Here is a 144,179-nt window from a genome sequence, read left to right on the forward strand (position 1 = left end):
CTGTGTAATACCTGTGTCAGGCTTTTCATTTTCTAATTCCAAATGCTTAGCCCTTGCTTTTAACTTTAACTTCAACTTTTCTGCTAATTTGATTAACATAACCTTGGTTAATTGTTGTAAATCACTCGGGGGTAAATCTTCCCTCTCCAGAAAACCAATAGCAATTGACAAAGCCATTCTGCTTCTCAATCACTGTGGAAATCCAATAAACCTTAACCTCAGCAGTACCAACATTCATATTTGTCTATGGATTTAAAATCCCACAAGAAACCCCAATTTATATTATGATCCTTTATTGTTTGTAGGATCCAGTTAGAGGCCAATAACATTTTGTTTAAAATAGACAACCTTTGAGATTTAAGACGCTTGATAATTGAATGAAGCCACAAGATTCCACAAGAGTTGGTAGCTTAATTATAATGTCGCTCGACTAACAATCCAGAAGACAGACTAAGGCTTTGAGGCCATGGCAGCTGGTGGAATTTAAATTCAATTCAATCAACAAATCTGGAATTGAAAACTAGTGTCAGTAATGGTGACCATGACAATTGTCATTAAAGTATAAAAGCCAGGCACAGGAATAGGTCATTTGGCCCTTCAGGCTTGCTCTGTCATTCAATATAATCATGGCTGACCCTCCATCTCGATACCATAATCCTGCTTTCTCCTTACCCTTTGATGTCATTAAAATCTAAAAAAAATCTCTCTCGTTCTTGAATACGTTCAGTGACTTGGTCCCCAGATTTCTATGGGAGAGAATTCCATAGGTTCACTAACCTTTGTGTGAAATAATCTTTTCTCATTTCAGTCGCACTTGGTCTCCTCCATATCCTGAGACTGTGTCCCAGTTCTAGATTCCCCAACCAGGGAAAACATCCTCCCTGCATGTAGTCTGTCCAGCACCATTAGAATTTGATACGTTTCAATCAGATCTCTTCTCATCCTTTTAAATTCCAGTGAATACAGGCCCAGTGAAGCTAATCTCTCCTCATAGGAGAGGCCGCTGTTAAGAACCCCACTGATGTTAAATGCAAGGGTATCCTAAAACCCAGAAGGATAATTTGGAACACCAGTTCTTAATGATGTATATTTCAACTTGGTATAACGTGAGGAAAGGTATACAAAACCAGGGAGAAAAAGACAAATCATTGTGTGATCAACTAATAAAAAATATCTATTGACGTAAAAGAAAAACACATGACACAAAGACTATGGGGGCAATCCTCCCATTCCAACCCGTTAATTTTTTGGCGGGTCAGGTCAGGAGACGCCACATGCACCGATTCGCAGGATTCGCACATGCATTTCCGACATATTGAGTCTCCCACCGCCAGAAATCCGGTGTGGTCGAGACCACACAGAAACCCAGCGGGAAGACCAGGTAAGTCATTTTAATCTATTTTTAATGTTATTTGAATGTCATTATCGGGCCCAGGACTGAAGTCTCCAGACCCAATAGCATCTCCCACCCTGCCAGTACAAATTCATTCCGGCAGGGTTTAGAGTAGCTCCCCACTTTCGGGAACTAGTGGGAGTCCCCGCTGGAGTGAAGGGGGGACATTGGGCAGTGGGGGGTTGATGCCCCATGGGCATGGGCACCCTGGCAGTGCCAGCCTGTGCTCGCTGGCACTGCCCAAGGGGGAAAGTACCCATGCCCAGGGGGCACCTTGGCACCGCCCACTGGGTATCAGACAGTGCCAAGGGGGTGGGGCCTAGAGGGTGACGCATAGGGGTGGGACCAGATGGGGCTGAGCCTAGGGGGCGATCGGTGGGGATGGAGGGTCCCACTGCCACTCTGCATTGGGATCCGGTTGGGGCTGGAGGGAGGCCAGCAATCAGGGCGGGCTGGTGGGGGGTCTGCAGAGGGGGTCTGCCTCCTGGGGGGGTCTGCCTCTCATGAGGAGGGGTCAACCGAGTTGGGGGGTGGGGGGGATTGTCACTGCTGGGACGGAGATTGGGACGCTCTGGGATGGGGGAGTCGGGTCTGGCCTGGGAATGCCTGTGGGGCCAGCAATCGGGCCGTGATCAGGCCATGGTGGGCTCTGGGGGTCAGTGATGCGAGGGTCCTGGGCTGGCCAGCGATTGAGCTGACCAGCAAATGGAAGGCTGACAGATCAGGGCCACTGCGCATGCGCAGAGTTCCGGAGCTGTCAAACTCTGGCGTGAATAGGTCCCCCCCTCTCCAAGCTTTTAATGATATTCCCGATTGTGACCTCTGCATTGCACAGAGTGTGGGAGATTCGAGTCTGAATTTGCACTGAAAAAACAATCGTGATTTACACCATTTTCCCCGCAAATTCAGCACTTAGAATCTTTTTGGTAGAATTGTCCCCTATAATACACTGCAACAGTACCTTTAACTACACTGATGGATATACACACAGTATTACATGAAGTTACCCCTTTGTTTTTTCAAAGTTTATTTATTAGTCACAAGCAGGCTTACATTCACACTGCAATGAAGTTACTGTGAAAATCCTTAGTCACCACACTCCGGCACCTGTTTGGGTACACTGAGGGAGAATTTAGCACGGCCAGTGCAGCTAACCAGCATATTTGTTTTCAATTATGTACATTTTCTGAACTCTGAGATACCCCTTATGCCCAAACAACATCCAATATTATATATCTATGAGCTAAATCCAGCAGATAATTAACACACACAGTTTATATGTCCACGACTGTGAACACCGTCTTCAGTTTCACCAAAGGCAAAATTAACAATAACTTGTTTTCAGGAGACTGTTTCTGCAATGAATGTGGCTGTGGTGGTGGCTGCTACTTTGTTTCTTTCTCCAGTTATTGAGCTATAGATACATCATTCTTTCCCTTTGCTGTTACCCAACCTATGGATCTGCCTTTTTGCATATAGGCAGGAATTTCTGCCCCGCCTGCCACAGGAATCGGAGCGGGTGAGGAGCGGACAATGGAAAGGATCATTGACCTCGGGCAGGATTTTACGGTTTCGGGACGAGCAAAGCTGTAAAATCCCACCCTTGGGCCGGTATTTTATGACCTCGCTCGGGCGAGGCTCGTAAAATCCCACCCGAGGCCAATGGAGAATTCCGTTCTGTGAGCCTCACCTGCCCCGGTTCCAGGGCGGGTGTGCCGATAAAATTTCGGCAATTTCCTTACCTCTCTACTTTGAAGTTACCTCCTCGAGAACCCATTGTTTTCCCCTAGAAACATAAATAAACACTTGCTTTTCTCACTGATATGCTAATTTGCATATCAAAAATGGTGTAAATCACGATTGTTTTTTCAGTGCAAATCCCTTCAGACAGCTGCCCTATTTATTTTATCCCAATTTCATGTTTTTAAATCTTAATTTCCCCCCAATATTTATCACTGCCAACCCTTGTATCAGCCTAGTGAACCTCCGTTGCACTCCCTCTATGGCAAGTATATCCCTTCTTAGTTAGGGAGACCAAAACTGCTAGCAGTACTCCAGGTGTGGTCTCACCAAGGCACTGTATAGCTGCAGTAAGACACCTCTATTTCTGAATTCAAATCCTCTTGAAATGAAGGCCAAGATACCATTTGCCTTCTTCATTGCTTGCTGTACCTGCCTTTCAACTTTCATTGACTGATGTACAAACATACCCAGATCCCTTTGTACCTGCACACTTCCCAGTAGATCACTATTTAAATAATACCCTTCCTTTCTGTTTTTCACACCAAAGTGAATAACTTCACAAATAAGGGGGAACAGATTTAGGACTGAGTTGAGGAGGAACTTCTTCACACAAAGGGTTGTGAATCTGTGGAATTCCCTGCCCAGTGGAGCAGTTGAGGCTACCTCATTGAATGTTTTTAAGACAAGAATAGATACATTTTTAAACAGTAAAGGAACTAAAGGTAATGGTGAGCGGGCAGGTAAGTGGAGCTGAGTCCACAAAAAGATCAGCCATGATCTTATTGAATGGCGGAGCAGACTCAAGGGGCCAGATGGCCTACTCCTGCTCCTAGTTCTTGTGTTCTTATGTTCTTATGTTCACATTTATCATGTTATATTGCATTTGCCCTAAACTCCAACTTGATTTTTGTAAGAACCCATCTAATTTACTGATGCCCTTGAGGGAAGGAAATCTGCCATCTTAACTATGATATGACTCCAGATCCATAGCAAAATGGTTAACTCTTAATTGCCCTCTGAAATTGTCTAACGTGCCATTCAGTTCAAGGGCAATCAAGGTGGGCAACAAATACTGGTGATGCCGATGTCCCATGAAAGAATAAAGAAAAAAACTCAGAGATAAAACTTCTGTCTCCAGAAAAACTGTTACAACTGACAAAAGCCATTTTCTTTTGCATACGTATAGCAAAATGTACCATAAAAATTTTATCAGCCTTAACTTCAGCAAGGCCCAGCATTCATATTTGCCTGTGGATTCATAATCCCACCAAGAGCCCTCAATTTATGCAGTTAGGGAACAGTAACTTTTTATTTAAAGTAGAAAAAGTTTGAAAATGCTGGCACCTATAAGAGAATAAAACTGTAAGATTCCATGCTTGGAAATAAACAAAATAAAGTTTGCTATAAAAAGACAGAGAAGTAAAACCATTTGCAATATTCATCTGATACCCTAACATTCAGAATTAACATGAGCTAAATACGAATTAACAGGTGAACTATGGTTGAACACATCAAGCTGTACAATAAGTGACACTTGCAGCCAAGATAGTTCTAAAGATTGCCAGCACCTCGTGAAAATTCTGCCCCAAGGAATTGCAGTCTCTACTTTCAAAGATTGCACCTCTTCTGAATTCCCTAAAAAGCTGCTCTGGCTCGTATTGTGTCAATGACTGTACACTTCCCAGTGGTTCAATCACTTCTCCTGAGACTGTCTTCCACGGGATTCACAAAGCTGCACTCTAGCATCTAATTACTGATACAATTTCAACAGGCTTCTAGCTTTACTAAGCTGGCACTTCCCCTGGGTTTCTTAGAACTCCAGTCTCCAAGCTTTTCTGAGTTATAAATGGCTCACAGGGCCTCTTCTGAGCCCTAACCCTTTCCAATAAGGAGCCAGCCATCTTCTGCTACTTTCTCAGCTCTACAGGCTTCTCCCTAGTACTCACTACCTGGAACCTGCAAACAGCAGTAATTTTGTTCCCTGGACCTATTCTTCCCTTCCAATACACCCAGTCACGTGGGTTTGCCTTTTTCCCGACACCACAAGTCCCGGTGTTTGGTTTCTATGCCACCACCCTGATAGTACCTAAGTGATCTTTGCCATGACCCTGAAGAACCTGGATTGCTTGGCTGAGCATGCGTGACCTGGCACCATGGCACACTCTATGCATGCACTGGAACTCTTGGATCAGCCAGGAAATTGACTTGTCAGCCTCCACCCAGAACGAAATACATTCATATTTTGTAACAGTGTACTGACTTTGCATGCATTCTTTATGGAGACCACCTGGAACTCCAAGTTTGGGTTCTATTGGGTGAAAGGAGATCATTAAATAATTACAAATAATAAGGGTTGTGATTATGCCATTAGAACAGAGTTGTAACATGAGAAGTGAAAACCTGATTTGTCGGCTCAAGAACTGACTATCAAAAATGAGAATTGCTGAAAAAAGATTCATGTCAAAGCTTTTTGTCTTGAATTCATCAGGACACTTCGCAAGAATACCAATATAAGTGGAAAACAACAATTTATACTGTATGAGAGGATTGGTTGGCAAGTGGACTCTAAATGATAGAGGTATTGCCATGGAGAATACATTGATGACAGACAGTTAACTGCTAAGCATTGTCTGAAATTTAAACCAGGCAGTTTGACCCTGTTTGGTCAAGGCATTGCCCTGAGGACTGAATCAGTGAATAACTGTACCTCTGTGATGATGTTCGTTCTGTTTGCAAAGAACACAGCACTGTGTATTAATGTATGGAACATCGAGTACACCAAAATGGGCCACACTGCAAGCCTGACTGGCAACTGTAAATTGATTGTCAGCGTGATTTTTAATGCACCGAGGATGATTTAGCAAATATTGTCCAATAGCGGAATTACATTGGACACAGTGTTTTGAGTTTTGCATGCACAGTCTGTTTGAGTACGGTCTGCACCTTGCCCATTGTGAACAGTGGCTGGGACTTGCTGTTTGATCTGATCCAACAGTCTTTGGGATGTACAGCCTACATACCTAGCATGATACTGGCACTGAAATTCAGATACTAGATTACTCATTTCTATGAGGAGCAAAGGTCTTTTTGGCTTGACAGCTGCATCCAGTTAGTGGTGAATATGACTCGTGTTGCTACTGCATGATAGCAGTGTGAAACAGCTAGCTTCACCTGCAGTTCAAATTTTTGAGATACATGCCCTTCCAGGATAACTTACAGGGCTGAAAATGGTGGCCATCGGACTGTTCATGTGTTTGTATAATAAGTGACAGCCATTCACTGACTCATTCCTCAGAGGAATGCATTAACCAATCAAGGTCAAATTGCCTGGTTTAAATTTCAAACAATGCTTGACAGTTACCTGTCAGTCACCTGGTGCACCCTCTATGGTAATACCTCGACTAGTCAGAGCCAACCAATCAACACTTTTTTCTCATATAGCATAAATTATTTTTTTCCCCTTAGATCGATATTCTTGCAAAGTATTCTTGAGTGCAAGAAAAAATTATGACGTGTCTCTGTTTTCAGCTCCTCTCACGTTCTGTACTACCAAACTACTAAATGATGATATTCAGAATAAGGACAAGCGAAGCAAGAGACAGTCACAATGGCCTGTAACTTCCTGCTCCCCAGCGTTGGATTTGTGAGATACCCCAAAGATGCGCTGAGGCATCTTTCTTGGAAGTTCCCAGATAAGTGTTTATGTGGCAATTTTCTAGAAGAGCTAACTACCCCTGCACTGCGCGAGGGACCATCTAACAACGTGATTTAAATTATTAATTTCGATGGTTGTGCCGATGTTTCATAAATAGTTATTCTGAAATAGTTCAAAGAAATAAAAGCACTTCTAACTTCAATGTAACCTTGTTAAAGACCCAGACTGAGCCCTGCATGGGACCAGCCTCCCACTCTGGTATTTCCCACTCACAGCCTGCCCCACACCTACACTGCATTCTCCAATCGCATCCCCCCCCTCCACCACCCCCCCCGCCCCCCCGCCCCCCCGCACCCCCTCCCCAGCACCCCCCAGCCCCCCGCCCCACCAGCCCCCCGCCCCCCCGCCCCTCCCACCCCCCACCCCCCCCGCCCCCCCAAACCCCCACCCCCCAAGCCCCCGCACCCCAGCCCCCCCGCCCCCCCAGCCACCCCAGCACCCCTGCCCCCCAGCACCCCTGCTCCCCCAGTCCCCCCGCCCCTCCACCCCCCCAGCCCCGCCGCCCCCCACCCCCCCAGCTCCCCCATCCCCCCCAGCCCCCTGCCCCCCCAGCACCCCCCAGCCCTCCCCAGCCCCTCTCAGCTCCTACCACCACCACTTAAGAACATACTTAAGAATTTTTGTGCAGATAAAATCTTTGTGCTGATTCCCACTCTGAGAAAGTTCTAGTCCATTAATGTCAATTCGATGACCGGAAGTGGATTAGGCAGGTTGATAAAGGATAGATTACACAATGTGGGGAACAGGTTAGTTACAGCATGGTGCCAGAAGTTGCAGGATTGTAAAAACTGGCAAGGACTTCCGTCTTTAACATTGAGTGAAAAATAGAAATTGTATTCAAAACTGCCTCCAAAATGCAGGTTTAAAATCAAAATGAATGGAATTTAGTGTTTGTGCCAGGGATTTCACCCACCAGCTGGAGAAATAGCAGGAGTCCTGTGTTGCCTCTGTTGGAGAAGGTTCACAGAAACTTAAGAAATCAGCATCAGACCATTCCTGGGACGAAGGACCCTAGGACCAGAAATCTGTCGGCTGTGAGCGGTGGCGGGTGTGGGGGAAATGGGGAGTATGCATTAAATTCTGCCCGATATGTCGACCTGGATTAGTCGCAACACAGCACCATCTAGTGATTGTAGATTTGTAAGTGGATTCAGCTGTTATAAAATGTCAACATTGAAATGGGTCCAGATCTTCCAGTCTCTGGATAGTCAAGAGACTGGAGATACACTGAAAGATGTTTAAAATCATGAGGGGGCTGAATAACATAAATAGGGAGAAACTGTTCCCACTGGTAAATGGTCAAGAACAAGACGGCACAGATTTAAAGTGATTTGCAGAAGAAGAAAATATGATGTGAGAAAAATCTTTTTCACACAAATGGTTCCGGGCTGGAATATTCTGCCTGGAAGTGTGGTGAAGGCAGGTTTGATTCAAGAGGGCATTAGGTGATCATTTGAATGGAGATAATGTGCATGGGGAAAAGACAGGGAAACGACACTGATGCGCTATCAATAAGGCGAAAGACTACCGATATGCCAATATAAGTGTAGGCTTTTATTCACAACAGAATCAGGAGCAGATCCCAACATATAACCAACCTAGACTGAAGAAGGGGGAGGAGACAGCCACCTTTATACTAGGTGCTATGGGGAGGACCCAAACTGGAAGGGGATGTGTCCAGGTATGACAAGCACACACAACGGTGGTCCATATGGGACAAAGGCACAACTGAGGTCCACCACAGACAACTAAGCTATGATACTTGTTTGGAGCATGGGTGTAGACATCATGGGCAAATTAAAGGTGTGGCTCTGGGGTATCCACATGAACACCAGTTATGCTTGTTTTTTTGTGGGTTGTTCCTTGTTCTAGTCCTATTCGGCCTGCTCCCACAACTCTTTTTCTGTTGCGTGAATGACAGTGTCAATGCCGCTTCATGCTCATGTCTAAATCTGAAAAAACTTATCAATTTCCACCCTTTTCTCACCTTCACATCACACATCTCCGACACTTCCCTTCCCTTTCTTGACCTCTCTGTCTCAACTTCTGGTAATAGACTGACCACTAATATTCATCACAAACCCGCCGACTCCGACATCTACCTTGGGCACAATTCTTCACACCCTGCTTCCTTTAAGGACTCCTTACCATTCTCCCAGTTACTCCACCTCCATCGTATCTGTTCTAATGATGTCACCTTTGGAAATGGTCCTTCTGACATGTCTGCTTTTTCCTTAACCAAGGTTTTCCCCTACTTGTGATTGACAGAGTATTCGGATTCGACAAATTTGTCACCCCTCTGCCCCCAAACATTCCCCTCCTAGAACCAGGATATGGTCCCCCTTGTCTTCACTTTCCACCCCACCAGCCCCCACATTCAAAGGATGATCCTCTGCTATTGCCGCCAACTCCGGCATGATGCCATCACAAAGCACATCTTCCTCTCATCCTCATCCAGCATTCCACAGGGACTATTCAGTCCATGACACCCTCGTCCACTCCTCCATCATGACCAACTCCACATCCCTTTCCCATGGCACCTTCCTTTACAATCATGGAAGGAACAACACCTGCTCCTTTTCATCCTCCCGCCTCACCATTCAAGACAAACACACTTTCTAGATAAGCAGCATTTCACTTGCACTTCTTTCAATTTGTTCTATTGTATTCACTACTCACAATGCAGTCTCAACTATATTCAGGAGACTAAACGCAGACTGGGTAACTGCTTTTGGAACACCTTTGCTTAATGCAAGCATCACCTCAACCTTCATGTTCCTTGCCATTCTACCTTAGCATCTTGCTCTTATGTCCACAAGTCAATCCTTGGTCTGCTGGATTATGTCATGTTGGTCTATGTCTCCTCTATTTTAGTCCCCTTTTAAAAATATTCCATACATGTATTGCTTCAATGCAAACTCCGCCCCCCCACCCCCCCAACCCCCGCTCCCCCCACTCCCCTGACACCAAGTCTTTTATTCTTAAAGTAGAAAGAAACTTAAGCAAGGAGTAAGGAGGGCGAAAAGGGGTCATGAAAAATCATTGGCCAGCAGGATTAAGGAAAATCCCAAGCTTTTTATACATATATAATAAGCAAGAAGGTAGCCAAGGAGAGGGTTGGCCCACTCAAGGACAGGGGAGGGAATCTATGCATGGAGCCAGAGGAAATGGGTGAGGTATTAAATGAGTACTTTGCGTCAGTATTCACCAAAGAGAAGGACTTGGTGGATGATGAATCTGGGAAAGGGTGTGTAGATAGTTTGAGTCATGTTGAGATCAAAAAGGAGGAGGTATTGGGGTTCTTGAGAAACATTAAGGTGGACAGGTCCCCAGGACCTGATGGGATATACCCCAAAATACTGAGAGAGGCAAGGGAGGAAATTGCTGGGGCTTTGAGAGAAATCTTTGTATCCTCACTGGCTACAGGGGAGGTGCCACAGGATTGGAGAATAGCCAAAGTTGTTCCTTTGTTTAAGAAGGGTAGCAAGAATAATCCAGGTAATTACAGGCCGGTGAGCCTTACATCAGTGGTAGGGAAATTATTGGAGAGAATTCTTCGAGACAGGATTTACTCCCACTTGGAAATAAGTGGACATATTAGCGAGAGGCAACATGGTTTTGTGAAGGGGAAGTCATGTCTCACTAACTTGATCGAGTTTTTTGAGGAAGTGACGAAGATGATTGATGAGGGTAGGGCAGTGGATGTTGTCTACATGAACTTCAGGAAGGCCTTTGACAAGGTCCCTCATGGCAGACTGGTGCAGAAGGTGAAGTTGCATGGGATCAGAGGTGAGCTGGCAAGGTGGATACAGAACTGGCTCGGTCATAGAAGACAGAGGGTAGCAGTGGAAGGGTGTGTTTTTGAATGGAGGGCTGTGACAAGTGGCGTTCCTCAGGGATCAGTGCTGGGACCTTTGCTGTTTGTAATATATATAAATGATTTTGAAGAAAATGTAACTGGTTTGATTAGTAAGTTTGCAGATAACACAAAGGTTGGTGGATTTGCGGATAGCGATGAGGACCATCAGAGAATACAGCAGGATATAGATAGGTTGGAGGCTTGGGCCTCCAATGGTGGATGGCAGATGGAGTTTAATCCAGACAAATGTGAGGTAATGCATTTTGGAAGGTCTAATACAGATAGAAAATACACAGTAAATGGCAGAGCCCTTAAGAGTATTGATAGGCAGAGGGATCTGGGTGTATAGGTACACAGGTCACTGAAAGTGGCAATACAGGTGGAGAAGGTAGTCAAGAAGGCATATGGCATGCTTGCCTTCATCGGCCGGGGCATTGAATTTAAAAATTGGCGAGTCATGTTACATCTTTATAGGACCTTAGTTAGGCCGCTCTTGGAATATAGTGTTCAATTCTGGTCACCACGCTACCAGAAGGATGTGGAGTCTTTGGAGAGGGTACAGAAAAGATTTACCAGGATGTTGCCTGGCATGGAGGGCATTAGCTATGAGGAGAGGTTGGAGAAACTTGGTTTGTTCTCACTGGAACGACAGAGGTTGAGGGGCGACCTGATAGAAGTCTACAAGATTATGATGGGCATGGACAGAGTGGATAGTCAGAAGCTTTTTCCCAGGGTGGAAGAGTCAATTACTAGGGGGCATAAGTTTAAGGTGCGAGGGGCAAGGTTTAAAGGAGATGTACGAAGCAAGTTTTTTACAGAGAGGGTGGTGGGTGCCTGGAACTCACTGCTGGGGGAGGTAGTGGAAGCAGATACGATAGTGACTTTTAAGGGGCGTCTGGACAAATACATGAATAGGATGGGAATAGAGGGATATGGTCCCCGGAAGGGTAGGGGGTTTTAGTTCAGTCGGGCAGCATGGTCGGTGCAGGCTTGGAGGACCGAAGGGCCTGTTCCTGTGCTGTAATTTTCTTTGTTCTTTGTTCTTTGCCACTTCTTTGTTGCAATCTCTCACAGCTATAATACATTATCTCTCCTTTCAGTTCTGATGAGGGGCCAAAGGGCTCGAAATGTTTACTGTACTTGCTTTCCTTATAGATATTGCCAGACCTGCTGAGTGTTTCCTGCATCCTCTATTCTTGATTTATATTTATAATGTTGGTGGACTGCCCAGAAATATGTGTTGAGTAATATATGCTTTACTGGAACCTCACTGTTTTACCAGGTGTTTTCTGAAAGATAGAAATTGCAATCACACTGCTATTGTCCAGCTGGAATGTTGCATTTCGTGAAATGATCAAATGACTTTGAATTATCCTGACAGATAATATTATTTTTCTTAGCTATTTGTTTTGCACAGAAATAGGACCAGACATGCTGACCTTTAAAATATTTATTCTTTTTCCAGTTCTTATCAGGTTTCACGGAAGTTTATTGATAATATGATAATGCATATTTCTTCTGCCACGATTCCTTTATTCTGGGAGATGAGGTGATCAAATGAAATGAACAATGCATTATCAGTGTGACGTAGATAGTATGAAACGCACTTGTATGAACAGGGGTGGTAGGACTGGTCCGACAACATTTTTCTTGCATCTTATTTTGGATAGTTCTGCCTTTTTTATTTCACTTACTTTCTTAAACATCTGTGAAACCTGATGAAGTATTGTGATTGCAAGTTAATTGCTGGTTGAAGCACGCAATAGGATAGCCACTTTTTCCCAAGGCCAAAGTCTTACTGGAAGATTTGCTGGCTGCAGGCTCCTTTTCATTTTAATGACGCACTCCAAGGAAGTCAGAGGAGATGATAAAAAAAGTGCAGAAAATCTCTAAAATTTAGATCCATGCCACCCAATATTAAACTGCAATACATTAGGACATCAGGATAAACTATGTTCATTTTTATGAAACAATATTAAGAACCTTTTGGTCTGTGCTGTCTTTTTTCCATTCTGACTCACTTGGATTTAGAAAAATTCCCACCAATGCTGCTATTTGCTAGTTTCAGAGTTATGTTACAGCAGAAGCTCAATATTAGCAGTTAAAACCATAAAATTAAAATGTTTGGATTCAACTGAAGGAAAATGTAGAAAGCGTTTTGCAATATATCAGAAATTCAAACATTACATTTATAAATGTGTTAAACCCATGTGAATTTCTGACTAGGACCCTAATATACTGATGATGAAAGCAAGCAGCAACAATCTGAGAATCTAAGAAATAATGTGTGAATCTGAGAAAGCTTGCCCCAATTATAACATAATGTGCATGGCATTCTCTCGTGTAATTTCTGGTCCTATTTTCTCTGTCTTCAATGCAACTCTCTTTTGGTGAGCAGCTGCCCTTTAATAGTTGCTGATTCACTAGATACTCCCAACTACTACTACCCCCACATAATATGCAGCCCCTATGGCCGAGTCCACTCCCTCCTCACTTGAGTCTGTTACTTCCTTTCTCATACATGTCTCCCAAATCAATAGGAAATTTTTCAAATAACCATGAGGTGCAAATAGGGATTTTCACAGTAACTTCACTGCAGTGTTAATGTAAGCCTCCTTGTGACACTAATAAATAAACTTAAAACTTAAATAGTCACTTGAAGCCATTATAAAAATTACAAGCCAGAGGTTTAGTTTGGAATGAAACTATCAGGATGTGAGATGCATGGGTAATTTTGGGGTCATTTCAGAGTAATTCTCTTACTGAAAAAGTAGGGAAGGGCAGGATATTGTAAAAGTGAGCATTTCAATGATGTAAAGTTGTTCATCACACCAATGAATTCCAAAATTTCAATTTACATAATTCTACTCCCTCATCCATTTCCCATACCTTCAGACATCAGACTTAGATCAGAGTCAGAAGGTTAAGGGTTCAAGCCCCATGCCAAAAGTTTCAGCAGATTAACCCAGTTAGAACCATAGTCCAATACTGAGAGTGCTTTTCAGTTGGAATTGTCATCTTTCAGATGAAACATTAAATTGAGGCCCCAATTGTCCTGTCAGAATGGCGTACAAAATCCAAAAGCACAATTTGAAGAGGCGCATAGTTCTCTGAACAGTTTTCTGCTCAATATCTGTCAGTCTATCGACCTCACAAATGACTGGAATTTTGCTGTGTGCAAATTAACTGCTGCATTTCCTAAATTACAGGCGGGATTCCCCGATCTCATCTATGGCCGTCCAGCTGCAAGTGAGAATGGAGAATTTAGCGTTCCAGCCAAAACGCCATTCACTTTCAGAGGCAACAGAGAATCCCAGCCACGAACAAGGGTAGAGATTTTCAGCACACAACAAAACATTTCAAAACTATAGCTGGAATTTTACCAGCTCTTTGAGGATGGGCTGGGAGGCAGGAAGGGTGGTAAAAGGCAATAAAAAGCATTGGAAGGGAGCCCTAAATGCTCCCATTGCCAGATTATTATAAAGATGGGTTCCCCATTAATCGAATTAATTGGCCTGTTGACAGCCATTTTCCCAGCCAGCCAGGATTTTACAAGCTGGTTAATGCACCAACAGCAAAGCTCAGTGTCTCATTAATTTCCAGGACATCTGAGGCCCAAGGAATTGGACCCCGGCAGCTCTGATGCTGCCACCAGAGGGGTGTTAAGGAGAAAAATATGACTATTCAGCTATAGTGTACTTCACTCATGAGAAAACCAGATAAAGACTCTTGGAGTTTCATTTATTACAAACTATAATACGGGCTGGCCCCAGTGCTCCAACAGGGAGAGCCCCAATCCAGGAATTCTGCAGATATTTAACATCCACCCACAAGAAATTAGTATTTACCAATCAAAGGGGGCAGTCGCACCCTCTCAAACCTGGCCTTCCCTTAGACCCAGGGAGGAGTGCCTTTGCTTCTTGACTATTATATATAATGTGGAATTCCAACGTGCCAAGCAAAGGTATGGATTCTACATTGTACGTCTGAAGATTAATCTCTACAGGAGTAAGGGCCGCGCTCAGCTAGAGTCCCACGTCAACTTGTAGGTTTCTTCACTAATTATAGATGCAGAGGCTCCTGTGTCCACTTCCATCTTGATCTTTCCCGTTGTTGCGAAGTTGAGTTTGTAAAGATGTAAAGAGTATAAAAATGCTGGAGGGAAAAAACATTGCGTGGTCCCTTTAAAAGCTGGTTTTGGTTTCACTGCTTGGAGGTTTAAAATGCAAAGTACATACTGAATCCAAGCTGAAAAATTTGTATTCAAGGGTTGCCTTGGTAACAGGCTTCAGGCATTTGAGTGCTTTAATTTTGCCCAATCAATTTAAAGCAGGCACACAGCTACTAAGAACCTATAAGATTTGAATTTGATGATGTTGAAAAAATCAGACCAATCCTGTTATAGGAAAATTGATAGGTCATCACAGGTATAAAAGAGAGTGTTAGAGGGAAAAACAGGATTTAGCAACTGCCACCTCTCAACTCTTGAGAGGGAGAGAGCAGCTCTCCACCCTCCCATTTTTATATACCTCTTAAGAGAACGCACCATCTAACCAGCAAAAGGTACCAAATCAAAAGGAACTCACAGACAGAGAAGTCAATTGAGAAACTCCAGAAAGTTCCAAAAGACACAAAACCTGATTGTATACTTTTTGAGAGTGACTAAATTCTGGGTTGTTTTGTTAATTAATGGGCATTGTATTTGTTTGAACAGTATTCCAGTAGAATCATATTTTATTCAGTATATTACTTACTTAGTTAAAGCTTCCTGTTAGTTAAATGAAATAAAGTATTAAGTGTTCATCTTAAAGTGAGTGTCAGGTATTTCTGTTAGTTAATCATTAAACTTTACTGAAGGGCAGTTCACCTTCCCACACACTTTTACCAGGTTACAAGGCGAGGTATTCTCCTTTGGGGGACTCGGCGTTACATCTCAAAAGGGGAACAACCTCCGCGTCGTAACACCGTCGACAACAACTGTAGCAAAAATTGGTTCTGCTCGCGCCCCATTGATACTGAACATGTTGTAAGCTTGTGTGTCTGCCTGCTCTGAGCTTTCCACATGGTGTGTAACTGATCGAGCTTCTTTGAATTACAACTTTCTTGCTCAGCTCTTGCCTTGCTCTTCACACCCCTGCATTTCTTTGCTAAATCCCCTTTTTTGCTGCGCCGGTGACAAACAGTATCCGTAACCTTGTGACGATTGATATAGCGTGGCCCTAAAACATTCCACTGATTTCACCTTTCTACTTGCTGCTTCTTTCTATACTTGGTGCGATGCCTCCATTTGGGCACTGCCATTTGTCTGCTGAATATCTCTAGCATTACTGGTAGCCATTTCCATGCCAGGAGAAATTTCTAGCACCTTCTTAAAACTCAGTGTAGCTTCCCCAACAGCTGCCGCTGAATGTTGTCCTCATTATTGCTGCAGACCAGCCTTTCTCTGATCATATGTTCTAAACCTGCTCCAAAGTCACATTGTTCTGAAAGCTGGTATAATTCTCCGACAAAGTTAGCTACCAATTGAACTGGTTTTCAAAAATAGCTATGAAATTTGAATCATTGAACAATCACCAAGGACTTCAGATTATGGTGATTCTGGTCCAGAAACTACGAATGAAATCTTCCCTGGATTCCGTGGTGTGACTCATCAACCTATAAGTCTCCCCCCCATACATTCAGGAGAATCAAGTGACGCTTTGCCTCATCTTCTATTCCATTTGCTAAAAATAAACGTTGCAACCTTTCCATATATTCAGCCCAGTCCTCGCTTCTCTCATTGAACTCACCGACTGCCCTGAACAAACAAAGAACAAAGAACAAAGAACAATACAGCACAGGAACAGGCCCTTCGGCCCTCCAAGCCCGCGCCGCTCCCCGGTCCAGGATTGAATCCTGAATCCAGGATCCCCGCCCAATTTTCCAGCCTATCTACATACCAATATCCTATCCACCGAGCTGTCCCTCACAGCTACGATGCTTTGTTCATCACAACCTATTAACTCACCCCCACCCCCCCATTCCAGACCATGTGATCTCCAGGGAGAGGCGAAAACCCAGAGTGAAAACCCCAGGGCCAATATGGGGAAAAAAAATCTGGGAAATTCCTCTCCGACCCCCTGAGGCGATCGAAACGAGTCCAGGAGATCACACTGGCCCTGATCGGAAAATGCTTCCCAACCCTATTCATTTCCACTTCCACGAACACCATCTGAATTCCCTGCCCCCGAGACAGGTTCCCAACTATCCGCAGTCTCGCTCTGTACTGGCACCAGCAAGATGATCGTAGAATGAAGCCTTGAAACGAGAAACAAGGAACAATTAGCCCGCGCCGCTCCCTGGTCCAAACTAGACCACTCTTTTGTATCCCTCCATTCCCACTCCGTTCATATAGCTGTCTAGATAAGTCTTAAACGTTCCCAGTGTGTCCGCCTCCACCACCTTGCCCGGCAACACATTCCAGGCCCCCACGACCCTCTGTGTAAAATATGTCCTTCTGATATCTGTGTTAAACCTCCCCCCCTTCACCTTGAACCTATGACCCCTCGTGAACGTCACCACCGACCCGGGGAAAAGCTTCCCACCGTTCACCCTATCTATGCCTCTCATAACTTTATACACCTCTATTAAGTCTCCCCTCATCCTCCGTCTTTCCAAGGAGAACAACCCCAGTTTCCCCAATCTCTCCTCATAACCAAGCCCCTCCATACCAGGCAACATCCTGGTAAACCTCCTCTGTACTCTCTCCAAAGCCTCCACGTCCTTCTGGTAGTGTGGCGACCAGAACTGGACGCAGTATTCCAAATGCGGCCGAACCAACGTTCTATACATCTGCAACATCAGACCCCAACTCTTATACTCTATGCCCCGTCCTATAAAGGCAAGCATGCCATATGCCTTCTTCACCACCTTCTCCACCTGTGACGTCACCTTCAAAGATCTGTGGACTTGCACACCCAGGTCCCTCTGCGTCTCTACACCCTTTATGGTTCTTCCATTTATCGTGTAGCTCCTCCCTACATTATTCCCACCAAAATGCATCACTTCGCATTTATCAGGATTGAACTCCATCTGCCATTTCCTTGCCCAAATTTCCAGCCTATCTATATCCTTCTGTAGCCTCTGACAATGTTCCTCACTATCTGCAAGTCCTGCCAGTTTTGTGTCATGCGCAAACTTACTGATCACCCCAGTTACTCCTTCTTCCAGATCATTTATATAAATCACAAACAGCAGAGGTCCCAATACAGAGCCCTGCGGTACACCACTAGTCACAGGCCTCCAGCCGGAAAAAGACCCTTCCACTACCACCCTCTGTCTTCTATGACCAAGCCAGTTCTCCACCCATCTAGCCACCTCCCCCTTTATCCCATGGGATCCAACCTTTTTCACTAGCCTACCATGAGGGACTTTGTCAAACGCTTTACTAAAGTCCATATAGACAACATCCACGGCCCTTCCTTCGTCAACCATTTTGGTCACTTCTTCAAAAAACACCACCAGGTTAGTGAGGCATGACCTCCCTCTCACAAAACCATGCTGACTATCGTTAATGAGTTTATTCCTTTCTAAATGCGCATACATCCTATCTCTAAGAATCTTCTCCAACAACTTCCCCACCACGGACGTCAAGCTCACCGGCCTATAATTACCCGGGTTATCCTTCCTACCCTTCTTAAATAACGGGACCACATTGGCTATCCTCCAATCCTCTGGGACCTCACCTGCGTCCAGTGACGAGACAAAGATTTGCGCAGAGGCCCAACGATTTCACCTCTCGTCTCCCTGAGCAGCCTTGGATAGATTCCATCAGGCCCTGGGGATTTGTCAGTCTTTATATTCTCTAACAAACCTAACACTTCCTCCCTTGTAATGGAGATTTTCTCCAACGGTTCAACACTCCCCTCAGAGACACTCCCAGTCAACACATCCCTCTCCTTTGTGAATACCGACGCAAAGTATTCATTTAGGATCTCCCCTACTTCTTTGGGCTCCAAGCATAAGTCCCCACTTTTGTCCCTGAGAGGTCCGATTTTTTCCCTAACAACCCTTTTGTTTCTAACGTATGAATAAAATGCCTTGGGATTCTCCTTAATCCTGTCTGCCAAGAACATTTCGTGACCCCTTTTTGCTCTTCTAATTCCCCGTTTGAGTACTTTCCTACTTTCATTGTACTCCTCCAGAGCTCCCTCCGTTTTTAGCTGCTTGGACCTAACATATGCCTCTCTTTTCTTTTTGACCAGTCCCTCAATTTCCCTGGTTATCTACGGTTCTCTAATCCTACCCTTCCTATCCTTCTTTTTTACAGGCACATGCTTGTCCTGTAGCCCTAACAACCGTTCCTTAAAAGACTGCCACATAGCAGATGTGGATTTACCCTCAAACAGCCTCTCCCAATCAAGAGCTGCCAATTTCTGCCTGATCCCAATAAAGTTAGCCTTCCCCCAATCCAACACCTTACCCTTGGGACACCACTCATCCTTTTCCATCACTATCCTAAAGCTAACAGAATTCTGGTCACTATTTGCCACATGTTCCCCAACCAAAACTTTGAAGACCTGACCGGGCTCATTCCCCAGTACCAGGTCCAGTATAGCCCCCTCTCTAGTCGGGCTGTCTACATATTGTTCCAACGAACCCTCCTGTACACATTTTACAAATTCCTCCCCATCCAGAGTCCCTGCCCTCAGCGATTTCCAGTCTATACCAGGGAAATTGAAGTCTCCCACTACAACAACCCTATATTTCCTGCACCTATCCAGTATCTCCTGACATATCCATTTTTCCACTTCCCATATCCATAGTGCTGCTAACTTGAAATTCCATTGAATAAATTCACAAAGAAAACTAGCCACTCACTATATGGAACCTCATGTTCCCATCCTAAAAAACTTTGTTTTCTTTTCTTGCCATTTTCTTCTCGTTGCCAAAAAGATGTGGTAACTTGAGGCCACAAATAAGATTATTGAATGTGTTGTTTGAAAGAAGGAATTAGTTCATACAAATAAATAATGAGGCTTAACAATAGCAATAATTCAACAGGACAGTTCCTCCGGGTGCTTTGGTTTTCTCCCACACTCCAAAGATGTGCAGGTTAGATGAATCGACCATGCTAAATTGCCCCTTAATGTCCCAGGATGCCAGGGTTAGGGGGATTATTGGGGTAAATACGTGGGTTACAGGGATAGGGACAGGTTGGGATGAACTGTCAAAGAGTCGATGTGATTCAATGGGCCAAATGTCCTTCTCCTGCCCTGTAGTGATTCTATGATTCTATGAAAACAAGAGCATGAGTAAAACAGGTTTTCTTGCAGAACAGTCTCTTGCAGATTGAAAAGCGCTCAAAATGCGCACTTGCTCAGAACCCTCAACAAAGGCCAGTAAAATCATTACACAGAAGAAAAGACTTAGAAGAACACTCTGTACTCAAAATGACATTCTGTAACAATAATAAGAGTAGAATGAGGGATATTCCGGACCATGACATTTAGTCAATCTGCAAGCAGCAGTAGTAGAGATTAGACGTACTATACTTAGCCTCCTAGATAAATCTATATGTATATAGTCTTATCTTCAAATGAAGAGCCCAGATAATTGTTTCACCATCCCTGTGATACATTTACATCAAAGAGAAGAATAACCTAACATGGTGGCAGGGTGGCAGCATGGTCTTGAAGATTTAACTGAGCAGAATATTGCCTCAACCCTCTCATGTCTAGCAGAAGAGAAGAACTAGTGTGAAAATGAAATGATTATCAAGCCTTATCATGAATTCTGTCGCTCTATAGGAATCCTACACACACTTTACCTTCATTCTGGGATTGCGCCTCACCCCAGTCAGCAGGCACCAAGTCCTGCTAAGATTGTGCAAATTAGGGAGAGCTTGATTAGTATCAGTCTACCTGCTGCAAAATGTAGGCAGGAACAAAAATTAAATAGCACCACATTAAATTGAGACCACAGGTCCAGTGATCGTAAGCTTTTGCAGGGATCTGTCTTTGGTCACCATCCATGGCAATGTCAAAACAATAGCAAGGGCACAGTGATTATCAATGATGTCTCACAACACTAGGGATCTGGGTAACTATCTGTGTGAAGTTTGCATGTTCTCCCCCTGTCTGCGTAGTTCCCTCTGGGTGCTCCAGTTTCCTCCCACAGTCCAAAGATGTGCAGGTTAGCTGGATTGGCCATGCTAAATTGCTCCTTAGTGTCTTAAGATATGTAGGTTCGATGGAATAACCATGGTAAATGCATAGGGTCATGGAGATAGGGCTGGAGTGTGGGCCTGGGACAATCTCTTTCAGAGAGTTGGCACACACTTGATGGGCCAAATGGCCTCCTACGCATTGCAGGGATTCTATAATTCTATAGGACCAGAAACAACAAGTAGTACCATTAGAAACCCTGTGCTAACACTGGGAGAAGATCACCTAACTGCAACACAGATCATGAACCAACAGGCTACATGACACTGTTTGAACCAAATATACATACCAATTCTGAACTTGCAAAGTTCATACAGCAGAACCAATGTGGAATTACTGTTTGGCAGACAAGTGCAGACAAGCCTCTTTATTCTGCAGTTGTCAGTACTCCCAGGAGCACATGATACTTTGAATGAAAAACAGGGGAAGATGAAAGATCTGCGAGCCATGATCCACATGCGAGTAATGAATTACCCAATCTGACATTGGACAGAAAGTTTGAGCCAACACTCAACTGATAACACCTGGAATCTAACGGAAATCATCAGCATATGTCCAGAACCAAGATCATATTGAGTACAAAATCCAAATGCCATGAAATGCAATGAAACAGATGCCAAATTAGGACTATATCGCATATTCCAAAACACCAAGATGGCCTAAGATACAACACAAAGAAGCCCAAACCAGCATTCTGAAAATTTATCACAGCGTCCAGTGAAAATCACCATAACTAAGTTTGGACGAATAAGCAAATTGATGATGTGTTTCAGAGAATTGTAAATGTATCTTTTTTTGTTCATTTTCTGGATTCCAGCTTCTCTGCCAGGGTCAACATTCATTGCCCATTCCTAATTGCCCTTGAGAAGGTGGTGGTGATCTGCCTTCTTGTCTATGTGGTGAGTGACTTCGAGGGGAACTTCCCTTGTCCTTCCAGATGGTAATGGTTGTGGGTTTGGAAGGTGCTGCCTAAGGAGCCTTGCTGAGTTCCTGCAATGCACCTTCTAGATGATACACACTGCTGCCATTTTGCATTGATGATGGGGGAGTGAATGTTTCTGGAATGAATGTTAATCAAGCAAGTCACTTTGTCTTGGATAATGTCAAGTTTCTTGAGTGTTGTTGGAGCTGCACTCATCCAGGCAAGGAGAGAGTACTCCATCACATTCCTGATTTGTGCCGTGTAGTTTGTGGACAGGCTTTGGGGAGTCAGGAGATGTTGCACACTACAGAATTCTTGGTTTCTGACTTGTTGTTTTAGCCACTGTACTTATTTGGCTTGTCCAGTTCAGTTTCTGCTTGGCGGTAGCCACTAGGATGATGTTAGTATGGGATTCAGTGATGGTAATGCCATTGAATGTCATGGAGCAATGGTAAGATCCTCTCTTGTTGAAGATGATCATTGCCTGTTAGTTGTATGGTGGGAATGTTACTTGCCACTTGTCAGCCCAAGCCTGGACATTGCTCTGTCTGTGTTAATGGCCAGGATCCTCTGATCTCATTCGCCCCATCACCGCTGCCAGAGAAAACAGAGAATTTGGCGGTCAGCCAAAACTCCATTCACTGCAGTGGGACCAGAGAATCCCAACTGCTAATGTGTTTGGAGAATCCCAGCCTATGTTATTTTGTTTTGTGTTCATGTAAATAGTTTGAGGGTAAACCTTCAGTTAGATAAAAGGGAATGTTTTGATATGACGTGCATGCACATTTAAGGATGTGCATCTTAATGTGCTGTCATTCATTAGTATCGCCACAGAATGTGATGAATTAACCTGCAGTCAGTCTGCAAGTAGTATTAGCAGACTTGGGTGTACTATACTCAACATCTTAGTTATTCATTTGTCAACTTCACTGTTGTGGTTTTATACAATTGATTTGCTTGCTAGGCCATTTCAGATTCTGTTAAGATTCAACCACATTGCTGTGGGTCTGGAGTCAAATGTAGGCTAAAGCAGGTTTCCTTCCCTAAAGGACGTCAGTGAACCAGATGGGGTTTTATCACAATCCAGTATTTCCATGGACACCATTAATGTGACTAGCTTTTTATTCCAGAATTTAAATTCCATCAACTGCTGTTTTGGGACATGAACTGATGTCTTGAGAACATTAGTCCAGGATTCTAGATACTCTACACTATCTTTCCCATGCAAGTGTAGCAGGAACTCTACAAATGGGATGTCCTCAGTATTTTCAGACAAATGTTGAAAGCAGAGTGAAAGCAGCTGTGAGGAAATTCATAACTATAGTTGTCCAATGATGCCACCCTGTTTTATTACCCTAATTAGAAGGAAAATTGATTTTTTTTCTTTTGATAGTAGTCATGTGACTAACCTGTAGGCTACTTTCGGAGCCAGTGAGTAAACGCACTTTTCCAGGTAGGTTCTATTTTAGTGATTTTATAGGTGAAGTCTTGGAAATGTAAGTCTCAAGAGCATCAGTTAGATGTTGCTGCTTCAAGTTACATCCTGCATGCCAAGCAAAGAACCTGGTGAGAAGACTACTGGATACATGGACTAAGTAAGAAGTTTAACAACACCAGGTTAAAGTCCAACAGGTTTATTTGGTAGCAAAAGCCACACAAGCTTTCGAGGCTCTGAGCCCCTTCTTCAGGTGAGTGGGAATTCTGTTCACAAACAGAACTTATAAGACACAGACTCAATTTACATGAATAATGGTTGGAATGCGAATACTTACAACTAATCCAGTCTTTAAGAAACAAAACAATGGGAGTGGGTCACGGGCATTCGGCCTCTGATATTCGGGTAAGCGTTCTCCAAGGCGGCCTTCGCGACACACGACAGCGCAGAGTCGCGGAGCAGAAACTGATAGCCAGGTTCCGCACACACAAGGACGGCCTCAACCGGGATATTGGGTTTATGTCACACTATTTCACATAAATATTTCTGCTTTTTTCCTCCTGAGTCTTTATCATGCGATCCTAGAATCAGAATTTATGTCACACTATTTGTAACTCCCACAGTTGCGTGGACCTGCAGAGTTTCACTGGCTGTCTTGTCTGGAGACAATACACATCTTTTTAGCCTGTCTTGATGCTCTCCCCACTCCCATTGTTTTGTTTCTTAAAGACTGGATTAGTTGTAAGTATTCGCATTCCAACCATTATTCATGTAAATTGAGTCTGTGTCTTATAAGTTCTGTTTGTGAACAGAATTCCCACTCACCTGAAGAAGGGGCTCAGAGCCTCGAAAGCTTGTGTGGCTTTTGCTACCAAATAAACCTGTTGGACTTTAACCTGGTGTTGTTAAACTTCTTACTGTGTTTACCCCAGTCCAACGCCGGCATCTCCACATCATGACTACATGGACTAATGCACTGTTGGATGGATTGGCAGACAGATTCATATCTAACTGTGCCGTATTCTCAGTACAGCAAAGAAATACAACATTGATGAAATGCCCAAATTTCAAAAGTGACACTATGCTTCAAGGGATATCCCCAAATTTCAGTCAGTGCTGATATGGTGTGTCATAAATCTTTCTACATTTTCTAAATGTTTCAATTATCTGAAAAAGGGGAATGTTCAGGGATGTATGGAGAGGGTGGAGGAGTGGCAGTACTGGAATTGCTCCTTAGGAGCAATGGGCCAAACAATATCCTGTGCTGTAACAATTCTATGTTTCTATGAAAGCTGGAGAAGTGAAACTCAGGCTTTTGAATGTAATTCCAAGTCAGATCATCAATATAAATGAACTTTTTTTATTATTTATTTTTGCACTTTGTCACAAACAATCCTTTGAGAATCATTAGTTGCATCTATCTTTTCTACTTTTGTTCATCCTTTGAGGTGAAGGTGACCATGTTCATCATCTGAAGTGTTTGGTAAAGTTTCAGTGGCTCGTAGATGATCATTAAGGTTCTGCTGCAAATACAACAGGATACCAGAGCTGATTGAGTTTTGGAAGAATTGCTAGCTCAGGATTTTCACTCCTCGCATTTTCTCTCTGCATCTGATATGCGCTTGCTTTCCATTTTTTCTGTTGTGCCAGATGCAGTGATCTTGGAATGAGATTCTCCTGGGTCTCGAGGTCGATATCAAAACTCTTAATCAAAGCCTTTGCCGTGTCCTTGCAGCACTTCCTTTAGCCACCATGAGTACGCACTGCAGACTCAAACTCTCCATCAAAGATTTGCTTTGGTAAGCAAGTGCCTGGCATTCTGGCTACATGACCAGGGGGGGCTGCAGAAGGACTTGGACAGGTTAGGAGGGTCGGTAAAGAAGTGGCAGATGGAATACAATGTGGAAAAGTGTGAGGTTATGCACTTTGGAAGGAGGAATGGAGGCTTAAACTATTTTCTAAATGGGAAAATGCTTCGAAAATCAGAAACACAAAGGGACTTGGGAGTCATTGTTCAAGATTCTCTTAAGGTTAATGTGCAGATAAAGTCAGCAAATGCAATGTTAGCGTTCATGTTGTGAGGCCTAGAATACAAGAGCAGGGATGTACTTCTGAGGCTGCATAAGGCTCTGATCAGACCCCATTTGGAGCATTGTGAGCAGTTTTGGACCCCATATCTAAGGAGCCACTGCCACCGTGCCGCCTATGATGTGGATGCTTAGCTTTGCCAGCTCGGGTGACCACTTTAGTGTCTGGTATTTTGTCCAGAGGAGGTTCACAAGAATGATCCCTGGAATGAAGAGCTTGTCATATGAGGAACGGTTGAGGAGTCTGGGTCTGTACTCATTGGAGATTAGAAGGATGAGGGGGGATCTTATTGAAACTTACAGGATACTGCGAGGCCTGGATAGAGTGGATGTGGAGAGGATGTTTCCACTAGTAGGAAAAACTAGAACCAGAGGGCCCATCCTCAGGCAATCCTTTAAAACAGAGATGAAGAGGAATCTTTTTAGCCAGAGAGTGGTGAATCTGTGGAACTCTTTGCTGCAGAAGGCTGTGGAGGCCAGGTCATTGAGTGTCTTTAAGACAGAGATAGATAGGTTCTTGATTAATAAGGAGGTCAGGGGTTATGGGGAAAAGGCAGGAAAATGGGGATGTGAAAAAAAATCAGCCATGATTGAATGGCGGAGCAGACTTGATGGGCCGAGTGACCTAATTCTGCTCCTATGTCTTATGGTCTTAACTCAGTTGTGACTGTCTTAGTATCATAGAATCTCTACAGTGCAGCAAGAGGCCACTCAGCCCATCAGGCCTGCACTGACTCTACGACAGTGCACCCCACCCAATCCCTATCAATTCCACGTAATCCCACATAATTACCCCGCTAATCTTTGGACACCAAGGTGCAATTTAGCATGGCCAATCCACCTAACCTGCACATCTTTGGATTGTGGGAGAAAACCGGAGCAACCGGAGGAAACCCACACAGACACGGGGAGAACATGCAAACTCCACACAGGCAGTCACCCAAGGCTGGAATCAAACCCAGACTTTAACCTGCGTCCCTGGAGCTGTGAGGCAGCAGTGCTAACCACTGCCACCGTGCCGCCTGTGATGTGGATACTTAGTTTTGCCAGCTCGGGTGACCACTCCAGTGTCTGGTATTTTGTCCTGCCATCTGATCTTCAGAAGCTTCTGAAGACATCTCAAGTGAAAGAGTTTGCTTCTTATGTGACACTGGTACACAGTCCAAGTCTTCTGTGCATACAACAGAGTTGGCAGGACTGCCGCTCGATTGAATTTCAGTTTGGCAAAGACCATGGGTGGGATTTTCCAGCCTTTTCCATCTGTGATGGGTCCCTGTCAGCAGGTCAGGCAAGCCATGAAAAAGTCCATGGACTTTGGTGGCAGCAATGTCTTGCTGCATCTGTTATGGGAAAAACCCGCCGGGGCTAATTTCACCAATGAGTCCCAGAGATTTTGAAATGATCTGGTACAATCTCCCCCCCACAATTTCTTAAACCTAGGAGAACTCAATGTCACATAAATGAAATCCATTATCATCTTGCATGTCTCACATTTGTCCATTTATTTTCAGAATCAGGAATAATTATTTATACATAATCTGATATGGGATACTTTTCCTCCCATTCTCACAATAGGGAATCTTGCAAGCCAGTAGTATATACTGAAAACTACAAAACAATCAAATTTCCGATATGGATTGCCAGAAAGCGAAACTTCCACCGAGAGCATGAATTCAGAAAATTACTGTAAGGTTAACAAATTGATTACAATCATTGATAGTACAATGCTTTTGAATGGACATGGCAATTTTATACAAGACACTTTCTGAAATACAATTTACATAGTCAGTAAGAAATATTTAGTTAGACTTTGAATTTAATGGCGCAAACATTAGTAATCAAAAGTTCAATGCCTTTGTTCACTATTCTAGCAGATGTCATAGCAGTTTCACCAAGATAATAGGGAAAATAAATGAAATCATAGAAACCCCACAGTGCAGAAGGAGGCCACCCGGCCCATCAAGTCCGCACCGACCACAATCCCACCCAGGCCCCACCCCCACATATCTACCCGCTAATCCCTCCAACCCACGCATCCCAGGACCCCAAGGGGCAACCCTTAACCTGGCCAATCAACCTAACCCACACATCTTTGGACTGTGGGAGGAAACCGGAGCACCCGGAGAAAACCCACACAGACAATGTGCAAACTCCACACAGACAGTGACCCGAGCCGGGAATCGAACCTGGGACCCTGGAGCTGTGAAGCAGCAATGCTAACCATTGTGCTACCGTGCCGCCCCAATGAGTACATCTTTCAATAATAAGTGGTCAATCTAAATGGAAGTTTTACAGTGACGTAGCTAGTTAAAAATCTACCTCCAGTTCTTTGTAAATAGCTGTACTAAAATTGTTTAGAATAGCCATTCAAATATTCTAGCATTACAGTAGATTTGTTATTTTAACAATGTACCAATTTGAAAAAAGGTCAATGCACCTAATTAGTGGAAATGTCAATTTAACTGTTAATTTCCATTCAGATTGACAGATTTGCAATTACAGAATTAGAATATCGGTAGTCGAGGTCATAGGAAAGGAGCCCAATGTAAATTTAATATTAAGTTAGTTGAATATTGCAGCATTCTTGTTCCTTTTTAAGAACGATGGGATCACGCAATGTTATTAAAGTTGCAGCATAGAGTGTTTTTATCTCAGCTGACGGTCTCTTCTTTCCCAATGTTCCTGCTCAAAAGAAATACAATGTCATTGCATTTGTATAACACACATTTATGTTTAGATTACAATTAGTGGTATTTATACATAAGTATAGGTGAAGTTGCCAGAGACAATAGCTGTAGTTTTATAACTATAATTATTGCCGATCATTTTAGCATGATTTTCAGAGTGAATCTCCGACACTCTGTGCATCATGGTGTGCCCTAGTGGGATTCACTCTGAAAATCAGGGAATGGGGACTATTCCCCCTGGAGAGGTCCGCAGCATAGCGCTGAGCAGGCCACTGCACATGCACCAATCTGTCAGTGAGGAGATCAGCACATGCACAGTGGCCCCTCATTACCGGCCTCCAGATCGCTGACTAGCCCAATCGCTGGCCAGCCCCGCAACCACCCAGCGCTGCCCTACCGACACCCCCACCTCCTGATCGCTGGCTCCCTAATCCCTCCCCCCGAACCAGCCAGCCCCGATCTTCTGATCTCCCCCCATCCCCGGCAGTCCTGACGACCTTCTCCACCGACAGTCCTCCTAGCAGTCCCGAACTCCCCACCCCCCCCCCCCACCCCCACTCCCCCCCCCCCCCCCCCTCGGCAGCCCCAACCCCTCCGCAGGGCAGCCCTGAAACCCCCACCCTCCGCACCCCCCCACCCTCCCCCCACCTTCCCCCCCCTCCCCCCCAACCCAGATGACCAGTATTGATTGTCCTCTTCCCTCCCTCTGCCTGTGATTCCAAATGCAGTGGTGGCAGCAGGACCCCACCCCCATCGATTGCCACCCCAACAGGCCGTGCCCCCAATAAGTCCTGCCCCCTCTGGCACCACCCCCTTGACACTTGCCCAATGCCCGGTGGGCAGTGCCAAGGTGCCCCTTGGGCAGTGCCAGTTTGTCCTTTGGGCAGTGCCAAGGTGCCAGATTGGCACTGCCCAAAGGGCACCCGCCCTCTACTTTTGACCTCCCAGGGGGGTCTCAATGGCCTCTCTTCAATCCAGCAGGGTTGGCCCACCTGTTCCCCATTAGTGGGGAGCAATTGTAAACCCCGCTGGAGCGAACCATTTCTGGTGGGTGGTGAGATGCTAGCGGACCTGGCGACTTCAGTCCCGGGCCCTCTAATGGAAATGAAGATTTCCATATTGTCATCAGTTCCTCGCCTATTTCCGGTGCAGAGCTGATGACACTAGAATCTTTGGCTGGGAGACACGTGCAGGCCGTGTGCCCAGAGGGAAGCCCGTGAAATGGCCTCTGCTGATGTCTCCCATTGCCCCCTAAATATTTAAAATCCATGTTCATGTTTAGTTACTGTCACATTAATGAATAGAACAGGTGAATCTATGAGTCTTTGAAGTGTAGAGGTAATGTGCTGGCACAGCAAATCTTGCCTGAAGGTGTCTTCAATTTCTCACAGAGGTCTGTGTGATTGTTATTTTTGAATGCTGCTCATTGTGCATTTGGGATCTTATCCTCAATGTATTAAGACTGCATGGTGGTTGAAGAACTGGGATGGATCTGATTTATCTTCAGTTGTGCCTTTCCATTGTGCCTTTGTGTGTAATGACTTCGTAGGCCCTTGTTTCTGAACAAATCCTCAACACCTCAGTTGGTTGCCATGTACCTTCTCTGAAAACCTGGGTGCAAAATTGTTGTTCCACCTCTGAACCTGGCAATTCTGCACCCTGATGTTTATTGTTCATGTTGGTCAACTTCTCTTGCGATGTTAAAAGCTTCTCTCTAGTTTGTCAGAGAGTAGAATGGGTAAGAGTATGCAGATTCATGTGCATTGGTCTGCAAACATGAATCTGCTGGTGATGGAATATTTGCATTAAAGATTCCGCAATGTAACATTGCAATGTGTAGATCTTGCTTGGTCTGTTTACATTAGACAATTAGGGATTTCACCATGCAGATAATTCATTGCTCTAGATCTAACAGCCTATCTGAATGAGAAGTATTAATGTGATGGATATTCCATTTCTCACACATATACTGAAATGGCTTAACAATAAATTGTGAACTGTTATCCATACCGATCTGTCTAGATGCACCAAATAAACTGAAACTCGCACTTAGAGTGTGCATTACAGTTATGTGCAACATATTGTGCAATTATTGAACAATGGGATATTCGGTAAGGTAGTTGACAATGATGATGAAGTTAGTGCCATAGACATAAAAGAGGTTGGATGCTATTTTAGACCAAGGGTGGGTAGGAGGCTCAGGTGGAATCAATGTCTCTTTGTGCTGACTTGGCACAAGCTCTCAACATGCCTCACACTGCCTGATGACAACTTCAATGTAATTTTTCATATGCAGTCAATGGACTGGGGAATCATCTTGTCTGATCTATGCCCATGTGTGAATAAGATTGATGGTATGAAATATGTATTCCCCATTCTTCATCTCACTCTGCACTTCAACATCATGTTTTGGGTTGTCATTCACCTCATGTTTGGTGGGATAATCATTTTATTGCTTGGAGATTCATGTTTTGTATAGTTTATTTGGATCTGCATGTGGCTCTACCTAGCTGCTGGTGACAATGACTCTTTCTGTCACATGCCTTGCAAAAATGATTAAAAACTGGGCATTTCCTTGTTGCATGCACACCTCCCACATGTCTTGGGAGGAGTGAATGTTCTTGAATGTCTGTCAACAATTGGGATTGTTTTAGGACCTGTAAGCTTCATTAGCTAGCAAGGATTGCTTCATACCTATGTCTATCCTTGAATAGCTCTTCAGTGATATATGTTTTGGGCTTCTCTAGCAGAACTTTCTGGAATTCCTTCATGAAAGTGCATGTGCGATCACCAACCCACCAATTCTGTCTGCTAGTTCTGTGTCTGAAAAAACATAGTATGTACTCTTTGTTCTGCATCTCCTACCAAAATGGTCTGTAGATTTTGTAGGCTGTTGTTGAAATTACATGTACTTTAGTCAACATGGAAGCTTAATCTGATTCTGAACTGGTTTTCCAAAATAATCCATGGACTGTGGAGCTCCTTTGACTCTTCTTCTGTTAATCCTGATGCGTTCAGCCTGTGTAGTGCTTCATTCTTAATTGCTATGTGAATTTTTATGGATTGCTATTATGCTTTAGATGCACCTGAATCAAGAAACCAAGGTCTATATGCTGTTTAACATTTTGAATTCTGTTATTAGCTGCATGCCAATTAAAACTGGGGAATTTCAGAATCACAGAATTGTTAGAATGCAGATGGTCAGCACTGATAGTCTATTCAATACTTCCTCCTTATCAATTTTGAAATGTTTTAGGAACAGAGTTTTCTTGTCTGTCACCATATCCTGGATAGCATCTACTTCCTTGATAAAGATGGATACAAAGTATTTATTTAATACCATGCCTCCAGTCTTCATGTGTAAGTTCCCTTTCCTGGACTCTAATCGGCCCTACGACTCTTTTTAACATCCTTTTACCATTTATATGCCTGTGGAAGATATTGCGATCCCAGTTGATGTTATAACTGAATGGGAAGATCCCAGAATGAAACCCTGGCTCAAAAGATTGTAACTGTTACTTTTTTAAATAAAATGTAAATGAACAGAGTCTTAATTTTAACAGCAAGATAAAACACTTACTAAACATGAAAAGTTGGATTACTCTACATTACTCCTTTACTCCACCTTTACCTTAACAATTGCACACAAATTTTGAGATTAACACAGGTTACAAAATACATCTTAAGCTACAATGGTCTCATGAACACAAAGTCCATTTTAAGCACACAAGATGATAGTGGTCAAATACACACTCCACTCTGAACACAAGTTAGTGTCTATGTATTTCTCCTCAGAATTCCCCCAGATGATTGTCACATAAAAGGTTCCAATCTCCACTCCCAAAACATGCTTTAAAATCTTCTCTCATAATAATGCTTTCCATTAGCAGTTTGCATTCCAAAATCCAGACCAGGTTTTACAAATAGCTCTTTTTAAACATAGCCTCCACTCCACTTTTAATGGTGTATTCAGTCAAAGATTTTACATCAAACCCTTTAGGATTGCTTTGTCTTGACTGCTGGCCAAACTGATCACAATTGCTTTATCTTTTGAATTTCAGGCTCTTATTGAAATATTTCATCTAGCTCTGCTGTCCCATCTTAAATCTATAGTTACTGCAATTGTTTCTCTAAGTCAGAACATTTTGTCCACTCTTCCTTGAATTCTTCTGAACAATACCTTGGTCACTGTTCACTTAACTCCAGTCATCCTAGACACTCTTTCTGTCCCATTTCCTTTGTTACCTGGACTGTGTCTTGTTCCTTAGAAAGCTTCACTTCTCCAATGTATTTTTTTGCCTCCCCTCTAAATCGGCTGACAAGCGATTCTCCCGGCCTGCCGCACTAAAGAATTAGTGCAGTGGGATGGGAAAATTGCCCCCATATTGTTGTAGAAAATTTTCCTGAACACATCCTAGGACGTTTTGCCACTCTCTGCCCTTTATACTACCACTGTCCCAGTCTACATTCAGAAAATTAACGTTCCCATTAAAACTATTCTAAAATTTTTGCATCTCTCTGTAATTTCGCTGCCGATTTGTTCTTCTTCATCCTTCACACTAGTTGACAGCCGATAGGCAACACTGAACAATGTAATTCCACTCCTTTTGTTCTTCATAACTCTAGCCAAATTAATTGTGTCCTTGAACCCAATGGGAAGTCTTCTTTCTCCAGCACTGCATTGCTGTCCTCAACTAATACTGCCCGCCACCCCTGAACCTTTCCTTTCTTTCCTATCTTTTCTGAACACCTTGCATCAAGACCATAGTACATAGGAACAGAAGTCAGCCATTCAACCTATCGCCTCTGCTTCGCCATTCAATTAGATTGTGTCGGATCTGATGTCATAATCCTGAACTCCACTTTCCCGCCTTATCTCCTTAACCTTTGATTCCCTTACTGATTAAAAATCTGTTTATGTCAGCCCTGAACATGTTTAATGACTCAGTCTCTACAGCCCACTGTGGTGAAGAATTCCACAGATTCACTACCTTCTGAGAGAAGAAAATCCTCCTCGTCTCTGTCTTAAATGGGTGACCCCTTACTCTGAAATTGTGCACTCTTGTCCAAGGTGAAAAAACCTCTCAGTATCTGTCAAGCCCCCTCAGAATCCTATATATCTCAAAAAGGTCACCTCTCATTCTTCTGAACTCTAATGAGTACAGGCCCAATCTACTCAATCTCTCCTCATAAGAAAATCCCTCTTTATTGGGATCAACCAAGTGAACTTTCTCTGGACTGACTCTAATGCCAGTATCTTTCCTTAGTTAAGGGGACCAAAAATGTTCACAGTACTCCAGGTGTGGTCTAACTCATGCCTTGTACAGTTTTAGAAAGATTTCCCTATTTTTATACTTCATTCCCTTTGAAATAAAGGCCAGCATTCCATTTGCCTTCCCTATTACCTGCTGAACTTGCAAACTAGCTTTTTGTGATTTATGCATGAGGTCCCCTAAATCCCCCTGTGCTGCAGCTTTCTGCAGCTTTCTGCAGTCTTTGTCCATTTAGATAATATTCAACTCCTTTATTCTTCCTACCAAAGTGCATAACTTCATATCTTCCTGTATTATATTCCATCTACAAAGTTTTTCCCACTCACATACCCTGTATATATCCCTCTGTACACTCTTGCAGTGGGATTTTACGGCCTCGCTTGAGCAAGACCAGAAATTCCTGCCCAAGGTCCATGGACATTTCTGTTGTCCGCCCCTTGCCCGCTCCGATTCCTTGGCAGGCGTGGCGATAGAATTCTGGCATTTGTGTCAATCTCACTACTTGCCTTCCTAACTATTTTTATATAATCTGCAAACTTGGCAATGGTGCATTCACTTCCCTCGTCCAAGTAATTAATCTATATTGTAAATAATTGTGGCACCAGCACTGATCCCTGTGGCACTCCACAAATTACAGGTTGCCATCCTGAAAATGCACCTCTTATCCTAACTCTTTATCTTCTGTTAGTAAGCCAATCCCTCATACAGGCTAAAATACTACCCACAATGCCATTGGCTCTAAGCTTACAAAAGCAGCCTTCTGTGTGGTGTATATCGTAAGCTTTTTGGAAATCTAGGTATATTATAGCAATGGAATCCTCTTTATCCTGCTCATTACCACCTCAAATAATTCCATTAAATTTATCAGGTATAATTTCCCCTTCATGAAGCCGTGCTGACTCTGTGAGGTTATGTTATGTATTTCTAAATGCTTTTTTAAATTCATTCATGGGACATGGGCATCGCTGGCTGGCCAGCATTTATTGCCCATCCCTAGTTGCCCTTGAGAAGGGGGTGGTGAGCTGCCTTTTTGAAACGCTGCAGTCCATGTGCTGTGGGTTGACCCACAATGCCATTAGAGAGCAAATTCCAGGATTTTGACCCAGTGACTGCAAAGGAACAGTGATATATTTCCAAGTCAGGATGGTGAGTGACTTGGAGGGGAAATAGCAGGTGGTGATGTTCCCATGTATCTGCTGCCCTTGTCCTTCTAAATGGAAGTGGTCATGCGTTTGGAAGGTGCTGTCGAAGGATCTTTGGTGAATTGCTGCAGTGCATCTTGTAGATAGTATACACAGCTGCTACTGAATGTCAGTGTTGAAGGGAGTTGATGTTTGCGGATGTGGTGCCAATCTAACAGGCTTCTTTGTCCTGGATAGTGTCAAGCTTCTTGCATGTTGTTGGAGCTGCACCCATCCAGGCAAGTGGGGAGTATTCCATCACACCCCTGACTTGTGCCGTGTAGATGGTGGACAGGCTTTGGGGAGTCAGGAGGTGAGTTACTCGCCACAGTATTCCTAGCCTCTGACCTGCTCTCATAGACATTGTGTTTATGTGGCAAGTCTAGTTGAGTTTCTGGTCAATAGTAACCCCAAAGATGTTGCCCTGTTATTGCATCCTTTATAATGGACTGATTTTGTCTCTCTCTTTTTTGAATAAGAGTGTTACATTGGCAGTTTTCCAATCCTCTGGGACTTTTCCAGAATTTAAGGATTCTTGGAAGATTGAGTGTAGCATCAAGGAGCCCTAGGAAAATTGGAGTCAATGGGAATCAGGGGGAAGCGCTCACTGGTTGGAGTCATACCTGGCACAAAGGAAGATGGTTGTGGTGTTTGGAGATCAATCATCTCAGCTCCAGGGCATCACTGCAGGATTTCCTCAGGGTAGTGTCCTAGACCCAGCCATCTTCAATTGCTTTATTTATGACCTTACTTCCCCCGTAAGGTTAGAAGTGTGGATGTTCACTGATGACTGCACAATGTTCAGTATCATTCGCGACTCCTCAGATGCTGAAGCAGTCCATGTCCAAATGCAGCTAGGCCTGGACAATATTCAGGCTTGCGTTGACAAGTGGCAAGTAACATTCATGACACACAAGTGCCTAGCAATGACCATCTCCAACAAGAGAGGATCTAACCAATTCTCCTTGACATTCATATACAGTTACCCTGATTTAGACATCATTACTTTCTCCCTTACTCTAACTTCAATTATTAACTTACTATTTTCTATACTAGTGCTTTTTATCTCATAGACATTTTGACAATTTTTTTTGACATTCTTTCTCTTATAATATTCAGGATGAATTGCTGCAGTCGCTTTCATGCACATCTCTGAAGCTCCAGCAATTAAAATCACAACCTTCTGTGACCTGATTTTTAGGACTCTTGGTTGTCTAACACATGCAATTGATCCAGCCCATAACATGATCACTTGCCTTTCTTGACTGAGTTAACCCTGTACTGTTTCTCTTGACTTGCTCTCCTACTCACCCCAAGGTATCAGCTCTCTATTTGAGCACTACCTGGGTACTGTGCCTTTAGTACTTTTGTGCACATTCTCAACACTCCTTGAAGCTTTGACTCTATTGCAGTCTCACCAAAACATTGAGGGTCAAATCATGCTATGCAGCATGATCTAAACCTGTTCACCATATCATACCTATACTTAATCTGGCTGCCAGGTTGTTTTACCATTTTGTTTAAAAGGCACCATCATTGTACACCATATTGTATGTGTTATAATGATATAAAAGAACCAATCATTTGTACGGGATTGAGTAAACAAGTGTGGCTTTGTTTATTGAGACTAAGTACGAGGGACATGAATATAAAACTTGAAGATAGCAGCTGCAGATCTCTGTGTGTAAGGCAGAAGTGAAACTAAAGCTTGATGACACACTCCATTTCTAGTGATTGCATGCTGCAATTCCTTAAAGGCAGGATCGGGTAAATAAAAAAGGGCAATGGTTTAAACAAATTATGTCCTGTAAGGTAGCACACCAACAAGATTGTTAGAATAAAGTGTCCCTATTTGGAAGGCACCAGCTTCTAATACAGTTCCTGTTTAATAATCAGCAGCTTAGGTTTAATGGAATTCTTTGTGCTATTTCTATTTCAATGACAATTGCTGTCAAATTACACATAAAGCAAAAAAGGCATTTTCTATAACAATAATTTCCCATTAACTCAAAATGGTGCCTTTGTAATGAAAATATTCTGCTTGAATGTTGTGGTGGATCTCAGTTATTGCCAGGAATGTACATTAAGTTTAGGTAGGAAGCCATTCACAAATAATGTGAAGCAAAATATTTTTTTCACAAACCACTCAGTCATTCAGTTGTAGCCGAGTCAGTTAATAACACAGAATCTATAGATTTCACGCTTATTTTCCACAACATACCTGCTGGATGGAAGCTCTTCATCCTCTACCTTGTATATATTGACGAAATCGCTCTCTTATTTGTTGGTCAGTCAAATTCACATCATCACCTATGACTTTAATCCTTAGAACAACTTTGAGTTGTCCTGCACATAATGTGAAAAAAAGATTAATGATTGACCAAGTTGTAGGCAGGATGCTCCTTATATATATCGTTGATGACCCCGAAGATATTTATGGTGGGGATTCATTGCATTAAATGTCAGCACTGTAAGTAGACTTTCTTCAGTTAGAAATTGTGATTTGAAATGGCACTTGTGTGGCATAACTGTTTATGGGCATCATTGGCTAGGTTAGCATGTATTGTCCATCCCTAATTGCCCTTAAAATGTTATTTGTCACTTATCACGCCAAGCCCATATGTTCTCCACCTTGTCTTATAAAAGAGAGAGGCAGAATATCAGTAATTGTGTAGCACAGTGTTTGCATGATGTCCCTGCCTTGGTTGAATAGCTGTAGATTTGAGGAAGCAATTAAAGGCGAGTGGGAGGCCGGCAGTATTGGTTGGTCTGAGAGGGTAAGGTGGAATATCTAGATGTAAGACATGAGTACAGAATGCCATGGAGTGCTGTTGTTGCTTAATACATTGTGCAGCATGAGAGACTGGTGTTGTGGTGGATTGGAGATGTCATGTGCAAAATAATTTACTGACCTTGAGCACCTGGATTAGATTATTATACTTCTTCTGGCACACAATTGAAGGACACAGTGAGGTTGAGGACCCCAGTGCCACTGTGCCACCGTGCCATCCATAATTGTACTTGATTTTACTCACCTGTAGTTGCTGCTGGAGAAATCTAGCCACAACCCAACAAAACGTGGTGGCAGCTGGAGATCAAAATCCACATCCAAAATCCAAATACTGAAGAAATTAAGGAAAGGACATGAGGAATGAATACATCCCTGGAGTCCCATGGAGGAGATAGTTCTCATCTTGGGGCCAGCTGCGATAGGGCCTATAGCATCAGTGTCATGGACAGCATTGAGGATGAAAACAGCTGCCAAGTCTATGCCTTGTATTATCTCCTAGCACCCCTTCGTCCTGTGTCTTGCATGATGAGCAAGCTGCTGATTCTGTGACAATGAACTTATGTCTTCCAATCTGACCCCCATTTCCTAACACCCTTCTGAATTCCTCCTTTCAAACTTACACTTGAGACACTAGCACTGCACATATTTTACAGGCGAGCACAGAGTTAGGATCAGAACATGGTGAGTCATCAAACATGTGTGTGCTGCAAACAGACTGGGGTGAAAGCAGTATCAATTAAAGAGAGGCTACTGCTTACATGCAAACATGGCCACATGAATGCAATAAATAATTCAGAAAATTGCGTTGAAGACAAACGTTGAATTTTATCCATTCAGATGCATGTTAAAATATGTCATTTGCCTCTGTGATGCTGCATTGAATTCATAGAATCCCTACAGTGCAGAAGGAGGCCATTTGGCTCATCAAATCTGCGCCGACAACAATTTCCGCCGATGCCCTATACTCTTAACCCCACGTATTTATCTTGCTAGTCCCTTGACACCAAGGGGAAATTTAGCATTGCTAATTCACCTAATCTGCATATCTTTGGACTGTGGGAGGAAACCGGAGCACCCAGAGGAAACCCACGCAGACACGGGGAGAACGTGCAAACAGCTCATAACAAGTAAAGTGGAGCGTATACCTCTGCCAGTTTCCTCCCACAGTCCAAAGATGTGCAGATTACGTGGATTGGCCATGCTAAATTTCCCCTTGGTGTCAGGGGAACGTGCATAGACAGTCACCCGAGGCCGGAATTGAACCTGGGTCTCTGGCACTGTGAGGCAGCAGCGCTAACTACTGTGCTACCGTGCTGCCCATAATTGTACTTGATTTTACTCATCCGTAGTTGCTGCTGGAGAAATCTAGCCACAACTCAACAAAACATGGTGGCAGCTGGAGATCAAAATCCACATCCAAAATCCAAATACTGAAGAAATCAAGGAAAGGACAGCAGCAATGAATTTCTGCTCTGGAAATACCTCACACATGAGGCAAGAAGCTGAGAACACCTAACTGAAAAAGCTCCAGAACAGAAGATGCTGGCAGCAGCAAAAAAAGACAAAAATTAAGCTCAAGCTAAAGTATCCAATGGATCCCTGTAGAAGGATGTGAAGCAATGCAGAGCCAGCAGCCAGCTGGGTGAGATGCAACTATCTTACAGTTCCAGGGAAGACAGTCTTGTGAACTATTTCTTTTAAGAATCAGTCAGTCTATATCCAAGGGAGGTGGAGGGAGGTGCAGTAGAATCCTACAGTGCAAAAGAAGGCCATTCAGCCCATTGAGTCTGCACCAACCACAATCCCACCCAAGCCCTATCCCCATAACACCATAAATTTACCCTAGCTAGTCCCCCTGACACGAAGAGGAAATTTAGCATGGCCAATCCACCTAACCTGCACATCTTTGGACTGTGGGAGGAAACCGGAGCACCCGGAGGAAACCCATGCAGGCATGGAGAGAATGTGCAAACTCCACACAGACAGTGACCCAAGCTGGGAATTGAACCCAGGTCTCTTTAAGCTGTGAGGCAGCAGTGCTAACAACTGTGCCACCATGCCGCTAGTAGAAGGATCCAGTACATTGATAACCTGGAACACTAAGAAGTCACCTGACCTAGAACTTAGGTTAGCAGTATAAAGCTAGCTAGCAACGTGTAAGGACAATGTTCATGGCTAACCATTGTAATATAATTATTCATTCCTCACCTATTTTGAGATGAAAGAAAGATGCAGCAGCCATTGCTACTTGTGCAGAATCCCAATAGTCCTTCAAAAACAGCTCATAACAAGTAAAGTGGAGTGTATACCTCTGCCAGTTTCCTCCCACAGTCCAAAGATGTGCAGATTAGGTGGATTGGCCATGCTAAATATCCCCTTGGTGTCAAGGGGACTAGCAGGGTAAATGGTTTCTTCTCCAAGCTTGCACTCTCTATTGCAAATATATATGCAGTTCAGTAATGCTATTAGCATAATGCATAATGCTTCAGCAAGATGATTTAATGGGGCCTAAGTAGTACATGCCATAGAGAGCAACAACCCAACTAAACAGTACCTTGCATAAGTTGCATTATTTTCAATACCAAAAGAAAGAGATATACAGATATGTTTTGATGTTTGATGTTCACAACTACCTGTCACTGTGGAACTGCCAGCAGCTGATGAAGTTGTCAATGATTGAGTGCTGTTCTATGTAGTTGTTCGAGATGCTGGTGTTGAAGAGGTCCGTGGTGCAACTGTTGATAGTTCGGTGGAAGATATTTTTGTTGTCATTGTAATATTTGATATGAATGCTTGAACAAACCAGAGGATTGGTGTTCAACACTTTAATTAGTGCATTATGTGTTGTGCTACCTTTTCTGATTCAGTCGGAGCTTCAAACTTGAGAACAATTCTACATATCATACTGGTGGTTCAACAATAATGTTCTCTCAAACCAATGTTGTCATACGTGCTTACAAAATCTCCACATAAATATGCACTGAAGATACATAATTGCTTTAGCACTTCTATTTAAAAACACCCCACTGTTGTTTTCCTCCCAGCACATGAAGTGTAAAATGTCTGATAATGTATCTTGCTTAATAATACCTGCTGTTGTCGGGGAACTGTTCCCTGTTGTTGGTGAGGTTGATGTGAATTCAGTTGTCAATGGTTGAGTGTGATTCTCTGCAGTCGTTGCACTTGATATGAATGTAAAGGCTGGTGGTACAGGTGCAGATGTTCCAACAGAAGTTGTTGCCATAGAAGCAGTTGGTATAACTGTAGAAACAAAATTGGAATTGAACCTCTATGGGATTCAATCTCTCTTGTTCCATCTAAATGATGTGCTGTTAAATCTGAGAAATATGACATTGATCACTGGCCAGCCCGGGAACCCCACAGTGCTGCCCCCTAAACCTCCCATGGCCCGATCGCGGCCCTATCCATTCGCAGGCTAGCTCCGGACCTCCCCGTCTCAAACCGCCCGATCTCCAGCACCCCCTCCCTCCCCGACCCAGCAGTGACGATTTCTCCCACCCCCGGCAGATCCCTTCCCCAGACACCCCCCAGCAGACCCCCCCCGCCTGACCCCCCCACCCCCCGCCAGCCAGCCCCGATCGTGGGCCTCCCTCCAGCCTCCATTGATCACAATGGCAGAGTGGCAGCAGGACCTCCCATCCCCACCGATTGCCCCTAGGCCCTGCCCCCAACAGGTCCCGCCAATTGGTCCCACCCCCAATAGGTCCCGCCATCTTGGCACTGCCCCAGAAAAGGCTAGACACGAGGCGCCGAAAGACACCATGAAGTGAGGCAAGCTGCGGCGCGAGGTTAGCAGACAAGGCAAGCAGGCGACTCCACTCAGGGCTGAGGGCAAGCCAGCAACAGTGAGTCACCGAAAGCCACCATGAGGTGAGGACAGTCGCCGAGCGAAGCAAGTGAGGCAAGCAGGTCTGCAACTTGATCTGCGTAGGTCAGCAACAACAAGGCACAAGGTGTGAAGCCCCGAATCAAGCCTTAGCCATGAGGAGATAATGAGTGAGGCAGTAGGCTGCCTTGAAGACCCCTGGTGAGTGAGGTGAGTGAGATTGTGCGAATGGGAGAGTGCAAGGGGAGAAGGGAGACTGTGAGGAGGTGGGGTGTGGGGGGGAATGTGAGAGTGTCGGGGGAGGAAAGTGGGTGAGGGGGTTAGTCAGGGTTGCAGACTTGCAGGGAGGGAGAGTCGGGGGGGGGGAAGAAATGAAGGCGAGCAGGGGAGGGAGGGGGGAGGTGGGTGGGACAAACTGTAAGTCCGCCTCTGCGGCCAAGGGCGGAAAGGTAAGCATAGCCAGTGCAGTCCTCTGTCAGTGCCCCCTGGCACCCCAGCACCCAGGAGAGGTTCTCTGTATCATGTGGCGGGGGGTGGGGAGAGTTTTCATTTTACCGGAGTTCGGGGCCTCCATTTGTTGCTGGCTCGAGCAGGCCCTGCCCCGTCACCATGATGTGTCAGAGATGCCTGCAGAATTTTTTTTATTCTAAGTGCTGCAGAATCTGGTGAGAAAAGTCAGCCGTGCAGCTGGGAAACTGCATGTCAGTTTTCTTTTTGCCAGAGCCAGCACTTAGAGAAAAATCTGAATTTTTGTCCATTAACAATGAATATCCTTAAGGCAGAAGTAGATAGATACTTGATATACAAGGAGGCAAGATGTTATCAGAGGTAGGTAGGAATGTGAATTTGGATCAGCCATTATTTTATTGAATGGCAAAGCAGGCTTGTGAGACTGATTGGCTTACTTCTCCAAACTCATACATATATTTGTATGTTGGGGTGATGGGAGCAGGCAAGAAAGTGGAGTTAAAACCACAGTCTGATCAAATATTGAATGATCGAAGAAGCTTAAAGGGCAATCTGGCCCATCCGAGCTCCAATTTCTTATCTTTGAACTTTTTAAAATCATAGAATCATACAGCGCCCAAGAGGCCCTTTGGTCCATCGAGTCTGTACTAACACATTAGAAACACCTGAACTCCCAACTAATCCCATCTGCCAGCACTTGGCCCAAAGCACTGAATGTTATGATGTGCCAAGTGCTCAATCCAGATAGTTTTTAAAGAATGTGAGGCAACCCGCCTCCACCACCCTCCCAGGCAGCGCATGCCGGACTGTCACCACCCTCTGGGTAAAAAAAGTTTTCCCTCACATCATGAATGTAAAAACATGGAATGTTTTAGCTTCTACCTTCACCCCACGTATTAAACCCAACTTTTAATTTGCTCTGAGTAGAGTTGTGAAAGTGATTTTATTTTGCTGCCCTTTATTTCCTGGTTGGGCAGCTATGAAAATCCTTTAATGTGATGGTCTGCTTCAACAGCCTGATGTAATCACTCCAGCTCCGTGTTTGGAATTACTCAGTAAAGAACACCGCAATTAGCCACAATGGTCGAATTTCAACACTCCCACTTCCACATCACTGCTAGAAACCACAAAAAAGTCTACTTGTTCGGTCAGGTGGAACTGGGTTGTTAACAAATGGGATGTCAGCATTTTTGGCAGAGAGTAAATAAAAGTAGGGTTAACGTGCTACAACTGTACAGTTTTGATCACTTATGTAAGGACATAGTTGCATTGGAACCAGTTTAGAGAATCAAAGTAATAGAGAAATCGAAATTCTTACCAGATAGATGGATAGATCTCTCAACAAGATCGACCTTATTGACAGTAGCAAGGACCCTTGCTTTGCCACAGACCGTAAACCCTGGGCTGTTATGAAATCATGATGTGGAGATGCCGGCGTTGGACTGGGGCAAACACAGTAAGAAGTGTCACAACACCAGGTTAAAGTCCAACAGGTTTATTTGGTAGCAAAAGCCACTAGCTTTCGGAGCGCTGCCCCTTCGTCAGGTGAGTGGGAGTTCTGTTCACAAACAGGGCATATAAAAATTCAAACTCAATTTACAAAATAACGATTGGAATGCAAGTCTTTACAGGTAATCAAGTCTTAAAGGTACAGACAATGTGAGTGGAGAGAGCGTTAAGCGCAGGTTAAAGAGATGTGTATTGTCTCCAGACAGGACAGTCAGTGAGATTTTGCAATCTGCCTGACGAAGGGGCAGCGCTCCGAAAGCTAGTGGCTTTTGCTACCAAATAAACCTGTTGGACTTTAACCGGGTGTTGTGAGACTTCTTACTCTGTTATGAAATCCACAGAGTTTTTATTTTCCCACTGTCGAGTGTATGTTCTCTCCCACTCAAATACAATGTAATTATGGTGCACTGAAGTTTAATCAGCTAAAATTACAATTTACCGAAAAGTGCACTAATATATAAAGAACACGATTCTAATTTATCTAATGCCCAGGGGAAATCTTAATTTGTTATTTACTGTTAATGAACAATTACAGATATTAAAGATATCAGATTTGCTTACTTGTTCCATTCTGTCCATAAATTGAGTCACTGATAACCAGTAAAAGAAAGGGATAGGTCCATGATGCTGCTCTCCCCATGTTGCTTTATCCTCTCCTTTAGCCTTGTAGGCAATGTTACTGCAGCCTGCATTCACTTCCTGAAAGCAAATAACTCAACAGCAATCGGCTATGAGTCTTCATTGCCTGTGAACACCCCTCCCAGCTCTGGAATTTTTCCCAGTTGAGATTATTTTTCTGGTAATGGTTTCCGGGTTCAGTTAATTTCTCACATTTCAAAGGTTATCCTTGCAAATTCCATGTTCTCTAATACATGGATAGATTGCTAAGGTTTATTTACACTGAAAACTTAGAGGAATTATAAAATAATACAAATCGGGTATTAGAAATAATTAAGTGATACAACTTTCTGTTTCAATTGAATAAGTGCTATTGCTTGAAAATAACTTAACCTAAGATGTAGAATTGAGATTAATCATAGAATCCTACAGTGCAGAAGGCGGCCATTCGGCCCATCGAGTCTGCACCGACCAAAATCCCACCCAGGTCTTATCCCCATAATCCCATGCATTTACCCTAACTAGTCCCCCTGACACTAAGGAGAAATTTAGCAATGCCAATCCATCTAACCCACACATCTTTGGACTGTGGGAGGAAATCGGAGCACCCGGAGGAAACCCACTCAGACACGGGGAGAACATGCAATCTCCACACAGACAGTAACCCAAGCCGGGAATTGAACTCAGATCGCTGGCACTGTGTGGTAGCAGTGCTAACCACTGTGCCACCATGCCACCTCTAATTTTTTTTGATGGGAGAGCAGGAGCAGGAGCAGGAAAAGGACTCCTGACCCAACAACAAAATTAAAAATATTTGCAAACATGGGATAGAATCATTGAATGGCTATAGGTCAGAATGAGGCCATTCAGCCTATCAACCCTATGACAACTTACTGCAAGTGTAATCAATGCTAACCTGACTTCCTCACCTTTTACTCATAGACTTACACTTTTTCTTTGCTCGAGTACCTATCTTTCGGAAGTTTCAATTATATCTACATTTAGCAACTTTTAGGCAGTGCACTCCAAATGTTAACCACTTAATGTATAGATGTGGAGTTGCCGGCATTGGACTGGGGTAGGCACGGTAAGTAGCCCCACAACACCAGGTTAAAGTCCAACAGGTTTATTTGGTAGCACGAGCTATCGGAGCACTGCTCCTTCACCCAACCTGATTGCCCCGGCCGATCGCCGTTCTCATTCAGCCCCCGCTGATCGCTGTCCCTGATTTCCCCCACTGGCTGATTGCCACTCTTGATTACTCGCCTGGCTGTTCACCACCCACCGCCCCCCCCCCCCCCCCCCCCCCCCCCGTTCAACACTCCTCCATCGATCACCGCCCCAGCAATCCCTGATTGCAGAATGTACAGTTCCCCACGCATTGCCTCCCCTTCAGGCCCCACCCCGCCCCTTCCCTTAGCCCCTGCTCCTCTCCATAGAGCCTGCCCCTTGGCGCTGCCCAGACCTAGTGGACAGTACAAGGGTGCGCAGTGGGCACTGCCAGGGTGCCAGGCTGATTATGCTGGCTGAACAGGGCCAGTATCATCACGAGAGGCAAGAAACAAGGTGCAAGCCAGGTTTTTTACCTCTCTCGCGATCTTACCAGCTTACCACATCGCTCGACCGGCATGACAAGCCCCCTATAGGCTTTGGGTAAGTGATGGGGAAGGGAACGTTTGTAATAAGGTGGAGGGCAAGAATGATTAAATGACAAAAGTTTTTGTGGATTGGGCAAAACAAAGAAATAAAAGATGTGTTCAGATTAGATGAGAATGGTTGAATAGCAGCCTTCGAATGCAGAGTGAAGGAATAGAAATGAGAAAAACTAAATCAGTAAAAAAACATGAAACAAGACAGAGGCTGAGGTTATGATCCAAATTTGTTGAACTCAATGTTGAGTCAAGAAGCTGTAGAGTGCCAGTTCAAATGTTTTTCTCATTACTTGATATCTGAAAAGAAGTCACCATAGCAAGTGACTTCATTTTGTCATCTTATTTCTAACAGTTGCCGCAAAACCAAAATTAAATTTATTACCTCATATTCCAGATTTTCCAGCATTTTCTCTTTTGGTTCCAGATTCCAGCATCCGTAGTCATTTGCTTTTATCCTCTTTCACTGTGACTTTGGCAGCAGTTTTTCTTTTATAGAGCCAAATACAAAGTACTTGTTTAGTACTTTAGCCCATGCCCACTGCCTTTTGTATAGTCTCTTTATAAGTGTCTAACATTACCTATAAAAGTCTAATATTGCCTATAGAAGTTTGGATTCCCTTTTATGTTAGATACTAGCCCATTTTCATATGCTCTTGTATCCATTCTCATTTCCTTTTGTTCTTTCCCCCGAACTTTTAATATTTATTATGGTCTTTGCTTGTATGATTAACCTGATATCTGTCATATATGCTGCATCTTACTCTCTTAATTATTTCATTATCTGGGGAATCCTAGGTTTGATTGCTTTAACTTTCCCCATTATGGGAATGTACATTGATGGTAATTGAAGCAGCTCCCTATTCATGGCTGCCCATTGTTCAATTACATTTTCATCAATCTTTGATTCCAGTTTACTCAGACCAGAATCATGCTCAACTCACTGAAATTGGCCCACCTCCAACAATTCTCAATTTTCCCTTGTTCCTTTACATATTGAGCTAAATTCAAGATACTATGATCGTGGTTCCTTAAACATTCCCCTACTGACACTTACTCCACTCGACCCCTCATTCCCCAGAACCAGATCTAGCAATTTCTCCTTCCTCATTGGCCCAGAAATACAATAATGGATTGTATTTACCATGCTTTGTGCACTTACAACCAGATGCATTATAAACTTATCTTATACCTTCTTTTCTCTCATAGTCTAATCCCATCTAATGCCATGATATTTTTTAATTTAATCTCCCAATTATTTGTGCACATAATTTCCTCTTTGTAATGTCACATCCAAGTCTCAATCCCTCTGCCAACTTAGTTTAAATCCTTCCCGATAGCATTAGTGAGCTTTGACATGTGGGCATTGATCCCAGATCTATTGAAGTGCAACCAAGAGACCTGTACAAACCCCACCCAAGCTTATTTGCATATGATACCAGGAATAATTCTGAGATTCCCACCTTTGAAGTTACTGTGAAAATCCCTTAGTCACCACACTCCAGCACCTGTTCGGGTACACTGAGGGAGAATTTTAGCACAGCCAATGCACCTAACCAGCACGTCTTTTGGACTGTGGAGGGAAAGCGGAGCACCCGGAGGAAACCCACGCAGACACGGGGAGAACGTGCAGACTCCGCACAGACAGTGGCCCAAACCAGGGATCGAACCCAGGTCCCTGGAGCTGTGGGGCAGCAGTGCTAACCACTGTGCCACCGTGATAAATTGAGAAGAGATTAACCGAAGGAGGAAAGATACAAACAAAGAACAATACAGCACAGGAACAGGCCCTTCGGCCCTCCAAGCCTGCGCCGCTCATGTGCCCAACTAGACCATTCATTTGTATCTCTTTATTCCCAGTCTGTTCATGTAGTTATCTAGATAAGTCTTAAACGATCCCAGCGTGTCCACCTCAATCACCTTGCTTGGCAGTGCATTCCAGGCCCCCATCACCCTCAGTGTAAAATACGTCCCCCTGACATCTGTGTTGAACCTTGCCCCCCTCACCTTGAACCCGTGATCCCTTGTGTTCGTCACCTCCGACCTGGGAAAAAGCTCCCCACTGTTCACCCTATCTATGCCCTTCATAATTTTATACACCTCTATTAGGTCGCCCCTCATCCTCCGTCTTTCCAGGGAGAACAACCCCAGTTTACCCAATCTCTCCTCATAGATAAGACCCTCCATACCAGGCAACATCCTGGTAAACCTTTTCTGTACTCTATCCAAAGCCTCCACGTCCTTCTGGTAGTGTGGCGACCAGAACTGGACACTGTATTCCAAATGTGGCCTAACCAACGTTCTATACAGATGCAACATCATATGCCAACTTTTATATTCTATGCCCCGTCCAATAAAGGCAAGCATGCCATATGCCTTCTTGACCACCCTCTCCAGCTGTGCTGCCACCTTTAAGGATCTGTGGACTTGTACAGCCAGGTCCCTCTGTGTGTCTATACAGGGAAGGAGAGCAAGGCAGCATGAAAGAAAATTAAATGCGACAACCCATTATTCTATATGCGGACATATTAAAAATACACAGTAATCTTTACCTGGCTTCTTGACTAGCAGCCATTTACCACCATCTTCTTACTTGCTAACTTTTGCGCAATTTCTGTCATGATTCTTTTTACGTTGTACAGTCCACACTTGTATTCCATTCAACACTTAACAATCCTGATTGCCTTTTGCTTCTTCTCCTTGTCGCCATTTGCACAACAAGCAGAATCTCCACAAATATGCTTTCTCCTTTGCAGGAGAAACTAAATCCAACCTTCTCCAAAGTACAGTAGAGATGAATGAGATTGCGGCAAGACCATCCAACACAGCACTCACCTGTGGCAGGTTTTAACAAAGGCACTCGTAACTCATAAGGGATTGGGTAAACATATTGGGTTGATTTATTGAATTGATTTATTCTTGCCACATGTATTAGTGTACAGTGAAAAGTATTGTTTCTTGCGCACTACACAAAGCATACCGAACATAGAGAAGGAAAGGAGAGAGTGCAGAATGTAGTGTTATAGTCATAGCTTTCGAGTAAAGAAAGATCAACTTAATGCGAGGTAGGTCCATTCAAAAGTCTGATGGCAGCAGGGAAGAAGCTGTTCTTGAATTGGGGTGCATGGGAACATTTATACATGGATAGAAAGCTTGAAGACATCAAAGCTGCAGACCTGTGTGTATGTGCTCTGCTGAAAGCAAAAGTGAGACGAAAACTGGATCTCATGACACACTTTCTTTCTAGCAATGCCATGGTGCAATTTCTTAAAGGTTTATTACAGCATCTCCTTTCTTTTTAAAGATGCTTTCCCCTTTCAAGAAGTATAACTATTTACAATGCATTGTCATGTTTAGTTACCATAATACAAGTATATGAATCTATGGATCTCTAAAGCATAGAGGTAATTTGCCGATATGTCTATGTAATGGTCATCTTTCCTGGTGTTTTTTTTTAAATTGCTCACAGTGAGCTGTGAGATTGTCATTCCAGGATATTGTTCCTGGTTTCATTTGGGATCTTGTCCTAGAAATAACTCCTCAGAGGTCGGTGTCCCTTCACAGATTGCTTTTATTTGCCAACTCTATTCCATTCATAGAGTGCTTCTGGTACAGTCAGAATGCAGAGTACCAGAACACCTGACACTCTCAGTTTTACATACGGGTAAGAACTCCCTGATTAGGCAGGCAATTATGATTTCAATCAAGGCCAACCTCCTGTGCCTTGTTGAGGTCATTACACCCATCCCACATCCCCGACTCCGAGGAATCTTGGCGGTTCATGCGCCTCATGGGTCTATTTCGACATTGAGTGCTGGGTCCAGATCCTCCAACTCAGCATCTGACATGGAAGGAGCGTATCTAACAGGCGCCCGTCTCCTACGATGCAAGCCCCACAGTTCCAGTTCACCTCTTTCCTCGGGCGGCAGAAGAGTAGCCGCGGCTTCGTCTGCAGTATCATTTTGGACTCCGAGATCTTAGCTACTGGCAATGGAGAGGCGGGGCTTGCCAGTGTGGGAGGACTCTTCTCAGTTCTCAGCCCGCTCAACAGTGTTGGCACTGGAATGAACTGTGATTTTGAGACCCGCAGCTGGCCCAGTTGTTATTTCAGGATGGCCTCGCCCACGCATATTCTGTAGGATACAGGCTCCGTCCTAGACTAAACTGTTCCAGGTAACCCTGCAGAACCATTTGCATAACTCTTTACCCAAACCTTTTCACCAGCCTCCTATTGCCTTTCCTGGCTACTATTGTTGTGGCCTTGTGCTGGGGTTCTTGTTGCTTTTCCACCTTGGCTCCCAGGTTTGGGAATAGCAAACTTAATCTGGTACAGAGTCATCTGTCCTTGAGCAATTCTATGGGTGCTATTCCCGTAGTGGAATGGGGAAGTTGTCCTGCAATCAAATAACCAGTGGGAGAATTTGGTGTCCATTGATGCTGCTGGCTGTGTTTTTAACCCAGCTTTTAAAGTCTGGATCACTCTCTCCACAAGTCCATTCAACCTTGGATGGTATGGCGCCATCCTGATATATCAAGTAGTCCATTTGACTTAATGAACCGGGTGAACTCCTGACTGGCGAAAGCCGGTCCATTGTCAGAGACTATCACCTCTGGGATCCCATGTGTCGCAAATGAGGTGCGAAATTTCTCTAACATTATCTATGTTCACTGAATGCATCCTATGAACATCCATCCACTTGGAGTGGGCGTTCACTATGACCAAGAATATCGAGCCATGAATGGACCTGCATAATCCATGTGCAGCTGAGCCCATGGTCTACCTGGCCATTACGATGGGTGTAGGGGAAGTGCCGGTGGCAACCTTTGCCCTTGCTGGTAATCCTGGCACCGACCCAAAAATACTGCTATGTTCATGTCCATTCTGGGCCACCAAACATAACTCCTGGCCAGCATCTTCATTTTGGAGACTCCTGGGTGACCGCGATGACTTGGAGCAGCCACTTGGAGCTCCCCATAGTAGCATTCTCCTGTATGCTGCTCTCTTCTACTCCAATAAGAATGGAATTGGGGCTGTACTGGCTTTTCTGTTCCCCCATCAGTACTAAGTGTTTAATTTTTGCAAGTACAGGGTCCTTTTGCCAAAGACGTATGTTATGTGCGGCCACTGGGAGAGTATCCAAAAAATTCATAGTCTTTCCCATCTCTTCTACTTGGGGTACCATCAGTGGGGTGTCTGCTAAAGGTAGCCTACTTAAGGCATTTGCATTTGCCATTCGACCTCCCCGCTGGTGCTCCAACTGATAGTTGTAAGCTGCCAATAATAATGCCTACCACTGGATCCAAGCTGGTGCTATCGGTGGCACCACTTTGTCTTCTCTTAGTAACGGCTTGTGATCAATGACAATCACAAATTTCCGCCTATAATGGTATTGATGAAATTTCTTCATTCCTAATATTACTGCCAACTCTTCTTTTTCAATATGAGGTCTACGTGTCGCTTTCCTAAATCCAGGTCTTGAAAACCTATTTTGCTGCTCCAACTCCACATAACGGCAAAGGTTACAATGCCTTGCTGGGCGGGATTCTGAAGGGAATGTTACCTGTCTAATCAAAGCTTGGCTTTGTTTGGGGCTGTCCTGTGGGCAGACCTGGGTTTACTTCTATCTGGATACTTCCTGAGGGCAGCGGCTATGCCATTGCCTGCACTGAAGTCTTGGTCCCTGAACTCAGTTGAACTGGCGAGGGTGTCCACTTTCATCGAGATATTTTACAACTCATATGCCCCACTTGCTGCCTTTTCCAATGATAGGGCCAACTGGAGCACCAGTTTGCAGTCCAGTTGGGCTTCTGCCAACAGGCATTTTTGGATAGAAACAATATTTACCACACATACCAAACGGTCTCTTAACATCTCATTAGGCATGAACCCAAATTCACAAGCTTCTGCAGTCATCTCAACATTGTTAAGAAACTCATGACCTGAATCACAATTTGCATTCCTTCAGTTTAATATACAACTAAGCTCCACCTTTCGCAACTTCCTTACATTTTCACTTACACTCGCGTTGCACTTTGTACACTGCATCACCCACCATGGGAGCAATGCTCACTCATTCACATTCTTGCCCCTTCCCCCAGGGCTGTTGGCTGGTGCTGAGTGTTAAGCTTGTTGATTTAGATGGGAAGAAACTGCCCAACACAGAGGTGACCTAATGGTTCGTCTTCTTGCCAACGCTCTTTTTTTAAAAAAAGAAAGTGGCAATTGAGGCAATTTTTTGGTCAGATTATCATTATTCTGGGAGCTGAAGTGCAGCCTGTACAATTTTGAAATCATCACCAATGTACAGTACAGCTCAGAGACTCCCCTGTCTCTCCTATACAGATACTGCATCACAATTTGCTGGTACATATCCAATTAAATCCCTTTGAAAAACATGTTTATTGTTCACAATTTCACCATTTGCAAGGTTTTGTGGGTATGTAATCCTCTCAGACAGAGGGATTTTGTGAGCTGTGAATACAGTACAGTAATGTGCTCTTTCTACATTGATGGCATCAAACACAGATTGGATGACAGCTCTATCAAACACCCCATTCAGTCCATAAATTTGACTCAAACTTTCAGTCACTTGTCATTTTAATTCTTCATTCAACCCCCACTACACCGTTCCAATGAAACTCAGCATAAACCTGAGGAACAGCACCTCATCTTTTCACTCAGCACCTTACAGCCTTTAGGACTCAGCACTGAGTACAAAAATTGCAGATGATAATCTCTTCCCATATTTTTGCAAATGGCAGCTGTTGCTGAGGAATCTGCTGTTCCCATCTACTTTTGCTAGATTCATTTAGAGTTTCAGATTCTATTAGCATCTCATTTTACATTGCACATCGTCCCTTTTATCATTTAATTTTTCTAAAGAGGTTGGAGGCTGCCATAGGAGCTGTCAACTGTGGAGGCGGGCTGTTTAAGAGGCTCAACTTGGTACTATAGGACTTAATTTTTATTCGTTCATGGGATGTGGGTGTTGTGGGCGGGGCCAGTATTTGTTGTCCATCCCTAATTATCCTTGAACTGAATGGCTTGCTAGACCATTTCAGAGGACAGTTGATGTAGGCCAGACTGGGTAAGGATGGCAGATTCCCTTCCCTGAAAGACATTAGTTTAATTTATTTATTAGTGTCACAAGTAGACTTACCTTAACACTGCAATGAAGTTAGTGTGAAAATCTCCTAGTCGCCACACTCCAGCGCCTGTTCAGATACACTGAGGGAGAATTTAGCATGGCCAATACATCAAACCAGCAGGTCTTTCAAACTGAGAGAAAACCGGAGCACCCGGAGGAAGCTCGCGCAGACATGGGGAGAACGGGCAGACTCCGTACAGTCAGTGACCCAAGGCCAGAATTAAACCTGGGTTCCTGGCACTGTTAAGCAGCAGTGTTAACCACTGTGTCGCCTTGCCACCAGTGAACTAGATAGGTTTTTACAACAATCAACAATGGTTTCATGGTCATCACTAGACTTTTAATTCCAGATTTTTTTATTCAATTCAAATTTCACCAACTGCCTTGGTGGGATTTGAACCCGGGTACCCAGAGCACTTCCCTGGGTCTCGGGATTTGTCCCATGACAATACCACTGTACCAGTGTCTCCCCTTAGTCCCAATTAAAATAAAAGCAGAAAGGCTCACATCCCCTCACCCCCTATTCCCCATCCATGCCACCTCATGCACCCCATTCACCTTCTATAGCCCCTTATTCCCCCATGACAAGTTGTGCCACCTCCTCAACTCCCCTCATGCCTACTATTCCAAAGTAATGCCCCCCAACCAACCCCTATGGCCCCTCATGCCGAGCTAAGACTCCTCTTTTTTATTTATTCGTGTCACTAGCAGGCTTACATTAACACTGCAATGAAGTTACTGTGAAAATCTACTAGTCGCCACACTCCAGTGCCTGTTCGGGTACACTGAGGGAGAATTTAGCATGACCACTGTGTAGAAGCAGGTAAACCCTATAGTAACAGTGGGAGGTGTAAGCAAGCTTTTAAAAAAAGCTTTCCACTTTCTTACAAGGTAATAAAAGTTTCAATCGTCCAGACTCTTTGCAGTTTCAATACCTGAAATTGCAGACACTTGAAACCCCTTAATCTTATGTATATAAACATTTTGAAATTGACAGCATAGATCAGAGAGCCAGTCAATCAAGCAATGTTTTTTGAGGCCCAAGTATTTCTTCTGGCTGTCAGCCAAGCCTCATTATGTATGCTTGGCTGAGAGTCTCTACATTTATTGAAGTACTAAAAGAGTTTTTAAATACCTGAGCCACAGAGAAAACATTGCTTGATTGACATTTATTCCATGCATTTGAGCCATGCATTCAATCTGATTTTATCTGCCAAATGTCAATTTGCTTATGGCTCAGGCAGTAATCCATGGATTATTATCTTTGTGGTTCTGATATTAATTTAGTCCCAGCTAGGCATATCTCCTCAGAAAAATCTTTCTTAGTCCTATCTACGGTGTTGGTGCCCACGTGGTCCACAGCAACTGAAACCTTCCCCTCTAACTTTACATTTCTGTCCAAACCTGAGGAGATGTCTTCACCCCAGTAACAGGTAGGCAACATAGCCTTCGGGACTCATGCTCTCGGATGCAGAGAAGAGTATATCTCCCGAGCAATACTGTTCCCTATTACACTTACATTCCTTTTACTCTCCCCACTTGAATGTTTCCCTGCACCATGGTGCTGTAGTCAGTTTTCCCATCCTCCCCAAATTCCTCCTCTCATAAACACAGGGTGCAAGAACGTCTAACCTGTTGGACAATTGCCAGCACTGTGGCTCCTTCATCACTAGCTTCTGGATCTCCATACCACTTGTATTTACACCCTCAAGTCCCTGACCATGGACCAAATCTGAAGTACTTAGCTTCCTCCTGGATCAAAGTGTCCTGGAAACTTTCACCCTGAAGTATTGCAATGTCTGAAGCCTGGACTCCAACTCATTAATTCAGAAATGAAATTCCTCCATCTGCAGACCTAGTTGTGTTGGTCATACTGGTGTCCAGCAGAGTCCACATGTTACAGCTGCAACACATCATCTGCCCTGCCATCATTATTGCATTTAATTTAACTAATGAGTTTTCAGTCTCACTCCACTATTGTCTGCAGTTATACCAAGTAGTTTGACTTGTTAACCTATAAATGTGGTACAGTACCTATATCTCACTAGTGCTTGACCCAATTTAGAGAGATGAAATCTTAAAACCTCATCAAGCAAAACCTACCTATTCACCTCATTGAAAACTTGAACGCTCACCAGTTTCTGGAGGCAGAAAAGAAAGACATAAAAAGCGACACCCTCTGCACCAGATTCCCAGATTAGCACTGTTAGCACTTGTATCGCATTGTACTCAAACCTAGTCACACTTTGGGCCTGATTTTACCATTTTCATTCTAAGTGCTGAATCTGGGCACAATTCAGATCAGACTTGGAAATCTGCTTTCAGAGGCCCCCATTAGCACTTGGCCAGGAAAAAAAGTCGTGGGTTTGAATCGCGCTGTGGGCAGGGCTTAGCGCGCCCGAAACGATCGGAGCTCTGAACTGCGCATGCACAGTTAGAAAAAAATTTGAAAAAGCGCACCCGTGCCAGATCGCTCCCGGACCACAGAAAGCGGAGAAAGCAGCCCAGGTGCGAAAAGTGGGAGCGATGGCCCCCACAGACATCACTGTCCCCCTTATCCACCCACCCCCCTGCTACCCAGACTGATCATGACCCCCTGCACCCTTCCCCCCCACCGATCGCCCGCAGAGTGGCAGCGGACCCCCCATGCCCCCCGTCTCCCCCACCAGAGATCCATCTGCCCCCCCCCCCCCACCACCAGAGATCCATCTGGCTTCCCCCCACCCCCACCAGTGAGCGATCAGGCCTCCCCTCACCTTACCTGCCTCCCTCCTCCCCACCCCCCTCCCCCCAAACCAGAGAATGATCTGGCCTCCCTCCCCTGCTCCCCCCCACCCCCAGAGAATAATCTGGCCCGCCTCCCCCCCCCCTTCCCCCCCCCCACCACCGATCTGAGTCAGAGAGCTGTTGGAAGCTCTGAACTTACCTCTTCAGCAGTTGGAGCGCCCAAATCAGACTTTTATTTAGCATGTACATTTCGACCCGATTCCAGATTGGCGAATGCGGTGGTACAGGGGGAAATGCTGATAAAGTTGGGCGAGCAGTTCATTAATTCAATTTAAATGCATGCAAATGCATTTAAATCGCAGTTGCGCCTGTTATGGGCACGAATCAGATCACGGCCATTCCCGGGCCTCGGTAAAGTGGCCGCGGGTGCGGATCGCGTTAATGGCCTCATGCCCGACTTTACCACGTTTTCGCGCCCGAAAATGGGCGCAACGCAATGGTAAAATTGGGCCCTTTATGTGAAAAGAAATCCTGTCTAATTTTATTTTATTGCATAACCAATTTGCAGCTGTTAAGTTAGTTTCCTGCTGCAGCAAATAACACCCATTCACTTTCAGTTGGTTGATTGATAACTGCACTGTCAACTTGGGTCAGCGAGCCAGAGCTCTCTGCAGTGTGTTCCTGGGGCCATCAGTCAAGTGTTGCAGAATCTGACACAATAGGCCATGTCCCCTTTTTTACAGCACTAGATGCTGTAAAGCAGGTAAGTTAAAGGTCCAGCCAAGTTTAAAGCTATTTGACATGCTAGGGAGAAAGAAGAGTTGAAGGTAAGAGGGTAGGATTTGGGGAGGTGTGAGATTTAGAAGTCGGGATGGGTCAGACTTCAGGGAGCGGAGGGGGGAGGGGGGATCCGGATCTGGCTCAGCTCGGGCTTCAGGAGTTGGGGAGCTTCTGGTCGGACCTTGGGGGGATTTTGGGGGGTGGGGGTTGGCTTGGCGGGTTTGGATGGTGGGTGGAATTGAGTTGGGTCAGTTCTTGGGGGGATGTGGGTGTGTCAGGCCTTGGTTGGGATTTGGGTCAGGCCTCAGGGTGGGGTGATAGTCGGGAGTCAGGTCTAGAATGGATGGAAGGGGGTGGGGTTAAGATTCAGGTGTTGGTTCTTGGGTGGAAGACTCCGCATGTGTGATGCGGAGTTCTGTGGGATTGAAGGTGTCCTGCCTTTGGTGGGGAGTGAGGGAGGAAGGAAGGTTAGTTCTGCATGGAGTACTCCCCAGTTACACTGCCCTGGATATTGGCAGTTACAGTGCAACATAAACCCAGGTATTGTGTGACAGGAAAGTAAAATTCCCATTGCAGCACTAACTGCACCACAGGTAATGCAAATCAATGCAGAGGCATTTAAAAGGTGATTTTTTTAAATTAGTAGAGGTTACTATAAACGTTTCAAGCGAACCATATGCTCAGATCCTGAATTTAATAAAAAGTTATTAAAAATCTTACATTTGCACGTATCTCCAATCAATTTTCTTATTTTCATTTGTAATTAAGATGTGAGCTTTGTCCTGGATGGTGTTGAGCTCCTTGAGTTGCTGGAACTGTACTAATCCAGGCAGGAGGAGAATATTCTATCACACTCCTGACTTGTGCCTTGTAAATGGGGACCTAAGCACTCATCTTCCTGATAATCAGTGCATAACCCATCACCGCTGGTTCTGACAGGCCCACTGCCATCTCACACTCAGATTAATGTTGATTGGAAGCAGGCAGGACTTCCATCCACCCTTGGAATCCAACCTTGAAGATCTAACAGATTAAGAATCTCTATGGATGGAGATGGTCATTTCCTGGCACTTGTGTGACACAACATTACTTGCCACTTAACAACCCAAGCCTGAATCTTGTTGATGTCTTGTTGCATTAATGCATGAACTGCTTCAGCATCTGACAATAGCAAATGTAACTGAACCGTCTGACAGACATGTTTTTCAGGGCTCATCCAGCTTGGTTAATGGTGGTGCTACTGAGCAACTCTTTGTGATAAACATTGAAGACCCCATCCAGTGTACATTCTGTACCCTTGCTACTCTCAGTGCTTCTTTCAAGTAGTGTTCAGTATGGAGAAGGAGTGCTGATTTATCAGTTGAGGGAGGGTGATAGGTGGTAATCAGCAGGCAATTTCCTGGCTCATGTTTGATGCCCATGTTTAACCTGATGCCATGAGACTTCAAGAGGTTCCAAGTCAATGTTGAGGGCAACTTTCTCCCAATTGTATATCACTGCTCCAACACTGTTTATGGATCTGTTCTGCTGGTGGGACAGGACATGCCCAGAGCAGGCAATGCAGAAGAAATAGAAAGGTGGGAAGGAGGAACAACTTGACAGTCAATAAGGTACTTTTGAAATGTACCACTACTGTAATTTAGGTGGCTGGGACATTGGTTGCAAGCTCTGGTGTGTATGATTAATTCAGGTATGGGACAGCTGTTCAAATTTTGGAACAAGTGGCAAGACATTTGCAGGGTTGACTGAACAGAGTGTAACTGCCATTCCTGTTGCCTCCATTGGTGGCGGGTGGTTCATCTGGTTTTATTCTTTGACTTTTGGGCTTGATTCAACTGAAGGGGAGACGATGACTAGTGGTATTGTCACGAGACCATTAATTCAGAAACTCAGCTAATGTTCTGGGGACCCGGATTTGGATCCCACCTGGGCAGATAGTGGAATTTGAATTCAATAAAAAATATCTGGAATTAAGAATCTACTGGTGACCATTGTCGATTGTTGGAAAAACCCATCTGGTTCACTAATGTCCTTTAGGGAAGGAAATCTGCCATCCTTACCTGGTCTGGCTTACGTGTGAATCCAGAACCACAGCAATGTGGTTGACTCTCATCTGACCCTTGGGCAACTAGGGATTGGCAATAAATGCTGGCCAGCCAGCTACGCCCATGTTCTACAAATGAATAAAAAAAATGCTTGCTGGGCCTTTTCAGAGGCCAGATAAAAGTCAACCACATTGGGGTTGCTGCATCATAAATTCTTGTAACTACATTAAAAATATATTCACCCGAATTCTACCACCCTGCCTGCCATGGAATCTGAGCGGGCGAGCGACAGACAATGGAAATGTGGAATGTTGACTTCAGGCGGGATTTTCTGGTCTCGCTCCAGCAAGGCCATAAAATTTCACCCATCATGTCAAATTAAGTTTGCAGTACCATAATTATCTTCATGAATAGAAATGCTGTAACCAGCAAGGTGGATATAGAATTCAGGGTGAAATAATAGCCCAGCAAGGGGGAGGGGAAGATACAGCAGTTAAATTGTTTTTCAAAGGAGAAGAGCTTGGGATAGGGATGGGTGATTAAAGGGGAACAAGCTAATGGGAAGATAAGAATAGTAAGCACAATGGGACTGAGTTGCTCGGACAAAAGAATAACGCCAAAAGTTTACCGTCTCGCCCGCCATGGGAATCGGAGTGGGCGAGGGCAGACAATGGGAAGGTCCGTTGACCTCAGGCAGGATTTTACAGTTTCAGGACGAGTGAGGCCGTAAAATCCCACCCTAAGTGTCTGGGAGAGAGGATGAAAAAGGAAGTTGATGGAAGTCAATTATTCAATCTAGTGCCCACCCCTACTGTCGCATGAAGCTATCTCTTGACTGTTTTTCACCGTGTGCAACCTGTTATCTTCCAGTCAAAAGCAAAGAAAATATAAATAAACAGACACTGAAGCAGAGGAATGAAAGAGAATCAGAAGCAAAGGTAGGAAGAAAGAAGCTCGATAAAAAAGTAAGACGGGCAGAAGAGGAGAGGCAGACAAACATATATAAAGACAGCAGAAACAGGTTATTGAAGGAATTTGATTCTGCAACCAAGATTAATTAGCTGTGTTATGGAAAAAATGCAGCGAAATGCAGTAATTTTCTTTAGATACATAGGCTTGTCACAATTCTTTGAATTAAAGTTTTAATTTTTTTTTAATACATGTATTATAATTACACACAGTCAAAAATCATTTCATTGTTTTACATACTAATTACATAACTTCCACTTCCAGCCTTGTATCCATCTGCTGCAGGCCTCCTATATTTCCTATTCCCTCTGCCAATTTGCAGTTGATGAAAGGTTTCTTCATTCATTTTGTCCCACAATCTGGACATGCAGCTTTCTAAAATCATTTCTAATCCCAAACATTCCCAACACTTCCATCGCCATGGCAATTTACCATTGTTTTGTTTTCCTTTTGCACAATCCCTCGAGCAATGTTTTGAAGATCATTAACTGCATGAATCTGATATAATCTTTCCCAGAGCACCCTAAGCACAGAGAATCAATGTCACGTGAATAATATCCACTCCTTCATCTTGGAATCACAGCATTTGTCGATTTGTTTTCTTAATTAGGAATAATTACTTACATTTCATAAGCAAGCACCAAGAGAACAGCTTGTCACTGAATGCAGCTCGACACAGATTGTGAGTTTATGGGAATTTGGTGAGTGTGGGCATTTTAAGGGTTCATCTCTTTCTAAATCTAATCTAGTTTGCATTTAGCATTTAACTACAATTTACTGTTAAAGTTAAATTTGTTTCCATCTTAGAGATAAGCAAGTAAACAAGCTCTCGACTGGAGGGGCAGCTACAGTGAGTTAATTAGGTTGATTCAGTAGTTTGAACTGGTTTCTACATCACAGATTTGTTAAAGTGCAGAAGGAGGCCATTTGGCCCATCTTGATAGCACTGACTCTTTTAGTGCCATTCTCCCACCTCTTCAAATAACAGTCTAATTCCCTCTTGAATACCTTGATTGTACCTGCCTCTTCCATACTCTCAGGCAGTGCATTCCAGACCCTAATCACTCATTGAGTGAAGAAGTCTTTTCTCATAGTGCTTTTGCTTCATTTATTAATTACACAAAATTAACCTCTTGTTCTCAATGCTTTCATGAGTGGGAATAATTTCTCCCTTTCTACTCTGTCCAGGCCCCTCATGATTTTGAAAACCTCTATTAAATCTCCTCCTAGCCTTCTCTTCTCCAAGGAAAACAGTCCAAACTTCTCCAAGGAAAACAGTCCAAACTTCTCCAATCTCACAACTGAAATTCCTCATTCCTGGAGCCATTCTTATCAATCGTTTCTGTACTTTCTCCAATGCTTTCACATCCTTTCTAAAGTGTGGTGCCTAGAACTGGATTCAATACTCCAGCTGAGGCTGAACCAATGTCTCATACAAGTTCAACATAACCTCCTTGCTTTTGTGCTCCATGTCGCTATTAATAATGCCTCGGGTACTCTCTCGACCTGTTCTGCTACCTTCAATGATTTGTGCACAGAACTGTGCATTCAATGTTAATAGTTCTCTTCACTCAGATTCTACCTACTAGTTAGATAGTGGAGTTCTGTTTCAGTGTATTGTTAAATTAATAAAACTATATGAGGAAGTTTGAATGGCTACTTCAAACATTTAGTATATTTATTCAGGAATACCTGGAGGCAGATTTTCAACTATGCTGCAAAACTGCTGTTAGAGATCAGCCACTCATTTTCATTTTGCTTGACACCAAGGAGGTTATGCAGCAGGAATTTAAAAGTCCTATTAATTCATTTTTCTTTTTCTGGCTTTATAACATTTCTATTTATACAATAATACAATTACAGCATAGGGCAGTAGAGGTCATACGGAACAAGTCCAATATAAAATTAATATTGAATTAAATGGTACAACAATGAGACATTCTTATTCCACATTGAGATGACATGCTGTTATTCAGGTTGAGATGTGAAGTACATTAATGGAATATGTTGCAGATTTCACTTAGCCGTTAATTTCCCCTCATTTAGACTTTGCTGAAAAGAAATTCAATATAACAGCATTAGTACAATGTAGACCTTACTAGTGGAAATGTAAATGTATCTGAAATTTGCATCTACATTGATCATTCAGCAATTATAGATAGTACAATTGTATAAAGAATATTGGCAGTAGAATTATTCAGAAAGGAGTCCTATCTTTAATAATAATTTGCTTATTTTATCTGTCCACACTTATTAATTTGGCTGGTGGTGCCCCCTACACTTACAGGATGACAATTGTTCAATTGGATATTCGTGGTGGCCCTTGGTGACCTCACTGTAAGAGCTGGTGCAGATCACCAGACATGGGAAAGAATCAGGATTGGCAGTTGTAACAACAATGTCTCTTCTTTGATTTAGCATCATAGAATCCCTGCAGTGCAGAAAGAGGCCATTCAGACCATCGAGTCTGCACCGGCTCTCTGGACATCCCACCCAGATTTCCCCTCCACTCCATCCCTATAACCCCATGCATTTACCATGGCCAATCAACCTAAGCTGCACATCTTTGAATTGTGGGAGGAAACTGGAGCACCCGGAGGAAACCCACACAGACATGGGGAGAGTGTGCAAACTTCACATAGTCACTCAAGGCTGGAATCGAACCAGGGTCCCTGGCACTGAGGCAGCAGTGCTGTGGTATCCACTGTGCCGCCCACATCTTGCTGACAATATGTGCTGAGTATGAACTCTTAATCACCAATACAGTTTTCAACCTCTCTAATTGCAACAAGATGCACTCCTAATTTCCACATTGACATCGAATCGTCAGCAGACACAGAGGCAGGATGTGGATGTAACAGAACCCATGTGAGGAACTGACACGGTCTTATTTTAAAGCAAAACATCAAGATGTATTCCCCTTGAGGCCCCCAGGATATGGAGGTCCAGAAGTGTTGCAATTGCTGGAATTCTCTGACCTCCCTCAGGGCTGGAATTCTCTGGTCCTGCTGCAGCGAATGGAGTTTTGGCTGAGCATCAAATTCTCCGTTCTTACTGGCAGCAGTGTATGACATCGGAAAATTCTGGCCAATACCTCAAAGCTCAAACATACAGTCAAGAAGGAATTCCTCTCAGCGAAACCCGAGAGTCACTTGTGTGTAGCAAAAATGGACTGTATTGAGGAGGAATGGGTGATCTTCAGAGATATTGTGTACTCCACTGCTCCAGAGGCCCTCAGTCATTTCTCTCATAAGCACAAGATTGGTGCAATGAAAACAAAGAGGTAATCCAGAAACTACTGGAGGAAAAACATCACCTCTGCAGGGTTTACCTCAATGACCACTAATCATTATCTGTAGTGATGCTCTTTCAGAAACTTCATCAGTGAACAATAAAGGATTTATTTACGAAGAATCTACTAGAGCAGCAGCTTGCCTAATTCTAGAGTGCCTCTGCCAAGAGAACTCCTCCTCCCAGGGTGATTCCCCACTCTCAGTCCCAATTGGTAATCCAGGCCAGGTGACCCTTACTCTGCTGTGTTGCCCTTCAAGGGACAATCACCACATTATTCGGGCACAAGGCGTACCGAAACATCTGCAGGATTATCCAATGCAAGCTCAGAGAGATACTGGACACATGGCTGAATCAGGAAGCAGACAAACCTCTGTCATATTCAGACCACAAAGACTGAAAATAAATCTACAATGTTCTAAGTATGTTTGCGGGTCATAGTCTACTGGTTCATCACCAATCCTCTGTGATGGGTCAACACTGCTCACAGGAAATCCCAAATTGATGGCAATCAGCCTTCATCCATCAATGAACAGGCTGACACAGGTTGCCATCAACGGTTGTTTTGCTGACCCTCCAACCCTGTCAGAAATGATGAATGTAATCAGGCTTCTATCTACCAGCTAAGCTCTAGGAGCCAGTGCTATACCAACTGAAGTCTACAATATTGGAGATCAATGGCTGGTCAAGATGGCTACTGAACTCTTTCAGTCTACGTGGAAGCAAGAAGCCATCCTGAAAGTGTGACAAACTTTGACCTGGAAGCAGTACATTAAAGAACATGTGTAATTTATTTTATATGTCTGTGGAATCAATAACTTTTTAACAATGTTTGAAAAGGACTTTTAAGAGTTAACATCAGTGGTAAAGAAATAGGTTGCAATTTTCTTGGATAGTACGGAATACTGGTCCATGTGACCTTGTAACCCTTGACCGAGAAGCAATACCAGCAGGATGTAAAGACCAGAAGCAATATGGACTAATGGACACAAAGGAGTGCTAGGAAGAGCTGGAGGGTGAAGGCACAGGTGCAGACACAAAGAGAAAGCAGACTCAAACAGAAAGAGGAATACCAAAATTCTTTTGAGGAGAAGAAACAGGAAAAGTTCAGTTTTTCTATCTGGCAGAAAAGGAGACAGGAGCTCTTGAAGGCAATGTGTGAACTGGCAAAAAGGGTCTAAAAATGGGCAAGTGATGTGAATAGTTTGGAGAGACTGAAGAGCTAAATGTTTTCCCAGAAATGGCCAAACAGTAAACCAGCTGTTATTCGTAAATCAGTTGCAAAGGACCTCTGAAATGTTACATCATCAGGAGTACCATGCTCTGTGGGAGGGAGGGTTTGCACAGGTGCTTTGTTGATGATAACCGTACGTGTGAAACTTTCAGGATAGGAGCACTGGGCTGGATTGGTGGTGGGGAGGGGGTGGCGGGGGGGGGGGGGGGGGGGAGGTGGTTGGATGAAAGCCTGTTATATAGTATTCCTGACCTACTCTGCATGAATAAAGAACAGCATATTGTAGAACTGTGTAGCTACATCATAAGTAAGAAGTTTAACTTACTTATGTTAAACTTCTTACTGTGTTTACCCCAGTCCAACGCCGGCATCTCCACATCATAGCTACATCATGTCATTCATACTGAAGGGGAACGTTTGTGATAATAAGGGATGTATCTTTGTTGCATCAGCTATTTAAAATGAACATGCCATTTTGTTTGAAGTATTATTTGCCTATTAATTCATGTTTAATTTCTGAAGCTTCTATTTGTGTGAAAGCAACATTTACAAAAATTGAAAATCGTGTGTGTGTGCATGTGTGTTTGTGTTATATCTGTTGGGAGCTGAGTAAGTAGGAACATGGAACATTACCTGGAATCACTTTAGCAATGACTGTCAGCTCAGTCAGCAACCTTGCACTTGCTGCTGTCAGCACTAAGGATTGCAGCAGACTTGAACCAGGAAGGTGTCCAACTCCCCCCAATGCCAATTAAGGCATGAAGCTAAAACCTATTTCTATTTGTAAATCAGTGATGCCTTGTGTTCAGGCATAACCAATCATTTTAATTTTAATTTGATAATTGTCAAAATGTCGGCCGAGGAACTGCTGCTTGCTGGGGTTTGCAGCGGGCAGGAGTGTCACAGTCAGTAAAAAAATGTGGTGTGATGGGAATATCGTGCAAGGGAGGGCATGGCTGGAAGGGATTAAATGATGAAATTTGTTAAATATACCAATTTGACCATGGCCAGAGAAAGTTAGTAAGATGGAGATGTCATAAGAGGAATTTAATGGCATGGAACGTGTAATGACAATGATTAAATGGCATGGATGGAAATGGCATGGAGAAAAGGAATAGCATGGGAGAGGTGACATGGAAGGATGGAATAGTATGTGATGGGGCTGGCATGGGAGCAGTAGTTTAACAACACCAGGTTAAAATCCAACAGGTTTATTTGGTAGCAAAAGCCACACAAGCTTTCGGAGCCCCAAACCCCTCCTTCAAGTGAGTAGGAATTCTGTTCACAAACAGGGCATATAAAGACACAAACTCAATTTACATGAATAATGGTTGGAATGCGAATACTTACAGCTAATCAAGTCTTTAAGATACAAACAATGTGAGTGGAGAGAGCATCAAGACAGGCTAAAGAGATGTGTATTGTCTCCAGACAGAACAGCCAGTGAGACTCTGCAGGTCCAGGCAAGCTGTGGGGATTACAAATAGTGTGACATGAACCCAATATTCCGGTTGAGGTCATCCTCATGTGTGCGGAACTTGGCTATCAGTTTCTGCTCAGCGACTCTGCGCCGTCGTGTGTCGTGAAGGCCACCTTGGAGAACGCTTACCCGAATATCAGAGGCCGAATGCCCGTGACCGCTGAAGTGCTCCCCAACAGGAAGAGAACAGTCTTGTCTGGTGATTGTCGGACGAATGAACACCGCTCGACAATCACCAGACAAGACTGTTCTCTTCCTGTTGGGGAGCACTTCAGTGGTCACGGGCATTCGGCTTCTGATATTCGGGTAAGCGTTCTCCAAGGCGGCCTTCACGACACACGACGGCGCAGAGTCACTGAGCAGAAGCTGATAGCCAAGTTCCGCACACATGAGGACGGCCTCAACCGGGATATTGGGTTCATGTCACACTATTTATAATCCCCACAGCTTGCCTGGACCTGCAGAGTCTCACTGGCTGTCCTGTCTGGAGACAATACACATCTCTTTGGCCTGTCTTGTTGCTCTCTCCACTCACATTGTTTGTATCTTAGAGACTTGATTAGCTGTAAGTATTCGCATTCCAACCATTATTCATGTAAATTGAGTTTGTGTCTTTATATGCTCTGTTTGTGAACAGAATTCCCACTCACCTGAAGCTCCGAAAGCTTGTGTGGCTTTTGCTACCAAATAAACCTGTTGGACTTTAACCTGGTGTTGTTAAACTTCTTACTGTGTTTACCCCAGTCCAACGCCAGCATCTCCACATCATGGGAGCAGTAGGGCAGGGAATGACATTTTATGGGTGGCTTGGGCAGATGGAGGAGATGATGGAATTAGCTAAGCATCCTAATATTTTTCGGGTCTCTGTTAGAATAAAATTTGTAGTATATTAAACCATAAAGAAGGCATTCTTCAACAATAACCACACAATGTTATTCAGGTTGCGACATCGGACTAGATTTTACATGGAGTCAGTAGCCTCGCACCCCTAGCTTAAAAGGGGTGAGCCAGCTACCACTCAGCCAGATCACCTCAAGCTGATTAAAGCCAAAATTATCTAGTCTCACAATCCCCACTACCACTGCCAGTGAGGATGGAGATTTTGGCACTCAGCCAAATCTGCGTTCACAGCAGGGGGACTGGAGAAGCTGGCCCTTAATGTTCATCAGCCTGTTAATAATAAAGTTAATAAAGTTGGGTAGAGTGATTGTAGATTGGGAGGTGGGAAGTTAGAATTTGGTGTTTGTAAAATTGTAAAATGCTAGGGGGGAAAGCATTGCATGGTCTTGTTAAAATGTGGTGCTTTTTCTATGCTTAGAAATTTAAAATGCAAGTACATAGAGAGCCCTAACTGAAACATTTGTCTTGAAAGGCCAAGCAGCAGTTTGTAGCAAGACAACAGGCTTTTGAATTTAGCCAATCAATTTGAATCAGGCACTTAGATACCAAAAACCTATTAAATTTAAATCTGTTGGTTTTGACAACCTTGGACCAATCCTATTGTGGGAAATATTGATATGTCATCACGGGTATAAAAGAAGGGGGCAGTGGGACAAAGCGGTAGAGCAACTGCCACCTGCCAGAGCTAACAGCTCTCAGCTCTCAAGAGAGAGAGAGAGAGAGAAGCTATGAGAGCCAGCGATGTTCTCTCTCTGAGAGAGAGCATCGCTGGCTCTCATAGCTTCATCTATGTCTTAGAGAAAGCACTATCTAGATAGCAAAGGTACCAAAGAAGAAAGAAGTTCCAGACAAAAGAATCAACAGAGAATGTCCAGAATATTCTTGAAGACACAAAACCTGGGGGCAGGGATTCAGGTTCCTGGACCATTGGGACCTCTTTAGGGGCAGGTGTGACCTGTACACAGGGGGACCAATATTCTGGCGGTAAGGTTGTCTAAGGCTACTGGGGAGAGTTTAAACTAGATAGGTTGGGGGGAGGGGATCAAGACGAGGTGACTGGGAGCGAGGAAGTTAGCTCGCAAACAGAGAAGGGTTATAGACGGTGCAAGAGGGAGGATGGACGGGGGATAGAGAAGGGGAGAGCTCAGACCAAAGGATTGAGATGTGTTTACTTTAATGCCAGGAGTATAGTGAATAAAGGGGATGAGCTCAGAGCGTGGATCGGTGCCTGGAAGTGTGATGTGGTGGCCATTACGGAGACTTGGATGTCTCAGGGACAGGACTGGATACTACAGGTGCCGGGATTCAGATGTTTCAGGAAGGACAGGGAGGGAGGCAAGAGAGGGGGTGAAGTGGCACTGCTGATCAGGAATAGTGTCACAGCTGTAGAGAAGGTGTATGCTGTGGAGGGATTGTCTACAGAGTCTCTGTGGGTGGAAGTTCGGAGTGGGAAGGGGTCGATCACTTTACTGGGAGTTTTCTATAGGCCGCCCAATAGTGACAGGGAGGTGGAGGAGCAGATAGGGAAACAGATCCTGGAGAGTTGCAATAATAGCAGAGTTGTTGTGATGGGAGACTTTAATTTCCCAAACATAGATTGGAATATCCCTAGGGTAAGGGGATTGGATGGGGAGGAGTTCGTTAGGTGTGTTCAGGAGGGTTTCCTGACACAGCATGTGGACAAGCCTACAAGAGGAGAGGTTGTACTTGATCTGATACAGACCAATGAGCCTGGACAGATGTCAGATCTCTCAGTGGGAGAGCATCTTGGGGATAGCGATCATAACTCTATCTCCGTTATGCTTGCATTGGAAAAAGAAAGGATCAGGCAAGCTAGGAAAGCGTTTATATGGAGTAAGGGGAAATATGAAGACATAAGGCAGCAAATTAGAGGAGTAAATTGGAAGGAGGTATTCTCGGGGAAATCTACTGAAGAGAGGTGGCAGTTTTTCAAGGAATGTCTGTCTAGGGTTCTTCAGGACAATGTTCCGAGCAGACAGGGAGGAGTTGGTAGGTTAAAGGAACCGTGATGCACGAAAGCTGTGCGGGACCCAGTCGAGAAGAAAAGGAAAGCGTACAAAAGGTTCAAAGAGCTTGGCGAAGATAGGGATCTAGATGAGTATACGGCTTGTAGGAAGGGACTAAAGAAGGAAATTAGGAGAGCCAGAAGGGGTCAGGAGAAGGCCTTGGCAAGTAGAATTAAGGAAAACCCTAAGGCGTTCTATGAATATGTGAAGAGTAAAAGGATGAGACGTGAAGGAATAGGGCCTATAAAAGGTGAAGGCGGGAAAATCAGTACGGAACCAGTAGAAATGGCAGAGGTGCTTAATGAGTATTTTGCCTCGGTTTTCACAGAGGAGAAGGACATGGGTGGATGTACTGTGGGCTTGCGGTGGACTGAAAAGATTGAGTATGTGGACTTTAACAAAGAGGTTGTGCTGGAATCCAGATCCCATCCGGATGGGATGTACCCCAGGTTACTGTGGGAGACGAGGGAAGAGATTGCCGAGCCTCTGGCGATGATCTTTGCATCGTCGATGGAGACGGGAGAGGTGCCAGAGGATTGGAGGATTGCGGATGTGGTTCCTATTTTCAAGAAGGGGAATAGGGATAGCCCAGGAAATTACCGACCGGTGAGTCTAACCTCAGTGGTTGGTAAGCTGATGGAGAAGATCCTGAGGGACAAGATTTATGAGCATTTGGAGAGGTTTAGTATGCTCAAGAATACTCAGCATGGCTTTGCCAAAGGCAGATCGTGCCTTATGAGCCTGGTGGAGTTCTTCGAAAATGTGACTAAACACATTGACGAAGGGAAAGCGGTAGATGTGGTTTATATGGATTTTAGCAAGGCGTTCGATAAGGTCCCCCATGCAAGGCTTCGAGAAAAAGTGAGAGGGCATGGGATCCAAGGGGCTGCTGCCCTGTGGATCCAGAACTGGCTTGCCCAAAGGAGGCAGAGAGTGTGTATAGATGGATCTTTTTCTAAATGGAGGTCGGTCACCAGTGTTGTGCCCCAGGGATCTGTTCTGGGACCCTTGCTGTTTGTCATTTTCATAAATGACCTGGATGAGGAAGTGGAGGGATGGGTTGGTAAGTTTGCCGACGACACGAAGGTTGGTGGTGTGGTGGATAGTCTGGAGGGATGTCAGAAGTTACAGAGGGACATAGATAGGATGCAAGACTGGGCAGAGAAGTGGCAGATGGACTTCAACCCAGATAAATGCGTAGTGGTCCATTTTGGCAGGTCAAATTGGATGAAGGAGTACAATGTAAAGGGAAAGACTCTTAGTACTGTGGAGGATCAGAAGGACTTTGGGGTCCAGGTCCATAGGACTCTAAAATCGGCCCCGCAGGTGGAGGAGGTGGTTAAGAAGGCGTATGGTGTGCTGGCCTTTATCAATCGAGGGATTGAGTTTAGGAGTCCGGGGATAATGATGCAGCTATATAAGACTCTCGTCAGACCCCACTTGGAGTACTGTGCTCAGTTCTGGTCGCCTCATTACAGGAAGGATGTGGAAAAGATTGAAAGGGTCCAGAGGCGATTTACAAGGATGTTGCCTGGATTGAGTGGCATGCCTTATGAGGATAGGCTGAGGGAGCTCGGTCTTTTCTCCTTGGAGAGACATAGGATGAGAGGAGACCTAATAGAGGTATCTAAGATGTTGAGAGGCATAGATCGGGTGGACTCTCAGAGGCTTTTTCCCAGGGTGGAAATGGCTGCTACGAGAGGACACAGGTTTAAGGTGCTGGGGTGTAGGTACAGGGGAAATGTTAGGGGGAAGTTTTTCACACAGAGGGTGGTGGGCGAGTGGAATCGGCTGCCGTCAGTGGTGGTGGAGGCAAACTCAATAGGCTCTTTTAAGAGACTCCTGGATGAGTACATGGGACTTAATAGGATGGAGGGTTATAGGTAGGCCTAAAAGGTAGGGATATGTTCGGCACAACTTGTGGGGCCGAAGGGCCTGTTTTGTGCTGTAGTTTTCTATGTTTCTATGTTTCTATGTAATTTAGGGAGTGACTGAATTATATTTTTGTTAATGAGTGGAAATTGTATTTATTTGAACAGCATACCATTGGTAATAGTTAATAGTTAAAAGGGATTTATTCAGTTTGTTAAGAGTTCAGTTAATTTGCTCACTGTTAGTTAGATAAATAAATTGTACGTGTTGAGTTTAGAGTGTGTCAGGGATTTATTTTATATTTAATCACGAAGTTGCTGAAAAGCAGGTCATACCCACTTCACACACACTTTTTACAGATTATAGGGTGAGGTACTCCTCTTTGGGTGTTTCGGGTGTTAGTTCTCAGAGGGGGAATCCACCTCTGCTTTATAACAAGCTTGGACTGAAACTTCCAGCCAACTGCATCTGAGAGCTGCTGACCAATCAAATGGTTGACAGCATTTTAATCTCAGCAGCACCATCAGGACTGCTGGTCACTGCTGGGACTGCATGCAGTTCCCCAAGGCTAGAGAGCCATGGAGCCGGATACTGAGGTATGTCGGGGGCTTCATCAGGATCAGGCTGGCAAGCCTACCAAGTGGTCAGGGAGCCAGGCTCATAAATATAGGGATTGGGAAACATACAGTGAGGCAAGTACCTTGTGAGTTTTCCTTTGCTTAGCATGCCTGAACATTAGGGACTTCCTGCCCTGGGTTGCGGAAAACCTTAACCAATGTCACAACATTTGCACAATAAGCACTGAATTTAGTTTACAAATAGCAGTGTGTTTACTTAAAAACAATTGTAACTACTCATAAGATTAATAATTGAAATACAATTTTACAGTTGGATTTTGTTCCACAGTTTATACAGAAATATGTGGTAAGTAACATTATTTTAACAATCTTCTTCAGAAAGGTGGGACCTGATAAATGGAAATAAAAACACATAATTATTATTGGTACAAAGTTTTCCTGCATTTGGAAGGTACTAGCTTCTAGTACAGTATTGGGCTAATAATCATCAATTTAGGCACAATAGGTTTTACATATGATCATGCAAATTAGGAGCAGTGTAGGTCACTTTGCCCCTCGAGTCGGCACTGCCATTCAATAAGCTCATGCCTGTTCTGCTTGTAACCTCAACTCCACATTTCCACCTACACCCAATAACCTCTCACCCCCCTTTCTTTTCAAGAATCTATCTAACTCTACCCTAAGAATATTCAAAGAATATTAAATAAATTCTTCTGTGCTGCTTCTGTATTCCAATAATAATTACTTACGTTATATGTGAAGCCAAAAAATTAGACTTTCTGCATCTTAATAATTTACCGTTTTCTAACTCAAAATAATAATGTTGTTGTAATGAAAATATTCTCAAATGTTGAGGATTATCTCAATTGTTCCCAAGAATTCACTCTGAGTTTAGGCAGAAAGCCATTCACAAAATAACATGAAGTAACATTTTTTCAAAGCCACTCAGTCATTTGGTAATACATAATGTATATATTTCATGGTTATTTTCCACAACCTACCTGTTGGGTTTGGTTCTTAGCCAGAATGTGAAGTCTTTGAAGAACTTTCTCTCTTATTTGCTGATCAGCCAAATCCAGATCCTCACTTGTGACAGTAAACCTTAGAACAACTTTGTGTTGCACTGCACATAATGTGAAAAAGTGATTAATGATTGAAGCAAGCTGTTGCCAGGGTGTTACTTAAATATTTCAGTTATTTGTCTATGATATAGATAGAGACAAGATAGCCAGTTGTGCTATGAAACATGATGATAATCAAGCTGGTAAGCAGAGTAGGGTACAAAAGAGCACCAGAGAAAGAATGAGATTTCACTTGGTGAGTGGCAGGAAAGAGTGAAAGCAGAACGAGGGATAAAAGATCAGCAAAGGGAGTGAAAGTTCTGGCACCTTTGTCATCTGCAAGCAACCCAGCCATCAGAACTCTCGCTCTTAGCAAAAGAGCACTATATCCATCCCCCTTGCTATACTGGACCCCACACCACTACATTCCTATTAACTCCCCTCACTTGAATGGCTCCTGTCTAATGTAAAGACATGTGAGTTACAACTGAGCAGTCTTAGCTGCAACAGAGTAATGATCACTGACAAGTCTTTCCATGAGCCTTTTCCATTTCAACAACCGCCTCTGAAGCCCCCCAACCCTCCTCCTAAGGTTTGAGTAGAACTGTCAATGTGTGATGACTGCCTACCTATCCACTGCACTGCCCCAGGCTTTCCTTCTCTCTATGGGGCCTTTCGAAGAAGCCCGGGGCCCAGGAGCAGAAGGCAACCTCAGGAATGGTGTTTTTCACACTTGATGGTCTCTCCCAAGTGAAATCACTGATGTTCCTCAAGTCAACCCCTCCAGTCTCTTCTGAGTCAAACCCCCTGGCCTTCCCTGAGTCTTCTAGGCCCTAGTTCCCTGGAGTCTTCCCCCCTTGGTTTCTTCTTCCTGATCTCCCTCTGCCTTGAGCTCCAGTACCCCACCGGAGTACCCTGGAGTCTTCCCCCACTAGGCTTCAGGTGTCTTGGAGTCTTCCCCTTGATTTCCTCGGTACCCTGCAGTCAATCCTCAACTGGACCCCCAGCCCCAGTACCTTTCCAGTGTTACCAGTCACTCCCAGTACCGTGCAACTAGGTCCCCGGTACATTTACAGTGTTACTTTGGTCTTCCTCAGTACCCTCCGACTAGACCACTGCTACCCTTCCAGTGCAAGTCAAAGGCTGGTCGCTCTCAGCCGGAGCCAGCGTCTCTGAGTCAAAAGGCCAATTACCCCCAGTCAGAATCTGGAGGGGTATTTGCCGTTCTGACATCAGACCACTATGGATGAATTATTTGATGGGGTGCTATGATTTCAGTGTATGGGCCTAATAATGAGATGCAAATGTATTATAATGAGATTCCCAACATTGTGCGATGAGAAATACGGCTCACCACTGAGGGGGGGAAGGGGATGATTGCAGCAAGCTTTCACGCCGATGTAGAACTCAACTTTAGCCTTCTCACAACATTTTTCTCACCAAACCTTCCCGATGCTAATGGGGGTGCAAAACCCCAGCTCATGACTTTCCTATTCTGTGCTCTCTAAACTACAGTTTTCCAACCCCATTTATGTTAAATGACAGCAGCATCGACTGATGGGATGTCAGGTAACGTATAGGACAAGCCTGTGAGCAGAAAGCATGAAATCTACTTCGAACTAGAGCAACTAAAGAATTTACTACAAAATTGATACCACCTGCTGCAATCAAAATATCCTTCGAACACTATGGTACAGTATTTTGTAGTAAGCCGTAGATTGTTCAATTATTAAAATCCTTTGCAGGACATTGAGAACTGTTAGACAGAGTGTATTTCCCAAATTGCAGAGAGGCTGCATGCTTAAAGGCTTCCTACCATCACAAAGAGAAGTGTTTGTCACATTGATGCCAAATCCAGGATGGCAACTGCAATTGAAACTTCCAATTGTATTGGTGCAGATTTGTTGACAGGTTGAAGTGTTGGTTGCACATTCATCGATATCTATGGTAAAAAGTCCAGTTATTCTTCACTCAGTTTGCCTGACATTAGACAGTACATTGACAATCTACATTACATGTTTTAAAAACATTATAATTCACCACACAAAGATAAGTTTTGTTTGCATTGAACAACAATATCATGATTGTTATTTTCCTTAAAATTTAAAATTGACATTATATCACCGTAATAAATGTGTTGATACTATTTGGCATGACTTCCTGTCCTGCTATCATCAAACTACAATGAGCCTTTGAGCAGAAAGTGTGAAACATATGCAATTTCCAATAATGATTTATCCAATAGATATTGTATTCTGTAAACAAATTACACTGATACCTCTATGCAGATTGTGATGAGTCATTATTGTAGACTGAGTGGTCACATGGACAGTGCGGGTACAAGTTCACATTTTGGGAAACCAGGCAGACACACAGCATGTAAGAGATGCTCAGTTGCTGTTAACAAACATCTTGTTATATATTTAAAAGGGTTGCAGGTTGCTTTAAGGGCTGATCACATGATTTGATGGTGATGTCATTACAGTGTTTGCAGAGGCTGCTGTTCTACTTTCAGTTTATACTCTGTGCAGCGCAGAGAACATTTCTTTCAACAAAACCTGCGTGTTAGTTTGAATTTACATGTGCAAGCCATAGCTTTATTTTTTGTTTAAAATCCACAGCCTCGGCAGAATTAGGACATGACATTACACATCTATTTTCATTCGTTCCTGGTCATCGCAATGCGTCTCTGTGGTGTCAGGGGTTGGCAGAATGGCACAGAAACTTTGCTGCATCGACCCGCTCATGTTTGACAAAAATGTCACAGACAACCAGACAAAATGTGAAAAAAGGTGGCATATCTACTGCGATGCCGGCCTATCAGAGAAATCAAAGAAGGTTCAGGTGCACATTCTCCTAATTTAGCAGATCCTGAGGCAGTTGAGTCCTTTGGCTTTCAAATGGAGGAAGAGGAAGAGGATCCCAAGATATTGCTGAAAAATGTTGAACACATATGATGCGGGTAAAGAACATTGTTACGTGTTGACTGAGTATTATTAGTGAAGAGGAAAGTAATGAGATGCCACACTTGTGGGTTAAAGTTAAACATGATACAGGTTTATCAAGGAGATGCTGCTTCTTCCATGTCCAAGATGGAAGAGCCTGAAAAGCCTGCAAATCCCTCTACAGGTCACGTGACATTATACCAGCTGGGATACAACCACTTCAAATACATAACAAACATTATATTGGATAGGCACATGTTCAATACGACCAACCAAATGTTAGATGAGTCCAATCAGTCATACGCTGCAATTTTAAAAATCTGAGCAAGGGAATGTGCAATTGGCACTCTCACTCATTGGTTGATGAGAGATTTGTGAGAAAGGTTTAATGTTGCAAGCTGCCATAAGCATCTGTATGCTGAACCAGCAGTCAGAAAGAAGCAGCAAAGAGTCAAGGCGGGAAACATAGATCTTTGCGGTACAGGGCATGCCCTGCTCCAACTGCGGCAGCCATCACTCACAGAATAGAACTACATGTCTGCCATTTGATAAACACTGTAATAAGTGTGGCAAATAGAACCATTTTGCGAAATGCTGCAGATCCAAGCCACAGCAGCCTGCCCAAGCCACCAGCCACATTGTAGCCAGTCCATTCTCTAGGTTTCAGAGCATGAACAGGGTAAATGAATTGGAGTTTAATCAGAGTAACCAAGGCGCCTCATTTTTGTGTTGCAAGATGACAAATATCATTATTATTAACTAACTTTATTAAGAAGAGAATGTGAGTACATCGGCAGGCCTGCAGCCAGGTTTCATTTACATGTGCTTAATAACCTCTGACCCCCAAGTCAGGTGACCCAATGAAATACTGTGGACCATATTGTATCTAATACTAGAGTCCACTACCACAATCACTCTAATATCATGACATTTCCCTTTTTTCAAAAAACTAAAACACTTCAGACAAGTTTCTGTTAGAACAACATAGATTGCGAATATAAAGAACAAAATCTCTTACCTACTCTTTTGCACTTTATTTTTATCGGTCTGTTTTATTTTTTACTCATCTCTATATCTGTGTTTCTTCCACTGGATATTCTGGATGGTGAGAGAAATAATTTTGAAGGGCAAGGAGTCTTCTTCAGCTCTGTGTCACGTTTACTACTTGGGTAGTTTACAGAACTCTCAGGCTTTATCTGATTATCTATTGCTTGACTGGTGGATTCTGATTCTTGGTCTTCACCAACACTTTCTGGTTCTGTACAGGGTTGCCCTTCATTTGTTTTCTGTAGGAATTTCTGGTTTCTCCTGTACTGTTGTCTGTTTGAAGTCTGCACTATGTGAGACATTCGTTCCCCTTTGATTCCTGTGACAATAGCATCTGTCTGCTGAATTCTCACTGTCTTTCCCATGTTCAGTTCAGACAGAGGTTGGGTGTCTTGATCAAAGTTTCTGCTTCTGCTGTCTCTGTTGAGCAGGTCCTACCTGTTGCAGTTCGTTGACTGTGGAATTGGCAGTTGGACCGAAGTTGGAAGCTTAGTTCTTAGTCTTCTCTTCTTCAGGAGCAGTGCTGGAGATAGATCAATGCCCTGTAATGAAGCATTCCTGAAATCCAACAGGGCCAGGGTCTCTTCAATCCAGCTTCACTTTCTTCAACAGAAGTTTGAAGGTCTGCATGCATGTTCCACCATTCCATTGGATTGTGAATATTTGGGACTTGACGTAGTCTGGCAAAACCCCTGGCAAATTTGCAAAATTCAGTGCCTGAGAATTGTGAACCATTGTCTAAGGTGAACACTTCAGGTATGTCCACATGCATTGATCATGGCCAATCTACCTAAGCTGCACATCTTTGGAGTGTGGGAGGAAACCGAAGCACCCATGTCATCTTGGTGAACAAAAATTGATTTCAAGTTATTTATTACAGTGAGGTTCTTACCATCTTTGCTCAGCAGAGATTCAAAAAACTTTGAATAATAATCGACTGCTAGTTTGGACTCACTGTTGTCAAATGTGAGCAAATCCACTCCAATTTTCTGCCAGGGCCTCCCTGAAATACTGTGTGGTTGAAGTGGTTCTTTTTGTTGTGATTTGCTGTACTTTTGGCACACTGCATATGCATTCAGCATTTTCCTGATTTGTGCTCCCATTCCAGGCAATATATTACATCCACAACTCTTTTGCATGTTTCTATGCCAAGGTGACTTTCATGTAGGCGCTGCAGCATTCCTTTCCTCAGTGTTGCAGGAGTTATTATCTTGTCTCCCTTGAAAAGTATTCCCTCTGCTACATGACGTTCCTCACGAAAGTTCCAGTAGTCCTGCAGTTTACTCAAGGATGGCATAGTTCTTGGTCGCTTCCTTGATCTCTTCTAGTTTGATTACAACCACAGGTAAATTCTTTGTCAGCGTGTGAACCTGCGTTTCAGTTTCTTTGTCCTCTTCTTTGTGAAGTGTAGGTATGCACGTGAAGAGTGTCTGCAATGTACAGTTCTTTACCTGGTTTATATTTAACTCTGACCTGGTATCTCTGCAGACACAGTAGTAATCTTTGGATTCTTGGTGGTGGTTTCTGCACAAAGCAGAAACTTTGATCAAGACACCCAACCTCTGTCTGAACTGAACATGGGAAAGACAGTGAGAATTCAGCAGGCAGATGCTATTGTCACAGGAATCAAAGGGCAACCAATGTCTTACATTGTGCAGACTCCAACAGACAACAGTGCAAGAGAAACCAGAAATTCCTACAGATAGCTTCCAAAGGCTGATCTGACTCTACCGCCACATCTTTACAAGAGACAAATTGGTGGAGGCGTTTAATGCCAAACACAATTGCCAAAATTTCATTCTCTATGTAGTCAGAATGCTGCTGTGTTTCAGTTAGTTTGCAGCCTATGCCACAGGTGTTTCATTTTGCAAGAGGACAGCTCCTAGGTCGGTTTTTCAAGAGTCCACTGATATATTTACTGGCTGACTGACAACATAAACTTTAACACTGGTATCTGGGTTAGTGTTGTCTTTAGATTTGTTAAACTCCTTGGTGACTTTGTTCCCAGTGCCATTCCACATTGCGGAAGTTCTCTGACAGATGCTGTCAAGTCTGACATGTGGAATGAATTTCCCAAGGTCGGTCACCATGCCTAAAAATCTCTCCAAGTCTTCCTTACATTCTGGTGGTTGTAAGCTAACGACAGCTTCAATTTTATTCTGGTCTGGCTTCAGTCCCTCGTTTGTTAGCACATGTCCCAAGAACCTTATTTCATGAAGACCTATTTAGCACTTTTCCTTCTTCAGCTTTAAGTTACTTTCTCTAGTTCTTGCCAGCACCTGCCTCAATCTGTGGCCATGTTCTTCCCGTGTGACACCCCAGACCAGCACATTATCGATATAGGTTTCCATACCCTTTAACCCTTCAAACAGCTGCTTCATTGTTCTGTGGAATACCTCAGGAGCTGAATTAATACCAAAAATATAAGTGTAGCGCCTGTATGGTGTGTTGAAGGTTCAGAGAGAGGAGCTGTGTTCATCCAGCTTGACCTGCTAGAAGCTTGAACTCGCACCCAGGACTGAATAGCATTTAGTATCAACAAGTTTACACAAGACCTCTTCCACTAAGGGCAACTGGTAATGCTGTCTTTGTAATGCCTGGTTTAGATCTCAAGGATGCAGACAAACACATAGATTCCCATTTGATTGTTCTATAATTACGTTTGAACTAACCCACTTTGCTGGATCTTCAATTTTCTTAATGATATGATGTTTTTCCATTCTGACAAACTCTGCTTTCAGTCAATTTCAGTAAGAAGTCTCACAACACCAGGTTGAAGTCCAACAGGTTTATTTGGTAGCACAAGCTTTCAGAGCGCTGCACCTTCATCAGTTGAGTGCCCACTCACCTGATGAAGGAGCAGCAGTCTGAAAGCTCGTGCTACCAAATAAACCTGCTGGACTTTAACCTGGTGTTGTGAGACTTCCTACTGTGCCCACCCCAGTCCAACACCGGCATCTCCACGTCATTCAGTCGATCTCTCAGCATTACTGGTACTTTCCTGGGTGGGTGTATTTTGGGTGTCACAGTTTTGTCAATCTTGATGATGTGTTCTCGCTTTAGGCAATCCCTTGAACATGCACTTGTATTCACTTCAGATGTCATCAGTGGTGACAGTCATTATTCCCTTGATAAACTTCAGCTTTTTATATGCAACACTCATTCTTGGAATCAAACATTTTTCATCAGAATAAACAGAAGTGCTTGAGACTTTTTTATAGTTCATTTTAGTTTTCCGCAGCAATTTTTACAACTGTATAAGAAGACAATTTTATTTTTCTTTTAGTTGGCTGTTTTTCTTTCCTTATCTTATGGGAATGACATTTGCTTGTGTACCTGCGTCAAGGTTAAAGTTCACCATCATGTTGGCAATTTTTAAAGCAACCTTCCATTCGCCTTTCGAATTTGCTGTTGCCAACGAAAAGTTCAGATTCTGGGTGGGATTTTCAGGCCGCGCTCGCCCCAAAGCTGGAAATTCCTGCCTGAGGTCAACGGATCTTTGCATGGTCCGCCCCTGTCCGCTACGATTCCCGTGGCAGGCGGGACAGGAAAATTCCACCCTCTGTGTCTATGTCATCACCTGCAATTGTGTGCACTTTCTTCGATTTACACATCTTAGATAATTGATTTTCTTTATCACAGTTTTTACACTGCTTTCCGTAAACTGGACAACTACATGGTAAATGCTCTGTTCTTCATCGACTGCATTTAAATATTTTAATAGCAGTTCTATTCTTGTACCTTCAGGCCTTCAAATTGTTTTTCTCCAATGCGGTTTCTGTTCAACGATCCACTTCTCACGAAAGCCATTCGCTCAGTGAATAATTTGCGGGATTCAATCTCGGATGAGTGATTCTTCAAGTTCTCCAAATTAACACAATTTAGCTTATTTTCTCAACTCAATTATGTACTGACTAATGTTGTCACTGCTTTGTGTGCAGGAAAATAATTGTATCTTTCATATGTGATGAGTGGTGTTTTCAGTTTCATGTCATTAACCAAGATGTGAAGCTGCTTTTGGGTCTTCAGCACAGCATCACACTGAGATTAATCCATCTTGGTCCAGACGTACACACTCTGCAGCACCGGGCTCCAGAGGTGTAACTCGGAATTTTATGGCCTCGCTCGTCCTGAAACCATAAATTCTTGCCTGAGGTCAACAGACCTTCCCATTGTCCGCCCCTCGCCCGCTCTCATTTCCGTGGCGGGCGGGGCGGTAAAGTTCTGGCCATAGAATATGAAGACCTATTCAACTGTGACACCATTGGCAAGCTACCTGTAATATATCATTTGAGGCTAGATGACTCGATTCCACCCACTGCCTGTGCTCCAAGAAGGGTCCCCTAGCAATGAAGCAGAAACTAATTGTTGAGCTGGACTGCATGACAACACTGGTGTAATAGCTCCCGTAGATGCAGCCACAGAATGGATTTCAGCAACGGTAGCTGCAGTAAAAGTGGACAGCACAGTCAGGGATTGTATTGACCCGGTCCACCTGAACAAAGCACTACTCGGACTTCTTCGCCCTATGAAGACCGTGTAACAAGTCATAGTTGACATGCAGACAGCATCTTGGATGCGAAGTGTGGGTTTTAGCAAATTCCACTGAATGAAGAATCCTCAAAACTCACTAGCTTCATGTCTCTGGTTGGCAGCTACCTTTTCCTCAGGACAACCCTGCAAAATCATCGTCCATTACACCCTGTTCTGGGGTCATACAATGCAACATGATGCACATCTTCGTCTAGTCCTCGACAGAAGCTGGACCATCCAGTTAAAGCTCAACGCTGCTAAATGCAGATTCAGGGTCATCCAGGTTCCTTATGTGGGTCCTTATGTGACCTACTCACAGCCAATGGCATGAAGGTAGATCTAAACAAAGCAATGGCTAGACGGCAGATGGCCATTCCCGAGGACAAGCACACCCTGCAGCATCTCCTTGGAATGAAAAATTATCTTTCCAAGTTTATTCCGTGTGACAATGAGGTCACCAGACCTCTGTCAGCTCCTTCACCAAGATGCCGAATGGAGTTGGCAGGAGCATCATATTCAGTCAGGCACTCTCAGCTCACCAGCGCTACAATACTTTGAGGTTCGAGCCCCTGTACTTCAATCAGCAGATGCTTGATGTGGTTTGCATCCAGAATGGCAGGCAAATAGCCTGCGAATCAAGGGCCTTCACTGACTCTGAGACTCATTATGCGCAAATCGAGAAGGAACTCCTTGCCCTCATCTTCACTTGTTAGAAGTTTTATTCATATGTAGTTGTCCTGTAAGTATTGAAATTAATCATCAGCCATTCATCACTATTCTTAAAATGTCTCTTCAGACTGTGTCTGCACAGCGATAGTGCATGATGCTCAAGTTACCGCACTGCAACCTCAGTGTCGTTAATAAGCGTTGTAAGGTGTTGTACTTCGCTGATGCTCTTTTCAGAGCCTTCCTACCTACAACTGACCAGGCAGATCATGAGGAGGACATTGACATCATGACCATACAGGTTTTCTCATTGAATCGAATCAAGAAACTTAAGGACAGGAGCAGATCTTTTGGCTTTTTGAATCTGCTCCGCCATTCAGTATGATCATGGCTGATCCTCGACCTCAATTTCATGTTCTTGCTTTCTCCCCAGGCCCCTTGATGCCATTAAAATTCAAAAAATTATCTATCCCTTAATTGAATACATTCAGTGACTTGGCCCCCATAGCTTTCTGTTGTAGAGAATTCCACTTCACTTAAATATCCTTTGAGTGAAGACATTCCTCATCACAGTCCTAAATGGTCGACCCATCTCCTGAGACTGTGTCCCAGTTCTAGATTTTCCGACCAAGGATAACATCCTCCATGCATCTAGTCTGCCAGCCCTGTTAGAATTTTATGCATTACAGGTGGATCTCATGTACAGGCAGTTCCATGATGTCATTATGAAAGGCTGGCCCAAGTCCTCCAAAGGAACTTCCTGATGCCAGAGGAGCTAACCGTACAAGATGGGCTGATACTGCACAGTCAGCTATTCATTATCCCTATCTCTCTGCAGATGTAGTATACCGAGCAACTTCAAGGACACCCAGGGTTGGAGGCAACCATGTGCAGGGTAAAGGAATCCATATACTGGCCATTGATATATGTGGACATGGAGAGAAAAGTATCCAGGTGTGTGCCATGCAATGCACTCCAGCTGCATCACTCTGGTTGGTTTGAAATCAACCAACTACCAGACATGAAGAGCAAAATGGTGATAAGCATGCTCAAGAGATACTTTGCCACACAGCACCTGGCAATAGATAGTGACAAACAATACTCATCACTTTGATTCCAGAGTGTTCTGGGACTTTTTACAAGCATGTGACTTTGAGCACATCATGAGTAGTCCCCTGAATCCACAGTCCAATGGCCTGGCAAAATGATCAGTGGGTCCAGCCAAGCACCTACTGGAGAAATATGCCTGAGACCACATAGATTTCTATGCTGCATTCTTCAGCCTGCAAACTTTTCCCCAACAGGGTCTTCCCTGTCAGCACAGTGACTTGTTCCCCAGGTGCACCAGGGGCATGATTCCCATTGCCAAGTCCCTCCTGCAATCTAAGGTCAAAACCAACATGAGTGGCGCACTTATGAAGTGGCAACAAAGGGGAAAGAGGTGTTCCAATACAAATGCTTGCAACTTTGCCCTCTAGAATCTGATCAAATGGTCAGCATTCAGACCACACATTGCCACAAAAGGTTGGCAGTGGTACACTGTTACTTCCCACAGCTATATGGTTATTTTGGACAGTGATCATTTCTTATGAAATCAGCATCGCCTGCTACTGGTATCTGAACCATCACCATTAACCAGCACTGTACCCAGCAGCCTTGGCGTACTCCACAAGGATACCTGCTGCCATTCACACTGAAGACACCAACCAGCAGGCATCTCGAGCACAGCCAACTGGTACAATCACATGCTAAGGGAGCCTGAGCTACCCAAATCCAAGGTTCAAGAACTATGTGAAGAACTAGTCTATGAATGGACTTTGTTTTAAAAAGTGTTTTGCACATTGTAAATAGTTATGATGTTAGCCTTGTTTAATTTTACATGTATGAATAGATTATATTTTGTGACAGTTCTCTCACAATGTTACACCTCAGTACAACTGGTTGTCCCAACTTAAACTGGGAAGATGTGGACCAGGTGGTCACGTGGCTGTTGGGATGATGAGAGTATGAAAGGGTAGTTATCCGATGCGCAGGCAGGCACACAGCATGTAAGAGCTACACCGTTGCTGTCAATAAACATTTAAACCCAATACTTCTACAATTACTATTCTGACTATTGGATTATTAAGGAGCAGTCTTTGCTTGAATCCATTATGAAATGCAATGCTGTGATATCTATTAGATGGAGCACAAATCACAAATCATCAATTGCAGAGAATTTGGGTGTTTGAAGATTACCTACCATCACAAAGAGAAGTGTTTCTCACATTGGTGCTAAACCCAGAATGGCAACTGCATGTGAAGCTCCCAATTGTATTCTTGCAGACTTGTTGGCAAGTTGATGTGTTGGTTGCACATTCATCAATATCTGCAAATAAAAGTCCAATTAGTTATTTTTCATTAAAATATAAAATTGACATAAATGTATTGATACAATTAGTTATGAATTTTCTATCCTGTTCTCATCCTATTACAATATTCCTGTGCTGATATATGTTAGCGAAAGGTTCATTGAATCATGGTGAGTTCTAGAACCTTAGAGCAAAGAGTGTGAAAATTACTTAGAATCACTCGAGTGCAGAAGAAGGCTATTCAGCCCATCGAGCCTGCACCAACAATAATCCCACCCAGGCCCTATCCCCTTAACCCCAAGTATGCTAATCCCCTGACACTAAGGGACAATTTGCCATGGCCAATCAACCTAACCTACACATCATTGGACTGTGGGAGAAAACCGGAGCACCCGGAGGAAACCCACGCAGTCATGGGGAGAATGTGCAAACTCCACATAGACAGTGGCATGAGGCCAGAATTGAACCTGGGTCCCTGGTGCTGTGAGGCAGCAATGCTAACCACCGTGCCACCCCTATTTGCAATTTTCAATAACGTATTGATTTATCCAATCGATACTGTATTCTGCAAACAAGTATTATGCCTCTGTGCACATTGTAATGAAGTCAGCTAATGATGATTTAATTATTCAGAAGCAACAAAGATTTGCTTCAAGCCATTTAGATTGCAGTGTTGTGATATATGTTAGATAGATAGAGCATAATTTTCAAATCAATTACAGGGGATTTGTGTGTTTGAGAAATTCCTACCATCACAAAGCGAAGTGTTTCTCATGTTGATTCTGAAGCCAGGTTGGCAACTGCATCTGAAGCTTCCAATTGTATTCTTGCAGATGTGTTGACAGGTTGGTGTGTTAGTTGCACATTCATCGATATCTGCAAAAAATCCAATCATTCCTTGTTCAGTTTGATTGATATTAGATTGTAAGCCAAGGTCACATGTTGTTTTGAAAGTGACAAACCTTTTAACAATTTCCTGGTCATCATTCCTTTACCCCAATGCACACCTAATTCTCCTGTAATAATTACCCTATTGGGCTGTGGCACAGGTTATTATTGTGGTCCACTGATTGTCAAATATCTGTGCAGCCCTAAATTGTTGCTACAACTCATCTAGATTCACAGAGCATTCAGAGCACATAGATACAATATAATTCCAATGCTATCAACTGCAGAGAATCTGTGCAGTTAAAAGTTTGCTACCATCATAAAAGGAAGTGTTGATCATGTCGATGCTGAAGCCTGGATGGCAACTGTGTGTAATTCTCCCATTTGTATTAATGCAGATTTGTTGACAAGTTGATGGCTGGGATTCCCGAGCAGCGCAGCCGACCAGGAGACAAAAGCAGGGGGTTCATTCGCGAGATTCACGAACCGCGTCTGGCTGGTAATGAGTCGCTGAGGCCCTTTTTTTATCTGTTCCATATGGAAATTGACATTTCAATATGATTAGTGGGTCCAGGACAGTAGTCTCCAAGCCTGGCACCTCCTGGGGGAGGTGCGTGTGACAGGGTGAGAGGGTGGGTCGGGAAGAAATTGGGGAAGTCAGCACTCGGGAAGCCAGTGATGGGAGAGGCGGCCACTGTGTATACGCCAATCTCACCACTGACAGATCAGCGCATGCGCAGTGACCCGCTCAGTGTGCTGATGCTGGCCTCTCGGGCAGGATGAGGCCCCGCCCAGTCCTTTTCAGCATTAACCACTCGAAGGCACTCTGCATTGCACAAACTGTCAGAGACTCATTCAGGTAAGTACGCCCAAAAGATAGGCGGGATGTTCTCCCATTTCACACCCGTTGGGCACTTAGTTTTGTTTTAGGAGAATCCCAGCCAATATGTTGGCTGAAAATTCATGTACCTGCAGAAGAGGTCAATTCAGGAAGACCTCTGGGTCCTTTGAGATCTCAGGATGGCCAGGTTTTGGAAATACAGTCTTTACTTAGTGTACTACCTGGCTTGCCATAGTCATGTGAATCTGCCATGAGTCAGGTGAAGCGTAATCTCCAAATTGCAGAGAGACTGTGGGCCCAATTTTACCATTGCGTCGCGCCCGAAAATGTGGTAAAGTCGGTTGTGAGGCCATTAACGCAATCCGTGCCCGCGTCCGTGCAGATGGCCACTTTACCGAAACCCAGGAATGGCGGTGATCCGCTTCGTGCCCAAAACGGGCGCAACGGCGATTTAAATGCATTTGCACGCATTTAAATTGAATTAATGAACTGTCTGCCCAACTTTATCAGCATTTCCCCCTTTACCACCACGTTTGCCAATCTGGAACCGCGCCGTAATGGACCTTTTGAATAAAAGTCTGAATCGGGCACTCCAGCTGCTGAAGAGCGCATTCAGAGCTTCCAACGGCTCACTAACTCAGATCAGTGTTGGGGGGAGGAGGGAGGCTGGTCAGAACATCCTCTGGTTGTGGGGGGGGAGGGGAGTGAGGCCAGATCGTTGTCTGGTTGGGGGGGGAGGAGGAGGAGATGGGTCAGATGTATCTCTGGTCGGGTGGGGGGGGAGGGCCAATCGTTGACTGGTGGTGGGGGGGGAGGGCTGATCGTTGTCTGGTGGTGGGGAGGGAGGGCAGATCGTTGTCTGGTGGTAGGGGGGAGGGCTGATCATTGTCTGGTGGGGAGGGAGAAGGAGGCGAGTCAGATGTTCCTCTGGACGGGGAGGTGAGGGAGGGCAGACCATTCTCTGGGGGAGGATGAGTGAGGCCAGATCGTTGTCTGGTGGGGGGGAGGAGGGAGGTGGGTAAGAGGTGTCTCTGGTGGAGGGAGGAGGCCCGATTGCTCACTGGAAAGGGGGAGGGGCAGATGGATCTCTGGTGGGGGGGCGGGGTTCAGAGGGGTCAGCTGCCACTCTGCGGGCGATCAGTTGTGGGGGGGAGGGGGGCAGGTGTGGAGATCAGTCTGGGTAGCGGGGGAGGTTGATAAGGGTGACAGCGATGTGTGTGGGTAGTGGGGGTGGTGGATAAGGGGGACAGTATTGTCTGTGAGGGCCATCACTCCCGCTTTTCGCTCACAGGCCGCTTTCTCCACTTTCTGCGGCTCGGGAGCAATCTGACACGGATGCGCTTTTTCAAATTTTTTTCTAACTGCGCATGCGCAGTTCAGAGCTCTGTTCGTTTCGGCTGCGATAAGCCCCGCCCACAGCGCGAATGGGACCCGTGATTTTTTTTCAGTGCGTATGGGGGCGACTGAAAGCAGATTTCTAACTCGAATCTGCATTACGCCCAGATTCAGCACTTACAATGAAAATGGTAAAATCGGGCCCTGTATGTTTAAAGGCTTCTTACCATCACAAAAAGAAGTGTTTGTCGCGTTGATGCGAAAGCCTTGACGACAACTGCATGTGAAGTTTCCAATTGTATTGGTACAGATTTGTTGACAGCTTGATGTGTTGGTTGCACATTCATCAATATCTGTGAATAAAAGAGAAATTATTTTGTGTACCATTTGATTGATATTCGACCATATATTGTCATCATACATCGCATGTTTTCAAACACTATTATCATATACTGAGAGGTTCCCTTTAACTCCAACAGCAATATCATGAATATTCTTTTTTGTTAAAGTGTAAAATTGAGATGATATGAGCTTAGTAAATGTATTGATACTATTGGCGATGGCTTTCCCATACTGCCCTCATTAAACAACGACATTCCTGTCTTGATTTATGTTCAGTAAGAAGTCTCACAACACCAGGTTAAAGTCCAACAGGTTTATTTGGTAGCAAATACCATAAGCTTTCGGAGCACAGCTCCTTCATCAGATGGAGTGGATATCTGTTCTCCAACAGTGCACAGACACAGAAATCAAGTTACAGAATTCTAATTAGAATGCAAATCTCTACAGCCAGCCAGGTCTTAAAGGTAGAGATAATGTGGGTGGAGGGAGCATTCAACACAGGTTAAAGAGATGTGTATTGTCTCCAGACAGAACAGCAAGTGAGATTCTACAAGCTGTGGGGGTTACTGATAATGTGACATAAATCCAACATCCCGGTTTAGGCCGTCCTCATGTGTGCGGAACTTGGCTATCAGTTTCTGCTCAGCGACTCTGCGCTGTCGTGTGTCGTGAAGGCCGCCTTGGAGAACCCTTGTCCACCCACATTATCTGTACCTTTAAGACCTGGCTGGCTGTAGAGATTTGCATTCTAATTAGTATTCTGTAACTTGTTTTCTGTGTCTGTGCACTGTTGGAGAACAGATATCCACTCCATCTGATGAAGGAGCTGTGCTCCGAAAGCTTATGGTATTTGCTACCAAATAAACCTGTTTGACTTTAACCTGATGTTGTGAGACTTCTTACTGTGCTTACCCCAGTCCAACGCCGGCATCTCCACATCTTGATTTATGTTAAACAGAAGGAACACTGAGATTTGATGAGTCAAAGAGCAATCCTTAGAGCAGAATGAGTGAAACCTTTAATTTCAAGGAACATTTTTTTTTCCGGCAGATACCGTATTCAGCAAACAAGTTATATGCCTTTGTGCACATTGTAACAAAGTCAGCTAATGATCATTTAGTTATTAAGGAGCAACAAAGATTTGCTTCAAGCCATTTAGATTGCAGAGGTGTGATATCTGTCAGATAGATAGAGCACAATTTTCAAATCAATTACAGAAGATTTGTGTGAGGAATTCCTACCATCACAAAGCGAAGTGTTTCTCGTGTTGATTCTGAAGCCAGGTTGGCAACTGCATCTGAATCTTCCAATTGTATTCTTGCAGATGTGTTGACAGGTTGATGTGTTAGTTGCACATTCATTGACATCTACAAAAAAATCCAATAATCCTTTGTTCAGTTTGATTGATATTAGATTGTCAACCAAGGTCACATGTTGATTTGAAAGTGACAAACCTTTTAACAATTTCCTAGTCAGGATTTCTTTACCCCAATACAAACCTAATTCTCCTGTTATAATAATCCTATTGTGCCGTGGTTATTATTGTGGTCCACTGATTGTCTAATATCTGAGAAGTTCCAAACTTTTTGCTGCAACCCGTCTACATTTACAGAGCATTCAGAGCACATAGATACAGATAATTCCAATGTTATTAGCTGCAGACAATCTGTGCAGTTAAAAATTTGCTACGATCAAATAAGGAAGTGTTGATCATGTCGATGCTGAAGCCTGGATGGCAACTGTGTGTAATTCTCCCATTTGTATTAATGCAAGATTTGTTGACAAGTTGATGGCTGGGATTCTTGAACAGGATGTGGAGATGCCGGCGTTGGACTGGGGTAAGCACAGTAAGAAGTCTCACAACACCAGGTTAAAGCCAAATAAACCTGTTGGACTTTAACCTGGTGTTGTGAGACTTCTTACTATTCTTAAACAGCACAGTGGGCCAGGAGACAAAAGTGGGGGGCCTACCACGAGATTCGTGAACAGCGTCCGCTGATCGCAAGTTGCCGAGGCCCTTTCTTTTAGCGTAACCAGCTCCATATGGAAATTGACAATTCAATATGATCAATGGGCCTGGGACGGTAGTCTCCAAGCCCACTATTGTCTCCTCTTCACCCAAACTCCCCACCAACCAGCCCCACAAACGGGGATCATTGGTCCGATGCCCGGTGGGCAGTGCCAAGGTGCCCCCAGGCATGTGCAATTTGCCCCTTGGGCAGTGCCAGGAGGGCAGAGGCCGGCACTGCCAGGCTGCCCATGCCCAGAGGCCACCAACCCCCTCTGCCACCCGACCCCCTGGCATGCCCCGATTGCCCCCCTTCACTCCGGCGGGGTGGTCCGCTACTTCCGTGAAACTGGGGAGCTAGTCTGAACCATGCCAGAGTGAAATTGTACTGACGGGGTGGGAAATGCTAGCGGGCCCAGAGACTTCAGTTCCAGGCCCGAAAATGATTATTAAATAACATTAAAATGACTTACCTCCTGGTCCCGCCGGTTTCCAGCGTGGTCCCGACCGTGCCGGATATCCGGTGCTTCGAGCTGCGCGCATGTCGGGAATGCATGCGCGAATCCCGCAAATCAGCGCACATGCTGAAATTTAGTGTGGCGGGATGGAGAATCGCACCCACAGTCTTTACTTAGTGTACTACCTGGTTTGACATCGTCATGTGAATGTGCCATGAGTCAGATGGAGTGTAATTTCCAAATTTCAGAGAGACTGTGGCCGCGATTCTCTCATCCTGACCCGCTAATCTTTTGGCAGGTTGGGCTGGGAGAATCATGCATGCATCAATTCGTAGGATTCACGCATGAATTCCCAACGCACCCACATCTCCCAGTGACAGATATCCGGCGTGGTCAGGACCACACTGGAAACCGGAGGGCCCAGCAGGTAAGTTATTTTAATCTTATTTTAATGTAATTTAAATGTCATTATCAGGCCCGGGACGGAAGTCTCCAGGCCCGGGACGGAAGTCTCCCACCCCGCCAGTACAATTTCACTCCGGCGGGGTTTAGAGTAGCTCCCCACTTTTGGGAAACTAGAGGGAGACCCCGCTGGAGTGAAGGGGGGCAATCGGGGCCCCCCAGGGGGTTGGGTGGTGCCCTCTGGGCATGGGCACCCTGGCAGTGCTAGCCTGTGCCCCTCAGCACTGCCCAAAGGGCAAAGTGCCCATGCCCAGGTGGCACCTTGGCACTGCCCACTGTGCATTGGGCAGTGCCAAGGGGCCAGGGCCGAGGGGACAGTGCAACAGGGCAGGGCCGAGGTGGTGTGGTCTAAAAGACGGGGCTTAGGGACGATCAGTGGGGGTGGGGGTTCCCGCTGCCACTCTGCATTGGGATCCGGTCGGGACTGGAGGGAAGGCCAGCAATCAGGGTAGGGGGGGTCTGCCGGGGGGTTGTCCTCCCGTGAGGGGGGTCTGTCGGGCAGGGGAAGATGGGGGGGATCATCACTGCTGTGGGGGGTTCTGGAGTTTGGATGCTCCTCAATGGCGGGGTGGGGTCAGGGTTGGCCTGGGAATGCTTCCCACTCACCTGAAGAAGGAGCTTGGAGCTCCGAAAGCTTGTGTGGCTTTTGCTACCAAATAAACCTGTTGGACTTTAACCTGGTGTTGTGAAACTTCTTACAATGCTTGTGGGGGCAGCGATCAAGCTGCGATCGGGCCAGTGGGGTGGGCTGGAGGGGCAGCACTGCGGGGTCTTGGGCTGACCAGCCATTGAACTGGCCAGCAAACCAGAGGCTGACAGATTGGGGCCACTGTGCATGCACAGAGTTCCAGAACTGTCAGACACTGGTGTGAATAGGCCACCCCCCCGGCAAGCTTTTAATGATATTCCCGATTGTGACCTCTGCATTGCACAGAGTGTGGGAGGTTTGAGTCTCCCACTGAAAAAACAATCGTGATTTACACCAGTTTTCCTGCAAATTCAACACAGAGAGCTTTTTTGGGAGAATCGCCCCCATGTATGTTTAAAGGCTTCTTACCATCACAAAAAGAAGTGTTTGTCGCGTTGATGCGAAAGCCTTGACGACAACTGCATGTGAAGCTTCCAATTGTATTGGTACAGATTTGTTGACAGCTTGATGTGTTGGTTGCACATTCATCAATATCTGTGAATAAAAGAGAAATTATTTTGAGTATCATTTGATTGACATTCGACCATACATTGTCATCATATATCGCATGTTTTCAAACACTATTACCATATACTGAGAGATTGCCTTTAAATCCAACAGCAATTTCCAAATTGCAGACAGACTGTGGCGATGATTCTCCCATCCTGACCCGCTAATCTTTTGGCGGGTTGGGCTGGGAGAATCACGTGTGCGCCAACTCGAAGGATTCACGCATGCGTTCCTAACACACGTGCATCTCCCAGCGATGGATCTCCGGTCCGGACCCTTTAAATCCAACAGCAATATCATGAATGTTCTTTTTTGTTAAAGTGTAAAATTGAGATGATATGGGCTTAGTAAATGTATTGATACTATTGGCGAGGGCTTTCCCATACTGCCCTCATTAAACAACGACATTCCTGTCTTGATTTATGTTAAACAGAAGGAACACTGAGATTTGATGAGTCAAAGAGCAATCCTTAGAGCAGAATGAGTGAAACCTTTAATTTCAAGGAACATTTTTATTTTTCCGGCAGATACCGTATTCTGCAAACAAGTTATATGCCTTTGTGCACATTGTAACAAAGTCAGCTAATGATCATTTAGTTATTAAGGAGCAACAAAGATTTGCTTGAAGCCATTTAGATTGCACTGTTGTGATATCTGTCAGATTGATTTTCAAATCAATTACAGAAGATTTGTGTGAGGAATTCCTACCATCACAAAGCGAAGTGTTTCTCGTGTTGATTCTGAAGCCAGGTTGGCAACTGCATCTGAAGCTTCCAATTGTATTCTTGCAGATGTGTTGACAGGTTGATGTGTGAGTTGCACATTCATTGACATCTACAACAAAATCCAATAATCCTTTGTTCAGTTTGATTGATATTAGATTGTCAACCAAGGTCACATGTTGATTTGAAAGTGACAAACCTTTTAACAATTTCCTAGTCAGGATTTCTTTACCCCAATACAAACCTAATTCTCCTGTTATAATAATCCTATTGTGCCGTGGTTATTATTGTGGTCCACTGATTGTCTAATATCTGAGAAGTTCCAAACTTTTTGCTGCAACCCGTCTACATTTACAGAGCATTCAGAGCACATAGATACAGATAATTCCAATGTTATTAGCTGCAGACAATCTGTGCAGTTAAAAATTTGCTACGATCAAATAAGGAAGTGTTGATCATGTCGATGCTGAAGCCTGGATGGCAGCTGTGTGTAATTCTCCCATTTGTATTAATGCAAGATTTGTTGACAAGTTGATGGCTGGGATTCTTGAACAGCACAGTGGGCCAGGAGACAACAGCGGGGGTCCGATCACGAGATTCGTGAACAGCGTCCGCTGATCGCAAGTTGCCGAGGCCCTTTCTTTTAGCGTAACCAGCTCCATATGGAAATTGACAATTCAATATGATCAATGGGCCTGGGACGGTCTCCAAGCCCACTATTGTCTCCTCTTCACCCAAACTCCCCACCAACCAGCCCCACAAACGGGGATCATTGGTCCGATGCCCGGTGGGCAGTGCCAAGGTGCCCCCAGGCATGTGCAATTTGCCCCTTGGGCAGTGCCAGGAGGGCACAGGCCGGCACTGCCAGGCTGCCCATGCCCAGAGGCCACCAACCCCCTCTGCCACCCGACCCCCTGGCATGCCCCGATTGCCCCCCTTCACTCCGGCGGGGTGGTCCGCTACTTCCGTGAAACTGGGGAGCTAGTCTGAACCATGCCAGAGTGAAATTGTACTGACGGGGTGGGAAATGCTAGCGGGCCCAGAGACTTCAGTTCCAGGCCCGAAAATGATTATTAAATAACATTAAAATGACTTACCTCCTGGTCCCGCCGGTTTCCAGCGTGCTCCCGACCGTGCCGGATATCCGGTGCTTCGAGCTGCGCGCATGTCGGGAATGCATGTGCGAATCCCGCAAATCAGCACACATGCTGAAAATTAGCGTGGCGGGATGGAGAATCGCACCCACAGTCTTTACTTAGTGTACTACCTGGTTTGACATCGTCATGTGAATCTGCCATGAGTCAGATGGAATGTAATTTCCAAATTGCAGAGAGACTGTGGCCGCGATTCTCTCATCCTGACCCGCTAATCTTTTGGCAGGTTGGGCTGGGAGAATCATGCATGCATCAATTCGTAGGATTCACGCATGTGTTCCCAACGCACCCACATCTCCCAGTGACAGATATCCGGCGTGGTCAGGACCACACTGGAAACCGGAGGGCCCAGCAGGTAAGTTATTTTAATCTTATTTTAATGTAATTTAAATGTCATTATCAGTCCCGGGACGGAAGTCTCCAGGCCCGAAAGCATCTCCCACCACGCCAGTACAATTTCACTCCGGCGGGGTTTAGAGTAGCTCCCCACTTTTGGGAAACTAGAGGGAGACCCCGCTGGAGTGAAGGGGGGCAATCGGAGCCCCCCAGGGGGTTGGCTTGTGCCCTCTGGGCATGGGCACCCTGGCAGTGCTAGCTGTGCCCCTCAGCACTGCCCAAAGGGCAAAGTGCCAATGCCCAGGTGGCACCTTGGCACTGCCCACTGTGCATTGGGCAGTGCCAAGGGGCCAGGGCCTAGGGGACAGGGCAGGGCCGAGGTGGTGTGGTCTAAAAGACGGGGCTTAGGGACGATCGGTGGGGGTTCCCGCTGCCACTCTGCATTGGGATCCGGTCGGGACTGGAGGGAAGGCCAGCAATCAGGGTGGGGGGGGTCTGCCGGGGGGTTGTCCTCCCGTGAGGGGGGTCTGTCGGGCAGGGGGAGATGGGGGGGATCATCACTGCTGTGGGGGGTTCTGGAGTTTGGATGCTCCTCGATGGCGGGGTGGGGTCAGGGTTGGCCTGGGAATGCTTCCCACTCACCTGAAGAAGGGGCTTGGAGCTCCGAAAGCTTGTGTGGCTTTTGCTACCAAATAAACCTGTTGGACTTTAACCTGGTGTTGTGAAACTTCTTACAATGCTTGTGGGGGCAGCGATCAAGCTGCGATCGGGTCGGTGGGGTGGGCTGGAGGGGCAGCACTGCGGGGTCTTGGGCTGACCAGCAATTGAACTGGCCAGCAAACCAGAGGCTGACAGATTGGGGCCACTGTGCATGCACAGAGTTCCAGAACTGTCAGACACTGGTGTGAATAGGCCGCCCCCCCCCCCCCCCGCAAGCTTTTAATGATATTCCCGATTGTGACCTCTGCATTGCACAGAGTGTGGGAGGTTTGAGTCTCCCACTGAACTCCCACTGAAAAACCAATCGTGATTTACACCAGTTTTCCTGCAAATTCAACACCGAGAGCTTTTTTGGGAGAATCGCCCCCATGTATGTTTAAAGGCTTCTTACCATCACAAAAAGAAGTGTTTGTCGCGTTGATGCGAAAGCCTTGACGACAACTGCATGTGAAGCTTCCAATTGTATTGGTACAGATTTGTTGACAGCTTGATGTGTTGGTTGCACATTCATCAATATCTGTGAATAAAAGAGAAATTATTTTGAGTACCATTTGATTGACATTCGACCATACATTGTCATCATATATCGCATGTTTTCAAACACTATTACAATATACTGAGAGATTGCCTTTAAATCCAACAGCAATTTCCAAATTGCAGACAGACTGTGGCGATGATTCTCCCATCCTGACCCGCTTATCTTTTGGTGGGTTGGGCTGGGAGAATCACGTGTGCGCCAACTCGAAGCATTCACGCATGCGTTCCTAACACACGTGCATCTCCCAGTGATGGATGTCCGGTCCGGACCCTTTAAATCCAACAGCAATATCATGAATGTTCTTTTTTGTTCAAGTGTAAAATTGAGATGATATGAGCTTAGTAAATGTATTGATACTATTGGCGATGGCTTTCCCATACTGCCCTCATTAAACAACGACATTCCTGTCTTGATTTATGTTAAACAGAAGGAACACTGAGATTTGATGAGTCAAAGAGCAATCCTTAGAGCAGAATGAGTGAAACCTTTAATTTCAAGGAACATTTTTATTTTTCCGGCAGATACCGTATTCTGCAAACAAGTTATATGCCTTTGTGCACATTGTAACAAAGTCAGCTAATGATCATTTAGTTATTAAGGAGCAACAAAGATTTGCTTGAAGCCATTTAGATTGCAGTGTTGTGATATCTGTCAGATAGATAGAGCACAATTTCCAAATCAATTACAGAAGATTTGTGTGAGGAATTCCTACCATCACAAAGCGAAGTGTTTCTCGTGTTGATTCTGAAGCCAGGTTGGCAACTGCATCTGAAGCTTCCAATTGTATTCTTGCAGATGTGTTGACAGGTTGATGTGTTAGTTGCACATTCATTGACATCTACAAAAAAATCCAATAATCCTTTGTTCAGTTTGATTGATATTAGATTGTCAACCAAGGTCCCATGTTGATTTGAAAGTGACAAACCTTTTAACAATTTCCTAGTCAGGATTTCTTTACCCCAATACAAACCTAATTCTCCTGTTATAATAATCCTATTGTGCCGTGGTTATTATTGTGGTCCACTGATTGTCTAATATCTGAGAAGTTCCAAACGTTTTGCTGCAACCCGTCTACATTTACAGAGCATTCAGAGCACATAGATACAGATAATTCCAACGTTATTAGCTGCAGACAATCTGTGCAGTTAGAAATTTGCTACGATCAAATATGGAAGTGTTGATCATGTCGATGCTGAAGCCTGGATGGCAACTGTGTGTAATTCTCCCATTTGTATTAATGCAAGATTTGTTGACAAGTTGATGGCTGGGATTCTTGAACAGCACAGTGGGCCAGGAGACAACAGCGGGGGTCCTATCACGAGATTCGTGAACAGCGTCCGCTGATCGCGAGTTGCCGAGGCCCTTTCTTTTAGCATAACCAGCTCCATATGGAAATTGACAATTCAATATGATCAATGGGCCTGGGACGGTAGTCTCCAAGCCCACTATTGTCTCCTCTTCACACAAACACCCCACCAACCAACCCCACAAACGGGGATCATTGGTCCGATGCCCGGTGTGCAGTGCCAAGGTGCCCCCAGGCATGTGCAATTTGCCCCTTGGGCAGTGCCAGGAGGGCACAGGCCGGCACTGCCAGGCTGCCCATGCCCAGAGGCCACCAACCCCCTCTGCCACCCGACCCCCTGGCATGCCCCGATTGCCCCCCTTCACTCCGGCGGGGTGGTCCGCTACTTCCGTGAAACTGGGGAGCTAGTCTGAACCATGCCAAAGTGAAATTGTACTGACGGGGTGGGAAATGCTAGCGGGCCCAGAGACTTCAGTTCCAGGCCTGAAAATGATTATAAAATAACATTAAAATGACTTACCTCCTGGTCCCGCCGGTTTCCAGCGTGCTCCCGACCGTGCCGGATATCCGGTGCTTCGAGCTGCGCGCATGTCGGGAATGCATGCGCGAATCCCGCAAATCAGCACACATGCTGAAAATTAGCGTGGCGGGATGGAGAATCGCACCCACAGTCTTTACTTAGTGTACTACCTGGTTTGACATCGTCATGTGAATCTGCCATGAGTCAGATGGAATGTAATTTCCAAATTGCAGAGAGACTGTGGCCGCGATTCTCTCATCCTGACCCGCTAATCTTTTGGCAGGTTGGGCTGGGAGAATCATGCATGCATCAATTCGTAGGATTCACGCATGTGTTCCCAACGCACCCACATCTCCCAGTGACAGATATCCGGCGTGGTCAGGACCACACTGGAAACCGGAGGGCCCAGCAGGTAAGTTATTTTAATCTTATTTTAATGTAATTTAAATGTCATTATCAGTCCCGGGACGGAAGTCTCCAGGCCCGAAAGCATCTCCCACCCCGCCAGTACAATTTCACTCTGGCGGGGTTTAGAGTAGCTCCCCACTTTTGGGAAACTAGAGGGAGACCCCGCTGGAGTGAAGGGAGGCAATCGGGGCCCCCCAGGGGGTTGGGTGGTGCCCTCTGGGCATGGGCACCCTGGCAGTGCTAGCCTGTGCCCCCCAGCACTGCCCAAAGGGCAAAGTGCCCATGCCCAGGTGGCACCTTGGCACTGCCCACCTTGGATTGGGCAGTGCCAAGGGGTCAGGGCCTAGGGGCCAGTGCAACAGGGCAGGGCCAATGTGGTGTGCCCTAAAAGGTGGGGATTAGGGACGATCGTTGGGGGTGGGGGTTCCCGCTACCACTCTGCATTGGGATCCGGTCGGGACTGGAGGGAAGGCCAGCAATCAGGGTGAAGGGGGGTCTGCCGGGGGGTTGTCCTCCCGTGAGGGGGGTCTGTCGGGGTGGGGGAGTTCTGCCAGGGTAGGGGGAGATGGGGGGGATCATCACTGCTGTGGGGGGTTCTGGAGTTTGGATGCTCCTCGATGGCTGGGGTCAGGGTTGGCCTGGGAATGCTTCCCACTCACCTGAAGAAGGGGCTTGGAGCTCCGAAAGCTTGTGTGGCTTTTGCTACCAAATAAACCTGTTGGACTTTAACCTGGTGTTGTGAAACTTCTTACAATGCTTGTGGGGGCAGCGATCAAGCTGCGATCGGGCGCTTGAACTGGCCAGCAAACCAGAGGCTGACAGATTGGGGCCACTGTGCATGCACAGAGTTCCAGAACTGTCAGACACTGGTGTGAATAGGCCCCCCCCCCCAACCTTTTAATGATATTCCCGATTGCGACCTCTGCATTGCACAGAGTGTGGGAGGTTTGAGTCTCCCACTGAACTCCCACTGAAAAAACAATCGTGATTTACACCAGTTTTCCTGCAAATTCAACACCTAGAGCTTTTTGGGAGAATCGCCCCCATGTATGTTTAAAGGCTTCTTACCATCACAAAAAGAAGTGTTTGTCGCGTTGATGTGAAAGCCTTGACGACAACTGCATGTGAAGTTTCCAATTGTATTGGTACAGATTTGTTGACAGCTTGATGTGTTGGTTGCACATTCATCAATATCTGTGAATAAAAGAGAAATTATTTTGAGTACCATTTGATTGACATTCGACCATACATTGTCATCATACATCGCATGTTTTCAAACACTATTACCATATACTGAGAGGTTCCCTTTAAATCCAACAGCAATTTCCAAATTGCAGACAGACTGTGGCTACGATTCTCCCATCCTGACCTGCTAATTTTTTGGCGGGTTGGACTGGGAGAATCACGTGTGCGCCAACTCGAAGGATTCACGCATGCGTTCCTAACACACGTGCATCTCCCAGCGATGGATCTCCGGTCCGGACCCTTTAAATCCAACAGCAATATCATGAATGTTCTTTTTTGTTAAAGTGTAAAATTGAGATGATATGAGCTTAGTAAATGTATTGATACTATTGGCGATGGCTCTCCCATACTGCCCTCATTAAACAACGACATTCCTGTCTTGATTTATGTTAAACAGAAGGAACACTGAGATTTGATGAGTCAAAGAGCAATCCTCAGAGCAGAATGAGTGAAACCTTTAATTTCAAGGAACATTTTTTTTTCTGGCAGGTACCGTATTCTGCAAACAAGTTATATGCCTTTGTGCACATTGTAACAAAGTCAGCTAATGATCATTTAGTTATTAAGGAGCAACAAAGATTTGCTTGAAGCCATTTAGATTGCACTGTTGTGATATCTGTCAGATAGATAGAGCACAATTTTCAAATCAATTACAGAAGATTTGTGTGAGGAATTCCTACCATCACAAAGCGAAGTGTTTCTCATGTTGATTCTGAAGCCAGGTTGGCAACTGCATCTGAAGCTTCCAATTGTATTCTTGCAGATGTGTTGACAGGTTGATATGTTAGTTGCACATTCATTGACATCTACAACAAAATCCAATAATCCTTTGTTCAGTTTGATTGATATTAGATTGTCAACCAAGGTCACATGTTGATTTGAAAGTGACAAACCTTTTAACAATTTCCGAGTCAGGATTTCTTTACCCCAATACAAACCTAATTCTCCTGTTATAATAATCCTATTGTGCCGTGGTTATTATTGTGGTCCACTGGTTGTCTAATATCTGAGAAGTTCCAAACTTTTTGCTGCAACCCGTCTACATTTACAGAGCATTCAGAGCACATAGATACAGATAATTCCAATGTTATTAGCTGCAGACAATCTGTGCAGTTAAAAATTTGCTACGATCAAATAAGGAAGTGTTGATCATGTCGATGCTGAAGCCTGGATTGCAACTGTGTGTAATTCTCCCATTTGTATTAATGCAAGATTTGTTGACAAGTTGATGGCTGGGATTCTTGAACAGCACAGTGGGCCAGGAGACAACAGCGGGGGTCCTATCACGAGATTCGTGAACAGCGTCCGCTAATTGCAAGTTGCCGAGGCCCTTTCTTTTAGCATAACCAGCTCCATATGGAAATTGACAATTCAATATGATCAATGGGCCTGGGACGGTAGTCTCCAAGCCCACTATTGTCTCCTCTTCACCCAAACTCCCCACCAACCAGCCCCACAAACGGGGATCATTGGTCCGATGCTCGGTGGGCAGTGCCAAGGTGCCCCCAGGCATGTGCAATTTGCCCCTTGGGCAGTGCCAGGAGGGCACAGGCCGGCACTGCCAGGCTGCCCATGCCCAGAGGCCACCAACCCCCTCTGCCACCCGACCCCCTGGCATGCCCCGTTTGCCCCCCTTCACTCTGGCGGGGTGGTCCACTACTTCCGTGAAACTGGGGAGCTAGTCTGAACCATGCCAGAGTGAAATTGTACTGACGGGGTGGGAAATGCTAGCGGGCCCAGAGACTTCAGTTCCAGGCCCGAAAATGATTATTAAATAACATTAAAATGACTTACCTCCTGGTCCCGCCGGTTTCCAGCGTGGTCCCGACCGTGCCGGATATCCGGTGCTTCGAGCTGCGCGCATGTCGGGAATGCATGCGCGAATCCCGCAAATCAGCACACATGCTGAAAATTAGCGTGGCGGGATGGAGAATCGCACCCACAGTCTTTACTTAGTGTACTACCTGGTTTGACATCGTCATGTGAATGTGCCATGAGTCAGATGGAGTGTAATTTCCAAATTGCAGAGAGACTGTGGCCGCGATTCTCTCATCCTGACCCGCTAATCTTTTGGTAGGTTTGGCTGGGAGAATCATGCATGCATCAATTCTTAGGATTCACGCATGTGTTCTCAACGCACCCACATCTCCCAGTGACAGATATCCGGCGAGGTCAGGACCACGCTGGAAACCGGAGGGCCCAGCAGCTAAGTTATTTTAATCTTACTTTAATGTAATTTAAGAGTCATTATCAGGCCCGGGACGGAAGTCTCGCACCCTGCCAGTACAATTTCACTCTGGCGGGGTTTAGAGTAGCTCCCCACTGTTGGGAAACTAGAGGGAGACCCCGCTGGAGTGAAGGGGGGCAATCGGGGCCCCCCAGGGGGTTGGCTGGTGCCCTCTGGGCATGTGCACCCTGGCAGTGCTAGCCTGTGCCCCCCTGCACTGCCCAAAGGGCAAAGTGCCCATGCCCAAGTGGCACCTTGGCACTGCCCACCGTGCATTGGGCAGTGCCAAGGGGGCAGGGCCTAGGGGACAGTGCAACAGGGCAGTGCCAAGGTGGTGTGGCCTAAAAGACGGGGCTTAGGGACGATCGGTGGGGGTGGGGGTTCCCGCTGCCACTCTGCATTGGGATCCGGACGGGACTGGAGGGAAGGCCAGCAATCAGTGTGGGGGGGGACCTGCCGGGGGGTTGTCCTCCCGTGAGGGGGGTCTGTCGGGGTGGGGGAGTTCTGCCAGGGTAGGGGGAGATGGGGGGGATCATCACTGCTGTGGGGGGTTCTGGAGTTTGGATGCTCCTCGATGGTGGGCTGGGGTCAGGGTTGGCCTGGGAATGCTTCCCACTCACCTGAGGAAGGGGCTTGGAGCTCCGAAAGCTTGTGTGGCTTTTGCTACCAAATAAACCTGTTGGACTTTAACCTGGTGTTGTGAAATGTCTTACAATGCTTGTGGGGGCAGCGATCAAGCTGCGATCGGGCCGGTGGTGGGGTGCTGGAGGGGCAGCACTGCGGGGTCTTGGGCTGACCAGCGATTGAACTGGCCAGCAAACCAGAGGCTGACAGATTGGGGCCACTGTGCATGCACAGAGTTCCAGAACTGTCAGACACTGGTGTGAATAGGCCCCCCCCCAAACCCCCCCAAGCTTTTAATGATATTCCCGATTGTGACCTCTGCATTGCACAGAGTGTGGGAGGTTTGAGTCTCCCACTGAACTCCCACTGAAAAAACAATCGTGATTTACACCAGTTTTCCTGCAAATTCAACACCTAGAGCTTTTTGGGAGAATCGCCCCCATGTATGTTTAAAGGCTTCTTACCATCACAAAAAGAAGTGTTTGTCGCGTTGATGCGAAAGCCTTGACGACAACTGCATGTGAAGTTTCCAATTGTATTGGTACAGATTTGTTGACAGCTTGATGTGTTGGTTGCACATTCATCAATATCTGTGAATAAAAGAGAAATTATTTTGAGTACCATTTGATTGACATTCGACCATACATTGTCATCATACATCGCATGTTTTCAAACACTATTACCATATACTGAGAGGTTCCCTTTAAATCCAACAGCAATTTCCAAATTGCAGACAGACTGTGGCTACGATTCTCCCATCCTGACCCGCTAATTTTTTGGCGGGTTTGGCTGGGAGAATCACGTGTGCGCCAATTCGAAGGATTCACGCATGCGTTCCTAACGCACGTGCATCTCCCAGCGATGGATATCCGGCTCGGACCCTTTAAATCCAACAGCAATATCATGAATGTTCTTTTTTGTTAAAGTGTAAAATTGAGATGATATGAGCTTAGTAAATGTATTGATACTATTGGCGATGGCTTTCCCTCATCAAACAACAACATTCCTGTCTTGATTTATGTTAAACAGAAGGAACACTGAGGTTTGATGAGTCAAAGAGCAATCCTGAGAGCAGAATGAGTGAAACCTTCAATTTGAAGGAAATTTTTTATTTTTCCGATGGAAACGTAGAAACTAGAAACAGGAGGAGGCCATTCGGCCATTCGAGCCAGCTCCGCAATTCATCTTGATCATGGCTGATCATCGAATTCAATATCCTGTTTCCCCCTTCCTCCCATATCCCTTTAGCCCCATGAGCTATATCTAATTTCTTCTTGAAATCAGACAAAGTTTTGGCCTCAACTACATTCTGAGGTAATGAATTCCACACATTCACCACTCTCTGGATGAAGAAATTTCTCCTCACCTCAGTTCTAAAAAGTTTACTCTCGAACTATGACCCCTAGTTCTGGATTCCCCTACCATTGTGAACATTCTTTCTGAATCTACCTTGTCTAACCCTGTTAAAATTTTTAAGTTTCTATGAGATCTCCTCTCACTCTTCTAAACTCCAGTGAATATAATCCTAACCGACTTAATCTCTCCTTATATGACAGACCTGCCATCTCAGGATTCAGCCTGGTAAACCTTTGCTGTACTCCCTCTCTAACAAGGACATGCTTCCTCAGATTAGTCGCCAAAACTGTACACAATCCTCCAGGTGTGGCCTCACCAATGCCCTATACAATTGCCCTATACAATTGCAGAAAAACATCCTTATCCCTATACTCAAATCCTCTCACTATGAAGGCCAACATACCATTTGCCCTCTTTACTGCCTGCTGTACCTGCGTGCTTACTTTCAGCTTCTGATGCATGAGGACTCCAAGGTCTCATTGAGTATTCACCTCTCTCAATTTACATCCATTCAAGTAATAATCTATCTTCCTATTATTGCTACCAAAATGGATCACCTCACATTTATCCACATTATACTGCATCTGTCATGCAGATCCCACACACTCAGCCTGTCCAAATCACATGGAAGCATCTCTGCATCCTTCTCACAGCTCACCCTCCCACCCAACTTTATATCGTCTGCAGATTTGGAGGCAATACATTCAGTTCCCTCTTCCAAATCATTAATATATAATGTGAACAGTTGGGGTCCTGATCCCTGCAGACCCATTTATGACAACTCTTTGTTTCCTATCTGCTAATCAGCTTTCTATCCATCTCAAGACATTTCCTGCAATCCCATGTGCTTTAACTTTAAATAGTAGTCTGTTATGTGAGACTTTGTTGAAAGCCTTCTAAAAGTCTAAATAAGCCACATTCACTGATTCTCCTCGGTCAACTCCACTAGTTACATCCTCAAAGAATTCCAATAGATTCGTCAAACATGATTTCTCTTTTGTAAATCCATGCTGACTTTGTCTGATTATACCACCGTCTTCCAAATGCTGAGTTATGAAATCCTTGATAATAGACTCTAGCAACTTCCCCAGCACCGACGTTCGGCTCACTGATCTATAGTTCCCTGTTTTCTCTCTACCTCCCTTTTTGAACAGTGGGCTTACATTAGCTACCCTCCAATCTGTAGGAACTATTCCAGAGTCCAAAGAATTTTGGAAAATAACCACCAATGGATCTACTATTTCCAGGGCCACTTCCTTAAGTACTCTGGGATGAGGATTATCAGGACCTGGAGATTTATCCACCTTCAATCCCATCAATTTCCCCAAAACCATTTCTCTACTAATGCTGATTTCCTTCAGCTCCTCACTAAAACATGTTTCTCTCAACATTTCTGGTACATTGTTCATGTTTTCCTTTGTGAAGACTGAAGCAAAGTACAAATTTAATTCCTCAGTCATTTCTTTATTCCCGTTATGAATCCTCCCATTTCTGACTGTAAAGGGCCATTTTTTTTGTCAATCTTTTTCTCTTTACATATCTAAAGATACTTAATCCTCCAACAAGTTATACATGTGTATCTGTGCACATTATAATAAAGCCAGCTTCTGATTATTTAATTATTAAGGAACACCAAGGGTGGAATCTTTCCATCCCGCTCGCCACGGGAATTGTAGTGGGTAGGGGGGGCAGACCATGCAAAGGTCCATTGACCTCGGGTGGGATTTTTCGGTCCTGGGATGAGTGCGGTCCCAAGTCTTCATTTCAAGTCATTTACATTGCTATGTTGTGATATATAATGATATATGTTGTGATACATTATAACACATAATATTGTGATACTTGAGCAGCATTTAAAAGGCATCCAGATGAGTACATGAATAGGGAGGGAATAGAGGAATATGGTCCGAAAAAGGGCAGAAGTTTTTTTTAGTTTAGTTAGGGCATCATGATCGGCACGGGATTGGAGGGCCAAAGGACCTGTTCCGATGCTGTACTTCTATTTATTCTTTGTTATTTGTTCTTTGATATCTGTTAGGTGCAGAGCAATTTGCAAATCATCAATTGGAGAAAGTCAGTGGGCCCTATTTTACCATTTTGATTCTAAGTGCTGGATGGGCTTGAAACTGGGAGTGTTTCAGATCTGATTTTTAGACCTGTTCTGAGGCACCCCCATGCGCACTCTGCCTGAAAAAATATCAGCAATTCCAAATCGTGCTGCAGAAGCCTGTGGGCGGAGCTTAACGCACCCAAAATCCTGCAGCTCCGATCGGCACCTCCAACTGCGCATGCGCAGAAAAAGAAATTATAGAATGCGGCTTCCCTGCCACATTGCCTTCGGGCTAGATAATGCCTGTCCCTACCCCCACAGACATTGCCCCATCCCCCCAACATTACTGACCGCCTTATCCCCCCCGCCCCCTTGATACCAGACTGATTGAGGGATCCCTCCCCCCCCATCCCCCCCACTGATCTCAGGGAGAGTGGCAGCGGACCCCCCTTCCTTCCGACTGATCTCCGGGAGAGTGGCAGCGGACCCCCCTCCCCCCCCCCCACCGATCTCAAGCAGAGAGCCGTCGGACGCTCAGCACCTACCTCCTCTCTAGCTGGAGCGCCCGAAACGGATTTTTATAGAGCATGTCTGTTTGTGCCGATTCTGGATGGGCGAACGTGGTGGTAAAGGGGGAAGTGCCGATAAATTTGGGCGTGCACCACATTGTCAATTTAAATGCATGCAAATGCATTTAAATGGCCATCGCGCCCGTTTCGGGCACGGTCCCGATCGCGGCCATTTTTGGGCCTTGGTAAAGGGAAAACCGGCCCGGAGGTGGGCGCGAATCACGCTACTCGCCTCATGCCCGACTTTACCAAGTGTTCGCGCCCAAAAACGGGCGCAATGCGATGGTAAAATCGGGCCCAGTGTACTTGAAGATCTCATACCATCACAAAGGGAAGTGTTTGTCATGTTTGTGCTAAACCCAGGCTGGCAACTGCAACTGAAGCTTCCAATTGTATTGGTGCAGATTTGTTGACAGGTTGAAGTGTTGGTTGCACATTCATCGATATCTGCAGAAAATTATTCGTCTCTTAGTTTGATTGACATTAGACTGTACTTTCCATATCTACATTACGTGTTAACAATGCTTCCTTTCAGGCTCCATAGTATTAAAAACCTCTGAAATTCAATAGCAATATCATCAGTGATGTCTTACAAATGCAAAAGATGCCTTTATAAAGCATTACTAAATATAATGTTAGCAAATCATTAATTATTAAGGAGCATCAAGTCTTTGCTTGAATCCATTTTGAATTGCAATGTAGTGACAGCTGTTACATGTATTGCAATTCACAAATCATCAATTGCATAGAATTTGGGTGTTTGAAGATTTCCTACCATCACAAAGAGAAGTGTTTCTCACATTGGTGCTAAATCCAGAAGGGCAACTGCAAATGAAGCTTCCAAATGTATTCTTGCAGATTTGTTGACAAGTTGATGTGTTGGTTGCACATTCATTATAATTTCATTAAAATATAAAATTGGTAAATGTATTGATGCAATTAGTTATGAATTTTCCATCCTGCCCTCATCCAATTACAACTTTCCTGTGCTGATGTATGTTAACAAAAGGTTCATTGAATCATGGTGAGTTCAAGAAGAACCTTAGAGCAGACAGTCTGAAACTTGCAATTTCCGATCATTTAATTATTAAGGAGCCATTTAGATTGCACTCTTGTAATATGTCAGATGGAGCACAATTTTCAAATCAACTACAGAGGATTTGTATGATTGAGGAATTCCTACCATCACAAAGCGAAGTGTTTCTCGTGTTAATTCTGAAACCAGGTTGGCAATTGCATCTGAAGCTTCCAATTGTATTCTTGCAGATGTGTTGACAGGTTGATGTGTTAGTTGCACATTCATTGACATCTACAAAAAAATCCAATAATCCTTTGTTCAGTTTGATTGATATTAGATTGTCAACCAAGGTCACATGTTGATGTAAAAGTGACAAACAATTTCCTGGTCATGATTTCTTTACCCCAATACGTATCTAATTCTCCTGTTATAATTACCCTGTTGTGTCGTGGCACAGGTTATTATTGTGGTCCACTGATTGTCTAATATCTGTGCAGCCCTAAATTGTTTGCTGCAACCCATCTACATTTACAGAGCATTCAGAGCACATAGATACAGATAATTCCAATGCTATCAACTGCAGAGAATCTGTGCAGTTAAAAATTTGCAACTATCGAAAAAGGAAGTGTTGATCATGTCGATGCTGAAGCCTGAATGGCAACTGTGTAATTCTCCCTTTTGTATTAATGCAGATTTGTTGATAAGTTGATATGTTGGTTGCACATTCATCAGAATAGGTCAATTCAGCAGGACCCGTGGGTCCTTCGAGAACGCAGGATGGCTGGGTTTTGGAAATACAATTTTTACTTAGTGTAGTACCTGGCTTGCCATAGTCATATGAATCTGCCATGAGTCAGATGGAGTGTAATTCCCAAATTACAGAGAGACTGTGTGTTTAAAGGCTTCTTACCATCACAAAGAAAAGTGTTTGTCGCATTGATTCGAAAACCTTGACGACAACTGCATGTGAAGCTTCCAATTGTATTGCTGCAGATTTGTTGACAGTTTGATGTGTTGGTTGCACATTCATCAATATCTGTGAATAGAAATCCAATTATTCTGAGTTCCGTTTGATTGGCATTCGACCATACATTGTCGTCAAACATCGCGTGCTTTCAAACACTATTACCACATAGTAAAATGTTCCCTTTAAATCCAACAGCAGTATCATGAATGTTCTTTGTTGTTAAAGTATAAATTTGAGATGATATTCGTAAATGTATTGACACTATTGGCTATGGCTTCCCCGTACTGCCCTCGTCAAACAACACCATTCCTGTCTTGATTTATGTTAAGCAAAAGGAACACTGAGATTTGATGAGTCAAAGAACAATCCTTAGAATGTATGAAACTTTCAATTTCAAGTAACATTTTTATTTTTCCGACAGATACTTATTCATCTAACAGGTTACACCTGTGCATCTATGCACATTACAATAAAGTCAGCTCCTGATTATTTAATTATTAAGGAAGATCAAGGCCGCGGTTTTACCGCCTCACCCCACCCATTGATGGGCGGAGCATGCCAGCAAAATTGCGCGAGAGACGAAAAATCAGGATCGCGCCCGATTTCTTGGCTCTCGCGATCTTACTAGCACCGGATTTCCAGCGCGGTCAGCTTTTCACACATTTCCGGCGAGAAGCTGAATATATTATTTCAATTTATTTAATTCCTGATTTCCATGTGTTTAGCGAGCCCGGCACTTAATCGTGCAAGCTCAATTGCCTTTATGGCTTCACCGGGAGAGATAAAACCGGAGGCCATTGAGACCCCCCATGGAAGTTGAGGGCAAGGGGGGTGCCCCTTGGGCAGCGCCAACCTGGCACCTTGGCAATGCCCAAAGGGCACCTTGGCCCTGCCCACCGGTGGCGATCCCTTAAGTGGGCAGGGCCTATGGAGCGGGGCCTGAAGGGGTGGGCCCTATGGGGTTGCCTGAAGAGGTGTGACAAAGAGGATGGGGCCAGGCCAGGGAGGCCTGATCTGAGAGGGAGGAGGTGGCTGTTGCGCACTGTGCAGCTGCGATACGTATGCGGAGGGTAGGCTGCTGTTGCTTTGCTTTGCCAGAGATTGTAGATGGGCGGAGGGTGGCTGCCGCTCTGCATACGATTGGCGGGGGATGGAGGAGGGCAGCTGCGCACTCTGCCGGCGATCCATCTGGGTGGAGGCGGGGCAGCAGGGGCTAACTTTTCACAGGCCCCTGTGATTGTAGGGGGGGCTGTGTTGAGGCTGGCTGCAACAGCAGAGGCCTGACAGATCTCCCTGGCAGGCCTCTGCTGTTGCAATTGCGCATGTGCCGCCACAGAGGTTTGCACATGTACACTAGCTCCCTCTGCTGCCTGATCAGGCTTACTGGTGAATTAAGCCCCTCCCACTTCCTCTAATAGTTAGAAACAGTCTGGCCCATTTCTTCAAGCACTAAGCCCATAAGATTGGGAGTAAAATCGCGCCCAAAAACGGACCTGCAACTCTCCCATTTTCATGCTGACTGCACAATTAGAATTTTCTCATAAAATTCCGCCCCAAGTCTTTGCTTCAAGCTATTTAAATTGCAATGTTGTGATATCTGTTAGATGCAGAGCAATTTGCAAATCATCAATTGCAGAAAATCAGTGTGTTTGAAGATTTCCTACCATCACAAAGCGAAGTGTTTGTCACATTGGTGCTAAACCCAGGTTGGCAACTGCAATTGAAGCTTCCAATTGTATTGGTGCAGATTTGTTGACAGGTTGAGGTGTTGGTTGCACATTCATCGATATCTGCGTTAAAAAAGTCCAATTATTCATCACTTAATTTGATTGACATTAGACCGTACTTTAACAATCTCCGTCACATGTCTACATTACGTGGTGACAACACTTCCTTTCATGCTCTATAGTATTAAAAACCTCTGAAATTCAATCGCAATATCATCAGTTTTGTCTTTCAAAAGATGCCTTTATAAAGAATTACTAAATATAATGGCAGCAAATCATTAATTATTAAGGAGCATCAAGTGTTTGCTTAAATCCATTTTGAATTGCAATGTAGTGACAGCTGTATTAGTGCAGGTTTGTTAACAGGTTGATGTGTTGGTTGCGCATCCATCAAAATCTGTGAATTTAAGTCCAGTTACTCCGACTTCCACCTTAATTGACATTCAAATATGCATTGCCATCTTACGTTGCTTCTTTCAAGACATTATCATGCACCATATAATAAATAATAGGTTCTCTTTAAATTCAGTAAGAAGTCTCAAACACCAGGTTAAAATCCAATAGGTTTATTTGGTAGCACAAACTTTCGGAGCGCTGTTCCTTCATCAAGTGAGTGGGAGTTGGGTTCACAAACAGGGCATATATAGACACAAGATAATGGTTGGAATGCGAGTCTTAACAGGTAATCAAGTCTTTACAGGTACAGACAATGCGAGTGGAGAGAGGGTTAAGTACAGGTTAACCCTCTCTCTGTACTTAACCCTCTCTCCACTCATGCTGCCAAATAAACCTGTTGGACTTTAACCTGGTGTTGTGAGACTTCTTACTGTGCACACCCCAGTCCAATGCTGGCATCTCTACATCATCTCTTTAAATTCAACAGCAATATCATGCGTGTTTTGTTGCTTTAAAATATAAAATAGACATGATATCAGTTTCTTAAATGTATTGCTCTAACTTTTCCATACTGCCTTCATCAAACAACGTTTCTGTCCTGATTTGTGTTGATACAAAAAAAAGAACATTGATTCACAGTGAATCACAGAACAAGCCTCAGAACTGAAATTGTGAAGCATACTTGAAATTTCAAGTAGCTTGTTGATTTATCCAATATATACCGTATTCTGCAAATAAATTATACCAATGTATCTGTGTGCATTATTATGACGTATGTGAAGGAGCATCAAATCTTCACTTGAAGCCATTTTGAGTTGCACCATAATGATGGCTGTTAGATGGAGTGTAATTCACAAATCCTCAATTACAGAAAATCTGTTTGTTTGAAGATTACCTACCATCGCAAAGAGAGGTGTTTGTCATGTTGATGCTGAAGCCAGGTTGGCAACTGCATGTGAAACCTCCAACTGTATTAATGCATACTTGTTGACAGGTTGATGTGTTGGTTGCACATTCATCGATATCTGCAAAAATTATGTCCAATTATTCCTTATCCACTTTGATTTACATTAGACCATACTTTTTCAAGCCTATGTCACATCCTTACAACACATTCTTCTGGAATGCATGATGTTAAATTCTTCTGTAATTCAATAGCAATATATTTAGTTTTGATTATTTCTTAAATATAACATTTGGCTGTCTAATGCCTAAGTAACCGTGTTTGTGTTTTGGGCCTGAGGTTTTCTTCTCCCCTCTCCAACCTACTAATTTACAGCTCCCATTTAGGTTAAAGGGTTTTGCGAAGTAAGCAGTCTGATTGGCACTTCTGGTTTCCACAGTTACAGGACATACCATGAAGCTGATTCTGGAGGCAGGCACCATGGGGGCGATTCTCCCATCTCGAAGGGCTAATTTTTTTAGCGTCGGGCCGGGAAGACTACGTGTGGGCCCATTCGCGGGATTTGCATGTTCGTGTTCCCGATGCGCACGCATCTCTAAGTGCCAGATATCCGGCACGGTCGGGACCACGCTAGAAACCGGCAGGAGCAGCAGGTAAGTCATTTTAATGTTATTTTAATGTTATTTAAATGTCATTATCGGGCCCAGGACTGAATTCTCCGAGCCCAATAGCATCTCCCAGCCTGCCAGTACAATTTCACTCTGGCGGGGTTTAGAGTAGTTCCCCACTTTCGGGGAACTAGTGGGAGACCCCGCTGGAGTGAAGGGTGGCAATTGGGGACCACCAGGGGGTTGGGCGGTTGGGGGATGGTGTCCCCTGGGCATAGAGACCCTGGCAGTGCCAGCCAGTGCACTTGGCACTGCCCAAGGGGCAAAGTGCCCATGCCCATCGGGCACATTGGCACTGCCCACTGGGCATCGGGCAGTGCCAAGGGGATGGGGCACTGGGGATGGGGCCTAGGGGCGATTGGTAGGAATGGGGGGTCCTGCTGCCACTCTGCATTGGGATCGATGGGGGCCGGAGAAAGGCCAGGGATTAGCGTGGGCATGCGGGGATGGTCTGCCTCCCATGGGGAGTCTGCCTCCTGTGGGGGGGTCTGCCATGGTGGAGGGTTGAGGGGAATCGTCAATCCAGGGGGGGCTGGCTGGAGATCGGGGTGCTCCAGGTCGGTGCGGGGGGGGTTCAGGGCTAGCCTGGGAATGCTCATGAGGTCCACGATCGGGGCGTGGGGAGTGTTGGACGGGCAGCACTGTGAGGGTCCCGGGCTGGCCGGTGATCGAGCTGGCCGGCAAACTGCAGGCTGACAGTTCAGGGCCACTGCGCATGTGCAGAGTTCCGGAACTGTCAGACTCTGGCGTAAATAGGCCCCCCCCCCCCGAGCTTTTAATGATACTCCCGATTGTGACCTCTGCATTGCACAGAGTGTGGGAGATTTGAGTGTGAACTGCCAATGAAAAACAATCGTGATTTACACCAGTTTTCCCATGAATTCAGCACTTGGAACCTTTTTGGGAGAATCACCCCCTCCCCCGCCCCCCATAAGACCAGTTCAACAAAGATTCCTCACAAAAACTGACACTGAAGAAGACTTGTCCTTAGACACGAAACATGGTCTACAGCAGTGAAGAAGAAAGAGATTTTGCACCCTGAAAATGGAGCTGAGAAGACACTGCGAACCCAGGAACACAGGTTCGAATCTGTAAAAACCCCTGCTGAAAAGAACAAAATAAATCAGACAAAGGCGGCAAGGCTCCGAGTGAGACAGTTCAGAAACCCACAGTGAATAGTACAAATCTGCAAAAAAAAAAGCTGCTCAGAAAAGAACAAAAGAAAATCGCACGTCAGCTGCAAGTGAAATTACTGACTGCAGAGAAAATAGACTTGAAAAAAATACACTGTGTAAATGAAACTACTGGCTGTCGAGGAAAAGGATAATGGAAGTGCAGGCAGAGGCTGCAAGTAAATTACTGAGTGAGTAAATATGGATGCAGTAAATCTTCCAATCTCATCTTCGGTCCAATTTAAAAATGTTGTATTGCAAAACTTGCAGTTTTTCCACTTAAAGTGGCAAATGAAATTGCATCAGACTTATTTAACAATCCTGAACCATTAAGAATAGCCACACTCCTAGCACTGTGGAGTGACTGCTGCATAGTATATACCTCCCTTAGTCAAGTAGATGAGCAAAGACAAATAATGGGAAAAAAATTAAAAACCTTGGATGCAAGTTTTGAATCCTGGTGAATGTTGTATGTGAACATTAAGTTCTGTATGAAACAAGACCATTGAATCGTACGTATATTACTGCAATATTGCAACTAGTAAAATAATGTGAACTTGGCAGCTAAAACATTATCCTATTTATGATCGATTAGGCTTTGGTGTGAGAGACCGCTTAGTAAGAGGAAGTCTGCCACTTGATGAGAAATTGACACTAAAGAATGAGATTGATGTGTGTTAAAATGTAGAAATTGAGAAACATCAGCTCAAGCATATGTATCACAGAGCCGACAGGAGATGCACATGCTGCAAGACAAGCCAAGCCCAAAGAACAGAGCAACCACTGACCAAGAGTAGGATTCAAATACTGCAGAGCACAGCACGCACAGGAAAAGAAAAATTGCCCAGCGTAGGGAGACCATAGTTTTAACTGTAAGAAGCCAAATAATTGCCTATGCAAACGGCCACTGGTGAGATGTCAGCATGTAGGTCTGATGAAGGACTATACACGATACAACAGGTTAATTCAGTCAAGTCTATAGGTTTGGACTGTTACCACGATGATTGCAAACAAGAAATGCCAAATGGATACTGGTGCTTCATGCAACATAATGACAGACCTGTGTAAAAATGACACTCTCATAAGTAAGATTGAGGCTATATGATGGCATGATACTCATGCCAAGAGAACAAATGAGTCTGATAACCCAATGCAATAGTATGAAGGAAAATTTGAAGTGCTGGATTGTTGATGAGGCACAATCGCCAGTCAATTCAGCAGAAGTCTAAAGCTTGGACTGGTCACCCTGAACGTGCCAACAGAGGTTCACGTGTCAACAGCACAGGGTTCTAGAAGGTGCTGATAGCGGCATAAAGGTATGATAGCAGAATGTGTTAAATGGAGAACAAAGGTCAGTGCTCAGTGAAGACAAAACTAAACAACAAATGACAGATGGCCTGGTGGGGGAAGGGGAGGAAAGTTTTGCTTTGAAAGGAAGGAGAATGGTCACAGTCTAAAGTTGTTGTACTTAATACTGAGTGCCAAGGGCTGTTAAATGTCTAATCGGAGGATGAGATGTTGCTCCTCCAGTTTGCATTGAGCTTCACTGGAACATTGCAGCAGATCAAGGATGGACATGTAGGCATAAGAGCAAGATGCTGAGTTGAAATGGCAAGCAACGGGAAGGTTGGGTCATGCTTGTGGATTGAGTGAAGGTATTCTGCAAAGCGGTCACCCAATCTGCGTTTAGTCTCTCCAGTGTAGAGGACACTGCATTGGGAGCAGTGAATACAGTCGACCAAATTGAAGGGTGTGCAAGTGAAATATTGCTTCACCTGGAAGGAGTGTTTGAGGTCTTGAATGGTGAGGAAGGGGGAGGTAAAGGTGTTGCACCTTTTGCGATTACAAGGGAAGGTGCCAAGGAAAGGGGATGAGGTGTTCGAGGTGATGGAGGAGTGGACCAGGTTGTCATATAGGGAGTGGTCCCTGTGAAATTGATGGGGGAGGAGGGGGAGGGTGAGAGGAAGATGTGTTTAGTCGTGGCATCATGCTGGAAATGATAGAAGATGATCCTCTGAATGTGGAGGCTGGTAGGGCGAAAAGTCCTATCATGGTTCTGGGAGGAAGGGGAAGGGGTAAGGGAGGAGTTGTGGGAAATGTGCCAAAGCCAGTTGAGCGTCCTGTCATCCCGGTGTGGGGGGTTCCTTGGTTATAGAAAAAAAGACATGTCAGAAACACTGTTTTCAAAGGTGGCATCTTCAGAATAGATGTGATGAAGGCAGAGAAACTGGAAGAATGGAGTCCCTACAGGAAATAGGATGTGAGAAGCTATAATTAAAGAGTAATTAAGCTGTAAGAGTTGGTGGGTTTGTATTGAACATTGATGGTCAGTCTGTCACTGGAAATTTAGACAAAGAGGAAGAGAAGGGAAGTTTCAGAGTTGGACCATGTGAAGGTGAGAGAGGGATGGAAATTGGAAACAAAATTAATTAATTGTTCCAGGTCCAGGCGAGAGCATGAAGTGGCACCGATACAGTCATCAATATAATGAAAAAAGTTGTGGGAATAGGCCTGAATAGAACTGGAACAAGGAATGTTCCACACAACCTACAAAAAGACAGGTATAACTGGGGTCTGTGCAGGTGTCCATAGCAGAAAGTGAGACAAGTTAAAAGAGGAATTGTTGAGTGATAGAACAAGTTCAGCAAAGCAGAGGAGATTGGTGGTGGACTGGTATTTTCAGGTCTCTGCTCAAGGAAGAAGCGGGGAGCCTTCATACCCTCCTGGCCGAGGCTGAAGCTGCAGAGGGATTGGACATCCATAGTGAAGAGGAGCCGGATATGGCCAGGAACTGAAAATTTTTGATATGACAAAGGGCATCAGAGGATTCTCAATTGTAAGTGGGAAGAGACTGGACAAGGGGAGAGAGGACAGAATCAAGACAGGACAAATTGAGTTAAGTGGACAGGAACAGGCTGATACAATGGGTCTACCAGGATAGTAAGAAGTTTAACAACACCAGGTTAAAGTCCAACAGGTTTATTTGGTAGCAAAAGCCACACAAGCTTTCGAGGCTCTGAGCCCCTTCTTCAGGTGAGTGGGAATTCTGTTCACAAACAGAACTTATAAGACACAGACTCAATTTACATGAATAATGGTTGGAATGCGAATACTTACAACTAATCCAGTCTTTAAGAAACAAAACAATGGGAGTGGAGAGAGCATCAAGACAGGCTAAAAAGATGTGTATTGTCTCCAGACAAGACAGCCAGTGAAACTCTGCAGGTCCACGCAACTGTGGGAGTTACAAATAGTGTGACATAAATTCTGATTCTAGGATCGCATGATAAAGACTCAGGAGGAAAAAAGCAGAAATATTTATGTGAAATAGTGTGACATAAACCCAATATCCCGGTTGAGGCCGTCCTTGTGTGTGCGGAACCTGGCTATCAGTTTCTGCTCCGCGACTCTGCGCTGTCGTGTGTCGCGAAGGCCGCCTTGGAGAACGCTTACCCGAATATCAGAGGCCGAATGCCCGTGACCGCTGAAGTGCTCCCCAACAGGAAGAGAACAGTCTTGCCTGGTGATTGTCGAGCGGTGTTCATTCATCCGTTGTCGCAGCGTCTGCATAGTTTCCCCAATGTACCATGCCTCGGGACATCCTTTCTTGCAGCGTATCAGGTAGACAACGTTGGCCGAGTTGCAAGAGTATGTACCGTGTACCTGGTGGATGGTGTTCTCACGTGAGATGATGGCATCTGTGTCGATGATCCGGCACGTCTTGCAGAGGTTGCTGTGGCAGGGTTGTGTGGTGTCTTGGTCACTGTTCTCCTGAAGGCTGGGTAGTTTGCTGCGGACAATGGTCTGTTTGAGGTTGTGCGGTTGTTTGAAGGCAAGAAGTGGGGGTGTGGGGATGGCCTTGGCGAGATGTTCGTCTTCATCAATGACATGTTGAAGGCTCCTGTGTATACGGACGGCTTGTCCGTAGGGGATGGCTTCTTTAACGTGTTTAGGGTGGAAGCTGGAGAAGTGGAGCATCGTGAGGTTATCCGTGGGCTTGCGGTACAGTGAGGTGCTGAGGTGACCGTCCTTAATGGAGATGCGCGTGTCCAAGAATGCAACCGATTCCGGAGAGTAGTCTATGGTGAGCCTGATGGTGGGATGGAACTTGTTGATGTCATCATAGAGTTGTTTCAGTGATTGTTCACCATGAGTCCAAAGGAAGAAAATGTCATCGATGTATCTAGTGTATAGCACCGGTTGAAGGTCCCGTGCGGTGAAGAAGTCTTGTTCGAACCTGTGCATGAAGATGTTGGCATATTGAGGTGCAAATTTGGTCCCCATGGCTGTTCCGTGTGTCTGGATGAAGAACTGGTTGTTGAAGGTGAAGATATTGTGGTCCAGGATGAAGCGGATGAGATGTAAAATTGCATCTGGAAACTGGCAGTTGTTGGCGCTGAGCACTGAGGCCGTTGCAGCAATGCCATCGTCATGGGGGATGCTGGTGTAGAGTGCTGAGACATCCATTGTGACGAGGAGCGCTCCTGGTTCAACTGCTCCATGTGTGCCGAGTTTCTGTAGGAAGTCCGTCGTGTCGCGACAAAAGCTGGGGGTTCTTTGTACAATGGGTTTCAGGATGCCCTCGACATAGCCGGAGAGGTTCTCGCACAGGGTCCCATTGCCCGATACGATGGGACGGCCGGGTGTGTTTGCCTTGTGTATCTTCGGGAGGCAGTAGAGATCTCCAACGCGGGGAGTACGTGGGATGAGAGCACGGAGGGTGTACGTGGGATGAGAGCACGGAGGGTACTTCCCCGGAGCGGAGAAGCTACGGCATCTCCTCCGGAGCCTTCAACATGTCATTGATGAAGACGAACATCTCGCCAAGGCCATCCCCACACCCCCACTTCTTGCCTTCAAACAACCGCACAACCTCAAACAGACCATTGTCCGCAGCAAACTACCCAGCCTTCAGGAGAACAGTGACCAAGACACCACACAACCCTGCCACAGCAACCTCTGCAAGACGTGCCGGATCATCGACACAGATGCCATCATCTCACGTGAGAACACCATCCACCAGGTACACGGTACATACTCTTGCAACTCGGCCAACGTTGTCTACCTGATACGCTGCAAGAAAGGATGTCCCGAGGCATGGTACATTGGGGAAACTATGCAGACGCTGCGACAACGGATGAATGAACACCGCTCGACAATCACCAGGCAAGACTGTTCTCTTCCTGTTGGGGAGCACTTCAGCGGTCACGGGCATTCGGCCTCTGATATTCGGGTAAGCGTTCTCCAAGGCGGCCTTCGCGACACACGACAGCGCAGAGTCGCGGAGCAGAAACTGATAGCCAGGTTCCGCACACACAAGGACGGCCTCAACCGGGATATTGGGTTTATGTCACACTATTTCACATAAATATTTCTGCTTTTTTCCTCCTGAGTCTTTATCATGCGATCCTAGAATCAGAATTTATGTCACACTATTTGTAACTCCCACAGTTGCGTGGACCTGCAGAGTTTCACTGGCTGTCTTGTCTGGAGACAATACACATCTTTTTAGCCTGTCTTGATGCTCTCTCCACTCCCATTGTTTTGTTTCTTAAAGACTGGATTAGTTGTAAGTATTCGCATTCCAACCATTATTCATGTAAATTGAGTCTGTGTCTTATAAGTTCTGTTTGTGAACAGAATTCCCACTCACCTGAAGAAGGGGCTCAGAGCCTCGAAAGCTTGTGTGGCTTTTGCTACCAAATAAACCTGTTGGACTTTAACCTGGTGTTGTTAAACTTCTTACTGTGTTTACCCCAGTCCAACGCCGGCATCTCCACATCATGTCTACCAGGATAGTCATGTTTGTGGATTTTGGGAAGCAGGGAGAAGTGGGCTGTGCGGGGTGGGGGTCTATGTAATTGAAAGCTGAGGAGGGAAGATCATCAGAGGTGATGAGGTCAGTCACAGTCCTGGAAACAATGTTCGGTGGTGGAGTCATTGTCCTGGGAGAGGTAGGAGAATTGGTGCTCAGTCTCTCTGAGGTAGAGATCAGTATGCCAGACAGTAATGTATACAAGGCAGCCCTTGAGTGGAGAAACACACCGACAGAAGGCATGGAAAGTAGACCTGTCCAGTGACTACTGTCATACCACTCGCAAACTACATTTCCAATAGCAAAAAAGCTACTGAAACCAGAAGTAGTAAAGGCACGAATGAAAAGATCAAGGTGAAATAACAGAAAGCAAAATTTCAGTTTGACAAGACTGCCAAACCATTAACAGAGCTGAGCAGTGGAGAGCTAGTCAGGGCACAATCCTTCAATGCTCTCAACAGGAGTCAGCCCATGTGGAAACTTGGCACAGGTGTAGAGAAATTGTCACCTCGATCATGGGCAGTGGAAGTGGACAACCAAATATACCAGCACAACCATAGGCAGATCCAAACTACTAGTGGAGCTGTCCCTTTATAGTAATCGGACGGCTGGGGGGAAGGGATCTCATCAGCTGTAATGAGTACAGAACTACCATCAATTCCAGAGATCCACGAGTCTCTAACAATGGCAACAGTCACCAAGGCAACGAGGGAATGACAGTCTCCAAGCAAGGAACATAGCCAAGAAAAACAGCCAATGTCAACTTGCATGTGTTCCATTAAGCGACCTACAAATTTTAAAGACTGTGTATGCAATGTGTGCGCAGTAACTGACTTAGTAGAACAGTGTTCATGCATGAAAACTGTGGGGGTATAGTGGGAAACTTGCATAACTCACGGTCACATAGGACTGTGCATGCAAATATGTCTTTTGTTTGCTAGGAAAATGGGGATGTCTGTATCTATTGTTTGAGACAAAGAAGAGGGATGTTGAGTTTTGAAATGTAGCCAAACTGATTGATACCTCTAGTTTTCCTATTCTGACCTCACTAAGTACAAATTTCCATCCCTATGTGTGCTAAATGATAGCTGCATTAATTAATGGGATGTCAAGAAATGCATAGGAAAAACCTTTGAGCAGAAAGTGTGAAAACTATTTTGAAGTAAAGAGTAACTAATCGATTTATTAGAATGGACACTATTCTTCCATCAAAATATCCATGTAGCACTGTGGTACAGAATATTGCTGTGAGTTTCACATTGTTTAATTTTTCAGTAACACAAAATACTTTGCTTGAATCTTTTGCAGGACATTGAGAGTTATTAGATAGAGTGTAATTGCAAATTGCAGTGAGGCTGCACACTTAAAGGCTTCTTACCTTCACAAAAAGAAGTGTTTGTCGCGTTGATGCGAAAGCCTTGACGACAACTGCATGTGAAGCTTCCAATTGTATTGGTACAGATTTGTTGGCAGCTTGATGTGTTGGTTGCACATTCATCAATATCTGTGAATAAAAGTGCAATTATTCTGAGTACCATTTGATTGACATTCGACCATATATTGTCATCATACATTGCCTGTTTTCAAACACTATAATGCTCCGTATAATGATAGTTTCTCTATAAATCCAACAGCAATATTATGACCGTTCTTTTTCGTTAAAGTATAAAATTAAGTTGACATTGGCTTGCTAAATATATTGATACTCTTTGTGGTGAACCATAGATGGTTACCACTATGGGTACTTGTACATATGTTACTCTTGTTACTGTTGGGGTTAGGGTTGGGGTGTTCCACCTGTTATCATTGTTTATGTGCTACACTCCGTTCGGCTCCGCCTTCTTACAGGAGTATAAAGGTCACTGCTACTTCCTAGTAGCCCTTAGTCTGGGATAATATTGTTAAGTAGTGTGCTCCAATCTTGTTGTGAATAAAAGCCTTTATTCCCGGGTACGTCCTAGCCTCCCGTGTGAATCAATCGCGCATCAATTTTATTCACAACAAAACACCGAAAATTTTGTTCGAGGAAAAAATGGAGCAGATGCTGAAACCCGATCGGCTAACCTTGGATCCGCGTGCCACTGGGGCGTCGAATACTTTCGACCATTGTTGAAGTGCTTCGAGGATTACATTGAGGCCTCGACAGCAATCCAGTCCGACGCCGACAGATTGCGGGTCCTCCACGCCAGGGTGAGCGACACTGTGTATGCAACAATTCGCGATTCCCAAAATTACAAAGATGCCATCGAATTACTCAAGAAGCTGTACAATAAACAGCTGAACAAAATTCATGCTCGTCACCTATTAGCCACTCGACGGCGGCAGCCCGGCGAAACTACGGGACAGTACCTGCGCGAACTTCAACAGCTAGCCAGAGCCTGCAACTGCAAGGAGGTGTCGGCTACTCAATACACCAACGATCTTATTCGGGACGCGTTCGTGGCGGGAATTGGCTCATCCTATATTCGCCTGCGGCTGCTAGAGCAGGGTAACTTGGACCTGGCTAAGATGGTAGAATTGGCCGATGCAATGGAAACGGCCTCCAGAAGTCTCGAAACCTACCCCACCGACCACGTGGGAACGTCGTGGCAAGCATAGCCACCGCCTCAACTGTACTCGGTGGCTCCTCGGAACTGCGCGATAATGCTCTCAACTTCAGACCTGACGGCTGCGGCAGCTCCCAGAGGCCCACAGTGCTATTTCTGCAGATTGGCGAAGCATCCTCGCCAGAGATGTCTGGCCAGGACGGTGCTTTGCTCCGCCTGTGGAAAGAAAGGGCACTATGCAAAAGTGTGCAGAGCCAAGACCCCTTCCAAGCCCAGCAGTGCTGCGTGCGACTCCCCAGGATCCATCTCCTCGTCTCCGGCCTCATCGATGTCTTCAGCCACGTGCGATCCACGGGCGCCGCCATTTCCTACGACGACGACGCAAGCCACGTGCGACCTGCGGGTGCCGCCGTTTTCAACATCATCGACCACGTGCGATTCGTGGGCGCAGCCATTTTGGTCAACACCGGCCGCAGAAGACCAGCAGGAGGTCCTCGTCGTCGGCTATCTCAGCTGCCTGCAGTTACACTCGGGATCCAACAGTGGCATCAATCATCCTGGACCAGGCCAAGCCTCACAGACTCGACAAGTCCATGATGGACATAGAGGTAAACGGGCGCCTGGTGCATTGCCTGTTTGACAGCGGGAGCACGGAGAGCTTCATCCATCCGGATACAGTGAAACGGTGCACTCTCCGTGTGCAAACTGTCAGGCAGACAATCTCCATGGCGTCGAGGTCCCGATCTGTCCTCGTTCTTGGGAGCTGTGTGGTAACCTTAACGGTGCGGGGCACAATCTACGAGAACTTCAGGCTTCTCATGTTACCACACCTTTGCGCTCCGGTACTCCTGGGGCTAGACTTTATGGTCCACCTGAAGAGTGTGACCCTGCGGTATGATGGGCCACTCCCTCCACTTTCAGTGGGAGAACAGCAGCCTCCAAATTGTCCAGCGCGCTCCACATGCGGTCTCTCAACACTCAAAATTACCCCGCCTTCCCTATTCGAAAATCTCGTGCCAGGCTGCAAGCCCATCGCGACTAAGAGCAGGCGTTACAGCGCTGAGGATCGGATCTTTATTCGATCTGAGGTTCAGCGGCTCCTCAGGGAAGGGGTCATTCAACCTAGCACTAGCCCATGGAGAGCACAAGTCGTGGTGGTCAAGACTGGAGACAAGCCCCGGATGGTCATAGACTATAGCCAGACCATTAATAGGTACACGCAGCTGGACGCGTACCCTCTCCCGCGCATATCTGACATGGTCAACCAGATTGCGCAGTACCGGGTGTTCTCCACCATCGACTTGAAGTCAGCCTACCACCAGCTCCCCATTCGCCCAGAGGACCGCAAATACACGGCCTTTGAGGCGTATGGCCGTCTCTACCACTTTTTAAGAGTCCCTTTCGGCGTCACTAATGGGGTCTCGGTCTTCCAGCATGAGATGGACCGAATGGTGGACCAAAACGGGCTACGGGCTACCTTCCCGTACCTGGACAACGTCACCATCTGCGGCCATGACCAGCAGGACCACGACGCCAACTCCAGAAGTTTTTACGCACTGCGACTCTCCTGAACCCGACCTATAACGAGGAGAAGTGCGTATTCAGCAAGCACCGCCTAGCAATCCTCGGATACGTGGTGGAAAACGGGGTCATCGGCCCCAATTCAGACCGTATGCATCCCCTCCTTGAACTTCCCCAACCCACGAGCATCAAAGCACTGAGAAGATGCTTAGGCTTCTTCTCGTACTATGCACAGTGGGTCCCCAATTACGCGGACAAAGCCCGTCCGCTCATAAAATCTACCTCTTTCCCCTGACAGCAGAGGCTCGCCTAGCCTTTGAGGGGATAAAAGCCAACATCGCGAAAGCCACGATGCACACCGTCGTTGAGTCCATCCCCTTTCAGGTGGAGAGTGATGCATCTGATTTCGCCCTGGCCGCCACACTTAACCAGGCGGGCAGGCCCGTCACCTTTTTCTCTCGCACCCTCCAAGGCCCTGAAATTCGGCACTTCTCTGTGGAGAAAGAGGCTCAGGCCATTGTGGAGGCCAAACGGCATTGGCGTCATTATTTGGCTGGCAAACGGTTTACCCTGCTCACGGGCCAGCGGTCCGTGGCCTTCATGTTCAACAACACGTTAAAGGGAAAAATTAAGAATGATAAAATCTTGAGGTGGAGAATCGAACTCTTCACCTACAACTATGATATCATGTACCATCCGGGGAAGCTCAGTGAGCCCTCAGATGCTCTGTCGCGTGGAACATGTGCCAGTGTGCAGGAGGACCGGTTACAGGCCCTCCACAATGATCTCTGCCATCCGGGGATCACTCGGTTTTTCCATTTTGTAAAGGCTCGGAATCTGCCCTGCTCCATAGAGGATGTCAGGTCGATAACTCGAAGCTGCCAGGTATGTGCAGAGTGCAAGCCGCACTTCTACCGGCCTGACAGGGCACACCTCATTAAGGCCACTCGCCCTTTTGAACGACTGAGTGTCGACTTCAAGGGCCCCCTTCCTTCGACAGATCGGAATGTGTACTTCCTCAACGTGGTTGACGAATACTCCCGATTCCCCTTTGCCATCCCCTGTTCTGACATGTCCTCTGCCACAGTCATCAAAGCCCTGCAGAGTATTTTTACCCTGTTCGGCTACCCCAGTTATATCCACAGTGATAGGGGTTCGTCGTTTATGAGCGACGACTTGAGGCAATACCTGCTCTCTAAAGGAATTGCCTCAAGTAGGACTACGAGTTATAACCCCAGGGGTAACGGACAGGTCGAGAGAGAAAACGCTACAGTCTGGAAGGCTGTTTTACTGGCGTTAAGGTCTAGGGGTCTTCCAGTCTCCCGTTGGCAAGAGGTACTTTCTGATGCGCTCCATTCTATCCGGTCCCTCCTGTGTACGGCAACCAATGCTACCCCACATGAGCAGATGTTTACCTTCCCTAGAAAGTCTTCCTCTGGGACCTCACTGCCATCTTGGTTGATGTACTCAGGACCTGTCCTCCTGCGGCGGCATGTTAGGGCCCGCAAGTCCGACCCTTTGGTTGAACAGGTCCATCTCCTCCACGCCAACCCTCAATATGCCTATGTGGCATATCCTGACGGGCGAGAGGACACGGTCTCTATCAGAGATCTGGCGCCTGCAGGGGACCTGGAAACCCTCGTCACTCCCGCACCCCTGGTTAGGATTCCTTTGTCCATTCTCTCCCCTCCTGACACGGCGCGGGCAGCATCGGGACCTCAACTTAATCCTCTTACTCCCGTGTACAGCTTGCCTGAGTCCAGGAGATTGTCGCCACCTCGAGGTCCACAGGCGTGTGAGGAACTGGAGGAGTCACCGGACACCACCTCGGAGAGAGGGTCGTCACCACGGTCACCAGAACCGGCACTGGAGCCAGTGCTGCGGAGGTCGCAGAGACGGTGCGGACCTCCGATACGGCTGAACTTGTGAACATATGGACAGTTCGTATTGTCTCCTTACCCCACCGGCCTTTTGTTTTTTAAAGGAGGGGGTGAATGTGGTGAACCATAGATGGTTACCACTATGGGTACTTGTACATATGTTACTCTTGTTACTGTTGGGGTTAGGGTTGGGGTGTTCCACCTGTTATCATTGTTTATGTGCTACACTCCGTTCGGCTCCGCCTTCTTACAGGAGTATAAAGGTCACTGCTACTTCCTAGTAGCCCTTAGTCTGGGATAGTATTGTTAAGTAGTGTGCTCCAATCTTGTTGTGAATAAAAGCCTTTATTCCCGGGTACGTCCTAGCCTCCCGTGTGAATCAATCGCGCATCACTCTTGGCTACAAATATCCCATACTGCCCATACTGTTCCTGAAACAAAAACAGAAAATGCAGAAAAATCTCAGCAGGTCTAACAGCATCTGTGGAGAGAGAATAGAGCCAATGTTGCCTACTGTCCTGAAACAGGAAGCAGGGAGCATGTGTCAAGTCAATGAAAATGGTGACAAGGACTCCTGATTTTTAGCAATCTGCATCAGACAAACAGGAAGTGAAGAGAGAGGGAACCTATGATTGTCACAGTGAAAAACATAGTCAATAAATGCCTAATATTGGAACATTGTTCAAGCAATTTCAAATTCTATCTGTGGATTGATAGAACAAAATACTCCAAATTAATTTGTTTATCATAAGATGGCTGGAATTGCGGATAGCGAAGAGCATTGTCGGGCAATACAGCAGGATATAGATAGGCTGGAAAATTGGGCGGAGAGGTGGCAGATGGAATTTAATCCGGATAAATGCGAAGTGATGCATTTTGGAAGAAATAATGTAGGGAGGAGTTATACAATAAATGGCAGAGTCATCAGGAGTATAGAAACACAGAGGGACCTAGGTGTGCAAGTCCACAAATCCTTGAAGGTGGCAACACAGGTGGAGAAGGTGGTGAAGAAGGCATATGGTATGCTTGCCTTTATAGGACGGGGTATAGAGTATAAAAGCTGGAGTCTGATGATGCAGCTGTATAGAACGCTGGTTAGGCCACATTTGGAGTACTGCGTCCAGTTCTGGTCGCCGCACTACCAGAAAGACGTGGAGGCATTGGAGAGAGTGCAGAGAAGGTTTACCAGGATGTTGCCTGGTATGGAGGGTCTTAGCTATGAGGAGAGATTGGGTAGACTGGGGTTGTTCTCCTTGGAAAGACGGAGAATGAGGGGAGATCTAATAGAGGTATACAAGATTATGAAGGGTATAGATAGGGTGAACAGTGGGAAGCTTTTTCCCAGGTCGGAGGTGACGATCACGAGGGGTCACGGGCTCAAGCTGAGAGGGGCGAAGTATAACTCAGACATCAGAGGGACGTTTTTTACACAGAGGGTGGTGGGGGCCTGGAATGCGCTGCCAAGTAGGGTGGTGGAGGCAGGCACGCTGACATCGTTTAAGACTTACCTGGATAGTCACATGAGCAGCCTGGGAATGGAGGGATACAAACGATTGGTCTAGTTGGACCAAGGAGCGGCACAGGCTTGGAGGGCCGAAGGGCCTGTTTCCTGTGCTGTACTGTTCTTTGTTCTTTGTTGTATAACATTTATAGATATGGGAATAAAACAAGCCTTAGAGCAGAAAGAGTAAAACTTTCAATTTCAAATAACATTTTTATCTTCTGACAGATACTTATTCCTCAAACAAGTTATGCCTGTGCAGCAGTGTGCATTATAATGAAGTCAGTTTCTGATTATTTAATTAGTCAGGAATACCAAGCCTTTGCTTCAAGCCATTTAGGTTGCAATGTTATGATATCCGTTAGATGCAGAGCAATTTGCAAATCATTAATTGCAGAAAATCAGTGTGCTTGAAGATTTCCTACCATCACAAAGAAAAGTGTTTGTCACATTGGTGCTAAACCCAGGCTGGCAACTGCAATTGAAGCTTCCAATTGTATTGGTGCAGATTTGTTGACAGGTTGAAGTGTTGGTTGCACATTCATCGATATCTGCAGAATAAAGTCCATCCAAGAATGTATCAGTGTCATTTCAGACCTCAGTCTATCTGCCAACTGCCAGTCCCAGATAAATTTCACAAGCTCCAGTCTATCAGCTGAGGCCTGAGAAATAACCAGCAATTTCCAGTGGTGATGGTGAAGGAACTATTAACTCAAGGGACATGGGCTATTTATCCACCTGCATTCTAAGAAAAGTGCTCACATTTCATTAATCACATTTTTTGAGGCCAATTCATATTGCTCGGTGCGCACTGAAATTGAAATTTGACATTTCTAATGAGCGATGTAACAAGAAAGCCTGTTACTGCAAGCTGTGATGAAAAGGTCTGAGGTCTCAGACGGATCACTATGCCTAACATATTGACTCTCTTGGCATGAACATTCTGCTATTTCCCTGTTTGGGGAACCACATTCCATCCCCATTGATACACAGTAATCAACCCAGAAAAATATACATGCAGAAGTTCAAAGCACTTGATCCAAAACTTGATCCATTGATCCAAAATTCTGAATCATAATTGCAATTTCCTAGCAGTCTATGAATTTGCTGACATGTTAATGTGATGGTTACATTCTGCAATATCTACCGAAATAGGTCCATTCATAAGTGTAGGGAATTATGCAAGTGTCACTTTGTTATGCATGTCAGGCCCAGGTAACAGTCACAAGCTTCAGATAATGGGTGTGGCCAGTGGCAGTTGAAGTAAATTCCAATGATGATATTGAAGTAACTTGTGCCCCAAATGACTGGGATTGTTTATCCACATCGATTTGATGAAAAGGACTTGTGTTTCATTAGTCACATTTTTTACATATTGCTCAATGCTAACTGCAATGGAAATTGGGTGTTTCTATTGATCAATGGCAGATGAAAGCACAATACTGCAAACTGTGCTAAAATGAGCAGAGGTCTCAGACAGATCACTACAACTCACATATTAATTCTATTGGTCAAACTTTTCTGCTCCTCCTTGGTCAGGTTACAACATTGCGACCCCTATTGATACAAAACAATCAACAACCCTGATAAATGGCAACTCAAGACATGCAAAGCACATGCAGTTGATCCAATATTCTGAATCGTACACATAATTTCTTAGCAGCCTATGAATTACCACGGTGGAAATTGTAATCTGCAACCAACAAAAAGTTACTGCATAGAGAGAGAGATTATGTTGTTCACCTCTTACTGTTGAATTGTAAAATAAAAGAAAGTGCTTGTTTGTAGCTGCCTAGAATATCATAGAATAGAATCATAGAATCCCGACAGTGTAGAAGGAGGCCATTCAGCCCATCGAGTCTGCACCAAGCACAATCCCACCCAGGTTCTATTCCTGTAACACCAAATCCCCCTGACACTAAGGGTCAATTTAGCATGGCCAATCAACCTAACCCGCACAGCTTTGGAGTGTGGGAGGAAACCAGAGCACTCGGAGGAAACCCATGCAAACACGGGGAGAATGTGCAAACTCCACACAGACAGTGACCAAAGGCCAGAATTGAACCCGGGTCCTGGCGCTGTGAGACAGCAATGCTAACCACTGTGCCACCCTGCCGCCCTCGTAGGGCATTGGTGTAGGACATTAAGAGGGTTTAGACTTAGTGTAATTTGTGAATCAACTGTTTCTGAGAATCTGAATATTTGAAGATTTCCTACCATCACAAAGAGAAGTGTTTGTCACATTGGTGCTAAATCCAGGTTGGCAACTGCAACTGAAGCTTCCAATTGTATTGGTGCAGATTTGTTGACAGTTTGATGTGTTGGTTGTACATTCATCGATATCTGGAGAACAAAATCCATCCTTGAATTTATCAGTGTCAATTCAGATCCCATGGGATTTTGCAACTATCATTTTCTTAATGATGCCAGTCTCAGATAAGGTTCACAAGCTCCAGCCTATGAGCTGTGGCCAGTGAAATAACCAACAAATGCCAGTGGTGATGGTGAAGGAACTATTAACTCAAGGGACAAGGGCTGTTTATCCACCTACATTCTAAGAACTAGCATTTCATTAATTACATTTGTTGAGGCCAATTCGTATTGCTCAGTGTGCACTGAAATTGAAATTGGATATTTCTAACGAGCAACGGAACAGGAAAGCGCATTACTGCAAGTTGTAATGAAAAGGTCTGACGTCTCAAACAGATAAGAACATAAGAAATAGGAGCAGGAGTAGGCCATCTAGCCCCTTGAGCCTGCCCCGCCATTCAACAAGATCATGGCTGATCTGAAGCGAATCAGTTCCACTTACCCACCTGCTCCCCATATCCCTTAATTCCCTTATCGATCAGAAATCTATCTACCCGTGATTTAAACATATTCAACGAGGTAGCCTCCACCACTTCAATGGGCAGAGAATTCCAGAGATTCACTACCCTCTGAGAGAAGAAGTTCCCCCTCAACTCTGTTCTGAACCAGCCCCCACTTATTTTGAGGCTGTGCCCTCTAGTTCTGGTTTGCCTTCTAGTGGAAAGAATCTCTCTACCTCTACCCTATCCAGCCCCTTCATTATCTTATATGTCTCTATAAGATCACCCCTCAGCCTTCTAAACTCCAACGAGTACAGACCCAATCTGTTCAATCTCTCCACATAAGCTACACCCCTCATAGAACATAGAACATTACAGCGCAGTACAGGCCCTTCGGCCCTTGATGTTACGCCGACCAGTGAGACCAATCTAAAGCCCATCTAACCTACACTATTCCAATATCATCCATATGTTTATCCAATAACCATTTGAATGCTCTTAATGTTGGCAAACATCTCCGGTATCAACCTGGTGAACCTTCTCTGCACTCCCTCCAAGGCCAATATATCCTTTCGCAAATAAGGGGACCAAAACTGCACACAGTACTCCAGTTGCCTTGTATAGTTGCAGCAAGACCTCCCTGCTTTTATATTCTATCCCCCTTGCGATAAAGACCAACATTCCATTCGACTTCTTGACCACCTGCTGCACCTGCAGACTGAGCTTTTGCGATTCGTGCACAAGGACCCCCAGGTCCCTCTGCACCGTAGCATGATGTAATTTTTCTCCATTTAAATAATATTCCACTTTACTATTATTTCTTCCAAAGTGGATAACCTCACATTTGCCAACGTTATATTCCATCTGCCAGATCCTTGTCCACTCGCTCAGCCTATCCAAATCTATCTGCAGACTTTCCATGTCCTCCACGCAATTCGCTTTCCCACTCATCTTCGTGTCATCAGCAAACTTTGATACCCTACACTCAGTCCCCTCCTCCAGATCATCTATGTAAATGGTAAACAGTTGAGGCCCCAGCACCGATCACTGCGGCACGCCACTGGTCACCAACTGCCAACCAGAAAAGCACCCATTTATTCCAACTCTCTGCTTCCTGTTAGATAGCCAATCCCCAATCCACACCAACACCTTACCCCCAACTCCGTGTACCCCAATCTTCTGCATCAACCTTTTGTGAGGCACCTTATCGAATGCCTTCTGGAAATCTAAAAACACCACATCCACCGGTTCCCCTCTGTCAACCGCACTAGTCACATCTTCATAGAAGTCCAGTAAATTTGTCAAACACGACTTTCCCTTCATGAATCCATGCTGCGTCTGCTTGATTGAACCATTCTTATCCAGGTGCTCTGCTATTTCCTCTTTAATGATGGACTCCAGCATCTTCCCAAATACGGACATTAAGCTAACCGGCCTGTAGTTACCCGCCTTTTGTCTACTTCCTTTTTTAAACAGCGGCGTAACAGTAGCTGTTTTCCAATCAGCCGGCACTACCCCAGAGTCCAGCGAATTTTGATAAATAACTACTAACGCATCTGCTATTACCTCAGCCATTTCTTTCAGTACTCTGGGATGCATTCCATCCGGGCCCGGGGACTTGTCTACCTTCAGTCCCATTAGTCTACCAAGCACTACCTCTTTAGTAACAGTAATTGTATTAAGGACCTCACCTCCCACCAACTCTCGATCTCTAATATTCGGTAAACTATTTGTGTCTTCCACCGTGAAGACTGACACAAAGAACTTATTTAAAGTCTCTGCCATTTCCTCGTTTTCCACTATTAAATCCCCCCTCTCGTCCTCCAAGGGTCCAACATTCACTCTAGCCACTCTCTTCCTTTTTATATATTTGTAAAAACTTTTACTATCATTTTTTATATTTTGAGCTAGTTTAGTTTCATAATCTATCTTTCCTTTCTTAATCGCTTTCTTTGTTGTTTTTTAAAGCTTTCCCAATCCACTAATTCTCCACTATTTTTGGCCACTCTGTACGCATCTGTTTTTATTTTAATACTCTCCTTTATTTCCTTCGTTATCCACGTCTGGTTATCCCTTTTCTTACAGTCCTTCTTTATCACCGGATATGACTAGTCACTATGACTAATATATTGGGCGCGCTTTGAAGGCCTCGCTCATTCTGAAATCTTAAAATCCCACCCGAGGTCAACAGACCTTTCCATGGTCCACCCCTCGCCCGCTCCGATTCCAGTGGAGGGAGGTAAAAATCCACCCTTTGGGAGCGATTCTCCCAGTCCGCTGTGTTGCTCTAGAATTCGGTGCGGAGCTGATCTGAATATTAATATCTTATTGTTTAATTGTGAAGCCAGGTGTTGAGCCTGTGTGTGGTTTGCTTCATTTATGTAAAGCCTTCATTTTAAGATATTTCTGCCTATGCAATTACATTTAAATGTTAAGCTTAAAAAATTAACTAATTCAGCTTTAACTTGACTAAATTTTAAAACTCAGAAGGCATGCTGGGTTAGCTAGGGAAATGGACTGCATTTTTGAAAAGTACAATGCCAGCAAAACAGGCTTTTTATAAGGCAAAAAAAGTTTTTCATAAACAACATCTGCGAGATCGGACTCTCCAAGTTAGAGACAGCATGAGCCAAATAATTTCCATAACAGGATATTGAATCACATATATTGTAGTTTCAGCTCTATGTTTTCAGTTTAGTTCAGTCTGTTTTGGAGTTCTGTTTTGATCAGTACAGGACTGCCAGAAGAAGACATTCTCTCTCTAGCTTTTTTCTCTTCCTGTTCTCTTCTGCAATGATCTAATTTTAAGTTCTGTTCAATAAAATAAATTCCAGTGCCATCATCATCTATTCAAAGGAGTAAATGGACCCTACACCAGGTAAACAGCTTGTTTATAGCCATCTAGAATATGATAGAAATTGAGAGGGTTTAGACTAAGTGTAATTTGCAAATCAACAGTTTCCGAGAATCTGAATGCAGATTTCCTACCATCACAAAATGTATTGGTGAAAATTATTGACAGGTTGAAGTGTTGGTTGCACATTAATCAATATCTGTAGAAAAAGTCAATTCCTAAGCCAGGGAGAGGATTGGCCCACTCAAGGACAGGAGAGGGAATCTATGTGTGGAGACAGAGGAAATGGGCAAGGTATTAAATGAGTACTTTGCGTCAGTATTCACCAAAGAGAAGGGCTTGGTGGATGATGAGTCTGGGAAAGGGTGTGTAGATAGTTTGGGTCATGTTGAAATCAAAAAGGAGGAGGTATTGGGGGTCTTGAAAAACATGAAGGTAGACAAGTCCTCAGGGCCTGATGGGATATACTGAGAGAGGCAAGGGAGGAAATTTCTGGGGGCTTGAGAGAAATCTTTGTCCCCCTCACTGGCTATCGCAGAGGAATGCGCAATCTTCTTGGAGATCCTCTCCACTTGGAGCCAGCAGTTTGCGGTGTCAATGGTAGCCAGTCCAACGCCGGCATCTCCAAATTATCAGAGAGGTCCCAGAGGACTGGAGAATAGACAATGTTTTTCCTCTGTTTAAGAAGGGTAGCAAGGGTAATCCAGGTAATTACAGGCCAGTGAGCCTCACGTCAGTGGTAGGGAAATTATTGGAGAGGATTCTTTGAGACAGGATTTACTCCCACTTGGAAATAAGTGGACATACTGTATTAGCAAGAAGCAACATGGTTTTATGAAGGGGATGTCATGTCTCACTAACTTGATCAAATTTTTCGAGGAAGTGACGAAGATGATTGATGAGGATAGGGCAGTGAATGTTGTATACATGGACTTCAGTAACGCGTTTGACAAGGTCCCACATGGCAGACTGGTACAGAAGGTGAAGTCGCTTGGGATCAAAGGTGAGCTGACAAGATGGATATAGAACTGGCTCGGTCATAGAAGACAGAGGGTAGCAGTGCAAGGCTGAGTTTCTGAATGGAGGGCTGTGACTAGTGGCATTCCTCAGGGATCAGTTCTGTGACCTTCGCCTTTTGTGATTAAGGCTAATATATCATTACAGATGGGAAATATACAGTAAATTGCAGAACCCTTAAGAGTATTGATAGGAAGAGGGACCTGGGTGTACAGGTACACAGGTCACTGAAAGTGGCAACGCAGATGGAGAAGGTAGTCAAGAAAGCATACGGCATGCTTGCCTTCATCAGCCGGGGCATTGAGTTTAAAAATTGGCAAGTCATGTTGCAGCTTTATAAAACCTTAACTAGTCTGCACTTGGAATATAGTGTTCAATTCTGGTCGCCACACTACCAGAAGGATGTGGAGGCTTTGGAGAAAGGATTTATGAGGATGTTGCCTGATATGGAAGGCATTAGCTATGAGGAGAGGTTGGAGAAACTTGGTTTGTTCTTACTGGAACGATGGAGGTTGAGGGGCAACCTAATAGAAGTCTATAATATTATGAGAGGCATGGACAGAGTGGATAGTCAGAAGCTTTTTCCCAGGGTGGAAGAGTCAATTACTAGGGGGCATAGTTTAAGGTGCGAGATGTACAAGGAGATGTACGAGGCAAGTTTTTTACACAGAGGGTGGTGGCTGCCTGGAACTTATTGCAGTGGGAGGTAGTGGAAACAGATACAATAGTGACTTTTAAGGGGCATCTTGACAAATACATGAAAAGGATGGGAATAGAGGGATATGGTCCCCGGAAGGGTACGAGATTTTAGTTCAGACGGGCAGCATGGTCAGTGCAGGCTTGGAGGGCCAAAGGGACTGTTCCTGTGCTGTAATTTTCTTTGTTCTATCTTCTTTGTGAGTATCTGTGTCATTTCAGACTTCACGGGATTTTGCAACTGCCATTTTGTTATTCGTTCCAGGCCGAGAGAAAGATAACAAGCTCCAGCATATGAGTTGTGGCCAATGGCTGAACCATCAAATTCCAGTGATGACGTTGAAGAAACAAGTATCTCAAAGCACTAGGGCTATTCATGCACCTGAATTGTATGAAAGGGACTTGTGTTTCCTCAAATGCTTGTTATGTTGGCCAGCTCACATTGTTCAATACTAACTGAAATTCAAGCTGGGAGTTTCGGACGAGCAATGGAAGAGGAAAGAGCGATACTGCAAACTGTGCAGGAAGGAACAGAGATCTCAAACAGATCAGTGTGACTAATATACTGACCCAGGAAAGCCACACAGACACAGGGAGAATGTGCAAATTCCACACAGTGACCCAAGCCAGGAATTGAAACCTGTTCCCTGGCGCTGCGAGGCAGCAGTGCTAACCACTGGGCCACCGTGCCACTCCATCGTGCAGGCAAGAGCTGAGATTTCAAAAAGATCACTGTGACTACCATACTGACTCTCTGGGCATGGACATTCTGCTCCTTCCTTGATCACGATACCATATTACGACCACCACTAATGGCAAACAATAAGCAACATTGAAACATGGCAAGTAAAGAAGTGCAAAGTACATGCCATTGATCCAAAATGCTGAAATTGTATTTGCAATGTTCAAGCCGAGTATGTATTTTCCACAATGGAAACCATAATCTGCAATGAAAATATAATTATTTCTTACAGGCAGATTATTTTCTTTAAATTCTTCTTGCTTAACTGTGAAGCAACAAGAGGTGTTTGTTTGCAATGGTCTAGAACATGCAGGACATTGACAGGGTAGAGATTTAGTGTAATTTGTGAATCAACTATTTCTGAGAATCTGAATGTTTGAAGATTTCCTACCATCACAAAGAGAAGTGTTTGTCACATTGGTGCTGAACCCAGGTTGGCAACTGCAATTGAAGCTTCCAATTGTATTGGTGCAGATTTGTTGACAGGTTGAAGTGTTGGTTGCACATTCATCGATATCTGTAGAAAAAAGTCAATTTGTGAGTGTATCTGTGTCATTTCAGACCTCAGAGGTTCTTGCCACTGCCATTTTGCTATTCGTTCCAGGCTGAGAGAAGGGTTACAAACTCCAGATTATGAGCCATGGCCAGTGGTGAACCATCAAATTCCAGTAGTGATACAAAGAAAAGTACAGCACAGGAACAAGCTCTTCGACCCTTCAACTCTGTGCCGATCATGATGCCCGAACTAAATAAAAAAAAAATCTTCTGTCCTTAATTGGACAATATCTCTCTATTCCCTCCTTTTTCATGTACCCATGAAGGTGAAAGAACAAGTACCTCAAAGGACAAGGGCCATTTGACCACCTCAATTGTATGAAAGGGAGTTGTGTTTCATTAACTGCCTGTTTATTGGCCAGGTCACATTGCTCAATACTCACCAAAATTCAAACTGTGCGTTTCTAATGAGTAACAGAAGAGGGTAGGGCAATACTGCAAGCTAACGTTTTCATAGAATCCTATAGTGCAGAAGGAGGTCATTCGGCTCATCGACTCGGCACTGAACACAATTCCAGCCACACCCTATCCCCATAACCCCTTGCATTTACCCCAGCTAGTCCCCTGACAGTAAGGAGCAATTTAGTATGGCCAATCCAACCAACCCGCACATCTTCAGGCTGTGGGAGGAACCTGGAGCGCCCAGAGGAAACCCATGCAGACATGGGGAGAACGTGCAAACTCCACACAGACAGTGACCCAAGCTGGGAATTGAACCCCGGTCTCTGGCGCTGTGAGGCAGCAGTGCTAACCACCGGGCCACCATGCCGCCCCACCATGCAGGGAAGAGCTGAGATCTCTAATAGATCATTATGACTAACATACTGACACTCTTGGCATGGACATTCTGCTCCTTTCTTGATCACGATGCCATATTACGACTACCACTGTTTGCAAACAATAAGCAACATTGAAAAATGTCAAGCTCAAAAGTGCAAAGTACATGCCATTGATCCAGAATTCTGAAATCCTACTTGCAAAGTTCAAGCTGAGTATGTATTTTCTACAATGGAAAACATAATCTGCAATCAAAATGTAATTATTTCTTACAGGCAGATTATTTTCTTTAACTTCTTCTTGTTTGACTGTGAAGGAACAAGAGATGCTTGGTTGTAGTGGTCCAGAACATGCAGGACTTTGAGAGGGTAGAGACTAAGCATAATTTGCGAATCATCTATTTCTGAGAATCTGAATGTTTGAAGATTTCCTACCATCACAAAGAGAAGTGTTTGTCAAATTGGTACTAAACCCAGGCTGGCAACTGCAATTGAAGCTTCCAATTGTATTGGTGCAGATTTGTTGACAGGTTGAAGTTTTGTTTGCACATTCGTCGATATCTGAAGGAAAAAGTCAATTTCTGAGTGTTTCTGTGTCATTTCAGACCTCAGGCAATGTTGCAACTACCGTTTTGTTATTTGTTCCAGGCTGAGAGAAGGATTAAAAGCTCCAGTTTATGAGCCGTGGCCACTGGCTGAACCATCAAATTGCAGTGATGATAGTGAAGTACCTCAAAGGACTAGGGCCATTTATTGACCTCAGGTGTAAGAAAAGGACTTGTGCTTCATTGACTGCATGTTTTTTGGCCAGCTCACAATTCTCAATACTCACTGCAATTCAAACTGGCCATTTCTAATGAGCAACGGGAAAGGAAAGATGGAAGCTGTAAGAGTGCGGAAAAGAGCAGAGATCTCAAACAGATCACTATGACGAACATACTGATCTTCTTGGTCTGAACATTCTGCTCCTACCCTGATCAGGATACCACGTTACAACTGCCATTGTTGCTAAGCAATAAGCAACACTGAAAAATGGCAAGTCCGGAAGTGCAAACCACATGGTATTGATCCAAAATTCTTAAATCATAATTGCAATCTTCTAGCCGCGTATTAATTTTCCACAATGGAAACCAAAATATGCAATCAAAATGTAATTACTTCTTACAGGCAGATTATTTTCATTAACCTCTTATTGTTTAACTGTGAAGCAACAGAAAGTGCTTGTTTCTCGCAGTCTAGAACATGCAGGACTTTGCGAGGGTTTAGACTTAGTGTAATTTCCGAATCAACGTTTTCTGAGAATCTGAATGTTTGAAGGTTTCCTACCATCACAAAGAGAAGAGTTTGTCACATTAGTGCTAAACCCAGGCTGGCAACTGCAACTGAAGCTTCCAATTGTATTAGTACAGGTTTGTTGACAAGTTGAAGTTTTGGTTGCACATTCATCGATATCTGTAGGAAACAGTCAATTTGTGAGTGCATCTGTGTCATTTCAAACCTTAGAGGTTCTTGCCACTGCCATTTTGTTAATCGTTCCAAGCTGAGAAGGGTTATAAGCTCCAGCTTCCGAGCCATGGCCAGTGGATGAACCATCAAATTCCAGTGATGATACAAAGAACAACGAAAAGTACAGCACAGAAGCAGGCCCTTCAGCCTGCCAAGCCTGTGCCGATCATGATGCCCTAACTAAACTAAAAAAAATCTTCTGTCCTTACTTGATCCGTATCCCTCTATTCCTTTCCTACTCATGTACCCATGATGGTGAAGGAACAAGTACCTCAAGGAGCTTGGGTCATTCATCCACCTCAACTGTATGAAAGGAACTTAACTGCATGTTTTTTGGCCAGCTCACATTGCTCAATACTTACTAAAATTCAAACTCGGCATTTCTAACAAGCAACAGAAGAGGGAAGCACGTTAGTGCAAGCTGTGCAGGAAAGAGCAGAGATCTAAACAGATCACTGTGATTAACATACTGACTCTCTGGGCATGGACTTTCTGCTCCTTCCCTGATCAGGATACCACATTACGACGACCACTGATGCGAAACAATAAGCAACATTGAAAAATGGCAAGCCCAGAAGTGCAAACTATATGCCGTTGATCCAAAATTCTGAAATCGTAATTGCAATGTTCTAGCCGAGTATGAATTTTCCACAATGGAAACCGTAATCTGCAATCCAAATGTAATTATTTCTTACAGGCACCTTATTTTCTTTAACCTCTTCTTGTTTAACTGTGAAGCAACAAAAAGTGCTTGTTTGTAGCGGTTTAGAACATGCAGGACTCTGAGAGGGTTTAGACTAAGCGTAATTTGCGCATCAACTGTTTCTGAGAATCTAAATGTTTGAAGATTTCCTACCATCACAAAGAGAAGTGTTTGTCACATTGGTGCTAAACCCAGGCTGGCAACTGCAATTGAAGCTTCCAATTGTATTGGTGCAGATTTGTTGACAGGTTGAAGTGTTGGTTGCACATTCATCGATATCTGTGGAAAAAAGTCAATTTGTGAGTGTATCTGTGTCATTTCAGACTTCAGGCAATGTTGCAACTATCATTTTGTTATTCATTCCAGGCTGAGAGATGGAGTAAAAGCTCCAGCTTATGAGACATGGCCAGTGGCTGAACCATCAAATTGCAGTGACAATGGTGAAGGAACAAGTACCTCAAACAACGAGGGACATTCATCCACCTCAGGTGTAAGAAAAGGACTTGTGCTTCATTAACTGCATATTTTGTTGGCCAGCTGACATTCCTCAATACTCACTGCAATTCAAACTGGCTGTTTCTAATGAGCAACGGAAGAGTAAAGTGCAATACTGCAAGCTGTGCAGAAAAGAGCAGAGATCTCAAACAGATCACTGTGACTAATATACTGACTCTCTTGGCATGAAGATTCTGCTCCTTCCCTGATCAGGATACCACATTACGACCACCATTGATGATAAACAAGAAGCAACCCTGAAAAATGGGAAGTCCGAAAGTGAACTACGTGCCATTGATCCAAAATTCTGAAATCATAATTGCAATGTTCAAATCGAGTATGAATTTTCCACAATGGAAATCATAATCTGCAATCAAATTGTAATTATTTCTTACGGGCAGCTTATTTTCTTCAACCTCTTCATGTTTAACTGTGAAGCAACAGAAAGTGCTTGTTCGTAGCCGTCTAAAACATGCAGGACATGCATTGAGTGGGTAGAAACTAAGCATAATTTGTGCATCAACTGTTTCTGGGAATCTGAATGTTCGAAGATTTCCTACCATCACAAAGAGAAGTGTTTGTCACATTGATGCTAAACCCAGGCTGGCAACTGCAATTGAAGCTTCCAATTGTATTGGTGCAGATTTGTTGACAGGTTGAAGTTTTGGTTGCACATTCATCGATATCTGAAGGAAAAAGTCAATTTCTGAGTGTATCTGTGTCATTTCAGACCTCAGACAATGTTGCAACTATCATTTTGTTATTTGTTCCAGGCTGAGAAAAGGGTTAAAAGCGCTATCCTACGAGATGTGGCCAGTGGCTGAACCATCAAATTGCAGTGATGATGGTGAAGGAACAAGTATCTCAAAGGACAAGGGCCATTCATCCACCTCAGGTGTAAGAAACGTTTTTGGTCAGCTGACGTTCCTCAGTACTCAATGAAATTCAAACTGGCCGTTTCTAATGAGCAATGGGAGAGGAAAGAGGGAAACTGCAAGAAGTGCAGAAAAGAGCAGAGATCTCAAACAGATCACTGTGACGAACATACTGATCCTCTTGGCCTGAACGTTCTGCTCCTTCCCTGATCAAGATACCACGTTACAACCACCATTGATGCTAAGCAATAAGCTACACTGAAAAATGGGAAGTCCGGAAGTGCAAACCACATGGCATTGATCCAAAATTCTCAAATCATAATTGCAATCTTCTAGCTGAGTATAAAGTTTCAATGAAAACCAAAATATGCAATCAAAATGTAAGTGTTTCTTACAGGCAGATTATTTTCATTCACCTCTTATTGTTTAATTGTGAAGCAACAGAAAGTGCAGGTTTGGAGCAGTCTAGAATATGCAGGACTTAGCAAGGGTTTAGACTGAGTGTAATTTCCGAATCAACTTTTCCTGAGAATCTGAATGTTTGAGGATTTCCTACCATCACAAAGAGAAGTGTTTGTCACATTGGTGCTAAACCCAGGCTGGCAACTGCAATTGAAGCTTCCAATTGTATTGGTGCAGATTTGTTGACAAGTTGAAGTGTTGGTTGCGCATTCATCGATATCTGTAGAAAACAGTCAATTTGTGAGTGTATCTGTGTCATTTCAGACCTCAGAGGTTCTTGCCACTGCCATTTTGCTGTTCGTTCCAGGCTGAGAGAAGGGTTACAAGCTCCAGTGTTTGAGCTGTGGCCAGTGGCTGAACCATCAAATTCTAGTATAAAAGCAAGTTACTGCGGATGCTGGAATCTGAAACCAAAAGAGAAAATGCTGGAAAATCTCAGCAGGTCTGGCAGCATCTGTAAGGAGAGAAAAGAGCTAACGGTTCGAGTCCAGATGACCCTTTGCCAAAGTTAAAAGACATAGAAAGGCGGCCTTCGCGACACACGACAGCGCAGAGTCGCGGAGCAGAAACTGATAGCCAGGTTCCGCACACACAAGGACGGCCTCAACCGGGATATTGGGTTTATGTCACACTATTTCACATAAATATTTCTGCTTTTTTCCTCCTGAGTCTTTATCATGCGATCCTAGAATCAGAATTTATGTCACACTATTTGTAACTCCCACAGTTGCGTGGACCTGCAGAGTTTCACTGGCTGTCTTGTCTGGAGACAATACACATCTTTTTAGCCTGTCTTGATGCTCTCTCCACTCCCATTGTTTTGTTTCTTAAAGACTGGATTAGTTGTAAGTATTCGCATTCCAACCATTATTCATGTAAATTGAGTCTGTGTCTTATAAGTTCTGTTTGTGAACAGAATTCCCACTCACCTGAAGAAGGGGCTCAGAGCCTCGAAAGCTTGTGTGGCTTTTGCTACCAAATAAACCTGTTGGACTTTAACCTGGTGTTGTTAAACTTCTTACTAGATAATTATACTGCAGGGTGAGGGAATGAAAGATGAGTCATAGTCACAGAAACCAGGGGGAAAGACTGCTAATGGCTGTCCACAGAGAGAATAAAGACTGTGAATGGCCTAACAGCAGAGAAGATAAAATGAAAGGGTAAACTGTGACAGATGAAGATGTTGGGTGAGGGGGTAATGGATGGGACAGAGGTAAAATTTAGAAAAGGGGGACGCAAAGGGGGAGAAAAGATAAGGGAAGGGGGACGCAAAGGGGCAAAAAAGCAAAAAAGAATAAAAATGAAGAAAGACAATAGAGAAATAAAAGGTAGAGAACAGTAAAAAAATAAATAAAATAGAATGAAAACAAAGGGGTCGAGGTGGAGTAGAGCAAATCATCTGAAGTTGTTGAATTCGATGTTGAGACCGGAAGGTTGTAATGTGCCGAGCCGGAAGGTGAGATGCTGTTCCTCCAGTTTGCGTTGAGCTTCACTGGAACATTGCAGCAGGCCAAGGACAGACATTCATAGAATTCATAGAAACCCTACAGTGCAGAAGGAGGCCATTTGGCCCATCGAGTCTGCACCGACCACAATCCCACCCAGGCCCTACCCCCACATATTTACCCGCTAATCCCTCTAACCTACGCATCTCAGGGGCAATTTCAACCTGGCCAATCAACCTAACCCGCACATCTTTGGACTGTGGGAGGAAACCGGAGCACCCGGAGGAAACCCACGCAAACACGAGGAGAATGTGCAAACTCCACACAGACAGTGACCCGAGCCAGGAATCGAACCCGGGACCCTGGAGCTGTGAAGCAGCAGTGCTAACCACTGTGCTACCGTGCCGCCCATCTACAGTTGGTGACAGGGGCACATGTGGGCACATGTGGGCATGGGAGCAGGATCATGTGTTAAAATGGCAAGCAACCGGAAGGTCAGGGTCCTGATGGCACACAGACTGAAGGTGCTCAGCAAATCAATCACCCAGTCTAGGCTTGGTCTCTCCGATATAGAGGAGACCACATTGGGAGCAGCAAATGCAATACACCAAATTGAAAGAGATGTAAGTGAAACACTGCTTAACTTGGAATGAATATTTTGGACCTTGGATGGTCAGCATAGAAGAGGTAAAGGGACAGGTGTTACACCTTCTGTGATTGCATGGGAAGGTGCCATGGGAGAGGTGTTGGGTACGGTGGAGGAATGTTATCCCAGAGGGAACGGTCTCTGCAGAATGCTGACAAAGGGAGTGAAGGGAAGATGTGTTTGGTGGTGGTATCATGCTGGGGTTGGCGAAAATGGCGGAGGATTATGCTTTGCATGCAGAAGCTGGTGGGGTGAAATGTGAGAACAAGGGGGACTCTATCCTTGTTCTGGGAGGGAGGGAAGGGGGTGAGGGTCGTGGTGCGGGAGATGGACTGCACGCTGTCGAGGGCCCTGTCACCAACTGTAGATGGGAATCTACGGTTGAGGAAAAAGGAGCACATATTAGAAGCACCACTTTTGAAAGTGGCATCATCGAACAAATGCGACAGAGACGAAGGAGCTAGGAGAAAGGGATGGAGTCCTTACAGGATGTAGGGTGTGAAGAGCTGTAGACCAGATAGCTGTGGGAGTCAGTGGGCTTGTAATGGATATTAGTAGATAGGAAATGGAGACAGAAAGGTCAAGGAAGGGAAGGGAAATGTCTGAGATGAACCAGGTGAATGCGTTTGGGGGGGTGGAAACAGGAAGCGAAGTTGATTAATTTTTCGAGGTCTGGAGGAGAGCATGAAGCGGCACCAAAATAGTCATCGATGTACTGGGAAAGGAGTTGTGGGAGGGGACCTGCGTAGGCTTAGAACAAGGAATGTTCCATATATCCCATAAAAAGACAAGCGCAGCTAAGACCCATGCGGATACCCACTGCTACTCCTTTGATTTGGAGAAAGTGGGATAAGTTAAAGGAGAAGTTGTTGAGAGAAAGAACGAGTTCAGCCAGGTGGAGGAGAGTGGTGGCGGTTGGGAATTGTTCAGGCCTCTCTTCAAGAAAGAAGCGAAGAGCTCTCAGGCCGTCCTGGTGTGGGATGGAGGTGTAGAGAGATTGCACGTCCACGGTGAATGGGAGGCGGTTAGGGCCACTTTGTTTTCATTCTATTTTATTTAATTTTTTATTGTTCTCTACCTTTTATTTTATTGTCTTTCTTCATTTTTCTTTCCCCCTACTCTTTCCCCCACTTCATCCCCCTTCCCTTACCTTTTCTCCCTCTTTGCTTCCCCTTTTCTAAATTTTACCTCTATCCCATCCATTCCGCCCCCCACGCCACCCCGCCCGCCCCCCAACATCTTCATCTCTCACAGCTCACCCTCTCATTTTAGCTTTTCTGCCGTTTGGCCATTCACACCCTTTATTCTCTCTGTGGACGGCCTATAGCAGTCTTTCCCCCTGGTTTCTGTGGCTATGACTCATTTTTCATTTCCTCACCCTACAGTATAAATATCTCCCACTTTCTATGCCTTTTAGCTTTGACAAAGGGTCATCTGGACTCGAAACGTCAGCTCTTTTCTCTCCTTACAGATGCTGCCAGACCTGCTGAGCTTTTCCAGCATTTTCTCTTTTGACATCAAATTCCAGTGATAATACAAAGAACAACGAAAACTACAGCACAGGATCAGGCCCTTGGCCCTCCCTGCCTGTGCCTATCATGATGCCCTAACTAAACTAAAAAAAAAACCTTCTTCCACTTCTTGGACCATATCCCTCTATTCCCTCCCTACTCATGTACCCATGATTGTGAAGGAACAAGTACCTCAAGGGACTGGGGCCATTTACCCACCTCAATTGTAAGAAAGGGACATGTCATTCATTAACTGCATGCTTTTTGGCCAGCTCACATTACTCAACACTCACTAAAATTCAAACTTGGCACTTCTAACAAGCAATAGAAGAGGGAAGCACAATACTTCAAGCTGTGCAGGAAAGAGCAGTGATCTCAAACAGATCACTGTGATTAACATACTGACTCTCTGGGCGTGGACATTCTGCTCCTTCCCTGATCAGGATACCACATTACGACCACCACTGACACGAAACAATAAGCAACATTGAGAAATGGTAAGTCCAGAGGTGCAAACCACGTGCCATTGATCTAAAATTCTGAAATCATAATTGCAATGTTCTAGCTGAGTATGAATTTTCCACAATGGAAACCAAAATCAAAATGTAATTATTTCTTACAGGCAGGTTATTTTCTTTAACATCTTCTTGTTTAACTGTGAAGCAACAGAAAGTGCTTGTTTGAAGCAGTCTAAAACAGACATGACATTGTAAGAAGTTTCACACCACCAGGTTAAAGTCCAACAGGTTTATTTGGTAGCACGAGCTTTCGGAGTGCTGCCCCTTCATTAGGTGAGTGATGAAGGGGCAGCGCTCCAAAAGCTCAGGCTACCAAATAAACAGGTTGGACTTTAACCTGGTGTTGTGAAACTTCTGACTGTGCCTATCCCAGTTCAATGCCAGCATCCCCACATCATGCATTACATTGAGAGGGTCGAGACAAAGCATAATTTGCGCATCAACTATTTCTGAGAATCAGAATGTTTGAAGAATTCCTACCATCACAAAGAGAAGTGTTTGTCACATTGCTTCTAAACCCAGGCTGGCAACTGCAATTGAAGCTCCCAATTGTATTGACGCAGCTTTGTTGACAGGTTGAAGTGTTGGCTGCACATTCATTGATATCTAGAAAAAAGTCAATTCATGAGTGTATCACTGTCATTTCAGACCTCAGGCGATCTGACAACTACCATTTTCTTAATGGTGCCAGTCCCAGATAAAGTTCACAAGCTCTGGCCAATGAGCTGTGAGCTCATTGGCCAGAGCAATGAGCTGTGGCCAGTGAAGTAACCAGCAAATGCCAGTGGTGATGGTGAAGGAACTATTAACTCAAGAGACAATGGCTGTTTATCCACCTGTATTCGAAGAAAAGGACGAGTGTTTGATTAATCAGGTTATTTGAGGACAATTCGTATTTGTCGGTCCACACTGAAATTTGTCAGTTGCATTGAGGAAAGCCCGTTACTGCAAGTGGTGATGAAGAGGTCTGAGGTCTCAGACAGATCACTATAACTAACATATTGACTCTCTTGGCATGAACATTCTGGTACTTCCCTGAGTGGAGAAACACATTCCATCCCCATTGATGGTCAACACTCAGCCACTCAAAAAATGCCACGTCCAGAACTGAAACGCACTTTCTTCCCCGAACTGCAAAGCATTTGATCCAAAACATGATCCATTGATCCAAGTTTTGAATCTTAATTGCAATTTCCAAGCTGTCTATGAAATTAGTACAATGGAATCTGCAGACTGCAAGCCAAGTATAATTATTTCCTCCTGGCAGATTATTTTCATTGACCTCTTACTGTTTAATTGTGAAACCAGGCAAGAGCTTGTTTCTAGTCATCTTGAATATGATGCAAATTGAGAGGTTCAGACTTAGTGTAATTTGTGAATCAACAGTTTCTGAGAATGTGAATATTTGAAGATTTCCTACCATCACAAAGAGAAGTATTTGTTACATTGATGCTAAACCCAGACTAGCAACTGCAATTGGAGCTTCCAATTGTATTGGTGTAGAATTGTTGACAGGTTGAAGTGTTGCTTGGACATTCATCGATATGTGCAGAAAAATGTCAATTGGTGAGTGTATCTGTGTCATTTCAGACCTCAGAGCTTCTTGCCACCGTCATTTTGTTATTCATTCCAGGCCGAGAGAAGGTTTACAAGCTCCAGCTTATGAGCCCTGGCCAGTGGCTGACCATCAAATTCCAGTGATGATGGTGAAGGAACAAGTAACACAAGGAACTAGAGCCATTCATCCACCTCAGTTGCATGAAAGGGAATTGTATTTTATTAACTGCATGTTTTTTGGCCAGCTCACATTGCTCAATACTTAATTTAATTCAAACTGCGCATTTCTAATGAGCAGCGGAAGAGAAAAGTGCGATATTGCAATCTATGCAAAAAAGAGCAGACATCTCAAACAGATCTCTGTGACTAATATACTGACTCTCTCGGCATGGACATTCTACTCCTTCTCTGATCAGGGTACCACATTACGACCACCATTGGTGCAAAACATCATCTGCAATCATAGAGTCATAGAGTCATCGAGGTTCACAGCATGGAAACAGGCCCTTCGGCCCAACTTGTCCATGCCGCCCTTTTTTTTAAAACCCCTAAA

At 44.7% G+C, this 144,179-nt stretch overlaps 1 protein-coding gene and 1 long non-coding RNA gene across 2 annotated transcripts; both read right to left on the minus strand.

Annotated features, from left to right (window-relative positions):
• Positions 1-26,839: 26,839 nt before the first annotated feature.
• LOC144483271 (uncharacterized) lies at positions 26,840-43,822 on the minus strand. Its single transcript, XR_013495986.1, has 4 exons — positions 43,677-43,822; positions 40,382-40,552; positions 36,722-36,846; positions 26,840-28,041 (listed from the first exon to the last, which is right to left on the minus strand). It is a non-coding gene; the product is annotated as an uncharacterized LOC144483271 (long non-coding RNA).
• A 15,391-nt stretch (positions 43,823-59,213) lies between these two features.
• On the minus strand, positions 59,214-106,467 carry LOC144486037 (uncharacterized). Its single transcript, XM_078204150.1, has 15 exons — positions 106,272-106,467; positions 100,833-100,958; positions 98,198-98,323; positions 97,341-97,466; positions 94,751-94,876; positions 93,892-94,017; positions 91,277-91,402; positions 90,428-90,553; positions 87,684-87,809; positions 86,328-86,453; positions 83,787-83,912; positions 82,928-83,053; positions 73,311-73,436; positions 71,435-71,556; positions 59,214-61,103 (listed from the first exon to the last, which is right to left on the minus strand). The coding sequence occupies exons 1-15, from the start codon at positions 106,465-106,467 to the stop codon at positions 61,068-61,070; spliced, it is 1,866 nt and encodes a 621-aa protein (XP_078060276.1). The 3' UTR covers positions 59,214-61,067.
• Positions 106,468-144,179: the final 37,712 nt, after the last annotated feature.

The sequence above is a fragment of the Mustelus asterias genome, chromosome 3 (assembly GCF_964213995.1).
Source record: "Mustelus asterias chromosome 3, sMusAst1.hap1.1, whole genome shotgun sequence".
NCBI classification, from domain to species: domain Eukaryota; kingdom Metazoa; phylum Chordata; class Chondrichthyes; order Carcharhiniformes; family Triakidae; genus Mustelus; species Mustelus asterias.

Bases quoted from the DNA above. Each gene is read 5' to 3' on its own strand.
- LOC144486037 (XM_078204150.1), bottom strand. From the start codon at position 106,467: ATGTTTGACGACAATGTATGGTCGAATGCCAATCAAACGGAACTCAGA. The intron at 100,959-106,271 runs GTAAGAAGCCTT...TTTTATTCACAG, and splicing joins AAACACTTTTCTTTGTGATG to ATATTGATGAATGTGCAACC. The intron at 83,913-86,327 runs GTAAGAAGCCTT...GATTTTTTGCAG, and splicing joins AAACACTTCTTTTTGTGATG to ATATCGATGAATGTGCAACT.